The 125,312-nt window shown below is 55.2% G+C and overlaps 7 protein-coding genes across 21 annotated transcripts in view; 3 read left to right on the top strand and 4 right to left on the bottom strand.

Moving 5' to 3' along the window:
• The window catches only part of FUT7 (fucosyltransferase 7), a 7,603-nt gene extending 3,541 nt beyond the window's left edge, over nt 1–4,062 (bottom strand). The window contains exon 1 of one of the 2 annotated variants that reach the window (XM_035341282.1): nt 3,963–4,062. The gene's annotated coding sequence lies outside the window, so the exon portion shown is untranslated. Of the gene's footprint in view, nt 1–238; nt 291–3,962 lie in introns of those variants that run through there. The other variant, XM_035341281.1, reaches the window with a different exon arrangement.
• Nucleotides 4,063–6,133: 2,071 nt separating this feature from the next.
• Nucleotides 6,134–49,443, top strand: ABCA2 (ATP binding cassette subfamily A member 2). Of its 8 annotated transcripts, none has more exons than XM_035341275.1 (50): nt 6,134–6,329; nt 18,914–19,007; nt 19,054–19,056; nt 21,557–21,668; nt 22,127–22,293; nt 22,480–22,607; nt 22,819–22,923; nt 23,422–23,604; nt 23,673–23,906; nt 24,605–24,936; nt 25,248–25,407; nt 25,673–25,801; nt 26,098–26,265; nt 26,587–26,683; nt 27,113–27,286; nt 27,367–27,469; nt 28,459–28,573; nt 29,249–29,439; nt 29,834–29,984; nt 30,314–30,518; nt 31,080–31,244; nt 31,541–31,721; nt 32,009–32,221; nt 32,532–32,728; nt 33,098–33,280; nt 33,743–33,927; nt 34,254–34,374; nt 34,657–34,947; nt 36,209–36,427; nt 36,786–36,888; nt 37,304–37,632; nt 38,258–38,471; nt 38,635–38,740; nt 39,320–39,431; nt 39,870–39,930; nt 40,129–40,303; nt 40,385–40,500; nt 40,786–40,933; nt 41,280–41,403; nt 42,747–42,879; nt 43,163–43,280; nt 43,404–43,582; nt 43,877–44,018; nt 44,399–44,533; nt 44,817–44,920; nt 45,226–45,318; nt 45,632–45,734; nt 45,886–46,023; nt 46,285–46,491; nt 46,787–49,443. In XM_035341275.1, the coding sequence occupies exons 1-50, from the start codon at nt 6,264–6,266 to the stop codon at nt 46,820–46,822; spliced, it is 7,548 nt and encodes a 2,515-aa protein (XP_035197166.1). In that variant the 5' UTR covers nt 6,134–6,263; the 3' UTR covers nt 46,823–49,443. The 8 variants fall into 8 exon arrangements, with proteins under 8 accessions (XP_035197166.1, XP_035197167.1, XP_035197168.1 ...); XM_035341276.1 differs by having other exon boundaries at nt 23,419–23,604; nt 23,688–23,906; XM_035341277.1 differs by having other exon boundaries at nt 23,419–23,604; nt 34,657–34,866.
• Nucleotides 49,444–49,923: 480 nt separating this feature from the next.
• Nucleotides 49,924–53,544, top strand: CLIC3 (chloride intracellular channel 3). Its single transcript, XM_035341290.1, has 6 exons — nt 49,924–49,975; nt 50,886–50,995; nt 51,288–51,414; nt 51,532–51,658; nt 52,002–52,177; nt 52,600–53,544. Exons 1-6 carry the CDS (start codon nt 49,940–49,942, stop codon nt 52,756–52,758), a joined length of 735 nt encoding a protein of 244 aa, XP_035197181.1. The 5' UTR covers nt 49,924–49,939; the 3' UTR covers nt 52,759–53,544.
• A 269-nt stretch (nt 53,545–53,813) lies between these two features.
• PAXX (PAXX non-homologous end joining factor) lies at nt 53,814–56,436 on the bottom strand. Of its 4 annotated transcripts, none has more exons than XR_004754931.1 (8): nt 56,299–56,436; nt 56,161–56,221; nt 56,009–56,058; nt 55,738–55,928; nt 55,619–55,651; nt 54,916–54,987; nt 54,375–54,830; nt 53,814–54,289 (listed from the first exon to the last, which is right to left on the bottom strand). XR_004754931.1 is itself a non-coding variant. In XM_035341284.1 (8 exons), the coding sequence occupies exons 1-8, from the start codon at nt 56,400–56,402 to the stop codon at nt 54,250–54,252; spliced, it is 645 nt and encodes a 214-aa protein (XP_035197175.1). In that variant the 5' UTR covers nt 56,403–56,436; the 3' UTR covers nt 53,814–54,249. The 4 variants fall into 4 exon arrangements, 2 of the variants coding, with proteins under 2 accessions (XP_035197175.1, XP_035197176.1); XM_035341284.1 differs by having other exon boundaries at nt 54,375–54,468; XR_004754932.1 differs by lacking the exon at nt 55,619–55,651.
• TMEM141 (transmembrane protein 141) lies at nt 56,387–58,291 on the top strand. 3 transcript variants are annotated; one of them, XM_035341287.1, is made up of 5 exons: nt 56,400–56,539; nt 56,637–56,703; nt 56,815–56,898; nt 57,202–57,333; nt 57,990–58,291. In XM_035341287.1, exons 1-5 carry the CDS (start codon nt 56,486–56,488, stop codon nt 58,064–58,066), a joined length of 414 nt encoding a protein of 137 aa, XP_035197178.1. In that variant the 5' UTR covers nt 56,400–56,485; the 3' UTR covers nt 58,067–58,291. The 3 variants fall into 3 exon arrangements, with proteins under 3 accessions (XP_035197179.1, XP_035197177.1, XP_035197178.1); XM_035341286.1 differs by having other exon boundaries at nt 56,397–56,539; nt 56,637–56,898; XM_035341288.1 differs by lacking the exon at nt 57,990–58,291 and having other exon boundaries at nt 56,387–56,539; nt 56,637–56,898; nt 57,109–57,235.
• Nucleotides 58,292–61,824: 3,533 nt separating this feature from the next.
• Nucleotides 61,825–74,092, bottom strand: ENTPD2 (ectonucleoside triphosphate diphosphohydrolase 2). Of its 2 annotated transcripts, none has more exons than XM_035341530.1 (9): nt 73,664–74,092; nt 66,953–67,070; nt 66,314–66,464; nt 65,495–65,654; nt 65,171–65,398; nt 64,366–64,632; nt 64,048–64,167; nt 63,630–63,764; nt 61,825–62,995 (listed from the first exon to the last, which is right to left on the bottom strand). In XM_035341530.1, exons 1-9 carry the CDS (start codon nt 73,772–73,774, stop codon nt 62,795–62,797), a joined length of 1,491 nt encoding a protein of 496 aa, XP_035197421.1. In that variant the 5' UTR covers nt 73,775–74,092; the 3' UTR covers nt 61,825–62,794. The 2 variants fall into 2 exon arrangements, with proteins under 2 accessions (XP_035197421.1, XP_035197420.1); XM_035341529.1 differs by having other exon boundaries at nt 64,366–64,635; nt 73,664–74,089.
• A 21,690-nt stretch (nt 74,093–95,782) lies between these two features.
• Nucleotides 95,783–109,981, bottom strand: SAPCD2 (suppressor APC domain containing 2). Its single transcript, XM_035341906.1, has 6 exons — nt 109,357–109,981; nt 103,872–104,005; nt 99,758–99,904; nt 98,839–98,940; nt 98,157–98,279; nt 95,783–97,648 (listed from the first exon to the last, which is right to left on the bottom strand). Exons 1-6 carry the CDS (start codon nt 109,964–109,966, stop codon nt 97,520–97,522), a joined length of 1,245 nt encoding a protein of 414 aa, XP_035197797.1. The 5' UTR covers nt 109,967–109,981; the 3' UTR covers nt 95,783–97,519.
• Between the last annotated feature and the right edge of the window lie 15,331 nt (nt 109,982–125,312).

Below are 125,312 nucleotides of genomic sequence, written 5' to 3'. Positions count from 1 at the left end.
AAGTCATCTGAAGAGGGAAAAAAGCTCTGCCTGCTCCCTGCACCACGCATAAGGACACCGATGCTTCGGGCCCCTTTGCCTGCCAGTCCCCAGCAGTGAGGACACTGCCCCATATTCAAAGAATGCTCTGAAAGGGCAGATCCTCAGGCTGGCAGCACCAGGAGCCAACCTGTTGCTTAGCCCCCTCTCCCCATGTTGTGTGGCAGTGCTGGCATGTGGGCTCAGCCTGCGGACTTACTGTGGAATGGACAGTGGCTTGGCACGGTGTGGCACGGCACGGCACGGCACAGCACAGCACGGCGCAGCACAGCACAGCCAGGGCTGGTGAATGCCCATGCAGGTACTCCAGGGCAGCTGCTGGTTCTGGGCTGGAGCACTCAGGGCTTCCTCTTTTCTGTGGTTTTGCTTTGTCCCAGCCCCCAAGCAGGTCCTTCCTGCTGCTGTCACAGCACGCTCTGAGCACTTCCCCTGTGCCATGTGGGTGGTGATATCACCCATGGCTGGGTGCCCCATGGCTGGGTTCCTTCTCACTTGGCTGGGGAGGGTGCCCCATGCCAGGATGGGATCCTATTGCACAGTGCAAGTCCCGTGCTGCCCCATGGCAGTGTGCTGCACCCTGGTAGATGCTCGCAGATCTCTGTGCCTGCACATCTTGCCCCATGGCCTTGTGTTTTCTCCCACCTCTCTGGCAGGGCTGCAGCTCCTTGCAGAAGAGACAGGTAGCCCTGTGTGGGGTTTCAGTTCCCCAGAAGGGATTTCCAAGGGGTCATCTTTGAAAGCAAGCACAAATCATATCCTGTGTCTGCCAAGCACCTCTCCCATCCCAGCTGCTAGCCAGAACCCCAATGTCCCAGATGAGCTGTGGCTTTTCCTGGTACCTGCTCCTGTTTGGGGGTTTGCCCAATGTCCCTGTGCCCCTGCACTGGGGCTCATCAGTGCTCTCCACCATGTGGATGGAAGGAGCACAGGTGCCCTCAGAAGCAATCAGGGACTGGGTTCATGCCCACACTGGCCACCTTCTCCAGTCAGCTCCCCAAGTCTCCCACCCACTGGCATGTCTTCTCCTCCAGCCTTGTGGCAGAGGAGTGCAAGGGGACAGAGATGAGTCACAGAGTGATACCAAGGAGGGAACAGCAGGGAGCCCCCCTCAGTCTGGACTGAGCCCTGCCACCCAGCCCTGTCCTTGGGCATGAGCAATGTGGAGCAGGATGTAGGCAGGGTCTGGTGCCCAGCAGGCTGCTCTGGCCACTGTGCTCCTGCCTGCAGCTGCCTGCCAGAGCAATGCCCATGCAGAGCACGGCAAGGAGGGAGGCTGCAGGGGCTGGGTTGAGCCCATGGGCCGCTCTGCAGGCTGGCAGTTTCTGTGCCAAAGCACATCCTGCAAACACTGTTTTGCTGAGACCACTAGAACATTATTATTATTATTTTGTTTACTCTTGAAAATCTGGATTGTCGTGTCTGGCTGCAGGTTCCTGGCACACACAACTCTCTCCAAAATCACCCAGAAGCAGATGAAGAGCAAGATGCTCATTTGTCTTGGAATAAACCTGCTGCTGCCTTTGCATTTTCTTCAGCCCATCACAGAGCTAAGAGGGTTATAAATAAGCCCACAACGTTAGCCTGGCACCATCACTAGGACCACCTGTGCTGTGGCTGGGCTGGGGGCAATTCCCTCCTGGCCAGTGATGGGAAGCTGCAGGTGTGTGAGCTGGGGGTTCAGCACGTGCAGACTCCTGCTCCGTCCCAATGCCCTGCCTGTTCTGAGATGGGTGCAGGCAGGGCCCTGCCCTCAGCCTCCCCAGTGTGCCTCCTGTCTGCCACCCTGCAGCCAGGTTGAAAACAGGATGCCAGCCTGATTTTGGCTCCCACTGACTCATCTTGAAACTGTCAGCTAAAGCAGCACCAGCAGCTCCTCTATTCTGCCAGGCCTGGGCACCTGCCCTTGCTGGGATGTTTTCTGCCAAAAGGGGAAGTGGGCACATGTGTGCCTTTACTGCACCTGCACTGAGAGCTGTGCCCATGCTTCGGGTCTGTCTGGCTATGCCGCTGTCCTGGTGAGGCCACCTGCCTGGTTGTTTCTTTGCTGGCATGGCTGCCTGGGCATACCTGTCTCCTAAGGCCCTGGCGGAATAAAGAGAGAGGAAACTGAGTCGGAGGCAGGGAGGAGAGCCCTGAGGCATGTAGTGCTGTCCTCAAATGGACATGTACTTGTATTTTATGGCATGAAGAGAGTAGGGGAGTGAGGTCCCACTGTGCTCTTTGCCCCTAAATCACTCCTTGGGGGCTCTTGGGGTGCTTGAGCAGCCCTGGAGGCTGCACCCCCCATGCTCCTCTCCATCCCCCTGGCTGCCCAGTTCCTGGGAGAAGGTCTACTCCCACAGGGCCCCTGCCAGCACTGTGCCTGCAGTGCTCTGCCAGTATGCTGGGGTGTAGCAGGGCTCTGCGGTTTCAGTGCCAACCTCAGAGACCTCTGAGGCCAACTGCAGTGCTGGGTTTGGGTATTTTTTCCTCCTCAGACTTGTGTCCTGTTTCCTGTTATCTTTTCTCAACTCCCTTTCTGCGTTTCTTCCCGTGTGATTGAGAGCCCTGATACTGGGCACTGCACAGCCCACAGGGCACTGTTCCCAGGCTGGCCTGCCCCAGCCTGATTTGCTGCTGGCAGTGCTCCCAGACAGCATTGTCCGTGCTGCTGTTCCCCAGTTCCCTGTGTGGCACAGGTGGCCATGCCACATTGACCACAAGCTTTCCACCAGGGATGCAGGACACAATGGAGCTGAAGGAGCTGCGTCCTGGAAGGCCTGGAAGGCTGCTGGAAGCCACAGCCACATCTGCAGCTGTCAGCCACAGTGCTACCCTAGGCAGGGTTTTAGGAGCCCCGGGCAGGAATTTGCAGCTGGTGTGTGCAGGCATCCTGTCCCAGCAACCCAGGGACATGCCCAGGGACAGCTTAGGGGCAGACTGTGCCAGGCTGGAGCTGTCTTGCTCAAACGCAGGCTGGCAGCTGGGGTCTCTTCCAGCTCTGCCCAGCTGCAAGGAGAGCAGCCAGCATTTGTGGACAGGCCACGGTCCATCAGGTAACGCCAGCAGCACCCAGAGAACGGTGGGTGGGTGGTTGCTGCCCTCTGCAGATGGATGCAGATGGATGGATCCTCTGCACGTGGACCAAGGAGCAAGACAGCCCTGTGAGAGGTGCTCAGGCTCCAGGTCCAAGGAGGGATGGGCAACCAGGTTCCCTGTGGCTGTGCTGCCCTGTGTCCCACTGCTGTTGGTGTTTGGAGTCATGCCAAGCAGAAGACTGGGGAAGCTCACTAAGACATGACCCAAGGCAGTGGAATGGAGGGAGGTGAGAGACCAGGTCATGGGCACTGCTCCATAACCCACAGCCCCACTAGTAACCCACACTACTGCCCCCTGCCCTGAGCTGAGCAGGGTGGGGTTTTATGAAGTGTGGGGTGAGGGACAAACCACTTGCAGTCTCTCAGAAGAGTGAGAAGCTGGGTATATGCTCAAGGGGAAGGAGGGTGCATACATCCCTCCTTCCCCAGGGACCAACGACAAGCCCCTGTTGGAGCAAAGGCCTCAGTCCTGGGCTGACCACTGTCTGAACCGCTATGGCCTGTCTTGGTGCTGCTGGACACACCAAATACCACTGGGATTTTAAAGCAGGAGAAATGCTGGTCAGCCTGTTGGCATCCCAGCATGGCAACTCTGTGACTCCAGCCAGCAGAGTGTGGTGAAAAGGCAAAGAACCAGCCCCAACATCCCCAACCTTGACACCTCTCCATGCCAGGGAGCTCAGGTGCCCGCCCCCCATGCTCCCTGGGGGCTGCCCCACTACTGCCCTTCCAGAACAGCCAACCTCCACAGGGCATCTTGGCACCCAGTGCCCCTCCACCACTGTGCCTCCTGGGTGTCCCTTTGTCCTTGGTCACTGCCCAATGGCCCTGGGAGGTGACACCCACCTGACAGAGATGCCATGCAAGGTTTTGCCCAAAATAACGTGAATAATGGCACTTTGTGGCAGGACAACAGGAGCTTTTGTCGTGCCCAGGCAGCTGCTCCAGAGCAGTGCCTGAAACACTGTCACCCTTAGCAACAAAACTTGGAGCCGGGGCAGCCAAGTCATTCACTGCTCTGGCTGCACTTAACCCTGACAGCAGCACTGAGACAAGATGGTTGAAGACAGCAACAACAGTGGAGAAGGAGCAAGGGGGTACAGAGAGCCAGGAGGGAGCTGGGTGAAGGCAGGGACAAGGCAGAAATGAAACAAAATGGGAATGGAAAGAGAGAGGGAGGGATGGAAGGATGGCTGGCTGGTTGTCTGTATGGAACGAAAGAAGGAAGAAAGGGAGGAAGAACAGATGTCTGTCTGGATGGTTGGATCAACAGGACAGAGTGAGGGGAGGGACAGAGCTGGCCTGGTTCAGTACCTGCTGGTGTTGATGACATCCTTCCCAGCCTCAGAGTCACAGCTGGGATGGGACAGAGCTTTCTGCAGGCAGGCTGGTCCCCTCCAAGAACAGATGTGGACAGCCCACCACTCCTCTTGCCCACATATTGGTTTGGCAGGATCTGGGCAGACAGCAGCCAGCTGGGCTGAGGGCAGCCAGCACACAAGGACACCAATGCCAACCTCACACGCAGGCAGCCTGGACAGCCAGCCCCTCCAGGCCATGGCTCATAGCAGGCCCATCAGGGAAGCAGGTCACTGCTGCGTGACAAAAACAACCACCAGAAGATTGCACCATTTAAACCCCTAAATAATCTGTCTCTCTCCACTGTACCACGGAAGGTCATTGTCCTGAATGCTTCTTGGGGTGAGATGCGCACCATGGCTGCAAAGGGCTTGCAGTGCCCACTGCCCCACCGTGCTCACCTTCTGGTGATGGGCTCCCCTGAGGCAGGTCTGGCCCGGAGGAACAGTGGTGGAATGGTGCAAATTGCTGTGAGATTTGTAACCCCCACTCTCAGAACTGACATCAGGGCATTTTACAAGGGCTGTTGAATGCCAGGACAGCAGCTCTACCGCTCTTCCACTGTCCCACGGCTGTAAGAATGGAGATAAGCAGAGAGGTCCTGTGGACCAGTAAGTCTCACTGACAGAGCATCTCTTTGCCTGGGGCAGGAGCCCCCCTCCTGGCCAGGCCATACATCAAGCTTGGGGTGCTGTGGTCAGCTCAGCTAATGTCCCTCTGGGCCTTCTTGGCCATGCACCCAAGGCTCTGTGCCTTGGTTTCCTGAGAAGCAGGAATAACAAGCACACACCCTTCAGCACAACCTGGCTTGCAAAGCGCTTGGACGTCCTTGAATGATCCCACCTCCAGGCCCAGCACAACTGCCCCTCCTGCAGCGAGGGGCAGCTGGCTACCGATGGTCTGCTTCCTCCGCGGCAGCACGGCGGGCACCCACGAGTTTCGCGAACCGACGTGGGACCCACTCCCCAGGCCCTCCTCCCTCCCACGAGCCAGCTGGCACGGCCACCGACGGCCTCACCACTTCTCCCGCCCCGCAGGAGCTCAGATCTCTGTCGCCCTGAGGCTGGGGTCCGCGAGCGCAGCGCTCGCCCTGCCCCAGCAGGCCTCTCCCCAGCGGCACGGCCACGCCCGCCGTGGCCATCCTGGCGCAGCAGGGCCCCGGAACGGCGGCGGTGGCAGGGCCCGGGCTGGCGCTGCCGGCCCGCCGCGAAGCTGCCCCGAGTGGGGACGCGGCGCTGAGGGCGGGCGCGGCCCCGGCCCCGGCGCCCGCCTCAGCAAGCGGCCGGGCCCGCTCCGTGACGGTGCGGGGCAGCCCTCCGAGGAGGGCTCGGCCTGCCTGCCCGGGCCCCGCCGCCCTGGGCCGCAGCACGACGTCTCCAGGCCGCGGCACCCCCGGGGTGGGCGGAGGGGGGAGCACCCCGGGCCCCCGCGGCGGACAGACGGGGTCTGCAGCCCGGCGGTGCCTTTAAGGGGCGGTGGCGGCAGGCGGTCCCGGGCCGGGGGCGGTGCTGCACAGGGCCAGGCCGGGCCAGGCCGGGCCGAGCCGAGCCGGGCAGGGCAGGGCGCGGCACGGCACGGCACGGCACGGCACGGCACGGCACGGCACGGCACGGCGGGCACGGGGCGGGGGCCGGGCACGGGGAATTCCGCCCGGTCCAGCCGAGCCTACTGCGGACAAAGGCGGCGGCGGCGGCCTGGGCATGGCGGTGGGCGGCGGGTGAGCTGCGGTGCTGAGCGGGGCGGAGCGGAGCGGGGAGCGCCCTGCGGCGGGGCCGGCGCGGAGCGGCCATGGGGTTCCTGCACCAGCTCCATCTCCTGCTCTGGAAGAACGTGACGCTGAAGCGGCGCAGCCCGGTGAGCGCCGGTGGGGGCCTGGTGCGGGGCTGTGGCCCGGCCCGGGGGGGGCAGTGCGGGCGGGCGGGTTTCGGGCGCGGGGTGAGCAGCAGCCCGCGGCCAGAACCCGCCGGTGTCCCCGCGGCGGCTCCGCCCGTGCAGCCGGCGGGGGCCGGCTCGGTGCTGCGGGCGCCGGCATCTCTAGCTTTGCGGTCCTGGGAAAGCCGGGGTGGCCGAGCCCTGCCGGGGGGAGCGAGGCGACACGTCCCCCTCCCGGTGCAGGCTTGGGGTGCAGGGCGGAGAGAGCCTTGTCCCCGGTGGGGGGCTGGCTCTTCTCCGTGCCCGTCCGTCCACCTGCGTGGGCTGCAGGGCAGCCCCGTGGGGCCGTAGGCTGTGTGTAGATGGGGGCTTGGTCTCCATGCATGCCGTTGTGTGCGCTCTGGAGCCAGGCTGTCTTGGGCTTGGGGCTGCTTTTGACGCCTTTGGGTGCTGGTCCTCTCTGTTCCCTTGCTGCAACCCTTTTCTTCCTGTCGGTTAGGCTCTGGAGATGAATAATGCATGTGGTGGTGGAGATCTAGGGATGTCCGCTTGCCTTGCAGGCCAGAGAGAGAAAGTGTGGATGCTGTCTATTTATAAACGCACAGAACAGATGAAAAACACCCCTCCTTGCCTGGCTCCTGGCATCTCTGCGTGCCCTGGCACAGGCTGGGCAGCTCAGTGGTGCACATTTTGTAGCAGCAACAGTTAGGTCTCTTGCCTGTCCCTGCTCCCACCACGTGCCTGTGGGAGCCGTCCAAGCCCTTGGCAGCAGCAGGCACCGTGTATGGGTGCTTGCATGAGGAGTCCAGGGCTGCTGACTAGACTCTCTCCCCTCTGCCCAAATGTCCACCACGTGCAGCTCCTCCCTCCCCACCTTGGACCTGTCTCAGGTTTCAGAAGCACTGGGCATTTGCAAGCTCTGTCTATGGTCCCAAGGGCCATGTCTCTGATGTGGGAGAGCCTTCCCAAGTCCTCGATGTCTGCATGCTATAAATAGGCTTCTAAATTGTATGTGGGTCAGGGCTGTGTCTTCCTAGGGTGCTGGAGAGAGCTGTTCCTGCTTTTTCGGCATGAGATCGAGAACCCTGGTCTGTCCCAGGGGTTTGTCTTTGCTCTGCCCCCTCCTGAGCTCCCAGACTGGTGGCAGAGGAGGCAGGTTCCCACCTCCACCTGGCTGCTGGTGGAACTGGCTTGAACCGCTCGCTATGCACATCCATACTGGTGTGTGTGTGCATTTGTGTGTGCTGGCGTTGAGAAACTGGTTTAACCCTTACTTGGCCTCTTCTGCCCAGTGCGTCTAGGGGAGGGCTGGCCTGATCCTCCCAAGCAGGTGGGGGATGCGATGGGGGGTGCTGAGGCAGGCACTGCCGCACAGAGTGCGGGTCTGTAGGGCCTGCGTGCATGAAGGGCTGGAGGAGAGGTGCTGGTGGGGAAGGGCTGCTGAAGGCCCTGGCCAAGGAGGAACCCCGAACCCCGGAACGAAGGGCGTGGGCTGGCTGGGGGAGGGGTGTGCTGGGCACGGAGGGAGCTGGTTATTTTTAGAGGGTGGGGGAGGGTAGTGAGCTGCTGCTCCCAAGCTGGTGATTCTCTTTCCTCTTTCCCCTCCCAAATATCCTGCAGGCCTGATCCAGCAGCATGTGAGCCTTGGGCCCTACTTCATCCTGGCACATGGAGCGCTGGAAACTGCTGGGAGCGTGCTGGGCCAGGGAGGGCACGGGCAGGACCAGACTGAGGCTGTGCCATGGGCACGTGCCCACTGGGGCAGCCCCTGCACAGTGGATGAGGGCGATGCTCTCGGCTGAGTCATCCCCACCCTGTGCCCTGAGTGCAGCCAAATGGTTGTGGCTGGGGACTGCCTTGACCCTGTGTGTCACAGACCCCTGTCCGCAAGGACACACAACAGGCTGGCACAACTGTACTGGGTCTCGAGCTGGCCCTTAGCAGCTGCCCTGGACCTGGCTGCCAAGCCCAACAGGTGCTGTGTCTGGGGCTGCATGCATCTTTTGGGCATCCATTTCTCCATGCCTCCTCAGCTCTGCAGGCAGTGCAGGAATGCAGCGCAGAAAGCTGCAGTGTGGTTGCCAGCTCCCAGGCTGCTGGGCAGGAAAGGAGGAGAGTGAGGAGCCCAGGCCCAATCACCTCTGTATGCAGGGGCCGTCATCTGAGTGGGGCAGGGGAAGGGCTGTCACCTCCTTGCCCCCACTGATGCCACATGAGGGTGCAGAACAGCTACCCCATCCCAAAGAGAGAGCTGCCCCTAGCACAGAGCATGGTCAATGGCTGGATTTGGTGCAACCCCTGGGACGTTTGTGTCCTGAAGGCACAGGTGCCTTGTGCCTGTCACCTGAGCTGATCTCTTGCTTCCTTGAACTCCTGCTGCATCTGAGTCCTGCGGTCACCTCGCACTCCCCTTGTGCATGAGGACAACAGCCTGCCTGCTCCCAAGGCAGTTCTGAACCCTCCCAGCAGCCTGGGAGCAGAGCTGGCTGGTGCTGGCAAGCTGGGGCAGAGTCAGGCCAGCATTGTCAACCTCTGTGGATCCCTGCAGCTTGCTCTGCCAGGGGGGCGGAGGGGGGGAGGCACAATGCCCTTGCCCACACTCCATCCAGAGCTGGACATCTCACCAAGGGAAACCAGCCCCTGAATCCCTTGGGCTGACCAAGTGGTGCCAGGCAGAGGTTAATGGACCAGGCTGGGTTGATAAAGCATGGAGGAGCCCAAGACGCTTCCCTGGCTTAGGTTCACCCTGGGGAGTCAGAGGTGGTGGTGGGATGGGAATAGGTGGACTTCTGGTGCTGTCATGGAAGGAGTGTGGTACCTTGGCTGCCCTTGCTCTGCTGGTAGCTGACTGTTGGCATGGGGCACTGCACTGGGGTGCAGGCCTCAAACCACCGTGTCCTTTCCTTCCTGGTAATGCCTGGACTGGAACCCTGGGGCAGCAGGGCAGGGGACAGGGAGGGTTTATCTCCCAGGCAGATGCCTTGTGCTTGGCAGAGCCCATTGCTGCAGGCACTGGGGCTCAGGAGAGCTGGGGCCAATCTCTTGCTCTGCCACTGAACTATTGGTGGCCCTGAGAAAGTTGCCTTCATCCTGGCACCCAGACTTGGGGGCAGTGGCTAGGTTAGCACCCCAGTGAGGTACAGCAGCAGTTTTGAAACAAACTTTTTCCTCAGGCTCTGCACTTGCTTAGGGCTTAGCTTGTCCACCTGAGAATGTAGCAGTGGCAAGTGCCAGCCCTGTGCAGGGTGGCTGTGCTATCAGGCAGCCATGGGAGAAGGTCCTGACCCACTGTGCAACATATCACTGTCTTCTGTGACTCTGCTTTCCAGCCCTTCCCAGGGAGGGTCTTGCTTTGCCCTGGAAGCTTGATTCTGCAGTGGTGGTGTCAGAAACCCTTGCTGCAGTCTTGAGACATGCCATTATGTGTGGGTTCAGCAGGGATGAGGCAGAGGAGCTGGGCGAACTGCAGGATCCATGGCTACAAACAAAAGCAGTAAGGAAAGCAGGGCAGGAGCATACCAGAGCTTGACATCACTTCATCTGTGGAAGAAACCAGCAAAGAGCAAGGACGTCACCAGACAAACTTGTATACAGTACCTGTGCTGCTAAGCACCTTGGGTGGTGGCTGAGTTGGGCACTGTACCTTGGCTGTGTCGTAGCACCCGTGTAAGGATTTGGAGTCCAATCTGTGGGAGTCTCTGACTGCCTAGAGTGGCTGATCTGTTCTAGGGGCTAATTGGGGGTTTGGTTGTGATTTTTATTCTTCACAGGGTAGAATTTGAGGCAGGAGCCCTGGGGCATTGGAGGTTTGAGCAGAACAGCATCACTTCATGATGGAGTGAAGCCAGGGCTCCCCCTGTCCCAAGCACAGGCAATTCCCGGGTGCAGATGCTCAGCAGTCTTGAACGGTGCAGGTTTGAGAATGTCTTCACGCAAAGGAAAAATCCACGACCTATGGCACCTTGACTCTGCTGGGACTGGGGGTGAGCAGAGCTGTGTGCATCTTTAGGGATGGGCTCTCAGATAACTGTCAATAGTTAATTAAACCTACACAGGATGTAAAGTGAACAGGTGAACTCTCAGGTTACCCCAGGCATTGTGTGAGGGTAGAGCCAAGTGTGTTTGGCCATCTTTCCTGGTTGCTTTCAGTGCAAACATGTCTGGGACAGGAAAGCAAGTGTCACTGGAGTTCCCGGCTTTGAATTGCCAGTGATGGAAGGGTGCTGTTGTGTTTTATTTTACATTTTATTTTAAAGTGCTGTCTGCGCAGGACTCTTCTGGAGGAATGGTAAAGAGGAGTTGAGACTCCAGGAGCTGCTTCTGTGCCTCACCCTGGCCATTTGGGACCTGCTGCAGCAAAGCATGTACCAGGACACAGTGCACAGGCCTGGGGCCACAGCACCCTGTTCCTGACGAGGAGCTCCCAGAAGCTTCTTCCCAGTGCTGGATGGGAGCAGAGATCAGCCTTTGGCGGGGTTTGATCAGGCTGGGCTTTGTACTGACTCAGGATGCTCTTTGCCCCACTCTTTGTTTGCAGCTGGTGCTGGGGAGGCGGGGGTGGTATGCACAGGCTGGGCCAGTGCTGGCGCAGCGCTGCCAGGCAGCATCCCCGTGAATCACCACCACAGCAGGAGGCTGCTCGCGCACTGCTGCAGGGGTGGTGCAGGAACAGCACAGGGACAGTGCGGCCAGGCCTGGCCTGGCAAGGGCACCTGTTGCAGAGCGATTCACAGGCACTGCACAAGCTGCTGCACTGCTCTTCCCCTGTAGCCAGGGCTGCGAGCGTGCACGCGCAGGGCTCTGCCTCGCTTCACAGCCTCTCCCTTCCCACAAAGTAGAGAGGGGCGGCAGTGCCTTCCCCCAAACTGGTGTGTGGTCATGGCCCTGCAGGCGCTGACACCATCTAGCCTGTGCTAAGGCCAGGCAACTCCTGTCAGTGGGAAGGTGGACATGTCCTGAGCTTGTGTGGGTGTGTGGGACCTGTTTCACTGTGTGCTGCTTGGCATGAGCCAAAGCCATGAAGGGCAGTGCAGTTTTAGTGGGCAGCACTGGGGCACTGTACAGGGGGGATGCTGCAGGACTCTCTAAGGGGCTGTAGGTGCTGTTGGGAGGGCAGCAAGGGGCTGTGATTTATTTCCTTCCCTCTGCATGTGCAAAGCTCCAGAGGAGCAACAAGGACCAAAAAACACTGGATGCTGTGTTGTGCCTGAGCCTCAGCCTTCCCAAGTGCAGCAGGGCTGACATCTAAGGTCCGTGCATGGCAGAGCTTGTGCTTTGGGGGGAGCAGACATGGTGCTGTGCTGCCAGGACTGCTTGGGAGTTGGCTTAAGCTGGTCTCCCCTTCTGTAGGTGTTGGTTTGGGTGCAGAGAGGAGGTGGAGGGGTAGGGGCTTTGGTGCTGAGAAGTGACACACACCTGGGAGCAGTGCTGCAGCTAGCCCAGGAGCTGGTCCAGCATTGTCGCTGATGCCACATCCTGATGGACCCTTCTTGCTGGCACTCAGCAGTGCCCTCTTACTTCTTTACTGTAGTGGTGAAAGAGCACTGGACCACGTTGCCCAGAGAGGTTGTAGAGTCTCCTTCTCTGGATATATTCAAAACCCACCTGGATGCCATACTGTGCTCTAGGTGATCCTGCTTGGCAAGGGGATTGGGCTAGATAATCTTCAGAGGTCCCTTCCAACCCCAGCCATTCTGTGATTCTGTGGGGCTGGCACAGGGGAGGAGCTGTCCATTGCTCTCCTGTGGCTCCCCTCTTGGGGTCATGAGAGGCTTCAGCAAACCCAGGGAGGGATTTCCTTGTCCTCCAGACACATCAGGACCTCCAGCTTCCCCAGGCTGTCTCGAGCCAGCAGTGCCAGTGCTGTCTGTTGGGCAGAACCAGAGGCAGGTTATGAGGAGTAGAGAGGGGTGGCTGTGGGACCAGTGACAACAGGCACAATTTGGGCCAGATGAAATTGTGACTAGACACAGGGGATAATAGCAGCCAGATCCAGTGGATGGACCAGTGGGCTGGGCTTGGTGGCCCTGGTGTGACCAGGGTTGTACTACAGGTGGCCCCATGGCTTGAAGCAGGCCCTGCATTATCTGGAGCATGGTACAGAGACTGAGGCTGGAGGGCAGTCACCAAGGGTCAGGGCACAGGCCAGACATGGCCTTTTGGGTGTCCTAGCAGGGCTGGGAGTGCTCAGCCAGGTGGTGACCACCAGTGGGTGTCAGTGTCTGGATCCCTGCTGGGGTGCCTCCACAGAACTGGCCCAATGTGGAACATGCCTGGAAGGGAGCTCCACTTGGCTTCTTCTCTCAGGTACTGTGGGTTTGTGCAGCTCTGAACACTGCGCTGGGATGCTGGGGTCTTTGATAATCTTCTCACAGGGACCACAACTTAACCCATTTATACTTCTCAGCTCTAAGACCGTATTTGCAGTAAGTAGGTATTTGATGGTGCTGCAACTAAAGTTTGGAGCCATCAATACATTTAAAATATTTTCTCTAGTCTTTAACCCCTGTTCCCTGGGTGTCCTGCAGGCTGTCACCTTCTGCTTTGTGGGCAGTGCTGGGGCCTGCAGGAGAGACTGGTGGGGAAATGGCAGCTGCAGGGCTTTGCTCCCTCCCTCTTCCCCAGGGAAGAGGTTGGGCAAACCCTGCCCCTCCCTCTGAGGTTCAGAACAGGGGCTCACCACAGGCCAGCCTTAACTGAGCTGTGTGACTGCGTGGTGCTACTATGCCTGGATCAGGCCCAGTAAATATCCTTGCTTCTGCCAGGGGAGCAGCTGTCCCCCTGTGTCCTGGTGACAGACCAGGGCTGGGGAGGGTGCTGGTATGGTAGTTTTGAGGTGTGGGGACCTTGCTGGAGTCCCTACAGGGTTTGGGTTAGAGAAGTGGTTGAGAGGCAGCTGCCTGGTCCCAGCCTGGGGAGACTCCTGGCTGCACCACTGCTAGGCCATGCTGGCTGAAGGTGATGGCCATGGGCTTAGGGAGATTTCTTGGAGCAGGCAGGAGGGATGGAGCGAACTTCAGGCAGGTAGACTTCAGGCAGGTAGCACTAGGCATAGAGAGCTGCCTCAGCCCTGGGCCTGGCTGCAGGGGGCATCTGGCTTAGCCATCCAGACATGCAGACAACCACATATGTCCCAAGGCAGATTGACTGGGGCAGCTGGGGACGCCAGTGAAGCTGTCCTGCCAAAGTCCATGGTCCAGTGTCTGCTTGGCAGATGAAGACCTTTTTCAGGCTGCACAGCACACAGCCCATGCTAGCCTTTGGCTGCAGTGTGTCCCTCAGCTGCCTGTGGCGCTGGTCCCGAGCGCTGGCTGGAAGGGGACTACGGCCCTGTCAGCGTGGCTCACTATGCCAGGCCAGCCCCTTTGCTCTCGCCCCTCGCTTGGCCGTGTCCCATGGGTTATGTCCAGTGCTTCCACCAGCACAGTGCCCTCCTCTTGCCTCTGCACTTATTCTGCCAGGGTGCCGTGCTCTGGGCACTGTGTGGCCTCCCCTGGGAGCTGCCTACCTTGGCCAGTGCCATGCGAGCAGCACGTGCTAGCCCCTGTTGCTTGCCTGGCATGGAGCTTCAGGCTGGAGCCAGGAGTGTGAGAGAGGCTGAGCACATGGGCCCGGCCTGCACATGCACCGTGTACATGGCATGTGTACATGTACATTCCTCCACAGCTGCATGGATCACGAGCAGGTGCCCCACATTTGTGCAAACACAGCAGTGGTGGCCTCATCCTGTTCAGCCCTCTGGCCAATTGAGGTGGATGCCTGCCTGTGGAGGGGGTTGTACGCATCTATGGGCTGGATCCCTCCAGCAGCTGGGCTCAGGACCTGCCCCAACCAGGCCTCCCCCATTGCTGGCACCCAGGCACGGGGACCCTGGGACCTGCATCCCTCCCATCACTGCAGTTGTGCAAGTACATGCAGACCTGACCCAGTGCAGAGTCAAGAGTGGAACTGGGAAGGAAGGCAGTCCAGATTCTCTGATCAGTGTGGGGCATGGCTGGGCAAGTATACTGAACAGCCATGCTTACAGGGGCACAGCCATTTTTACTCCTTTATTCATCTGTTTTTTGTAGCATCACTTCCTGGTCCACCAGATCCATGCCTTTCCCTGCCTGTGCTTTCTCCCACAATAAGTCCTGTGCAATCCCAAAATACTCTTGCTGTGTCCTCCAGTGTTCCACGTCCATAGGTGGTGACTCCTGCTGGCACTGTGTCCACTGTCTGCTCTGGTGGCAGGTGGCCCTGCTGGGTGCCACCCCTGTGGGGGACTGAGGCTCTGCTGGGACAGGGTTCCTTCCCCATGGGCAGGCCCCCTTGCCTGCCTGTGTCTCTCTGTGCCCTGTTGTGGGTGGGCAGATGCACTCTAGCACATAACCTGGCTGTGGGAAAGGCTGGGCAGAGTATGGAGCAGTCGCTGTTTCCCCTGCACTCTCAGGGCAGGTGTCCCGGGTGATGCTGGGGGACCCTGGAGTCCAGCTGTGGGTGGGAGAGTCTGCAGGAGATGATGCCGGAGTGTGGGTGGCATTGTGTGATGGACTGGGTGTCAGGGCTCGGAGCATGTGCTGGGCTTGGGGGTGAGAGCACCCACCTCTGCTCTCTCTGGGTGTGAGGCAGCCTTGACCCCATGACCAAGGTGTTCAGCACTGTGTGGGCAGCCTGGGGCTGAAGTCCCTGTGCTGTGGGTTGGTGAGCCCTGCTCTGCCCCCACATCTGCCCATGCTTGAGGCACCCAGCCCTGGCACTGAGGGACATGGCAGTGCATGGGGGGGTGGGTGCCTAGAGCTGCTCTGGGGTTGGGGTCAGGGATGGGGGATATATTTGCTGCCTGGTCCCATTTATGGTTTGTCCTGGAGATGGGGTGGAGCAAAAGGTCAATGACCTGCTTTAAAAAAAACAAAAACAAAAAACAACAACAACAACAATGAAACAACGAACAGGCGCTTCCTTTTGCCAACAAGGACCAAACAGTCCTCAAAGGAGCCCTGCCTGGTACGGGTGCAACATGGGGTATTGGGGGTGGTGGTGGAAGGACAGACCCGCACCCGTGTGTGCACAGAGGCATGATTGTGTGCCTGGTAAACAGGCAGGGGAGGGGGGCAGGGGTGGGCACAGGGGCGGTGACAGTGGGAGTGGTGCCTGGGACCAGTGGTGCCACAGAGACAGGGATCCCCTCATCCCTGGCACCACTCCCAGGCAGCCTGGCTTCCTTCCTGCAGCACCCCCTATCCCCATCCCTTCCAGCCCTTATTCCACCATTCTCTTCTTCTCTCCAAATCAGTGGTTCCCAGCGTGGAGTGGGCAGTGAGGAAGCTTTGCAGGGAGCTTTGCTGGGGCTGCAGCGAGGCCCTTGAGCAGCATCTATGGGTGCAGCACCCATTGAGGCAGCCATGTCCTGCCACAGACCCTCCTGGCCATGTCCATGCACCAGCACGGGGTATGGGCAGAGGGGTCCCTCTGCTCACTGCCCTTTGCTGGGCAGAATTGTTTTTTAACTGAGCAGTTCCAGCCCCTGGCTGAGGCTGGTGAAGAGGTATTGCCATCAGAGACAGAAAGGCCTGGCTGTCACCTGTTGCGGACTGTGTCTTTCCAGGCAGACACTTTCATTTTAAAACCCTGTATTAAAAACAAAATCGTTTGCCATTTTTGTGCCTGACCCATCTGGTGTCTTTCTATGGTGGAGTGACTGCATCAGTTGACAATGGAAGACCAATCAATGTTGTCTACCTCAACTTCTGCAAGGCCTTTGACATGGTCCCATATGACATCCCGGTCTCCACATTGGAGAGAGATGGGATTTGATGGGTGGACCATTCAGTGGATAAGGAATTGGCTTGAAGGTTGCACCCAGAAAGTGGTGGTCAATGGCTCTACGTCCAAGTGGAGGCTGGTGATGAGTGGTGTACTTTGAGGTCTGTCCTGGGACCAGTACTGTTTACATCAGTGACATAGACAGCGGGATCGAGTGCACCCTCAGCAAATTTGCAGATGACACCAAGCTGAGTGGTGCAGTTGATACAATAGAAGGAAGGGGTGCCATCCAAAGGGACCTGGACAAACAAGAGAAGTGGGCCCACATGAACCTAATGAGGTTCAACAGAATCAAAGAATGACAATCATTTAGGTTGGAAGAGACCTCCAAGATCACGTAGTCCAACGCATGACCTAACATAACACTAACAAGTCCTCCACTAAACCATATTGCTAAGCTCTACATCTAAACGTCTTTTAAATACCTCCAGGGATGGTGACTCGACCACTTCCCTGGGCAGCCCATTCCAATGCTGAACAACCCTTTCGGTAAAGAGTTTTTTCCTAATATCCAACCTAAACCTCCCCTGTTGCAATTTTAGCCCATTCCCCCTTGTTGTATCACCAGGCACATGGGGGAATAGAGCAATCCCTACCTCGCTACAGCTGTTAGAGTGGGTCCAGAGGAGGGCCACAAAGATGATCAAGGGACTGGAGCATCTCTCCTACCAAGACAGGCTGAGAGAGCTGGGGCTCTTCAGCCCACATAAGAGAAGGCTCCAGGGGGACCTCATTGCAACTTTTCAGTACTTGAAGGGGGCTTATAAAAAGGTGGAGAACATCTCTGCTCAATAAGATATTGACAGGGTAAGGGGGAATGGTTTTACCTAAAAGAGGGGAGCTTTAGATTAGAGGTGAGGAGGAAATTTTTCACTCAGAGGGTGGTGAGGTACTAGAACAGGTTGCTAGGAGAAGTTGTGTATGCCCCATCCCTGGAGGTATTCAAGACCAGGTTAGATGGGGCCCTGAGCAACCTGGTGTGGTGGGTGGCCTCCCTGCTTATGACAGGGGTGTTGGAACTAGATGATCTTTGAGGTTCCTTTCAACCCAAGCCATTCTATGATTCCCTGATTCCTGTGTGGAGTTGCTGCTTTCATCCTTTGCAGCTGTGTGCCGTGTGCACTGGAAGGGTACTGCTCCAAGAAGGACTGGTGAGACGTGCTGGGGGCCTGGCTGCTCTGTTTGGAGGGCAGTGAGATAGCAGTGGGATAGACCTGCTCCAGGGAGCACGTCCAGAGATCACCCAGGTGCCCTGTGACTTCATCTGGTGAATCTGCTGGTACAAATGGGCAGCAAGGGCTGCTCCCGGGCTCCCGGGCCGAATGTGGTGGGTGTTTGCTGCTCTCCAGCACATCTGACCCCAGCCTGGAGGCATGTGGCTGCCTGGCATGAAGCTGCCTTCTCCTGGCATGATGCTGCCTTCTCCCCACTGGTGCCCAAGAGGTGTGGCTGACACCAGCTGTGCTGAGGTGCTCAGCCTATCCCACTGACAGGCTGTTCCCAGGAGGTGGCCAGCACACAGGGAACTGGGCTTGTGCAGGAGCAGGGTCGGAGCTGCCGTTGGCTTCCCAGGAGCTGCTCCTTGCCTGTTGCAGTTGGGTGCCAGGGTCGAATGCAAAGGGGCTGTGGCTCAGCACCAGCAGGGGCTCTGGGGGCAGCATGGGCTCAGCTCAGCCCCAGCTTGGGTAGCAGCAAGGAGTGGGAAGAGCTGTCCCGGTTCCTGTGCCAGTGCAGCTGAATTTGTGTGGCTGGCTCCCAGTGTGCCTGGGGTCTGATCTGGCCCTGGAGTGAGCTGAGGTTGACTCACCTCTCTCCGTGCCTCAGTTTCCCCAGCTGTGGTATTTCCCCTGTGCTCACTTGTGAGGGCAGCAGTAGGGCTCTGTGGTCTGAGCACTCTTGCTACAAACAAGCAGCAGCTGTGCCTGCTTCTATGGGCCGCTGAAGGCATTGGTGCCCATCTCCAGGGCCTCTGAGCATGGAGCCCAGCCTGGGCTGCCTGTGCTATTGGGGTCAGTGTTTCCTGGGGATTTGCAGCAATTTGCCTTATGCAGCTGGTTGAAAATCCTGTCTGGCTGTTGCTTTCTGGGAAGGCACAGAGGAGGTGCCAGGAGGCTGGGATCCCCTGCACTGCCCCCAGTCACACATGGAGATGGTGCCAGGTCCTAATTGAATGTCTCCTCACCCCAGAAGCATTGAGATCTCCTGCCTACATTGGGTTCACAGGTGGGATGGGGCTGGGAGCTCCCTGGGGCCTGGCTCCACTAGCAGAGCAATCACACAGGACAGGGGCACGCTGGGCATGCCAGGCCAACTGCAGGGACCCAGCGAGGACAAGGGGATGTCATGACCAGGCAGCTGCTGGCTGGGAGGGCACTGCCAGGAGGGTGCCTGTGGCTCTTTGCAGGCCACAAGGACCTGGGGCTGTTGTCTACCCTGGGCAGCTACAGCTATGTTGGCCCATCAGGGTCGGGGCTCATGCCTTAGCACACTGTCTGATGGGCCCATCCTGTCCCATGGTGCCCCCTGGCAATGCTCTCCCTGCAGAATGGAACAGGCAGGATGCGGGCAGGGACTAGCTGGAGAACTTCACGTGTCTCAGCCATGGTGGTGCCACCACCCACCTGGAAGACGAGCACAATGCTGCACTGCACTGGGGCATGGGGCAGGGGCTGCCCTAGGGACCTTCATCCTGCTCATGCCTCTCCTTGGTGGAGACCCTGTCCCTGGCTGTTATAAGTCCTTCTGCTTTGTGTCATCTGCAGTGGGTGCTGGCTTTTGAGATTTTCATCCCACTGGTGCTCTTCTTCATCCTCCTGGGACTGCGGCAGAAGAAGCCAACCATCCCTGTGAAGGAAGGTGAGTATGATCTGGTGGTGCCTAGGTCATCCACACCTGGGGGCAGTCTGTCCCCCTCCCCCCCCCCCCCCCCAAGGCACTGGGGAGCTTTTCCAGCAGCTGTCACCATGAACAGCCTGGGGCTTAGGAGGACACTCTGACAGCTGCCAGGGACCCAGAGGAGCCTTCTGGGGACATAGGTTAGAGGAAGGGCTGCAGACAAGTGCTGTTGCTGAAGACGGGCTGGAGAGCAACAGGACTTCCTTGCCAAGGGAGCTTCCTGGGGCTGGCCAGGACCAAGCAGCCTTCAGATGCCATCAGCAGGGACATCTTATCTCTGCCCCAAGGCATTCGTGGGACAGAGGGGTGGTGGGGCTGGGTGGTTCCGGGACAGCTGCAGTACCCCTGAGCACCAGGGGAGCAGCTGGAAGGCTCTGGGAAGGGACAGGGGGATGTGCTCTGTTCCATGCGTTGCCTCAGGGGGATTCTGGGGCTTGCTGGGGCCAGGGTGAGGGCAGCAAATTGATGGGGCAGGAGCTCAGGGTGCCCTGGAGATGCACAGCTGGAGCTCCACGGGTACCACACTGCCAGGAGGAGGTGGCGGTGCAGAGCTTGCCTGGCCTTTGTGTGGCAGCAAGATGCCTCACAAGATGCCTCCCTGGGCAGGTGCCTTCTGTGGGCAGAGGGGGACAGATGCCTCAGGGCAGCACAGCGGAGCCAGGGGAGGCACTGGCAGCTGGCAGCCATGGCCCAATGTAACAGTGGTCTGAGCAGGTGCTGGCGAGGGAGAGCCCAGCTGAGGAGTGTAGGGGATGAGCTGAGGGTGGCTGGCGCTGCCCTGATTCCTGCCCTGGCGCTGATATGTGCTTTGTGTTGTGTTTTTTTGGTTTGTGTTTTCTTTCTTTTCTCTCACGTTTTCTTCTTCTTTTCCACCATCACCCCTGCCTGCCTGCCCTCCATGCCTCTACTGCATGCTCCAGTCTGTAAGTTGGTTGGATGGGTGGGTGCCTCTCCCCTTCCCCTGCCATTGCCAGCAAAATCTTCTGGGGAGAAAGAGACCAGTTTGGATCAGCTCACTCTGGCCTAATCAGCACCTCTGTAACCTGTTGCCTTCCTCCTTCCTCCTTGGCTGGTGAAGATGAGCTTGGGCAGTGCAGTGTGGCCCTGCCTGCCTACCCACATTGTGCCAGCCACCTGTGGCCCTCATGGCCCTGGCCCCTGCTGTTGCTGACCAGCCCGGGCCGGCCCCAGACACTGCCTCCAGTGGGTTTTCCTTGCTGAGGCTGAGTTTAGCAGGTGCTGGGACCACTCATGGCTGTGACCTTGGCTGGTTGGGCTGCAGAGGGCATGCCAGGCCTGGCAGAGGCTCCCCTGTCCCATCTTGTTGCCTCTCTCCTGGGGCAAACCCTGCTGCATGCAGGTTCCAGTGCAGCTCATGATTGCCCAGTTGTGCCTTTGTCCCACTGGCTGTCCCCAAAGCAGCCAGTCTGGAGGCAGTTCTGGTCCCCTGCCACTGGGTCCCTGTCCCAGGCCCTCGCAGCTGGGACGGAGCTGGGACACAGCACTAGCAGAAGGAACCAGAAGGACAGCAAGAGGTCACCCAGATGCTAGTGTTGTCACCTCACCGTGGCACAGCTTCCAGCATGGAGCCCATCCATCGTGTGCCTCAAGCAGGCTGTTGGCCCATCTATCTGTGCCTGGCCACGTCTGCCCTGGACTGTTCTCGTTTGTGCCCAGAAGCCCGTCTTCACCAGCCCTCCTGTCGTGGCTGTGTTAACAGCACCGACCCACCTCTAACCAGGGGCACCGGTGGGTCAAGGGCTAACCCCACCCAGCCCTGCCAGGTGCTGCCCAGTGACAGCCTTTGGTCTCCCTCAGGAGGGATCCGTGCAGGCTGCTGTGCTTGCCCTGCCCAGGGAATGAGGGGGAAAGGCTGCAGCTGATGAAGGCTCAGTTCTGTCTGGGGGTGAACATTTGCTGTCTCCTCACTGCTCCTCATTTTCTCCATCTCCCCCCTCACCATGTCTCCATTTCTCACCTCCAGCAGTCTCACGTCGGGGCAGCCAGGTGGGGAGGAGGATGGGTCTCAAGAGGGGCCCTGGCCTGTGGGTGACAGCTCTTGCCTGTTGTATTCTTCCTTCTTCTCTTCCTCTGGAAATGCAGCAGTGCCTCTGAGGTTACTAACAAGAGCGGCCAAGAGGCTGGGGGAAGTTGGTGGCACTTGTGTGGGCAAGTGTCAGAAGTCAGCACCATCCTGGGGCTGAGTGGCCACCATCATCCGGGGGGGAGTGAGCACAGGCAAGGTGGCACAAGCTGGGGTGGCTGTGGAGGTGGGCAAGATTTGCCCCCAGCCCCAAGGGGCTGCCAGCACGGACAATCTTGTTGGCCATGCAGGAAGGCTGCAAACTTCTGACCTTGGCTGCCCAACGTCCCCCGGGGCTTGCAGGGTGCAGCAAGTGCTTCTCTCTGAACTGAGTGTCTGTCTCTCTGGTGGCCCCTACCTGCCCTTGCCTCTCCTTTTTCCCACCCCTGCCTTCCCCTGCCTCTTCTGTGCTCTCTCACTGCTCCAGCTTTCTACACGGCGGCCCCACTCACCTCGGCTGGGATCCTGCCTATCATGCAGTCCCTGTGTCCCGATGGCCAGCGTGATGAGTTTGGCTTCCTGCAGTACTCCAACTCCACGTGAGTCACACTCTTGCTGCACTCTTCTTAGTCCTGCACATGTGCACACACATGGACATGCACATATGTACACATGCATGTACACACATGCACATGTGCACAGCATGCATGTTCTTACACTGGCAACATCCCACTGGGGAAGGTGCAGAAGCATGCGTCATCTGATGCATTTGTGTGCAGAGTCCCTTGTCCCCAGGGAGCAGGGGAAATCTCAGTCCATCTCCCCTGCACTTGCAGCATCCCAGGTGCCTTGCACTGTGCTGGGAGGAGGTGGCCCTGGGGACACCAGGAGGTGCTGCAGCTCTCCTCTGCATCCCTGGCACGTTTAGGCTCAGAGTGCAGGCGAGTGCAGCAGCATGATGCCATGCTGTCTGGGTGCTGCAGCTCCTGAGGGGCCCTTCCCCCAGGGCAATGTGTGTTCCATCCCTGAAGCTGCAGTAGTGCTGTGCTCTCTACAGGGTGACGCAGCTCCTGGAGCACCTCAGTGAGGTGGTGGAGCAGAGTAACTTGTTCGACCCAGACCACCCGGGCCTGGAGGAGGAGCTGGAGTCCCTGCGTCGGCGCCTGGAGGCACTCAGCAGCAGCGAGCCCAGCTCCATGGACACCCACTTCAGCAGCCAAGCAGGTAGGCTATGCCTGCCAGGGATGGAGGTGTCCCTTCACAGGGTGCCTAGCAATGTGGCAGTGCCCTGCCACTGCCCCTCATGGCTGCATGCCAGGCAAGGCCAGCTATGAGATGTCCATGCGTGGGGCCAAGCTGTGTCCCCTCTGATCATGGGCTGCTCTGACCTCCTCCTTTGCTCCTTGTCAGGGTCTGGCTTCACACTGGGGTGGGCAGCCAAGGACCAGGGCGAGCTGCAGCGCTTCCTCACGCAGAACCTGTCCCTTCCCAATGGCACGACCGAGCTCCTCTTGGGCTCCAGCATTGACCTGCAGGAGGTGGGTGATGGCATGGGGGTTGCAGGGCACTGCACTGCAGCAGCAGGGAGGTGCATCCCAACCCAGACTGAGCCCTGACTGCCATACCCGTGGGGTGGGGGCCAGCGGGCACCCAGCAGGGACTCATCCTACCCTGTGCCAGGGCACTGCCCAGCAGTGCGGTCCTTCTACTCCTAGCATGCTCAGCAGCCTTTTCCCATCCCTGGTGCAGGTATACCACCTGTTGTTTGGCTCGTCTCCTTTGGCACCGGACAATATCCATGAGCAAGACCTGTGGGATTGGTTTGGACCCAGTGACAAAATCTCACAGCTGGAGGTGAGGAATGTGCAGGGGATGCGGTGGGGCAGAGCTTATCCTCCACATCCCATCTGCACTGGCTTGCCTAGCTCTGCCATACATGCAGGATGGTTTAGAGTTATCTAGCAAAGGGGATGTGATGGGACATTTTCAGATGTCCAGAGCAGCTGTAGGGTCACCTGGGTCCCATTGTGGTTCTGCCACCAATTCCCCAGGTGCTTTGAGGTGGGCCGGTGCCCACAACTCAGTTTCCCATGGCAATGGGTGGTGGCACTGCCTGGAAGAGAGGAGGAAAACATTACCCCCTGTGGCCTGGGATGCTCTTGGCTGTGAGGACTGAGCCCCATGCCCTGCCCAGGATGGTGTTCCCCCAGATCTGCATGCCCCCTTTTTCTTTCCCCTCTGTGAAGACTCTGGATGTGGGTGCTGTGGGGCCATTCACATGTGCTTGGGATGGAGGGAGACACTGTGGAGCCCCAACACTCTCAGACACCTTCTTTGGTCCTCTTGTAGAAGAGCCTCCCCAGCGGCTGGAGAAGCCTGCGGGAAGGGCTGGTCCACAGTGCACTGCGCAACCCCTCCACAGCCCTGCAGAGGCCGGCGTTGCTCCGCCTGCTCTCCCAGGCCCTGGGCCTTGCCAGTGCCACCACAGCACCTACAGGCTCCTACAGCCCCCAGGCCTTCGTCACTGAGATGGAGGTGAGCACCTGGCTGGGGTGAGGAGGGGCACGACCGCAGTGCCCTCACTGGGGCAAGCTCAGCCACAGCTCCCTGCCCTGCAGGGTGTTCTCTTCACAGCACCAGTGCTGGAGCAGCTGACATGCGAGCAGAGCTCTGGGACGCTGCACCGCCTCCTGCGTGTGGCCCCAAGCCAGCAGCCACTGCTGCAGGCATACCGTGCGCTGGCATGCAATGGCAGCCGGGCAGCCCGCGAGGAGCGCTTTGCCCTGCTGGCTGCTGAGCTGCGGGACCAGCTGGATGTCCCCAAGATCATCAGCAGGGTGAGAATGGGGCTGGGGCATGGCTGCAGGAGCTGGTGAGTAGTGGGGCTGGCAGCTGTGGCCCTGGGGTGTCGGGTGAGCCATGGGGCAGGGCTGTGTCCCAAACTGCTCTTCCCTAACTGCTGGGGGCTGCACTGGGATGCTTTGCCAGCCCTGGTTTCTGTACATGGCCTAGCCACTCCTTATTCCATGTGGGCATCTCCCCTGTCTAGCTCCGTGGCCTGCTGGAGATGGTCTTCACAGCTCCAGTGGGACCCCAGATGATGTCCCCCTGCTGGCACCCACACTGGCACTTTCTGTTGGATGTGATGAGGGGCAGAGCTATACTGGGTGTCCACAGCATCCTCACAGAGTGTCCCAGCAGGGTCTACACCTTTCCATGGTGCCTACGATGCCCTTGGGACACAGCTCATTGAGGCTGTGTCTGAGGTCCCCCTCCTCATTTCATCCTTGTCTGACAGACACTTCTCACAAGTTCCCCAGCAAGACCCTGACAGTATTTGGCTGTGCTCCTGCTGTCAGATTGTTGTGGATGCAATATGATGAGTCTGGGACACAGCTCCAACCTTTTAACCAAGAATGGGGATGTCATCACTTGGAATGCCCCTTAATCCCCTCCTTTTGGCAGCCTGCAAGCAGGGCCCCTTTGCTCCATTGCCATGGCTGTGAGTAATCCTCTTGCCTGCTTGTCTTCACAGCTGCAACTGGATGAGGTGAACAGCACAGCAGCCCAGCACCGGCTCCGCACCCTCCTAGAGGACCTCATGGAGATGGAGAAGGTTCTCCGCGACATGGACATCCTCTCAGCACTGGCCAGGCTCCTGCCCAGGGGAGCCTGCACCAGCAAGGCTCCACCACCTACCACCAACAGCACTGGCTGGGCCAGCGCTAATGCCACGGCCAACAATGCCACAGTGGAAGAGGAGGGTGCCAGGGGGGACCTGGCTGGCGGTGACAACCCCCAGGGGCAGTTCTCAGCCTTTGTGCAGCTTTGGGCTGGTCTGCAACCCATCCTCTGTGGCAACAACCGGTAGGAGTCCCATGAGGAGAATGGGGCCAGGGAACAGCATGAGCTATGAGATCCCTTCCTGGGGCAGGGTGCAGGGGATCCCACCTTGCTTCTGTCAACGGTAAAGGGGCAGACTTGTCCCTTACTGAGTATGCAGGATGTGGGTGCCACACCACGTCCTTGTGCTGCTGCCAGGGGAAACTCCCCGCGCCAGGCAGCACTGTGGCAGCACCTCACTGGCATGGGATTCAGTGGGAAATCTGCCACAGGGCTGCCTGAAGGGAGGGATATTGGGGTTGGAGTGGAGTTTGCAGCCTGGACTGTGTTTGCAGGACAATTGAACCTGAGGCACTGAAGCAGGGCAACATGAGCTCTCTGGGCTTCACCAGCAAGGAACAGCGAAACCTAGGACTCCTCGTACATCTTATGACCAGCAACCCCAAAATTCTTTATGCTCCTGTGGGTACCGAAGTGGACAAGGTCATCCTGAAGGTGAGAGCTTCAGCTCATGTGGGTGCAGAGTCCAGAACCCCTTTGCTTCCCCTCCCACTAGCCCAGTCCACAAGGGACATCCATGCCCAAAGGAGCTCAGAAGGGCTGGGGGGCTGGAGCTGAGCAGGCAGGAGGGAGCCAGCTGCCAGAAAGCACCTGCAGGGCGGTGGGCTGGTACCTCCATGGCTGCTAGGGTGGAGTGCAGCACTGTCCTGGAGAGTGGTTAACCCAGCATTTTCCCACGGCATGACCTTCCGCCCCACAGGCCAACGAGACCTTTGCCTTTGTGGGCAATGTCACCCACTATGCCAAGGCATGGCTGAACATATCACCTGAGATCCGGGCCTACCTAGAAGAGGGCAGGCTGCAGAGACGCATCCGCTGGCTCCAGCAGGTAGGGTAGTGCTGTGGGGACTGAGCCTGCTTCAAGTTACTGCCTCATGGGCAGGAAAGGGGAGTCTTGCCCCCAGGTACCCCTTAGCTTCCACACATGGATGCTCAGGTGCTACTTGGATGCTTACCTGCTCTTGTGAGAACCAGGCTGGTTCCCTGTGCAGGGCAGATGCTGTCTTGCTGTCCGCAGGAGGAGCATTAGGAAAGGGTTGGTCTCATCTGTGTCCACAGGGAGGGCAGTGCTGAGTGGCAGAGGTACCCCAACTTCTGTCCTCCATGTCTTCCTCCCTGTTCCAGTTCACCACTGACCTCCACAAGCACCCAGAGATCCTGAATGTCTCCGAAAATGACCTTCTCCACAACTTTCTCAACGGCAACTTCTCACTGCCCAATGCCAGTGTCCTGCTCCAGCAGCTGGACACTATTGATAATGCTGCCTGTGGCTGGGTCCACTTCATGGCCAAGGTGAGACTGCACCCATCTGTGGACATGCAGGTGCTTGGAACAGCACCCACCACCCACAGCTGGGCTCTGCAGGGCCAAAGAGGGGTCAGATCTGCTCAGATCTCCTTCAGGCCACATGTTGAGAGACCTAGAGAGGAGACGGTGGCTTCTCTGGTGTCACAAGCTTTGGGGGAGATGTCAACAGTGGAGGTGCCCATCCTCTGCTGGGTTCAGGTCACTTGTGTGGTCACTGTGGGGGGCACATGCCATAGAGGGGGTATGGGATCCATGACCAGAACCATGAGGAGTGATGGGATCTGCCTGGCCTTCCCCTCCTACCAGGTCAGTGTGGACATCTTCAAGGGCTTCCCAGATGAGGAGAGCATCGTCAACTACACACTGAACCAGGCCTACCAAGACAACGTCACAGTCTTTGCCAGTATGTCCCTTGGGAACCAGCCCCTTTGCAGGGGTCCCTGTAGCCATGTGTGAAGCCATCACCCAGACCTGGGGCCACTGGCTTTGGGACATTGGCTGACTCATGCATGTGTTGGGTGGATGAGTGGATCAAGTGTGCCAGCTCTCTCTTCGAGTACCTTGCTTCTCCCTCTGCTCTGTGCATTGATCCTGGCTGAGCCCCTACAAGCACAGCTCCCTGCCACTGTCCTGGCTTGCCCACCATGGGTGCCTGTAGTCAGTGTGACAATGGGACATCAGCACCATCCTTGGCCATTGTAGTCCTTGTCTCACCCTCTGCTGCGACATGCTGAGCCCGGGGTCCTGGCCATCCCTGCCTGTCACTGTGGGCTGGCTGGTGTGGCCATCTCCTGCAGTGCCACCAGGCTCTCTGCCTCTCCACTGCCCACAGGTGTAATCTTCCAGACCAACAGGGATGGCTCACTGCCCCCACACGTCATGTACAAGATCCGGCAGAACTCCAGCTTCACAGAGAAGACCAATGAGATCCGGCGTGCATACTGGCGGCCTGGACCCAACACTGGTGGCCGCTTCTACTTCCTCTATGGCTTCGTCTGGATCCAGGGTGAGTGCCAGCTCCTTGCCTCACCATGCTCCTCACCCTGCCCATGCTGCCCACTCAGCCTGGCCTCTCCTACTCCCCAGACATGATGGAGCGTGCCCTCATCAACACTTTTGTTGGCCATGATGTGGTGGAGCCTGGCAACTATGTGCAGATGTTCCCATACCCATGTTACACCCGGGACGAGTGAGTAACACCAAAGTGGGCATGACCTTCTCTCTGCCCTTTGGGCAGTCTAAATCAGCCAGGACACTTCAGCTGGGGAACAGGGACAAGTTTTGGGGGCTGGTGACATGGGGAGTGATGAGCAACCTGTGGTTTGGACCACCGAGCTAAGCAAGCAGCAAGCAGGGGGTTGGATTTTTTTTCCTCAGTTCATAGTTCAAGTGAGGAACTCGTGACTCCAGGGTCTGGTGACAGGATGAGGGGGAATGGGCTAAAGTTGCGACAGAGGAGGTTTAGGTTGGATATTAGGAAGAACTTCTTTACTGAAAGGGTTGTTAGGCATTGGAATGGGCTGCCCAGGGAAGTAGTTGAGTCACCTTCCCTGGAGGTATTTAAAAGACGTTTAGATGTAGAGCTTAGCAATATGGTTTAGTGGAGGACTTGTTAGTGTTAGGTCATGTGTTGGACTACGTGATCTTGGAGGTCTCTTCCAACCTAGATGATTCTGTGATTCTGTGTCTCAGAGATTGGATTACTTGGGGGGAACAAGAGAAGTGTGGTAAATGGGTGGCAGATGCATCTGTTAGTGGTTATTGAACACAAAGGTCTGGATGGAGCACCTTGACAAGTCTGATACCCACCAGCCCTCCAGGGCAGGAAGATGCAAGGGGTCCTGTCCACAGCAGGGCAGGCACTGCACTGGGCCAAGCCTGTGCAGCTGTTGCAGGGCTGCCTGCTGGGACCTAATAAACTGACACCAGGCTTTCCGATGGACTCATTGGAGGAGCTCTGAAAAATGCCTCCCCTCCGCATGTCTCAGGTTTCTCAGGTATCAAGTAGAGATGGGAGCAGTAGCTCTTGCAGGTCACTGAGGAGCTGCTGAGGGCCACAGTAGTCCCCAGGTGGTTGGAGAGCACTTCCACTGCCCTGTGGCCTGTCCCCAGGGCCTTCCCAAGTTACTGTGGTGGTGCTACCATCCAGCTCTCCCCTCTCTTCCTGTACCCCACCAGCTTTCTCTTCGTCATTGAGCACATGATGCCCCTGTGCATGGTGATCTCCTGGGTCTACTCAGTAGCCATGATGATCCAGCATATTGTGACAGAGAAGGAACATCGCCTGAAAGAGGTGAGGATGGTGGGAGAGATCCGTGGGGAGGAGCTGCTGTCTCCTTTGCCCAACTGCCTGGCTGCACAGGGCATGCCAGGTGCTGGGACTCGTCCCTTCTGCCAAGTCGCCTCTCTCTCACCCTGTAGCAGTTCCTAGACAGCAGCAGCCCAGGACCTTGCTTGGCCCAGAGCTGCCTGCAAAGGGGAGAGCGCTGCAGAAATCAAGAGTGTGCTCAAGCTGCTGGGCACAGTGCCAGGCTGAGCTGACCGGTGTCTCAGAGAACTGCTGCCAGCAGTCAGGGCAGCCTGTGGGGAGAACACTGGCCCCAGCTCAGCCTGTGGCCCTGCTGCTCAAAGCTCTGCCACATGCTGGGACACAGCCTGGCACTGCCAGGGTAGGGCAGCCCATTGCCAAACCCCTGGCTCCATCTACATCCTGGTGCCCCAGGCACAGATCTCAATCCTGGGGTTCTGCCATGGCTCGTCCCTGGGCTGAACTGTTTTTCCTGAGCACCCCTGTCATGAGCTTTGGTTAGAGCTAGAGGCAGCTGAGCTTGCAGTCACCCTGGCATGGGGTGCTGTGGTCTGGCCACTCCCCTCAGTGCTATCCTTTGCTCTCCCAGCCCCAGCAAGTGACAGGCTGGGAGATGCACAGGGTAGGGAACAGCCTTGTTGAGCAGTGCCAGTCTTGCAGGTCATGAAGATGATGGGCTTGAACAATGCAGTGCATTGGGTGGCTTGGTTCATCACCGGCTTTGTCCAGCTCTCCATCTCAGTCACAGCACTCACTGCAATCCTGAAGTATGGCAAGGTCCTGATGCACAGTGACGTCCTCATCATCTGGCTCTTTCTTGCCATTTATGCTGTGGCCACCATCATGTTCTGGTGAGCTGCCTTGTTCCCTCCATGGGGTCAGGGGGTACCAGCAGTGCCAGGTCCCTGGCAGGGTGTCCTTGTGCCATGGGGTGAGGGTGCTGGGAGCTGTATGGTAAGGGCTGGTGGAGCAGTACACGTTCCCCCCAGCCGATTTGAACGGTAGTTTATCACCTCAACACCAATGAAATCAGTGTGGGGAAAGCCCTGGTGAGGCAGGATCTGGGGCTGGGCACTAGAGGGTCCCTCCATCATTGGCAGGGGGAGCTCAGCATTCACGTCCCTGGGGGGAAGGTGGTGCTGGGTGCGGGAGAGGGGGATTCCCAGGTGGGGCAGAACTTCTCTGGTTGTGGGGTCACCTCTGTCTTGCAGCAGGGCTGGTGAGGTGACACTGTCCTCCCTACAGTTTCCTGGTGTCAGTGCTCTACTCCAAGGCCAAGCTGGCTTCTGCTTGCGGAGGCATCATCTACTTCCTCAGCTACGTGCCCTACATGTATGTGGCCATCCGGGAGGAGGTGGCGCATGACAAGATCACAGCCTTTGAGAAGTGCATTGCGGTGAGTTGGCTGCAGCTACCAGGAGGTGCCTGGCCCAGGATTTGTCCTAGGTACCCTATGTCCCCTACACAGGTGACAGCTACCACTAAGTCGTGGGCTCCCCACATCCTGTACACAAGTCACCAAGCCCTAGGCAAACCAATGTGCATGTGAACTGGCTCGCCATGGGGATTTGGAAGTATCTCCAGATGGTTTGGTGCCTCCCAGGGTGGGGAGTGTGTCCACGGGCCTGGGTGGGGCAGAGCCAGATGGGAATTTTGCCCCAACCTCTTCCTTCAGAGCTGGTCTGTGGTTCCTTCTGACATCCCCTTTCCCCCTCCTCCCTGCAGTCTCTCATGTCAACCACGGCCTTTGGGCTGGGCTCCAAGTACTTTGCACTGTATGAGGTAGCTGGTGTGGGCATCCAGTGGCACACCTTCAGCCAGTCGCCTGTGGAAGGAGATGACTTCAACCTCCTGCTGTCCATGATGATGCTGATCATAGATGCCGTGGTGTACGGGGTGCTCACGTGGTACATTGAGGCTGTGCACCCGGGTACGTGCAGGCAGGGTGGGCAGGGGCAGCATTAGGGCACTTATGATCCTGTAGGAGCCTCCCCACTGGGGATGCTGCTACGTCCTGGCTGTGTTCAGCTTTGATACAATTGGATTCAGCACAGCATGCGGAGGCCTGTCTCCTGTGTGTGCCCTCCTGGGGACACCTGCCCACATGCCTATACCCACTGGTGACTTCCGTGTCCCTGGCAATTTCCTAGGTCTTCAGTCATGTGTCTCAGTTTACTGACCAACATGGCATCCGTAGTTGGAGCATTACTCCCTCTTACTGCCTGTTTGAGGAGTCTTAACTACTCTGTTAGGTTTTCTAGGAAAACTGAAGCATGAGCCAGGCCCAGTTTTGTTTTGTTTCCCTGCACAGCCCGGCAGCATTTCCCCAGGCACTGGCAGCCTCATCCTGCAGTGGTGTTCCTGGGCTGGGGAAACTTCCCTGCCCATGCCTGTGCCTGTGCTTGTGCTCAGCTCTGCTCCAGCCCTCAGACGGCTTCTGTGCAGATGAGCTGCAGGGATGGCCCTGATTGAAGTAGGGTTGTGCTTGCAGGCATGTTTGGCCTGCCGCGGCCCTGGTACTTCCCCTTCCAGAAGTCCTACTGGCTGGGAAATGGACGAGTGGAGACCTGGGAGTGGACCTGGCCCTGGTCCCGTACCACCCGCCTCAGCATCATGGAAGAGGATCAGGCCTGCGCCATGGAGAGCAGGAGGCTGGGTGAGCTGGTGGGTTCAGAGGGTTGGCGGTAGGCCTTCAGGGCTTGGCCCTGGCTCTGTGGCAATGGATTCCATACATCCCCTGCACCCTTGTCCTGAAGGACAGATTGTATGTCAGGGCAGGATCCTTCCCAGGGACTGCTCCCATCGCTCAGGGCAGGAAAGGTTTGAGATGCAGAGGGGAAGGGCCAGGAGCCAGCATGGTCACTCCAGGATAGAGTGGGGGGGATTCATCCCGGGAACCCCCACTCACTCAGTGCCCAGCCCTGACTCCTTACTGCTCTGTTCTCATGACAGAGGAGACACGGGGAATCGAGGAGGAGCCAACCCACCTCCCCTTGGTCGTCTGCATTGACAAGCTCACCAAGGTCTACAAGACAGACAAGAAGCTGGCACTGAACAAGCTGAGCCTTAACCTCTATGAGAACCAGGTGGTGTCCTTCCTGGGGCACAATGGTGCAGGCAAAACCACCACCATGTGAGTTCCTGCTGGGGTGGACGTGGGCTGTGTCCTGGCCAGCTGTGGTAGGCTGGGAAGGTGCTGCATGGCCATACTTCCAGGGCTCCATGACTGCTGGTGCTGTCCCCAGAGGGAGGTGGTGTGGATGTAGGGGTGACACAGAGGGGGACCAACAGCCAGCACACAACCCTACACTGATACTGGTCTGCCCAGGGCCCAGCAGATACTCGGAGGTGGTGTTTGGGATTGGGGCCAGGGGACTGCGTGTGACGTTCCTTACCATGTCCTTTTCACTATCCATCCAGGTCCATCCTGACTGGCTTGTTCCCTCCGACCTCGGGCTCCGCTACCATCTATGGCCACGATATACGGACAGAGATGGATGAGATCCGAAAAAACCTGGGCATGTGTCCCCAGCACAATGTGCTCTTTGACAGGCTGACAGTGGAGGAGCACCTCTGGTTCTACTCACAGCTCAAGAGCATGGCAGAGGAGGAGATCCGCAAGGAGATGGACAAGTAGGCACCCACAACTTCTTTTGCCCCCATCTGCGCTTTTTGTGGAAGCAGGTCCCCTTCCCACTGGCCATGCCTTGGTAGGTGATCTGGGAACAGGAATCCCCCCAACATCAGCTCCACCAGGTCTTCTTGGAACTTGGGATATTGAGCTGGCATAAGATCCTCTCGTAGCATGGCTGTAGCTGGGCTGTCCTGACTGCCAAGAGACTCTGGCACCATGTGGGGAAGAGGAGTGAGATGCTCCCCACAGATGCTGGCTGCAGGTACAGGCCAGCCCCAGCAGTCCTGGTACTTCTCTTCCTGTCCCCAGGATGATTGAGGACCTGGAGCTCTCCAACAAACGCCATTCCCTGGTGCAGACCCTCTCAGGAGGCATGAAGAGGAAGCTGTCAGTGGCCATTGCCTTTGTAGGTGGGTCACGGGCTGTGATCCTGGACGAACCCACGGCTGGAGTCGATCCATATGCACGCAGGGCCATCTGGGACCTCATCCTCAAGTACAAGCCAGGTGAGCCAGGACAACACTCACCTGGGTTGCCGGAGTGGGAGAACAGCTTGCTGTGGGGTAGAAAACAGAGCCTGGGCTTAGGAGCACAGAGAAAACCCCTCACTGTGCCTGCTGAGAGGGACCAGATTGGCCTCTCCTGTCTCCCTGCCCAAGCTGTGTCATGGTCTCTCCCCATGTCTGTCTCCCTGTGGCAGTTGGACCCCTCCACATGTGACCCAGGGGTCCCTGTGAGACGCTGGGGGCATGGCCAGCTCTGTGTTCTCCTTCCTCATGCCCCCAGGCAGTGTGCCCTACCTAAGCAGGGCAAGCATGGGCTGCAGCAGCCTTGGTGTAGCCCCAGACCTCCTTATGCTCTGTGCCACCGGGCAGGGAGGACCATCTTGCTGTCCACTCATCACATGGATGAGGCTGACCTGCTGGGAGACCGCATCGCCATCATCTCCCATGGCAAGCTCAAGTGCTGTGGTTCCCCACTCTTCCTCAAGAGCACCTATGGTGATGGCTACAAGTTGACGGTGGTGAAGAAGCAGTCAGACACCAGAACCAGCACAGGTCTGTGGGCCCAGCAGGGCCCTGGGTTTAGAGGATGAGTAGATGGGACCAGCCCTTTCTGTGCACAGGAAAGGAGCAAGAGGTCAAAACCCAAATGCTCCTGCCCCAAGTCCCCATAGGCCACACACAGGGCATAGGGGGACAGGGTAGTGATGCAAGAGGTGGCATTGCTCGGGTCTTTGGGTCCCCAGTTAGATCCTGCATGGAGGTGTTGCCTCCAGGTGCTGATCCTGGTGTCCAGCCCAGAGGCTGCCTGCTGATGTCTGGAGTGGGCAGTGGTGCTCTGTGGGGCTGAGGGCAGAGCACCTACCCAGGCCAGGAAGCACGGTCAGAGCAGCCAGAAGCTGCGAGCACCCTGTGATAGATGCAGAAGGAACCCCTGAGGTGCTGGGAGTACTGTGGATGGCAGTGTTTGCTGGTAGAAGGCCAGAAGAAATGACCAGTGCTGCCCCTCTGCTGCAGAGCCAGGCCAGCCCCACAGTCCTCTAGGCCACTCCTCCGTCAGCCCCTGCTCTGAGCCCCGCGTCTCCCAGTTCATCAAGAAATACGTGGCCTCCTGCCTCCTCATCTCGGACACCAACACTGAGCTCTCCTACATCCTGCCCAGCGAGGCTGTCAAGAAGGGCTGCTTTGAGAGGCTCTTCCAGGTACCTGAGCCACCCACAACCCTGCTTCCTGCCTTTCTGGCAGTGCAAGGATGGGGATCACCATGAAGGAGCAGGACAAGCTCAGATGGGCATGGCACCTCATGAGGCTTAAGGGGGGACAAATGTGCATGTGGGCCCATGTGGAGTTGGTCCCAGAGGGGCAGGACACAGCACTGGGCCCATTCTAGCCCTGCCAAAGAGCTGCCAACAGCAGATGGTATGGGGCTGTTGTCCTGCCTGGCACCAGCACTCACCAGACGAGTGGCTGAGGCTGTCGCACTGCTGGAGCCTCCTGCCCTCTTCATGCAGTGCTTTCCCTTCCACAGCACTTGGAGCAGAGTCTGGAGGAACTTGACCTCACCAGTTTTGGGCTGATGGACACCACACTCGAGGAGGTCTTCCTGAAGGTGTCTGAGGAGGACCAGTCCTTGGAGAACAGTGATGTGGGTATGGACTGCAGGAGGCACATGGCAGTGCTGTTGGCACTGGGGCACAGGGAGTGAGGCAAAGGCACTGTGTGCCTTTACGTGGGCTTTGTGTCTCCTTTCTGCTTTTGCATGGGAGCAGGAGTCTCTGCAAAGAGGAGGGGGGGCCTCTGGCAGAGCCTGCCCCAGCTTAAGGGCAACCAGCAGCTGCTCTGATCTGGGTTTGCAAAGTACATCTGTGCTCTGCTGTGCAAGGCGCAGCAAAGGCTGGCACAGACAGCAGCAGTGCCCCTTCTCCTTCCAGACATGAAGGAGTCCAAGAAGGATGCCCTCCAGCCACCTGCCCCTGAACTGGACCCAAAGCCAGAGGCCAATGGGGAGCCCCTGGCTGAGGCAGACGTGCCTGAGAAGCCCGAGGTAGAGCTCAGCAACCTGGTGACATGCTCCAAGCTGGCGCAGTCGCAGGCGTCCTTGCGCTCTGCCTCCTCAGTGGGCTCCGTGCGGGGCGACGAAGGTGGGGCTTATTCTGAGTTCTTTGGGGATTACTCTCCATTGTTTGACAATCATCAGGACCCTGACAACATCAGTCTGCAAGGTTCGTAATGCCGCGTGGCGGTGTGTTGCTTGTGCACCACGATAGAGGTGCTCTGGGACGGGGAGGATGGCTGCTCCAAGGCAGAGTTGGCCCTCACCAGGGGGCCATGCCGTGGTGTACTGGGGGTCATGCTGGCTCAGCTGAGCCCCCAGTGGGGGTGAGCCTGTGTTCCAACAGACGATGTGTCCAGGGAGCCTGTAAAAGAGAGAGAAAGGGAGGCACAGGCCCTGCAGCCTGGGAAGAGGATTGGGGTGGGATGGCTGGAAACTGGTGCTTCTAGCCAAGGTTGGCACCCCCTGAACTGGTGTCATGTGCATGAGGGGTTCTGTGCTGAGGCACAGAGCTGGTGGGCTCACTGACAGGTGGAGGCATAGCCAGTGTTGGCCCTTCCCTTTGTCTCTCTTGAATCCTGCAACTAATCCTACCACTAACACACTTCTCACACTAGCAGTTGCATAGACTGGCAACACACTGTGGCATGGGGTGCACTGATATGGTGGCTGAGCTTCTGGGTTTTCTCCTCTTGGCTGGCCAGCCCAGCTGTCCAGCATGGAGTCGTCTTCCAGAGAGTGGCTCACTCTCCAGACCCTGGCATGGTTTCAGGACTGTCCCTGCCTAGATGCTCAAATTGCACAAGCACAGAGCATGCAGGCAGGAGCCCAAAGGCTACTGTTTAATTCACAAATCCTTTTCTGGGTTATCCCACCAGTTCTTGTCATGATTAATTTATTGCTGTGACAGTCTTCCTCCTCTGCCAGGTCTGTGTATTGCTCTGAGTATTGCTGAATTTGGGTCACTGGGATGCAGAGCAGCAGCGGTGTTGCACTGCGACCAGACTTTCCAGGTCCTAGCTCCAAACTCACTGCCTTGCTGGGTCCCCACACCCACAACCTGTCCCCCCTTTTCCTGACTGCGCTAAACCCTTGCCATCCAGGAGCCTCTGGGCTGGCTAGAACTGATGGGAAGATGGGGGGGGGGGGGGTCTGCAAAAAAGCACTGTTTTTTTTGTTTTGTTTTGTTTTGTTTTGTTTTGTTTTTAACTATTGTAACCATTTCCCATTTTGGGCCAAGAGAAACCTGCCAGCCAGCCGCCTTGCTTCATGCCATGGTAACACCACAGCTCAGTGGCCCCTCGGAGTGGCTTTGGCTAGCTCAGCATCTGGGTGGCCACAGCCTAAGGCAGGTGTGGGGTCACTGGGGCCCTGCAGGAGCGGCTGTGCAGGTGGCTCACATCCTCCTCCCTGCCACCTCCTCTCTGCAGACCAAGAGGCCGATGTGGAGGCAGAGGACCATGACCTGGCTGGGCAGGGGACTTTCAAGCTGGAGGGCTCGTGGCTGAAGCTGCGCCAGTTCCACGGGCTGATCGTAAAACGCTTCCACTGTGCCAAGCGCAACACCAAGGCCCTCTTCTCTCAGATCCTCCTGCCTGCCTTCTTTGTCTGCGTGGCCATGACTGTGGCACTCTCAGTGCCTGAAATAGGTACCTGCAAGCCCTTGTCCCAGTGGGGTGAGGAGGACAAGGGCGTCTTGCCCTGTCCCCTCTCCAGGGCCCAGACTTGTGCCCCTGCTCCAGGTCAGGTATCCTCTCTCTGCATTGGCAGCAGCTTGGAGTGAGGGCACATTTCCCACCCTGATGCCCTCACCAGCCAGGTCTTGCTGACACAAATGCTGGGGACTCAGCCCTTTCTGCCTTCCCCCATGGGGCTGGGGTGATGCTGGGGGTGGGACTCAAGTGATACAAGGACAAGGCTTGTGGGTGCTCAGCTTGCCTGTGAGCATGGGGCCACATGGGCAGGGGTACTGAGACCACAAACAGGTTCCTGTTTTTGTCTCCACAGGTGACCTGCCACCCCTCATCCTCTCGCCATCACAGTACCACAATTATACCCAGCCCAAGGGCAATTTCATTCCTTATGCCAACGAGGAGCGGCGTGAGTACCGGTGAGAGCTGCCGCTTGCTCAAGAGCATCATCCTGCACCCCAATCTCACTCCCATACCCAGAACCACAATGGGGTGATAGGACTGGGGAGGGTAGTTCACAGTCGGCCTAGCACTGGGGCTGGCTTGGGCTTGGAGCAGAGCCTGGCCAGTACAATGCCCCATGCAGAAAGTGGCCTCCGTTCTCCCCTGGGGTGTCTCTGGGAGAGATGCCAGTCCTGACACTGGCTGTGATCATCAGCTTGGCTCATGCCAGGCCTGGGCTGAGTGGGTACCCAAGGCTGTATGGCCATGGTGCCTGTGCCCATTCAGCCACTACATATACTGAGGCTGCAGGGACTTGCCCAGAAGATGGCCAAGGTGGGATGTCCCATGTCCCATGCCTCTTGTTCCTTTTACCTGTTGCTCTCCCTGCAGCTTGAGGCTGTCTCCTGACGCCAGCCCCCAGCAGCTAGTGAACACCTTCCACCTGCCCTCTGGCATTGGGGCCACCTGCGTGCTCAAGACAGCCTTCAACAACACACTGGACCAGCCCATGCAGACCCTGAACCTCAATAGCAATGAGTCCAAGATGCTGGCGGCCAAGTACTTTGATGCTATGTGCATCGACTCCTTCACGCAGGGCCTGCCGCTCTCCAACTTCGTGCCACCACCTCCATCCCCAGCTCCTTCTGACTACCCCATCTCAGTGGATGAGGACTTGCTGCATGCTTGGAACTCCACAACCTTCTCTTCTGCTATCAAAGGTGTCATCTGCAACTGGTGCATTGGTCTGTCTGGGCTGGGGTTTCATCTCTAGACAGGGCAATGTGTCTTCCTTGCAGGAGCAGCTATAGTGGCACCTCAAAGTGCCCATCAGGTGTGGTTTGGTTTGACGATAGCAGGGCATTGCTTGGCTGCACTTCTGAATCAGGGCTGATGCTAGCATTGTAGCATTGTTCCCCATTCAGCCTCAGCAGTCCTTGTGCAGCTTACTGGGCTGATGATGCCATTGGGAGTCTTGGTACCTGGGTTGGGTACTTTGTCCCCAGCCAACAGAATGACTGCATTGCTTTCTCCAGACATACTTCATGCCCTGTTTCTGCACCATTTCTGTTCCCTATCTGCTCCCACATTTTTTCCCAGGTCCATCTATTGGCCCCTTTATATCACTGGGACACAAAGGGCCACTTAAAGACTGGGCTCTGGTCAACAGGAGCTAACACAAAGGGCAGCAGGGCGGCTCCTCCTTGCCTGCCCAGAACCTCTTGGCTGAGTGTGAGGGAGGTTGATCCATGTGCTCCTCTCATCCACTGCTGTCTCCATTTTGCCCCACGCAGCCACCACAGCCAGGGCTGGCTGGGGCCTGACTCTGCCTCCTCTACCCCACAGAGACAGTCACCTCGGCTCCTGCCCTGCCCCAGATCATCCATGAGCCTATCAAGTGCACATGCTCCATGCAGGGGACTGGTTTCTCCTGCCCCAGTGGTGTGGGAGGCCACCCCCCACAGATGAAGGTGGTAACGGGGGACATCCTGGCAGACATCACGGGGCGCAACGTCTCTGAGTACCTGCTCTACACATCGGACCGCTTCCGTCTGCACAGGCAAGAGGGAAGCTGGGAGGGCTCTGCCCTCTGCCATAGTGCAGGACTTGGGGCTGGGGCCTCTGGGAGGCCCCAGGGGTGCTGACGGGAGCCAGGAATGTGGCCCTGTTATTGAACACAGGGGACAGCAGTCACAGCTTCTTGGGGGTGCTTTGTCCCACAGGTACGGGGCACTCACCTTTGGCAATGTCCAGAAATCCATCCCAGCCTCCTTTGGGGCCAGGGCCCCTGCCATGGTGCGCAAGATCGCCGTCCGGAGAACAGCCCAGGTAGGATCAAGCTGAGCCCTAAGGTAGCCAGGAGATGGGTGGGCAGCAGCAGCCCTGGCATGGGCGAGGTAGAGAAGGGAGAAAGCAGTGCTGCCTGTACAGCTGGGCCCCTCATCCACTGCTCTCCAGCAGTGCTCTCCAGCAAGGGATCTGGTGGGGCTCTTAACCACATGGAGCACTTTGCAGAGCTCCCACCACAATGGGTCAGACCCAATGTAGTCAGCAATGGCCCGCTGTCCTCACAGCCATGAGCAGGGGGGCACCCTGTTGCCACCCCACCCCATGCCACCCTACCCCGTGCCACCCCACCCCACCCCACCCCACCCCACCCCACCCCATCCCATCCCAACCCACAGAATCACAGAATTTCTAGGTTGGAAGAGACCTCAAGATCATCGAGTCCAACCTCTAACCTAACACTAACAGTCCCCACTAAACCATATCCCTAAGCTCTACATCAAAAACCATCCAATCCCATCAAAATCCCATCAAAAACCCATCCAATCCCATCCCAACCCACACATCTGGTGTGAGCTCAGCTCTCCTGCTACCTTCCACCACTCTTCTCTGCTCCTCCAGGTCTTCTACAACAACAAGGGCTACCACAGCATGCCCACCTACCTCAATGCTCTCAACAATGCCATCCTACGAGCGAACCTGCCCAAGAGCAAAGGCAACCCTGCTGCCTATGGTGAGGGCCTGGAGGAGTTTTAAGGACAAAAGCACATCAGGAACAGCTTTAGGGCATGGTCCAACAAGGCTCTAAAGTGCACGTTCTCTCTTAGACTAACAAGGCTCTAAAGTGCCATGTTCTCTCTTGGAACAAGCAGGCTAATGCACAGTCGGGGCAGGGGGTTCACACACCTTTATGTGTGGCTTGAGATCTAAGCTAGACTGTCTGGCTGGGGCAGCACTTCTTGATGTGCTTGTCTGAAGCCAGGCTTGTCTGAAGGATGCTGTCTGCCAGCTGATGAGAGGGAGGTCTCGGCCCCAAAGCACTCTGTTGCTTCTGGACTACAGGGAGGGAAACTCCTCCTGCTGAGAACCAGGACCAGGCAGGCTGGGGCTGGGGTAACATCTTATATCCTGAGCCAGGATAGAAACACTCATATGTTTATTTTTGCTGCAGGCATCACAGTCACCAACCATCCCATGAACAAGACAAGCGCCAGCCTGTCCTTGGATTACCTGTATGTTCGGGGAGCTATTTTGAGTGAGGGTGGCCATCACGTAGCAGGGGAGGGAGCTTCCCACTGTGGTTTGCATGGGAAGGGACTGGGAGGCTGTGACATGGGAGGTCCTTGTGCCATGCCCTGTCCTGTGTGATTGTCCCACACCAGGTTGGGGAGCTGAGGGTGATGATGTCTCTGCTCTCATTTTCCTTGCAGTCTGCAAGGCACAGACGTGGTGATTGCCATCTTCATCATTGTGGCGATGTCCTTTGTGCCTGCCAGCTTTGTGGTGTTCTTGGTGGCTGAAAAGGCCACTAAGGCCAAACACCTGCAGTTTGTGAGTGGCTGTGACCCTGTCATCTACTGGTTGGCCAACTACGTGTGGGATATGGTGAGCAGTGCATGTGGCCTCACCAACTAAGCCCCCAGGGCTGAGTGGGCAGGCAGTTAGAGAAGTTTCTGTCTTCTGCAGTTGAACTACCTGGTACCGGCCACGTGCTGTATCATTATCCTTTTCGTGTTTGACCTCCCGGCATACACCTCTCCCACCAACTTCCCAGCCGTCCTCTCACTCTTTCTGCTGTATGGGTACGTTGGTCAGATGGGGTGAGCAAGGGAGGGGGTGAAGTCAGGATGCACCAGTGGGTCCTTCTGATGCCCCATCTGCACCGTGGCTAAGCAGGCAGGATCTAGCCCAGATCTTTCTGTTCCCCTGTCTTTCTGTTCTGTGGCTCCTGTAGCTAGTGGGCCGTGAACCCTGGGGTGGGGGGACCCCAGGAAGGATGGGGCTGGGAGATGGGCAAACCCAGGGCTCTCCAGTGGGTGCTACAGTCCTAACATGCTCATATGCACTCCTGTTGCTTGCCTCCCCAGCTGGTCCATCACCCCCATCATGTACCCTGCCTCCTTCTGGTTTGAGGTGCCCAGCTCTGCCTACGTCTTCCTCATCGTCATCAACCTCTTCATTGGCATCACTGCCACTGTCGCCACGTTTCTGCTGCAGCTCTTTGAGCATGACAAGGTACAGGGTTCACATATCTGGCTGGGGCCACCAGAAAGGGAGAAGATGCCTCCCTCAGCTTGAGAGGGGAGATGCCTCTGGCATCTAGTGCAAGGAGCCATCACACTGTGACAAAACCTGTGGCTCCCTGTGGCAGGTGGTGGTGCCTGCTTGCTGCCAGGGTGGTGACAGCGATTGGGTCCTGAGACAGCTCAGGCTGAGGTCTCTTCTACAAACTCCTGCTCACAGCAGGGTCAGCTATGAGGTCTGGCTGTGCTGCATATTGGTGGTGATCCTGGTCCTACTGTGTACTCACAGTCCTCACAGGTGTTTCCAATAGTCATGTTCTCTTTGTCCATCTCCACAGGATTTGAAGGTGGTGAACAGCTACCTGAAGAGCTGCTTCCTTGTATTCCCTAACTACAACCTGGGCCATGGCTTGATGGAGATGGCTTACAATGAATACATAAATGAGTACTACGCCAAGATTGGTATGGCCTCTTCCTCCCTCCCTCCCTTACTCCAGGGCAGGTTGGGCCAGGGGTGGATCACTGTGCCAGCATATCCCCTCCAACCACCCTGTGGGGCTCAACCAGGGCCCAGATCAACCTGGAGTAAAAATCCAGGGGATGTGAGCTAGAGGGACCCAGGAAGAGACACAGTTGAGGGTCAGGCATGTTGTGGTACCTGTGATGCGGAGCATGGTTCCTTGGGCCATCTCAAATATCAGCCCCACAGAAAGTGGACGTAGTGAGCCCTGGCATAATTGTGCATTTCTGTTGCCATCACACGCTGCCCATGGTGGGGCCACGGTGTGGATGTGCAGTGATACGAGGGATGGGAACTGCAAGGGCTTTTTTGTTCTAGATGTGGTTTCTTCCTTGCAGGGCTGCATTGCCCATCCAAAATGACCCTTTTGCCAATTGCAGCTTCAACTTGGACTCAAAATATTCTTGCTTCTCTCTACTTTTCAGCAGCTTCTGTATCTAACTTGGGTGCTCCTGGCATCACGGGGGGTGTTTAGGAGCAGAATCTGACATATCTATCCAGTATGCATTCTTAGTTGGGTCAATCCTACCCACTGAGGTTGAAAAGTTGCAAGATGATTTCAACAACAAATACATTGTGAATGGAAAGCCTTGTTGTAACCAGCCCTGGTGCCAGCAACACCAACAAGCCCAGGCAGCTGTGGCAGCAGGCACAGAAGGCAGGGAAGGGGACACTGGAGCTAGACAGTGTCATCTTGTAATAGGCCAGCTTAAGTTGTACAGCCACCAAAGGTGGTGGTGAGATAAAGGCTGCTGCTACCTGGCTGTTTTGCTGCTGAGCCTCTGACCAAGAACATAGCCTGTGTTATCTCCATTTTGAGTGTTTCTTCCTTGTGTGGGTGGGGTTAAAATCAGCCTTCTGGACTGGGAAAACCATTATTGTTTTCACCAGGGTGCCATGGTAGGGAGTGAACACACAGGGTGGGAGTGTTTGTGCGTCCAGTAATGTTGCCATGTGGTTGCATCCAGGGCTGGCCTCCATGGGCAGGGCTGCCACATGCTGTCAAGGGGGCTATGAGGTCATTTCAAGGCCACAGAGTAGAAAATTGTGGGAACCTGGTTGCTGCAGTAGTTCCCACTGTAAAAATTTGCTGCTGTTTCCAGAGGTCATTTTTAGATTTTGTGAGGCAAGGCTGCCTCCTTGGTGGTTGGATTGGTGTTCCCATCCCCTGGAGAGGCACTGTTGCACTGGGGCCATGGGTACAGCCATGCAGGTGGCCACATGGGCTGGATGTCCTCCTGGGACGGTGTCCCCACAGCTGCTCTGTTCTCTTCATCCCACTCAGGGCAGTTTGATAAAATGAAATCGCCTTTTGAATGGGACATTGTGACGCGTGGGCTTGTTGCCATGACAATCGAAGGCTTCGTCGGCTTCTTCATCACCATCATGTGCCAATACAACTTCTTCCGGAAGCCCCAGTGAGTGTGGCTGGGAGTGTGGGGCCAAGCAGGCAATGCCCAGCTGAGAGCTGCCTCTGGGTGTTTCTAGCAGAGCACAGCAAACCAGGGCAGAGCCTTCCCAGATCTAAATGGGGCAAAGTTTTTCTTTGGGACCCCTTAGCTCAGGGCTGCCTTTCCAGCAGGCACAGAGCTGGGGAGGCCGTCTGCTCCTGGCCTCTGCCTCCTGTGGGGGCACAGGATGGCAGCTTGCTTGGCCTCTGCTCACACCCATCTCCACCCTGCCCCTTGCACCCTCCTGCAGGCGGCTCCCTGTCTCCACCAAGCCCATTGAAGACGACATTGATGTAGCCAATGAGCGGCACCGTGTCCTGCGCGGGGATGCTGACAATGACATGCTGAAGATTGAAAATCTCACCAAGGTACAGCAACCCCAGCCTGCCCTGGCCTTGCAGGCATGGGAGATGCTCTGGGGTACCCGAGGGATGTTGGCTGGGTCAGGGTGCCTGGGCAGCGTGCTGAGCACCCCTGCCCTGCTCTGTCAGGTGTACAAGTCCCGCAAGATTGGGCGCATCCTGGCCGTGGATCGGCTGTGTGTGGGCGTGCGGCCTGGGGAGTGCTTTGGGCTGCTGGGTGTCAATGGTGCAGGAAAGACAACTACCTTCAAGATGCTGACAGGGGATGAGAGCACCACAGGAGGAGAGGCCTTCGTTAATGGGCACAGGTACGATAACACAGCCCGACTAGATGGGATGGGGTCTGCTTTGGGGTCTCCCAGGAGAAAGAAGCCTGAGTGGGACTCTGCAGCCCTATGTCCTGCTGGGCTGACCCTTGTCTGTGGTGTGGCAAGTGACCCTGGCTCTTAGCCAGGGCTGCCGGTTGCGGTTTACTTGGTATAAGATGCTGCAATATAAAGGCGTGTGAAAGGAGGATGAGCAGTGGATATTCTCAGAAGGGAAAATTGTGTGTCGGCAGACAGTAATTCCTTCTCCCTGTCACCCCTCTGTCCTTGCTGCAGCATCCTGAAGGAGCTCCTGCAGGTCCAGCAGAGCTTGGGCTACTGCCCCCAGTTCGATGCGCTCTTTGACGAGCTGACAGCCCAGGAGCACCTGGAGCTCTACACCCGCCTGCGTGGCATCCCGTGGAAGGACGAGGAGCGGGTAGGGCTTTGGTAGGGCATGTGAGGGCTAGTGCTGTGCCATGGGCTGCTCTGGGAACAGAATTTCACCAGCCACTGGTGGGGATCTGAGCAGGTACTGCTGCCCTCATGACTCTGTCTGTTGCGGCCCAAGGGCAGTGCTGCTCCAGCAGTGTGCCCATCACTGGGCCAGGGTTGGGCACAGGTGCTTGCAGGCCCACCGACACACAGGGCTGTGCAAGGGGCTGTCATGGGGTTCCTCTGCCCAGCACATCGCTTGGCAGCTGGTCCATGCTGTGGGGCCTGGCTGCTTGCAAATTGCATGCTGCCAGCTCTGCATGTTCCATGACCAGGGGCATTTGGAGCCCTGGCAGGGTGACCACAGCCCTCTGCACCTTGCAGGTAGTCAAGTGGGCACTGAAGAAGCTCGAGCTGACCAAATATGCTGACAAGCCTGCCAGCACCTACAGTGGAGGCAACAAGAGGAAGCTGTCCACAGCCATCGCATTGATTGGATACCCAGCATTCATCTTCCTGGTGCGCCCCGGGCCACCCCAGCACCTTGTGATGTGGGGTCCTTGACCCACCCCCATCACTAACCTGTTCTCCCTCTCAGTCCCATATCCCTGGGGCTGGACCCAGGCTAGTGTGCAGCCGTCCTGGGTGAAACAGGGCCCTGGGTGAAAGCTATCTGCCACTGGCTCCACCACAAGAGTTCCAAGGGGCAGGGAAGCAGAGCAGTGTCCATGCGATGGGAAGGCAGGGAGTGACGGGGTCCCCCCAGGAACTGCCTTGTCTGAGCATGCCATCTGTCCCACAGGATGAGCCAACGACGGGGATGGATCCCAAGGCACGGCGCTTCCTATGGAACCTAATCCTGGATGTCATCAAAACTGGCCGCTCCGTGGTGCTCACGTCCCACAGGTCTGAGGGGCTTTGGGCTACATCCATGACACCTCCAGGCACCTCATGCACTGTGTGGGCAGGTGGTGGGTGGAAGTGGGGCTCTTTGGACTCCAGGGGACAGTGTATGGCAAAGGACAAAGGGAGAGAGCCCAGGACACCTTCTTGCTGTCCCCCATCACTGGTGTTGGTGCAATGGGGTGAAGGCCTGAGGAATTTGGCTCCACTTATGCCCAGCCTGCAGCCCCTTGCAGATAGACATTGCACCCTCTGCCCATGCTGTATGGCCTCTAGCCACCCAGCTCAAGCCTGTCCTGTCTCCCCAGCATGGAAGAATGTGAGGCGCTCTGTACCCGCCTGGCCATCATGGTGAATGGGCGGCTCAAATGTCTCGGCAGCATCCAGCACCTGAAAAACAGGTAAGAACCTAGTGAGGGGTCCAGCATCCTGTGTGTGCCACATGCCAGGAGGTGCTGGTTCCCGCATGGCAGGGAGTATGGCTGGTTTCTTCATGGCATCTGCATCAAAATTTCAACCCTTTGTGTGGTTGCTGCTTTAGAGGGTGGGCATGTGGATCAGGGCAGCCTGGGCTGGCACCTGACTGTTGTGGTGGGTGCACTGGCAGCCTGGCGAGTATCATCCCCAGCAGGCAGGTTTCCATGGGATCAGTCCTTCCCCACAGAGGTGCAGGTGGGGAGGTAGGGTCTCACGGGGTCCCTCATGCCTGTTCAGGTTTGGAGATGGCTACATGATCACAGTGCGCACAAAGTCCAGCCTCAACGTCAAGGAGGTGGTGAGGTTCTTCAACCGCAACTTTCCTGAGGCCATCCTCAAGGTGAGATCCCAGTGGTGGCAGTGCAATCCCTGCCAGCCCATGTGTCATGGTGGAAAGCAGCCTTTGTCCCTCAAGGGGCTGTCCCTTCCATGGGATCCCCCTGTGGGGTGATGGAATGGGGTTTGGGGTGTGACCTCAGTGCCCTTTGCAGGAGCGGCACCACACTAAAGCCCAGTACCAGCTCAAGTCAGACCAGATCTCACTGGCACAGGTCTTCAGCAAGATGGAGCAGGTGGTGGATGTGCTGGGCATTGAAGACTACTCTGTCAGCCAGACTACGCTGGACAATGTGAGGCCTGGGATGGAGTGAGCAGCTGGGTGCTCATGCCCAGGGAGGGTGACTGTGCCCAGGGAGGGTGACTGTGCCCAAGTGCCTGCAAAAGCCTCTTTCAGGACAAGAGCAGCAAGTGCTAGGCCAGGAACATGGGGGCATGCAGAGGCAGGGATGTACTCATGGCTCATCTCCGGTGGCAGAAATGTCAGGCTAGGGGCAGCCTGGGGCAGGGTTCTGTGCCATGTCTCTTGCAGCCTCTCACCCTTTTCCTGCCAGGTGTTTGTGAATTTTGCCAAGAAGCAAAGCGACAACCTGGAACAGCAGGAGACAAGCCCTAGCTGTGCAATGCAGTCACCCTTGGAGCGTGTGCTGAGCCTGCTGCGCCCACGGGCCACCCCCACAGAGCTGCAGGCCCTGGTGGTGGAGGAGCAGGAGGACCTGGAAACTGATGATGAAGGCCTCATCAGCTTCGAGGAGGAGAGGGTGAGAGGCGGTCCCAGGATCTCAGTGACCGGGGTCCCAGCTATGTCTATCATGGAGCATTGGGGCCAAGCCCTGGCATTGCACTAGGTGCTGCAGCCTCATCCTGGGGAAGTGGGACCCTTTGGGGCAGGGGCCAGGCAGGAGGTTGCTGTGTGGGAAGGAAGGCTGTGGGGGCTTCCCAATGTCCACAACAGGTCCTGGCCCCCACAGTGCCTCAGAGCTCGGTGTGCTGGGCAGAGCTGGCAGTCCCTTGCCTGGCCCCGGCCCCTGAGCCCTGCTGTCCTTGTGTCCGCAGGCTCAGCTCTCATTCAACACGGACACGCTGTGCTGAGACACTGAGGGGGGGGAGCCACATCCCCTGGCTGTGAAGCCACCAAATACTTTTTGCCTCTCCTCTCCCTTCGTCCCTGTTGAGTGGACACAGTCGGCATGGGGATGCGGGGGATTGCCCCCACATGCCCAGGGGGTCAAGCCCTGCTGCTTGAAAGGACACAGTGGGTGCGGTACCAGCCTGGATGGACTCTGAACCAATGGCCACCAGCCGGCCTTTGTCCCCTGCAGCTCTGGGGCAACTCCTCACGATACCAGCAGGGGTTGCCATCCTTGCCAGCTTGCCCAGCTGGTGCGTGCCACGGACGGAGACTGTGAACAGAAGGACACTACATTGCAACAGTGCTGCCAGCCCTGTGTGTCCCATGCTGGTAGGGAAGAGGCCTATGAGAGTGGTGCCTTTGGACACCCACTTTTGCACCCACCCCAGGGAATCCTGGCCATGGGGATACCCATCACCACCCCAGGCCTGGCCCTGGCATGGCCAGAGGAAGGACTGCTGCTTTTTCTTTGTTTCCATCACCTGCTGGGCTTGGCACTTGCTCATGGCATCACGGGACTCGTTGGCCCAGCACTGCAAAGGCAGGAGCTCCAGTGCTTCACCCTTGTTTGATTTCTGTTGCCAGCGCTGCTGACAGAACATCACTTGCAACCTCAAGCCTGCTGGAGACAGGGATTCAGCCCTGCTGGTGCTTCTGCCAGCTGAGGGGTTTGGCCCTGCCAGCTTGCAACCTTGTCCAGGGCTGCCTCTGCCAGGTGCCAGTGCTTGCCCTGGCTCTGCCAAGCCTTTTCCTTGCTTGCTCTGGGCACTCAGTGCCATTCCTGGGGCAGGGCACTGGTGCCCATGCAGAGAGGCACATGGTGGGGCACAGAGGTATTTCACAGGGTATTTCACATGCTGGCACCGTCTGTTTTTCCACTCTGCCCCCAACCATGTCCCAGAGCCCCTCACCCTGCCCTCCTGCCTGCCATCACACTGCTTCTCTCAGTGAGCATTAGGCACAGGGCATCGCTGCAACTGTGCCACCTTTCTGCTGTCACCCATCCTTTTCTCCCTTGCCCTAGCACTCATTGCTCAGAGTCTGGCCCAGTGTGGGAGCTACTTGTACTGGATTGTTATTGTTGGTTCACTGATGGCACTGGGAGAGGGGACTGCTGCACCCCAGTATGGCTTTTGAGTCTGGGGAAGGGGAGGTGGCCTCAAGGTGTGAGGACAAGGCAGCCTGACTCTGCACTGGTTCAGCCTGGCAGAGGTACCTGGAGTGTTGGGGAGGGAAGGATTGAGGCCAGCATCTGTGGCCCTGCGTGTCACCTGGGGCAGGCAGCAGGCACCCCTCAGGTGGCAGTGCCCCTCCTTTCTGCAGAGGGTCTTGCCACCGCGTCACCCATGGGGGCAGTGCCCAGCCCACTGTGACACCCCCAGCCCACTGCTTTTCAGCATCCCACAGCTGTGCCAAAGCAGGGGTGACCTCCAGGCTCATGATGCTAACCCTGACCACCCACCCTATGCCCTGGGACGTCTGCAGCACCCTGGTGTGTCCATCCAGAGCTGCCATACTGCACAGTGCGACCATTCATGGCTGCCTCCATCCTGGAGGTCTTGCTGGCCTTTCCAGTCTCCCTGGCACAGGTGTAGGCTCAGCCCTGGGCCCCGTAGACCCAGGTGCCACCTTGCCCTCTGCTGTGCCCATGCCTCTCCCAGGGCTCACCACTCCTGTATGCCACCTCCTATAGATTGTGATACAATATACAGTATTTTCAATAGGGGAAAAATTGGGGGGAGATAAGCTCTATTTTCAGATTTTTCAGACCATATATTTTTTATGGCATACTGGAAACTGGCTGGTCCCTGGGTGGTGCAGATGGTGCAGACAGTGCGCCACACTGTGCTGGGTGGGTGCTGGGGTACAAGCAAAGTCCAGGCTAGCTCTCAGTCTCTGCTGCCATGGAGAGATAGTGTCACCTGCAGGCTTTCAGGTGTCACCTTGGAGGTGGCACAGATCAGCGCCCTCTGGGCACCCAAGGGGGGGGGCATGGTGCCCTACACTACTGCAGTGGCCAGCTCTGGCCAGGCAGGGCTTCATCCTCACCCCACACTTGTCCTGCTGCTGTGCCTCTTGGGGCTCCTCAGACAAGGAGAACCCGCCAGTGCTCCCATCAGCAGATCTGTGCCCACCTGGTGCCGTGCCACTGTACTACTGTCCTTGGATGGTCAATATAGAAGCTTTTGTGCCCCTAGCACAATGTGTCCAGGGCACACTTAGCAGCCTGGGTGGCTGTAGTGGCCTCCCCATCCTAGGTGCAAGGCTGCCCTTGACCCTGGAGCACCCTGAGGGTGGTTGCACAGACTGGTGCCCCATGGCAGCGAGGCTGGAGTGGCGCAGCATTGCCCGAGGTGGAGGTGACTGCTGCCTTAACATTATTTGCTTTATTGAGTTTGGCCCTGCTTCCCACCTTGCCTCCCTCCACACATCCTCAGATGCCAGCACCTGTGCCATGCACAGCCCCAAGTGTGGGGCACCCCGATGGGTGGAGATGCTCTGGAGAAGCCTGTACATTGCTAGCAAAAGATGAAATGTGAAAATAATGATTGTTTTAAATAAAAAATAACAACTGAAGCCAGCAAGGTTGTGTGGTATCTGGAAGGAAGTGGGCAGGAGCTCAGGGCTGCCAGGGCTGCGGTGCCTGGGGAGGGATCTGGCTGGGGAATGGCAGAAGAGGGACTTCATAGTGCCCCAGGAGGGGTGCAAGAGCCTGGTGTGGGTAAACGGAGCTGGACACAATGCAGGGCGATACCCAGTACATGGCATTGTCCAGGGCTGGTGGTGGGGCTGGCTGGGGGTGCTGGCAGACACAAAGCCCCATGAGATGCAGCCGCCCCAGGTGCTGAGCAGGAGCAGCTGCAGCTGGTGATGCTGTGAGCTGCCCTTGTTGGTCCCAGGCCAGCAGCAGCCGTGGCAGCCAGGGCCCCATGGCAGGGCGTCCCCAGCCATGCCATGGGGCCAGGCGTGGGTGGGAGCGGGTGCACCCCAGGGAGGAATGTGGGCTGGGAGGGGCTGCAGCTCTAGCACAGGCACTTGCAGCACAGTCACCAGTCAACCAGCAGCCACCACCCAGCATGGCTGAGAAACCCCAAATCCAGCTCTTCGTCAAGGTGAGTGGAGGTTGTTTGGAGGTTGCGATGATAGGGACTGGGCAAGGACGCTTCTGGCTGCTACCCCTGGCAGTACCCTGGGCTGGAGTGGTCCAGCTACCCCTGCGCACCCCACTGTCCATCTGCGGGTTCCCAGGCAGGTAGCGGGCAGCTTGGCATCTTCTCCAGCATGCTGTGCTGCTGCCTGTCCTACAGGCATAGGTGCTCAGCAAGGGCTACTGGACTGGGGTATCACATTCCCTCTCCCACCCTCCACTACAGGCACCCTTCGTGTGTGTGTGTGTGTGTGTGTGTGTGTGCGTCTGTGTGTGTCTGTGTGTGTGTGTGTCTGTGTGTGCGTGTCTGTGTCTGTGTGTGTGTGTCTGTGTTTGTGTGTCTGTGTGTGCGTGTCTGTGTCTGTGTGTGTGTCTGTGTGTGAAGAGGGGACCCCTGCACACCAGCCCAGCCACTGCAGTGCCTTGATGCCTGCACCTGCACCTCCTGGGCCCTTCCTAGCCACTGCCTGGCTAGGGCAGTTTGTCCAGCTGTACAGAGCAGGACTTGGCCTGCCTGGGGGCACACCTGGAGGGTGACAGGGCCAACAGCATTGCCATCAACCTCCTACGGCCACCACAAAGCCCATCTTGCTGGGCTGTCCCCTGCCACAGCCAGGTGCAATGCTGGTGGCTGTGCCAAACCCCTGCCACCCAGCACTGCGGGCCACCACCTGCTGTGCCACGCAGGCTGCTCTGGGGTGGGGCACAGAGGCCCCATGAGCAGGCAGAGGCCAGGGACTGGCGCTGTGCCCAGCATAACAGGTCCTAGAGGCTGCCTGTATTGCTTGCTGGCCCACAGTCAACCAAGGCCCCAGCCCACACCCACTGCCGGAGTGTGGGGCTGAGGCAGCTGAGCTCTCTATCTTTGCCCGCAGGCAAGCGAGGACGGGGAGAGCATGGGCCACTGCCCCTTCTGCCAGCGGCTCTTCATGGTGCTGCTGCTCAAAGGGGTGCCCTTTACCCTCACCACTGTGGATGTGAAGAGGTGAGCGGCACCCCGTGATACCCACACACTGGTCTGAGGGGTGTAGGGAGGTCCCCACCACCTTGGGAAGAGGCATGAAGGGTAAATTCTGTTTTATCCCCCTGGCTGCCCACCACTGCTCTGAGGGAGGGTGGTGGGCATTTTCCAAGGTAGAGCTGCCACGGGCACACACTGGGGCAGGAGCAGCCCTGGGGGAACCATGTAATCATTTTGCCCTGGACACGCACACAACACAGTGCCCTGCAAAGCTCTGGGCAATGCAGGCATCAGCAACCATCTCTGTCTCCTGCAGGGCACTGGACGTGCTGAAAGACTTTGCACCAGGTGCCCAGCTGCCCGTTCTGCTCTACAACGGAGACCCCAAGACCGACACTGTCAACATCGAGGACTTTCTGGAGGACAGGCTGGCCCCCCCCCATGTCAGTGTCCAGCACTGCCCCAGAAAGGGGAAGTGGCTAAAGAGTGGTGGGAGATGCTGAGAAAGGGGCAGGGGGCAGGTACCACCTGGGCCTGCCAGCCTCTGCCTCCTTCCCTAGCTGTGCTCACATCCCCACAGGTTCCCCAGCCTGGTCCCACAGTACAAGGAATCAAGGTTGGCTGGAAATGACATCTTCCACAAGTTCTCCACCTTCATCAAGAACCCAGTGCCTGCCCAGGATGAGGGTGAGGAAGTGGGGGGTCCATTTGTGCTGTGCCACACTGGGGAACCCCAGGCAGGCCATCAGGTGCTCAGTCCCCTGAGGCTGGCGAGCCCTTCCCTGCCCAGGGCCACTGCATGCATCCCTCAGCATGGTACCCCCAGCCTGTCCCTCCCAGCGTGGTTCAGCATGGCTTAGCCAGGGCACCCTTGGCAGAGCAGGGACCAACCTGGGCCAGGCAAGAACAGTGCAGGCACCAGGGCAGGCTGGCGGGAAGCTATGTGTCAGGGAGGGCTCGGCAAAGCTGCTGGTCCCATGCCTGCAGCGGAGTGCTGCCCTGACCCAGTGTGCTACTGCCCACCCTGCAGCACTGCAGCGAAGCCTGCTGAGGGCCCTGCTGAAACTGGATGAGTACCTGAGTGCCCCCCTGGAGTATGAGCTGGCCCATGAGCCCCACCTTCAGACCTCCCAGCGCCGCTTCCTCGACGGGGACCAACTCACGTTAGCTGACTGCAACCTGCTGCCCAAGCTCAACATCGTGCAGGTGAGCACAGGCATCTCCATGCCATGACCTTCCCCTTGCCCTGACTTCTCTGTACTGCCTGCCCCATGCCCTCACCTCCTCCTGGGTGCCAGCCCATCAGGTTGCCAGCCTGCAACAATTCTCTGCCCCTATGCCCACCCCTGTGTTCCCTCCTCTCCCCCATTCACCATGCCCCCCAGGTGCCTGCCTGGTACTCCCCTCCCCATGACCCCTGCACAGCTTGGTGCCTTCCCGAAGACTTCACTCCCCTCTGCATCCCCCACCAGGTGCCACCTTTCCATCCTGTGCACTGCCACAGATGTCCCCTCATGCTATGTCAGCCACGTGACTGTGAATGCCACTACCTACCAGCCACAAAACCTTCCTTGGCACATCACAGGCACATAGGGCTGGGCAAGAGCTCATGCTGTTTCTGCCTGCAGATTGTCTGCCAGCATTATCGCCACTTTGGAATCCCCAAGGACCTGCGGGGTGTGTGGCGCTACCTTAACAACGCCAGCGAAACCAAGGAGTTCAAATACACCTGCCCCAACAGTGAGGAGATAGTTCAGGCCTATCGCTCCGTGGTCCGGTCTCCGTAGTGAGCCGGGCAAACACCCAGGTGGGCACAGGGATGGGGCCAGGCAGCAGGCCAGTGCCTGCCCCTGTCCCACTGCCATCACCACTGTCCTGCCTGAATTGCACTCGGGAGGGCAGAGAGCATGAGCTGCATCCCTGGTACCCAAATTTCCCCAAGCTGGCACCCTTGCTTGCCTGAGGTGCTATCAGCAAGCTGCCTTGCACCAAACCTGCAAATGCATTCTCGCTTCTTGTGTCACCCTCCCTGCCTGGCCAGGACACTCTTGACCTACCCTATGATCCCTCAAGCACAAGGATGGGTGCAAAGGTACAGCCATGGGCACCACTTGTAACAGAGCTGGGCAACGCTGAGGGTAATAGCAGGAGCCGAGCCTCAGTTTGGGGAGGAAAAAGTCTGCCTAGGGCAGAGAGCCCAGAGCAGAGAGGGTATCCCTGCAGCCTCCCTCAGAGGCACACTGTGCCACCAGCCAGGTGAGGGACTCAAGACATGGCTGTGCCAGGACAGCTGGCACCACCTGATGCCTGCGAAGAGCAGCACATGGTGAGGGGAACTGGCACAGCCATGGCAAAACCCTGGGAATGGAGCTGTGGGAATGCTATTGGTGGTGCTGATGACCTTGCCCTCTGTCCCCATTGCCCTGTGCGAGGGGAGCAGAGGGCACTGTCCCTCCAGGACCCGCTCCTTGGAAGCTCTCTGGAGAAGATTTGGGACAGGGATGGGGATGAAGTGGGGAAAGTCCAAGCCATGTATCAGAGCACCTGATAATCAATAAAGGCTTTGCAAGCAAGATAACTGTGTCTGGAGTGACTGGCCCCAATAGCTCTCCTCCCACACATGACTTTGCACAGGCCACCAAGTCTAGCAAGGGCTGGGCCCACACTTCCAGCTCTCCAGGGGGCTGGAGAAGCTCTTAACCAGTCACCCACCAGCCCATTAGCACAAAACTGTCAAGAAAGCGAACTCTCTGACCTCTTGAACCCTCAGATTCAGTTGAAACTGGCCACATGGCTCCAGAGCAATGGAAGGGCAAAAAGGAATGACACACACACACTGTCACTCTGGACAAGCCCCCAGAGACCAGCTGGCTAAAAACAGCTTTACTGGCAATAACTTAAGCACAGGCAATCTTTAAAAAAAATCTTTCAAAGTTATTTAAAAAAAAACACACCAATTAATGGCAAGTGGAGTAAAGGGGTGGCCCTTTCAGCAGGGAGAAGCTGCAGGGAAAAAAGCCACCGCTTTGTCACCCCTGCCCTGTCTAACCCCCCTCCCCCTAAGGCCCTGCTACAGCACTAGCTGAGGATCTGCTGCCCCCTCAGGCCTGCCAGGCACTGCCTCCAGGTCTCTGGGTCCTGCTTGCCCCATCCATCTCCTTTATTGACCATGAGCCACACCTGCAGCAAGGAGCTTGGCAGGGCCAGGGGGCAATAAAACCTCTATCAGCCACACATGGTTGAAAATGCTGTCATTGGGGTTGACAGGACAGCACAGGTCATGAGTCTTCAAAGTCCACTCCAGATGGTGCCTTCTTGCTAGAAGGGGATGGAAGGACAGTCACAGGCCAGCCCAGAGCTCACTGGTGTCCACTGGACCTCAAGTCCCAGCACTGGGACTTACCTTTTGAAACCAGGATTAATGAGAGACTCTCCTGGGATCTTCCGCTTTGCTGACAAAGCTGAGCCAGCACCCCTGTTCTTCCTGGGGCTGGGGTCTGCCTCAGTCAGAGACAGGAAGGATAGGGAAAGCGAATGTCAGCTGGTTGCTTTAGCAACCCTGCAAGTCCCTCTGTGCGCAGGGTGTGCCTCCAGCAGCCATGGATGGTGAGGGGTCATGCTTGGTCTCCTCTGTGAAAGCTTCAGGGACCCATAGAACTGCCATGTGAAGCCTGAAGCAGTAAAGCCTGACCTTCTCCTGGAGGCTGGCAAGCAACCATGCTTGGTGATACTAGGCATTTGACCTCAGCACAGTGCACCTCAAGAGCTACCATGCTGAACCCTGGCCCCTCCTGTGCTGGGAAGGGCACTAAGAGCAGGGTGTTTGACAGCAGCCAAAGCAGAGGGGGCTCAGAGTTTCCTGGAGAGTACACAGGACACAGGAGCCAGCAGCTTCCTGGGGAAGAGAAGTCAAACAAGCAACACAACCCATGGCAACTGCCTACCTGGCAGGAAGAGCTGCTGGCTCTGGGCAGCATTCTTCTCAGGGCTGCAGGAAGACTCCAGTGTGCCCATCACTGCAGAGGCAGGAACAAGAATCAGATTATGTGCCAATGTATCCCGGGCTTCCCCAGCAAGTTCCCTCCCTCCACAGCCCACAACCAAACCTAGCAACATTATCTTTCTAGCCACTTCCATCTAGGGTGCTGCTACCCCAAGACCTTCACAGAATGGTTGGGGTTGGAAGGGAGAGCTGGAGATCATTTAGTCCAACCTCCCTGACAAGCAGGGTCACCTACAGCATGTTGCACAGGATCACATCCAGTAAGGTTTTGAATATCTCCAGAGATGGAGACTCCACAGCCTCTCTGAGCAGCCTGTTCCAATGCTCTGTCACCCTCACGGTAAAGGGAACTTGCCTCTGTAAGGCAATGATGTTGTGGTGTCAGCCATTATGGCAAGGTTATGCTCCTGCACACTGTCACAATGCTGCTTTTAGTCCCACACAGGATCTCTTCTGCCCAAGATGGTCAGGGAAGGCCCTGGCCAGCTTTGGGAACAGGTCAGCCCAAGCAGGAAGACGAAAGTAGCACCTCTGCTGCCCTGCCCACACATTTGCATCTCTCCTGGCCAATCTAGCCAGAGCTCAAGAGGAGATGTCATGTGGGATGAGACTGAAAACATAGCCTCCTAAAAATGCCATTTTACTTAGTTCTCTGAACCAGCCCACTTGGGGGAACCCTAGGTGGGAGAGAGACAATACCATGACAATGGATGGAAGCTGATCTCCTTTCTCCCTTTGCCCTGTTCCACAACCACACACAGACCTTTGAGATGTTCTTCTAGGTTCTTGATGCAAGTCACCAAGCCAAACATCAGCGCTTGGAGCTGGGTCCTCGCCTCTGCAACAGGAAGCTTGCAGAGATGAAGGGTGGTGTGCCCAGCCTCCCCTTGCAGCTGCAGCGTGGCCCTGCCATCCTGCAGGCTCAGGGAGACGGCCCCACGCTGCAGGGCTTCCCTGCGCGGGCAAGAGCCCGGGGTGAGGCGGGTGCTCAGGGCCCTGCGGCAAAGGGCCCCGGCTCCCCGCCGAGCACCCACCTGAGGTTCGCGACGCCGTCCTCCGGCAGGCACGTCCCGCCCTGCGGCGCCTGAGGGGAGAGGGCACCTCCTGCGGCGCGGCCAGGGCCCCCGCCGCCCCGGCCCGGCCCGCCGCCCCGGCCCTCCCCGTGGCCCCCAGCCCCGCTACGTACGCGGCCCTGCGGCGGGCGGGCGCCGAGCTCCCCGGCCCAGACCTCCAGCGCGTCGGTCACACTACGGGGGGACAGCGACTCAGGCTGTGCTTGAGCCACCCCGGCCCGGTCCGCTCCCCCGCCTGGCGCTGCACTCACTAGACGGTGCCGGCTGAGCCGGGGCCGGCCGCGGGGCAGCAGTAGCAGAGGTACCGGCCTGCCCCGTCCCGCAGAACGCAAAAAGGGCCTGGCGGCTCCGCCATGGTGGCAGCGCGGAAGGGGCGGGTCGGCCCCCTGGCCCCGCACGGGCGGCGAGGGAGGCGCTGCGCGCCCGGGCGGCCCCGCCATGGTGAACCTGGGACTGCGGCGGGTGGAGGAGAGCGTGGCCGCCAAGCACCCGGTAGGCGCCGCCGCCGGCCCTCCCTGGCGGGGCTGGGGGGCCGCGAGCCGGGGACTGGGCGGGGGCCCGGGCCGGTGCCCTGACGGTGTCTTCTCAGGCGCTGCGGCAGTACGCGGCGTGCCAGTCCCACGCCTTCGTGAAGGGCATCGGCGCCTTCCTGGCAGGTACGGCTGGGGCGGGCGGGCGGAGTGCCGGGCAGGGGAGGCCCCAGCACTCGGCCCCCACCGGCGGGTGGCCTTGGCTGGTAACTGCTCGCGGTCCCTGGGCTTTGGCAGGCAGCGGAGCCGCTTTTGCCGTGCAGAAGCTGGTGAACAAGAAGCTGCCGTACACCCTCCAGTGGAACCTGTTGCTGTCCGTGGGTGAGTGTCCTGATCCTCCTTGCCCTGCCTAGCGCCTGCTGCCTGGATGTGGCTGCGGGCTCGGCTGTGAGCAGGCTGGCAGTGCTGGGCCCTGCAGGGACTGCAGCCTCGGCTCGCAGGGGCAGGGCCGCGTTTGCAGATGGAACGACAGTTTGCCCTTAATGTGGGGAGTGTTGTGCCCTGACTCGTTCCAACCCTCTGCTCCCCAAGCTCCTCGAGAGTGCCTGGGAAGCTCAGGGACTGCCTGCAAACACTCTTGTTACTAGTGCTTTCTGGAAGCTGCCTGCATGTTGGTCTCTTCAGCTGCAGGATCCCTTGCCAGCTATATGGTGACCAAAGCAGAGACACAGAAATGCTCTGACTTCTGGATTTACCTGGAGACGGGCAAGTCCCCACAGGAGCATACCATGGCCGATGGGATGTCTCAACCTACAGGTATATTTCATGTCTCCTTGTTGCTTTACCTGGGCTTGTCTTGCCTGCTGCAGCTCTTTGCTGTTCCTGCTTTGCTTCTAAGCTGGTGACTATTTGTATCTTTCTTAGAATCCCTGCTAAAGTCCCTCAGAGGCACCCTGCAGTTAAGGGACTCTTATCTTATGTGACAGGAGCAGTCCTCTGGGGTAGCAGCAGTGCTAGGGCAGCCAGAGTGCCCTGCCTCTGTCTCAAAGCTCTCGGTTCTCTGGACCCATCATCTGGGTGCAACCAGTGGTATGGAGAGCACATGCTCACTTCTACTTGCTGGTCTGCCTGTTCTGTGGATTCATGAGAGACGTTGTGGAGGAGGTTTTGTTTGCTAGAAGAGGAAGAATAGGGCAGGAGATGGAATGAGCTAGCAAACCCCTCCATGCTTGTGCTTAAGCCAGGCTGCTCAGTGAGAAAGGTAGGGCTGCAGAGGACACCAGAACAGCCTCTGTGGGGTGGTTTTCATGGCTGCCTCCTGCTATCTGCTATTGGTATCAATGAGCTCTTGAAGCTAGGCCAAGCTGAAGAGATATTAAACTCTTCACCAGAGCTTTATGGTTCTCTGCTCACCCCTGCCAAAGATGCTGGGATTGTCTGGGGTACAAGGAGTTTGTTCTTGTCTATTGCAGAAAATCTCAGCCCAGAGGACACAGAGAGAGTTGCACCACCTGTGAGGAGGAACAAGTATGGAGATATTGTGGAGTAGCCAGTGCAGCACAGTGTGCTATGCTGGTGTCCTGCTGCTGCTGTCTTCACTCCTTCCTGTTTGCCTGATGTGCCTGTGCTGCATGGGAGTTGTCTGCAGTATTGCCAGGGAGCTTAGATAAGTCAGTTGTGCAGTGTATGCATGTTGGAAACCTGAGACTCACAGGTGGTCTGTGTGTGAGATTGCACGTGGCGAACATAATAAAAGTCCAGAGTTGAAAGTGCACACTGTGGATAAAGTAAAGGCTGCCAATAGGATGGAAAGAGGTGGGGTGCAGGTGTCACCTGGAGGCAGGCACTCTGGTGGATGGTGAAGCAGAATGAACAGAGAGTTGTGGCTAGAGTTTAGGAAAAAAAAAAAGAGGGTTTATGACCTTTGGTAAAGAGGGTGAGCCACTCAGGAAGACTCTAAGTATGTTGTAAGGCTGTGCAGGGACAAAATTAGAAAGGCTCACCTGGAGCTCAATCTGGCTACTGCTGTTAAAGATAATAGAAAATGTTTTTATAAATACATAAACACAAAAAGGAGGAGTAAGGAGAATCTCCATCCTTTACTGGGTGCGGGGGGAAACTTAGTGACAGATGAGGAAAACGAGGTGCTTAATGCCTTCTTTGCCTCAGTCTTTAGCAGCAAGACCAGTTGTTCTCTGAATACCCAGTGCCCTGAGTTGGTGGAAGGGGAGGGGGAGCAGAATATGGCCCTCATAATCCGTGAGGAAATGTTTGGTGACCTGCTACAGCATTTAGATGTACACAAGTCGATGGGGCTGGATGGGATTCACCTGAGAGTACTGAGAGAGCTGGCAGAAGAGCTGACCAAGCCACTTTCCATCATTTATCAGCAGTTCTGGATATCAGGGGAGGTCCCAGTCAACTGGCAGCTAGCAAATGTGACACCCATCTACAAGAAGGGCTGAAGGGTAGACCTGGGAAACTATAGACCTGTTAGTTTGATGTCAGTGCCAGGGAAGTTCATGGAGCGGATTATCTTGAGTGTCATCATGTGGTACTTGCAGGGCAACCAGGTGATCAGGCCCAGTCAGAATGGGTTTATGAAGGTCAGGTCCTGCTTGATTAACCTGATCTCCTTCTATGATAAAGTGCTGTGCTTAGTGGATGAGGGAAAGGCTGTGGATGTGGTCTACCATGACTTCAGTAAGGCTTTTGACATCATTTCCCACAGCATTCTCCTGAAGAAACTGGCTGCTCATGACTTGGACTGGCATACGCTTCATTGGGTTAGAAACTGGCTGGATAGTTGCGCCCAAAGAGTCGTGGTGAATGGATTTAAATCCAGTTGGAGGCTAGTCACTAGTGGAGTCCCCCAGAGCTCAGTGTTAGGGCCAGTTCTCTTTAATATATTTATTGATGATCTGGATGAGGGGATCGAGTGCACCCTCAGCAAGTTTGCAGACGACACCAAGTTAGGTGCGTGTGTTGATCTGCTCGAGGGTAGGAAGGCTCTGCAGGAGGATCTGGATAGGCTGGACGGATGGACCAAGGCCAACTGTATGAAGTTCAACAAGGCCAAGTGCTGGGTCCTGCACCTGGGGCACAACAACCCCAAGCAGCACTACAGGCTGGGAGATGAGTGGTTAGAAAACTGCCTGGCAGAGAAGGACCTGGGAGTATTGGTTGATAGTCGGCTGAATATGAGCCAGCAGTGTGCTCAGGTGGCCAAGAAGGCCAACAGCATCCTGGCTTGTATAAGAAACAGCGTGGCCAGCAGGTCCAGGGAGGTGATTGTCCCCCTGTACTCGGCTCTGGTGAGGCTGCACCTCGAGTACTGTGTTCAGTTTTGGGCCCCTCACTACAAGAAGGACATCAAGGTGCTCAAGCGTGTCCAGAGAAGGGCAATGAAGCTGCTGAGGGGTCTAAAGAACAGGTCTTATGAGGAGCGGCTGAGGGAGCTGGGGTTGTTCAGCCTGGAGAAGAGGAGGATCGGGGCAACCTTATTGCTCTCTGTAAGTACCTTAAAGGAGGCTGTAGCGTGGTGGGGGTTGGTCTATTCTCCCATGTGCCCGGTGACAGAACAAGGGGGAATGGGCTAAAGTTGCACCAGGGGAGGTTTAGTTTGGAAATTAGGAAAAACTTTACCGAAAGGGTTGTTAGGTATTGGAATGGGCTGCCCAGGGAAGTGGTCGAGTCACCCTCCCCACCCTCGCTGGAGGTCTTTAAAAGACGTTTAGATGTAGAGCTTAGTGATATGGTTTAGTGGAGGACTTGTTAGTGTTAGGTCAGAGGTTGGACTAGGTGATCTTGGAGGTCTCTTCCAACCTAGATGATTCTGTGATTCTGTAATCTGGTCTCCCTGAGACTATAGGTTTTACAATCTAAAAGCACTGGGCTGTGAAATGTCTTCAAACATGGACGTGTCTAGGCTAAGCTGTGAGGCAGCAGAGCTGTTGACGCAAGCATTCTGTTTCTTGAGCATAGTCAGTCACAGTCTCTTTGCCCTCATAACAGCAAGGTTTTTCTTGAGTTTCCAGATGGGGCTGGAAACTGCAGCTGCACAGCCTCTTCGGGCACCATCTCTGCCCTCACAAAGGGAGCATGCCCAAAGCACAGTCTGTGCATCGCCTGCCTCACTTGCTGTCAAGTCATGGCACCTGGCCAGCTCAGACTCTGCATCTGGATCTGTCACCCACAGGGATGGAAGGGTACTGTCTTGAATCCCAAATGTCCAGAGAGGCATGTGGGAAGATCAGGAATCTCTTTGATTTTTTTCCTAGCTGCAAACCCCAAGTCATGACTAGGTCAACCTGGCTGCTTTTAGTGGATGTCCAGCTCTCATTCAGTTGCAGCCGAATTTCTTAGATAGTTTTTGAATCAAGCTAATTTCTTAAAGTGGAGCAGCAGCTGTTCAGCTTCAAAGAGAACAGAAATACTTCCTTGTGTTTGAGACCTTGGAGTACCTGTATCTGGCCGCCGGAGGGAGCTCCTGTTCTGGAAAAACAACAGGCTGGGCATTGAAACTGATTGTGTGGGCTAAGAACATCATCTAAAACTAGAATGCCATTTGTCCCTACACAGAGATGGGGAGCAACCATCAGAACAGCTAAAGTCAAAGTGGCTTAGAGAAAAGTTCAGTGCAGCGCAGTGTTAGGGAAGGACATCAGTAAGTGAGCAAACCCAAGGAGGAGAGCTGGTGCTGTCTGCAAGAGCAAGGACAGTGAGAAGCTGTTCCTCTCTTGGGGGTGCATGGAGGAACGTGGTGGGGGCAGCAGGCTGTTACCAGATGGGATCTATGAGTCAAGATGGGCCCTGCACAGCTGTCCCACTGCTGGGTGGGAACTGCAGTGGTTCTGTGGGCCTGGCAGCTCAGAGCAAACTGCATTGACAAATTCCTGACTGCTGTTCTGCCTTGGCTGGACAATAAAGCCTTTCCTGTGTGCACCGGGGCATCTGTGAGTGCAGAAGTGACTGCATGGAACAGAGCTATGCTGAGCACTGCCTACTTGCACCTTTGGGGTGACTGAGGTTTTGGTGCTCAGGAAGCCTGAACTTCTCAGGCTTCCACTTCAGGTGGGCCTAAGCCTGGAGTGGGATTTGAAGCCCACTTTGTCTTGGGGAATTCTGCAGACTGGTAAAGCATATAAAACCATATGTGTCTGAGCACTGGGCAGGTTGCAAGAGACCAAGTCTTTCGGGCAGAGCTCTACATGTGGTTGTGTCCAAGCAGAGCCCACCAGCAGCACTACTCCTGTGGGACAGCCAGGCTTTGTCAACCTGTTGCTATGATGGTGACAAAGCCATAGGAATGGTTACAAATATTTATTTCTGATTATATAAAAAAAAACAAGAACAACAACAACAAAAAAAAAAAACCACAAACCTTTCTGCATATTTCCATGTACTTGTTTTTACTCATTCAGACATGAAGGCACATCCTCCCAGCTGTCTGGCTTGGAGTGATGCAGGATTCAAATCCTAAAGCAGCAGAAAGCCTTGCTCACGCAGCAAGTCCATCACCACTGACACAGCCATGCACCCGGGAGCCAGAGGAGGCACTGGCTGTGGCAAAGATGAGACTGGCCTAGGAACCACAGGAATGAGAAAGGCACTGCATATGGTTGCTGAAGAAGAGGCCTGGGAAGCTGCTTGCTCTGGTTGTTGCTTAGCCCCTACTCAAAGCCCCTTTGGGTAGTGGAAGGGGCCCTTTCAAGGCAGGTGGAACTCCAGGTCAAGATCTGGCATTCGGGAAGGTCACTGGAGCTTGTGCATCAGCCAGGAAGACAGTGTAGATTCTGGGCAATGCCCGGAGCTCCCCTGAATAGCTGGGCTGATTCTCCAGGGACAGGATAGTGAGGTCAGCTATACGGACTAGAGTGATATTCCCCACCTTCCTCATGCACATGAGAGAAGAAAGTCCTGCAGTTGTCTGGAATCAATGGCCCAGTCCAGCCCAGGTCTGGTGGTAGATGCCCCAGATACAAATGTCCTAACCTTGAGACTGCTCTAGCATCCGTCCCTGAGTAGTACTGGGAAACTCTTAAGACATTCTCCTCCTGCTGCACTGCAGGGTCAGCAGTCCTCTTTTGTCCATCCCTACCTTTTCTGCTGCTTGAAAGCAAGGGGAAGGCAAAAAGGGACAGCTTTTCCTCCAGGGCAGACAGCATTGGGCGTCAGAGGACAGTATCTCCAAGCACTTGCTGCAACCCAAGTATTCAGACTTCAGCAGAAAGGATGGTGCTGGCTCCTGCAGACAAGGCCTGTCCTGTCCCTGCAGTTAGATTGCGCTGGACTTGCTGGGGCGGAGCAGGTAGACAGCAGTCACCAGAGCTGTCAGGGTGGTGACCACAAAAAGCAGGATGAGGATGACCCAGTAGTGGTACAGCATGCTTTTGTGGGAAGCAGGTTTCTCTGCTGGGATCATGTTGGTGAGGTTCAGCATGTAGCCAAGGGCCCAGCCGATGGAGGTTTCTCCTGCCTGTGGAAACAACTTGGCATGGTCACCACCCTGGTCAATCCAGCCCCATGGACTGCAAGGGACCTTCCAGGGACCATCTCACTGTCAGCTCAATCAAGAAGAGAAGTCTGGAGGAGTCCACAGCACCCTGAGTCCTTGCTTGCCTGTGGGTCCAGCTAGCCCAGGGACAAAGCAGTGACCTGGTGGCTTAGCTGAACTAATTTGACAGGAGCAGGATCTCATCTGCTAGGGTCAGTCCTGACTTTGCTGCCCATCCCACAGCTCATGTAGGTGAAAGGACTTGGCAAAAGTGGGATCCTACCCTGAGGTAATTTCCCAACAAGCTTAACCAGCTCGTTGGGAAATTTGTTCTCGTTGGTTGAGATCAGTAGTGTTTTGAGGGCCAGGGACGAGCTGGAGGACCTTGAAATTCCTGACTCCATGACCACCCTACAGTCAACTCAGATCATTTTTTTTTTTCAATATCTCAAAATATAAACCCCAAAACTGAGTCCCATCCTGCCCCTTATCCCCAAGATCTTTCTTCACACATTGCTTGGCTCTTTCTTGGTTTGGGATGATTCCTTTTGTAGTGCTTTCTGGCCTAGTGTCAAATGAATACTATGGGATGGATATGTGCTCTGGTGTTACTCACCTTCTTCTGGAAGGCAATATTTGGGAAGGAATGGTTGTTGAAGTTGTACCCTCTGGTGGTGAGCAAATAAACAAACATGCTGGTAGCACAGTAATCTGACAGCCTCTTCTCCAGGTTAGGAGCCTTCTGGAGCAGCTGGATGGGATGCATGAAGAGAGAGAAAGGGGGTCAGGCCAGTATGTTCCAGGGTTTGTTTCTGCAGCCTAAAGCTCTAAGTAGCATCTGGCTGACCAAGGCACTTCTCATACCCACCTGAACATCTCCTGGTCACATGTGGGAGCCATCACCAACCCTATCCCTACTACATGCTATGCGAATGTGCCAGGACATCCAGCCGTCTCCAAGAGATGCTCTCAGAGCCCAGGAGATGTCCCACATGAAGCATCCCACTCCTTCCCACTGTGTAAGGGGAGCCCACCTCACTCCAGCTGGTGGCACAGATGGTCTCAGCAGCATCCTTCAGGTCTTTGGGCAAGTGCACAGGTCTCTCCATCACTGTCTGGATGAAGTCCACCGTGTAGAAGAAGGCAGAGAAGGCCTGAGGAATGGAAACACCTGTAGGACAGGCTGGGAGTAAACCCTTTCACCACAGAGAGCTGGTGTAACCTGTGGTGGGTGCAAGCAACCACCCTTGCAGAGATGGGGTTTGACTTTGCTGACACATGACATTTGGGAGCCAGGGGACTGCTGCAGAGCCTACAGCCAGACCACCACCCTGCTCCATGCTGGGACTTACGATGAAGTTTCCTGAAACCTCAGGCTGGAAAATGCCATCGAAGGAGCAGCGGGAGAAGGAGCAGGTGGTGAAGTTGAAGAGCTTGCTGACGTGCAGAGCACAGAGGCTCCCATTCCCAGTGCCAGCCATGGTGACGAAGGTGTTGAGGGGAAGGCTGGGCCTTTCCTTCTCTGTGCAGGGGCTATCGTAGATGCTGCTCAATGACAGGCTCTTGTGGTAGCCTGTGGGCCAGCAGGGATTGGGGACAGTTGCTTGGTAGCTCTCAGCCTGCTGGAGGAGCAACACATGGGCCCCTGTGAGCTGTGCCATCACCCTGGCTACCCTGTACCACAGCAGCCCTGGCACCACTTGTCTGGCTCTGGTTCCCACCAGGGAGATGTTTAACAAGCCTGGGATGCAAAGGACTGCAGGAGACAGCAGTTGCTACCATTGTCTCGAGATGACTCAGGATATTTGGCACAGGCTGAATGCAACACCTTACGGAGAGGGTGGGAGGAAGCCCTGGGACCATGGGAGAGGCTTAGGGGGCAAAAGCCAAGAGTTGGCTGGGAAATGTGTGCAGCTGAACCCCCAGGGCTGTCCTGGAAAGCAGGGCTGGGAGAAGCCCACAGAGAAAGCATGAGTGCCAGCAACCCCAGGTTCTCTGCAAATCATCCCCTTCTTGCCCTGGCCCCCAAAGCTGAACTCAGGAGGTAATCACAGGTCCAAAGCAGTGCTTTGAAGGATCTGGGGTGCAGCACCTCCCACCCTGTATAAATGCTGGGGTGATGATAGCCAGCATCCCTGGGTGAGTACATGCCTGTACCTGGAGGAGCTTTGAGAGCAGCCTCTTGAGGACCTGGTCCCTTCCATAGCAGAGGAAGCTGTGGGTGTACACTTTGTATGGCTGGCCATACAGCTTCAGCATCACCTCATTTCTGGGGTCTTCAATGGTGTCCCTGGTTTCAAAGGTGATCTGTGTGGAAGCACCCCCGAAGTCCATGGCCCCCAGGGTCTTCTTCTTGGGCTGGATCCATTCCCCAAGCCACCCACGCTGGGCAGAGACAATAGCAGGTGCAGGAAGCAGTTAGCTGCAGGGCAGTCTGGCCACCGCAGCCATCCCTGCTGGGCACTGTGCTTCCTTGCCCACCTTGATGAAGTTCTCCAGAAGGTAGTTTGCTGTGACCCAGCCGAACACCCCCTCCTCTTCCCCTGACAGGATCTTTGCTCCCCGGAAATCGAAGGGGTATGACTTCAGCATGGCTGCCACTGCGCTGAGGACGGCGTTCGAGGCCTGGATGTTTGCAATGCTGCAGTCAAGATGGAAACATGCAGCAGTGCAAGGGGCAGAGTTAGAGCTGTGTAGCTCTCCAGCTCTGCCAGTGTGTGGGAGCTGACTGCAGGTAGGTGGGGAACTCTTACCCATGTACCTGCTGGGACATCCCCCGAAACCCAGCTAATTTCCTTGTCTCTGCTAGGGAAGGAGCCAGGAGGCAGAGGTGGAGGTGTGCTCTCTCTTTCTGGTGACCAGGCAAATGGAGCAGGACTGTCTGCTCATGTGGATTTGCGGGATAATACCCTCATTGTGTCCAATTGGGATGGCAGTAAGTGCAAGGGGGCTTTGCTCTTATCTAGCCAAAAAGAAGGGATGAGTTATCTTGGAGCTGCCCCTCCAGACCTCCACTGCTCCTTTTCGTCCCACATGAGAGTACAGAGAGACATGCTGCCTGTGTCCTGAAGAGCATCTCCTGCAGCATGGCATTCCCCAGCAGCTGTGCAAGGCACACAGAGCCACTGCCTTGGGGAATCTGGAGGCAGGGAGCAGCTTTGCCTGGCAAAGGGTGACCTCACAGCCATCCTTCACATTTTGCACCCCCATCATGGGTGGTGGGATGGAAGGGTGGTAAGGCAAGGCCTCCCCAGTAACATTTGAGGCCCGGCAGCTTGCACTGCCAGAGCCAACACTCACTTGAGCAGGCGCATGCCAGCCGTAGCACCCAGGTAGAGAGGAGTCACTGCATGCTTCTCCTTTGGCACATCTCTCAGAGCCTGGTTCAGGCAGTGCTCTAAGCTTTTTCCAGCAGCTGGAGGGTTGGAGCTGTAGCTGGAGATGCCAGGACCTGTGGAGAGGGAAACTGCATTACCCTGCAGCCATGTGGATGGTGGGAGGATGTTCAGTGAGCAGCTTTGCCCCTCCCAGGATGTTCAGTAGTGCTGAGGGTTGCTGTAGCTGTTCACATGGCTGTCCAAATAGCCAGAGCTTAGCCACATGTCCTCTGCCCATGCTGCATCTCTCACTTGGTGGCAGTTTGTAAAAGGCTGAATAAATGGATAGTGGAAACCCACCCCTTGCTTCTTGCTGGGTTAGGCAGTGAGCCTGAATTGTGTTCTGGAGGTTTGATGCATGCCAGGAAAAGACAAACTGCCACCACCCTTACAGCACATTTCCCTTGGGAGAAAGGGGGAGGTTTTGGGAACAGAGTCAGACCCCTTTTAACACCTCACTGCCCCTGTTGAAAGCACAGGGAGGGCAGTCAGGCCATGTGGACTGTCATGGTCACTTGCCAGTGAGGGGATGTAGCACCCAGGGGACTGGGACAGCCCTTACCCTCCACGTCACACATGCTGTGCTCGCTGACCACCCCAGTGTCATTCTCCTTGTCCGCAGGCCACTTGTAGATGAACACAGCGGTGTGGGAGGACCCGGCGTCCAGCACAATGCCGTACTGCAGGTGGAGAGGCAGGAATCAGACCCAGAGGGTGGGAGCCCCTCTGGCTGCCCTTGGCCGCCTCCAGGGAAGTTACTGCAGCTGAGTCCCACCATCCTCAGCCAGCTCCTCTAGGCAGTGGAGGTGCATCCTCTCTTGGGGTGAGCACTGAGTGAGGTCTTACCTGTCCATACCAGGATCTTGCCTGGCCTGGGATGTTACTGGGAGTGGGGCACTCTGCCCAGCCAGAGGGACACCACTGAACTGGGATGCTGCTCAGCACACCAAAGGGACTGGCTCTTTGGGCATAGGGACCCACTCGCCTCGCTGAGCACGGGCCAGGCGGTGCTGCCTCCTGCTCCCATCCCCACAGCACTGCTCCTCGTGGCAGGCAGCTGTGTTGAGCTGTGGCCCCTCAGGCCAGCAGGGCAGCCGCCTGGGGATGCAGCACTCCAAAGAAGGGCAGCCAGCCACCTTATTCCTCCCTGCCCTTGTAAGGCTTGCCCTTTCTGTGGCTATAAATAACCCCTGCTCCCTCCTGCCAAAGTTACCCAGCTCCTGGGGAGAAGCTGCCCTGTGCCATGCCACTGGCAGCCCCCAGGCCCCAGACCCCTTTGCCTCACTCAGCTGTCCATGGACACAGGGCTGCCTCTGGGCACTGGGCCTCTTCACACTGTGGCCAGAGCTGCTTTTCTGCTGGAGAGGAGGCTGCTAGCTTGAGGCTGATCACAAGATGGTTCAGTGCTGCCCCAGCTGACCACCTCTCCAGAGTGAAACGACCTAAGACTTAAACCTGGCCTAAACAATGGCTTTACCTGCATCCCATAAATCCCTGCCAAGCACCCACATGGACCCCTGAGCAGGGGCAGGCTGCTCTTCTTCCAGCCCAATACCCCTGAGCCGCCCCAGCCCTGCCTGGTTGGGTCCCATGGGGACAGACAACCAGCTGGGCCAGTGAGGCCATCATCTGGCTCTGAGCCACGGCCCCATCGCTGCCTGTCCTTGTCCTCAGCCAGCTGCAGAGTGGGCTCCAGGTCAGGTGGCTGCAGGGTTAAGTTTTGGGTAGCTTACTTTTAGCTTCTCAGAAGCAGCAGGAATAAAGTATTGGGACATGGGAAAGGTCACCTGAGGCTCCCCTCAGAAGCAACCCCCATTTCCATATGAGCAGACAGCCCCACAACAGACAGTGCTTCCCTGCTCCCCTGGGAACCATTTTCAACATGTGACTCCCCCTGGTGCCACAGTCTCCCACATCTCCCATTAACAGGCATTGCTTTGCTTTGTGCCCTTGGACAAAAGCCAATAGAGTCCTCCTCTGTGGCCAGGAAGAAGGGGGAATTGGGGCCAGTGTGCTCAGGCAACCCCTGAGTGATATTAGCTGGATGAGCTGGGACACCAGGGACAGCGTGGGGGTTTGTGCTGCCCCTGTGTCACCAACTCTGGGGTGATGCAGGGGGAGGCTGCAGCCTGCCAAGGGGATGGGCTGGAAATGGGGGTAGCTGAGGAGCAGCAGGGGCTAAGAAGTGCTGAAGCAGGAGGCTGAGAGGATGAGTGCTGAGCAGTCACAGCGCTGGGGATACCTGGTGCCAAGGGATGTGAACAGCCCAGTGGGAGCAGCTCTTGGGGACACGACAGACCAGAAAGCAGGGACAGACGTGGCCACACCAGCTCAGACATATGGCCATACTCAGGGTGGGCAGGGGACGCTCCACATGCCTGTGGCATTTGGGGAAATGTCCCATGACAAAGCACTGGTGTGGGGTTGGCTGCTTCCAGCTCCTGGAGAGCTGTGGTGGAGGGTGCACATGTGTGGGGGTGCAGATGTGCATGTAGATGCACATGTGTGGGCATGCTTGTCTATAGATGTACGTATATGGGCGTACATGTGCATGTGAGAGGGTAGATGCACACAGGTGTGCAGGCATGAGTTTGTGTGCACATGGTGCCGGTTTGTATGCATGTGTGTGCATTTAGGTGGGTGTGCGTGAATGCGTGTTCACATGTATGTGTGTGCATAGGCATGTGTGGGTGTGCCTGGGACAGCTGTGCTGCCTGCTTAGACCCACAGTAAGCCAAGCACACTCAGTAGGGTCTTGCAGCCCTGACCCCATGCCCTCCCCGCAGGGCATGCGCCAACCTCTGTGGGGTGAGTGGGGCTGTCCCCCAACTCCAAAGCTGACTCCCACCCGCACCACCTCCACTAAGCTTTCTGTTGTGTATGCAGGTTTCCTCGGTGGCTGCCAAAGCAGCAGCTGGGGAGTGGCATTGCCTGAGGGCATGCGATTCCTTCTAGAATCCACAACTCCCATTTCAGTGTATCACCAGCCTGGCTACAGCCTGGAACAGCTTCCCTGGGGGATGTGTCAGATTTGGGTCACACTGCCTGGCATCTTGCAGAACCAGAACCAGTCGCCCCAAGCAGGCATGTCCCTCTGTTATGTGCTCTAAGCACCTCTAAGTGTCCTCTTGAACCCAAGCATTCTTGTGAGGCAGAACCCATTGCTGTGAGGTGTGGGGTAAAGATGGGCAGCATACCAAGTTGTGGGTGAGGGACCTGTGGGGACATGGGTGCCATAGGCAGCAGCACTGGGATCCAGATGAGGTAACAATGAGTGGCAGTACAAAGTGCTGGAGAGAGGTTGGCCCCAGGAGGTGGGCCCAGGACTGATGAAGGGAGCTCCCGGCACAGACAGTTGCTCCATCATGTCCTGCACCCTGGCTGCCCCTGCACAAGAGGAACCATGGCCTCTGCATGGCATGTGATGGGAGCCAGGCTGCCTCAGGAAGTGCCATGTGCCAGCCCTGCCTGACTCCGTTTCTGGCCTCCACAGGACTCTGCATCCCAGCCTGTCCTTGCGGAAGCGCCGTCCTCCCTGGCAGTGGTGGCTTGGCCAGCACTGCCTGCCTGGCCCAGCAGCTGAGGCAGCGAGCAGGAATGGAAGGCCATGTGCGCACACATCTATGAAGGGGAAGAGGCCAGACCCAGATGGCTGAGAGGGTCCCAGAGATGAAGCAGATGCCATGTCCCCTCCTGGAGACCCGGGGTACCCACGTTGTTTCAGCATCTGAATGGCAGCTAAGGACAAGGTCTGCTGCCCACAGCACAGCTGTGTTGGTGCCAGCACCAGCTCCTGTCCCTGTCACAGCCCCTACCTGGGCCACATGCACCTTGCAGGGCCTGAGTGTAGCTGGGGGTGCAGGGAGCTCAGACACCCAGCCCAGTGCTCTCCTGAAATGAGCACCAGGGTGAGCTCTTGGCTCCTTTACCCCTTTGTCCCCTTCGTAGGGGGATGTGGGTGTCACCAGTGCAGCCAGCACAAGCTGCTGTGCAGGCACAGAGACAGAGGCTTATGGCAGCACTGTGAGCCTCAGGCGGGTCACGTACAGACCTCTGCACGCGGCAAACCTCTGGAGAAAGAAACACCACCAAAAACCCATCTCATTAGTGATTTGCAGTGTAAGTGCTGCCTCAGCTCTTCAGCCAAGGTGTCCTGTGCTTGCCAGCAAGCTGGCTGAACACAACGACTGGAGGGACAAAATGATGTCCTGGCATTCCCCGTGCTGGTGCCTGGCTTCCATCACCCCTCTCACTGGCCCTGTCCTGCTTGGCTGCCAGAGTCACAGGGCTTGGCAGGCTTCACATGCCATGTCTACAGCCCTGGCCCCGGCCTGTGGGAGTCCCACAGCACCAGCATGTCCTGGCAGCATGTGAAGATACAATTTTTCTATCTATAGAACCCATCAGCCTGACTCCAGTGATGCTGCAGGACTGGGGACAGTTCCAGCACAGCCCCACATGGGGACAGTGGCCGTGTGCGGCCTGTGGGCTCTGCCCTCCTTGGCCACAGCCAGGGCAGCTCAGTCCCCATGGAGAGGACACAGTGTCAATGTCCTCAAAGGCCACAGGGCAAAACCGCAGGTAGGGCTTGGGGTTCCTATCAAACGTGTGGCTTCACCCAATGGACAAGAACAGCACAGCCCCAAAGGTTGCCCAGAAATGTCCCACACCCCTGGGGGAGGCAGGGAGGGGTGCTGAGAACAGCCCAGCTCATTGCAGCTGGTGTCGGGCCCCACGGCCGTGCTTCGTGGCCCAAGGTCCCCATCCCTACCCACCCACGGGCTCTATGGGCTGTGCCACAGTACAGTGTGGGCTCAGCTTGGCCCCACAATGGAGCCCAATTCCCTTGAGGGTGCTGCAGGTTATGGCAGGTCTCCTGCCACAGGAACCCAAGCTGTCCCCAGGATGGCTCACAGCGAACAAACCTGACAGGCTTTATAAAAGCCAGTGAAGAGATTTGCCAAAAGAAGGGGGAAAAAAAAAAAAAAAAAAAAGGAAAAAAAAGGAAGGTTTGCAAAAGGAAAGAAAACAGCTCAGAGCTGTAAGGCCGTGATGCCATAAGCTCAGCTCTGTACCAGAAGGGAAGGAGAAGACTGTGTTCTGAGGTCCCTTTGGTAGCAGAATAAATCATCTGGGCTATTTTTAGGGCTATATTCCAAGCAAAGGAGCTAGAAGGAGAAGAGGTAGAGCTGTGGGTTAGCCTTAGCTCATAGGTGAACTGAGCTGTCACCCAGAAGCTGTTACTAATGTGGACCAAGCCAGCAAGGACCATTATGTCCCACCCAGGGTGAGAGGGGAGGATGGGCCCACAGTCCCCCCCAGCCACAAAGGAGCAGGACTGATCACAATCATGGCTTAACTCTGGCCGCCACACTAAACTGAGCAGGGCAAACCAGCAAACAGGGCCTGATCCTTGTGCTGATCCTGAGGCTAGCAGATTTCCACAGGATCCACCCACTCATGCATCTTCACCCCATGCAAGCCATGGCACAAGCAGAGGTGCAGCCAGCTCCTAAGCACAGCCCAAGGCAGGGGAGCTACTGGGTAGTTGCAGGGCTGGAGTATTTCTGGTTTGCTGCCTCTGCCCCTCCTTCTGCCTCATAAGGGCTGGGGACATTGCTCCAGGCTCCCCATTGCCACAGGGTTGGCTTGCTGCACAGGGGCTCTAGTGGAGGCCAGCCAGGAACATGCCACAGGCCTGCACCTGCATCTGGAGCTGGCCCCTTGACCCCCTGATGAGGGAGGGCAGGAGGAGAGCAGGGGCATGTAATGTACCCCAAAGCAGCATTAAGCTGGAGGGCTGTCTCCTCTGGGGAGAAGGGTCAGAGACTGGGGCTGCCCTCCATGCTGAAATGGCTGTTGGTGATGGGTGAGCAGCAGCACAAGGGTTGGGACAAATCTTGTAGCTCACTGACATCCAGGCCAGAACCCTGGGTTGGCTGGGGCTGCCAAGTGAGTCCAAAACAAGCACTTCACCCTGTGTTGGTGCATTTTGGGCTGAGTTAGAATAAGATAAATCTTTGCATCCCCAAAACAGCCCTGAGCTTTGTGTAAAATTACCTCTCTCCATGCCTGCCCAGCAGCATCCCCCCAGGAAAAAGCACCATGGTGCCAACCCTGCTGCACTTGCTCCATCCAGGAATGGGGCAAAACCCCAGGTCTCTGGGTTGGGCTGCTTAGCCTCAGGCACCTCTGTGCAACCCCAAACTGCAGTGCTGCATGAACACAGCTAGCTTAAAGCTCCAGATAGGAATCAACTGCAGGAGGATAAAAAGTTTCCCAGACTGACCAAAACACTGCAAATACATATAGGTCTCAGCAACAGTAGTTCTAATTCCCCCATGTCCCAAGAGACTTAATCAGCTTGGAAACCAACTATGAGCACAGCCCCTAACTGCCACAGCACATGGAAATGAGTGGCAAAGAAAGGTGTTATAGGAAAAGAATTAATAATTAGTAGTTATACTAACAACCAGGGAGTATCATCCTGGCTAAGCTAGTTCATTTTCTCAACCTAATGTTCATTACAGCTGACAAATCTGGAGAGAAGGCAACACATCTGGCAGTCAGAAATTTTCCAAGCAAATTGGTCAGGATGAGAAAGAGGGGGTTGTGGATGAACCACTTTCCAGGACAAGAGCCTGCTCCCCATGGAATAGCTGTCTGTCACTGAAAGAAACAAGACCTTTTTAAAACAAAATACTTGCGCAGCAGGAGTCAGTCAGAGGACTTTGGAAACAAGAAATTGTTCGGGAACTTCCTTTGGTGCCTGAATGTAAAATTAAAACAAACAAACAAACAAAAAACAAACAAGAAAACAACAAACACCAGCGCATTTTCATAGGCAAGCACGTTTCTTGCCCTGCAGTGCCAGCTAAGGCAATGCAGCTGCAGCCCAGCAGTGCCCGGGGCGCCCGTCCCCAGAAGCCTGGCCAGGGACACCGCACCCCGGGCCCTCTGCTGTTCTGCTGCGTTCCGAAGGCTCCTCCGAGGTGAACGAGGGTAGGCAGCAGGGCGCGGCCGTGCCGCGGTGCCCCCGCAGCCCCCCGGGCTCTCTGGCCGGGCTCGGCCGGAGCGCGGGGACCGCCGGCTCCGAGACTCTGCTGGCGCCAGGGAGCTCCCGCATCCCGGAGCATCTCCCCCACCCGGAACCCCCAGAGCTGGGTGCCCTCCCTAGCACTCGGGGCCCCCGAGGCCCCCAGCCCCCGTAGCCCAGATGCCACCGGTGCCCCGCGTCCCTGTTCCCTCAGTACCCGCAGCCCCCGCCGCTCACCTTGAAGCCCGGTGGGCCGCGCGCGTCCCCGGAGCCGAGGCAGAGCAGGAGGATGCCCAGGAGGCAGCCGAGGGCGAGCAGCAGCAGGACGGCGGCGACCCGGCGGGCCATAGCGGGGCCGGGAGGACGCTGCCGCTCCTCGGCGGCGGCGGGGGCAGGTGAGTGGCTCCGCGGTGGCTGCGGCAGCTCCTGCTCCTCCTCCCCCTCCCCTTCCCCGTCCCCTTCCCCCTCCTCCTTCTCCTCCTCCTCCTCTCCCCCTTTTCCCGGCTGAGTCACCGCCGCCCCGGCCCACTCGGGCGAGACACGGGCCCCGTCGGGCAGCGGGGAGCCGGCACCGGTCCATGCGCCTGCCCTTGTCCCGGGCTCGGCCCCGTCCCCCCCACCTTGGGCACGGCCCCTGAGCCAGGACTCGGCCCCCGGGCATCAACTCCTCAACTCCTGTCCCAGGCTCTCAGCCCAGTCCTGGCCCCCGTCTTGGGCATCGCCCCTGCTGCGGGGTTCAGCGCCGCCCCCCCACCCCACTCCCCCGAGTATTCCCCTTGTTCAGTTCCAGTTTCTTGCTGCCCCAGACGTTGTCCTTAACCCATCCTGGGCCCCCCCTTGCACCACCCAGGCTGTGGGACTCAGCCCCTCCTGTCCCCAGCTCTGGCATCACGCCTGCCACAGCCAGACTCTGGGAAAGTGAGGGCCTGGCAGGGCTGGGGACTGTGCACCCTGGGGCAGGGAGTGGGGGGCTCCCACCTGCCTCAGGCCAGAGGCCCTCCAGCACTTGGCACCCAAGTGGGTCTGGTGGGAGGTGAGCAACAGAAAAGCTCTGAGAAGGAGTCTCACCTACCAACTGTTATAAATATATTACTGCTTTTAATCATTACAAAGAGTTTATGACAGCTATGAGGAGTACAGACATATATTGAGATAGTTTTTAATTTGGTCACAAGTGATTCATGAAATGCATTTCCACATGGAGCACTGAGCCAAGGGAGGTTGGGCCCCTGGCTCTGAAAGGGACATTTCGAGCTTGCTTACACAGAGGGATAAGACAGTGAACAAAATAATAAACAAGGAGATATCACCAAGGAGAGTAGTCTGAAGGAGGATATGGCTTCCAGCCCAGTTGAGTTGCATGCAGGAGGGTCACACTTTAGCTCCTCACAGGCAGCCTCACTTATTTATTTTTTTTTTTTCTGAAGCAAGCCACTTTTCACCGTTGCTCTGCACACAACACATACTGCACTAGCACTTGGGTTTCTTAAGCACTTCCTGACTATTGCTGTGGCATCAGGCTTTTAGAGAGGCCCTTGCCTTTGCCAGGGGCTGTGGTCTATGTGCCCTTGGCCACCACTTCACTGCATGTCAAGGAGGCTCTGCTGCTGGAAGGCAATCCACCAGGGATGAGACCATTGTCCTCCCTCTGAGACAGTGACCTTTCCTGGGCTCTTCTCTCTGGGAGCATGCAGCTGGGCACAAGCTGAGACCTCCACCTGCTGCTTGCTGTGGTCAAAACAGGGGGGCTCTCTCCTGCCCCACAAGCAGGGCTGCAAGCCCCTTGTACAGTGAGAATGGAGGAGATCATCAGCCCATGTATCCCTCTGCTCTGCTCAGCGCAGCCAGAAGTGACCAGCAGCAGGGGCTGGGGAAGTAAATGGTTAAATAGAGAGACTGGTGCCTATTGACAGCAGTGCATGGCTTTCTCCTCTGTGTTTAACATGTGAGTGTTTGCAGGTGTGTCTAAGTCCTCCCTTTCAGTATTTAACCTCTAGAAAACCTGTATCAATGAACACCTAGACATTCATGTACAGATTAATGTGAAAAAAAAAATACCCCTTTTTCTTTAAGTCTGCTGCTTATACCAGAGGAGAACAGAGTCTGTACCATTTCCTCTGCCTTCCTGCATCACTGTTGACTTTATAGATTCTTCTCAATTTTCCACAGGGAAATATCTGACTGTTCCCGACTCTTCTTGCCATCTCTCTCACCCACACAGTGTTTCTGAGGTACACACCTGCAATTGTCACAGGTGCAACTACACCAAGGATTAACACAGAAGCAAAAATACCTTCCCTAGACACTCTTAATCCTTTTCCCAATGGCTGCCAAGACTCACATTTATCATTTTGACTGAAAAAGAAGTGAGAAGATGTCTTCTGAGGCTGTTTGAAGAGGAATCAAGCTCTCCTCTGATTAGCATTGAGCAAGGATGTGTCTGGAATAGCTCTGTGAAGGTAGGGATCGTCCCTTGCTCTTTGTCCTTATTTTGCTTTCAGAGACATGGGGACATATCTGCCTTTCTGTCAAGTGGCTGCTCAGTGCTGTGGGATCCTCCTACAAAAGTCTGCACGTGGCTGGACTAATACCTTGGCCATGTGCAGTGTCAGCCATCCTGTTCCCAGGTTGCCCATATGTGGTGTGGAGCAGGGGCTTTCTCATTGCAGGAAGGTTGCTCCCCTTGGCCTCCTCTGCACAAAGTCACATTTGCCACCCTTTGTTCACCATGCCCCAGTGGGCAGGTAGCTCCTTGGCCATTTGCTGCTGATTCTTGATGCCTTGTTTCTCTGTCCCTTGGGCTGGCCCTGCTTTCCCACCCAGGGAACTCCAGGGTGAAGAACTCCTGGAGCATGCACATGAGTGTGCATGACTGTGCATGAATCGCCTTTCCACTGCACCACTGCTCACACAACAGCTCCATGGCCCTTGGTGGTGCCTTCAGGCGTGCCCCCAGCAAAGCCCAAAGCCAAAACACAGACTAATATCCCAGGACACTCAACTTCCAACACAAACAGGGAGGCACTGGACACTGGGATATGCTTGTGGGCTGGACGCACTCTCAGCCATGCAAAAGGAATCACAGACATGTGAACCCAGCAGTAGCCAGAGAAACATCTCAGCAATGCTGCATCTACATATGGTGCAAAACAGCACTGCTGCATGCAAGGTCAGCCATGGTGCCCTAGCAGCCAGACGAGGGGCAGCCACTGGCTGCTTTGGCCCCAGAGGGAGGCTCCTGTGAATAGCCATGTCTCATCCTGCCCCTTTCACCAGGGCTATCACTGGGAGGGGCAGTGGGGCTGTGCAACCCAGCCATATCCACAGGTTGGACCCAGCACCTGCACTGAAGTGGGTATCCCATATGGGCTGTCTTTGCCATGGAGTATAAAATTAGCTCCAGACATTAATTTAGCAGGAAAAAAGAAAGAAAGGGACAGGGAGGGTTGGAGGATGGAGCAGGGGATTTCCTGATGCCGTGAGACGAAGAGAGCTCAGCTTCATTTGACTGAGAAAATCAATGACACATGGGTTTGGATGCCAGCAATGCCAGTGCTCCAATGGCACAGATGTCACCTCTGCAGGGCTCCAGATTATGAAGCAAAGGACCTGCCTGAGCAAGCAGGTTCAATGTGTAAGTGACCATGCAGGGAGCCAGCCTGGTGCAGCCTGATCACCCTGCCTCTCTGCTGCTCTGCCACCCTGCTGCCCTGCCACCTCTGGGCTCCCTAAAACAATCCTACATGTCCTTGCGCTGTGCAGCAAGGCAAGGGCAGAGGTCTTGGGGCCCCATGTCCCAGCAGACATCAAGGCTGTCCAGCACCTCTGGAGCCCTGCTGCCATCACACCACTGGTGCTGTGCCTGCAGGAGCTCAGTACTTGGACAGGCAAGTACTTCCTGGCAGCTGTGCCCAGGCAGGCAAGTATTCCACTTAGCACCCAGCTGGAGCCTGGAGGCACAGCCAACCCTATACAGGGGCATAGAAAGGGTGTCCATGGAGGAAGATGCTGTCCCTGCTCCCTGCACATCACATCATCATTATAACTGTTCTCAAAGGAGCTGATCATGGCCCCCAAACCACTGGGCTCAGAAGACACGCAGCAGCTGAGAAACCTGTTGAATGGCCAGATAAAAGGGGGACAATCCCCCCAGCACCATCCTGCCTTGAGTGCCCCCAGTGACAGAGGCACAAGATGAAATTTCAAGAGCCAATTCTGCTTTCATAGCACTGGGGACAGAGACCCTCAGCATGACCAGACATGTATGGTATCCTAAAATAGCTATATAATGAATCAGATACTTGTCCAGAGCTTGCTGTGGGACAGCAATAAGGTTCCCATGAGTTAATGCAAATTCTGCATACTTGCAGTCTGTATATAGGGTGCCACCTTTGTTACAGGGCCTATGCAGAGAAGGAGCAGGCATCTCTGTGAGATGTCGCACACTACAGGAGTCCCTTTGCTTACCAGCAAGCCCAGAGGAACAGCCAGATGACACAGGCAAAGAGAGTGCCAGATCCAGAGCCCCAGCTCTGCCTTTACTCACCCCATATCTGGGTCAACACTGAGTGCTTGGTCCCAGGTAAATCTGAGTTAGGATTTGGCACCAGCATGCCTGGGGCATCTGCAGGCTCTTGGAATGTATTTCTATATTACCAGCAGCTGCCAGGCTGAGGCACTAGGCATCGTTTCCCAAGGAAAAACAGGTCTTGGTGGAGCCTGTCCCAGCTGTGCAACAAAGCCTGTTCTCACCCTGAGGGACTTGCAGACAAAATACTCACTAGGGACAAAGCAGCAGGAGGGGAAAAAAGATGAGAAGTCTCACCCAAAATCTCAGGAATGCTGTTTTCCCAGACGAAGGAAAGAAGTTTTTCTAATCCACCTGTTCCAAAAAAAAAGCATCTGACACAGGGTCACCTGGGAGAGTGCTGGCCAGGCCAAGTAAGTGATGAGTGGAAAAACTGGAAGGAAATAAAGGGACTCGCTGAGAGTCCCTCCCAGGCAGAGAATGGAGTGCTGGCCCTGGGAATCGGTGTCTGTGGGTGGGGGCTGCTTGTTGCTCGGGGCTGGGCTTCTCAACATCTTCACTGAGCAGAAAAGAGTTGACAGCACATTTGGGAGCACTGGTGAGTGGCTCTGCAACTCCATATGTGGTTGGGAAATAACAGGAAGAAGGGGATGTGCTTGGAGTCACTGCAGCAGACCTTGGTCAAAAGGGAGGGATTAGTGATGGGTTTTTCTGCTCCCATGTGCAAGTTTCTCAGCTGAGAACAAGTGCAGGGGAGATGCATCTGGGAGTACTCAATAATCTTGGGATAAGGATAAACTGGGATAAGATGAACCACCATAAGACCAGCCATGCTTAGCCATGAGCAATGCTGAAGCAACCTCATGACACACTCAGGAGCTGCTACAGCAAAACGTTGATCTCAGACCAGATGAGAGGTCCCAGTCTACTCCTGAGAGAGCGGGGGGGTGGGGGGGGGTGGGGGGCAGCGGGGTGCCTCAGATACTCTACAGACGTACTTGGAGTGAGAACGGTAGGAAGGGAGAAGGGCTGGTTGGAGACTAATGCAGTCCTCACAGTAGGTAGCAACACATTTGGGATGGCAGGATCCTGCAAAGCTGTCCTAGCAGGAGCACAGTCCCTTTCTGCAATGTAGGCAGCTCTCAAGCAGTACATTCAAGGGAGGTAATGTCAGGAGCTCACTCCTTGGTCATGGACTGGGCTCAAAGGGCCATGTGTTTTGTCCCATGGGAAAAGGAACCCCCAGCACCACTCTCAGTCCCAAAACCAATCCAAGAACCAAAACACAGACTAATATCTTTGTTGAGCCAAAACACAGACTAATATCCCAGGACACTCAACTTCCAACACAAACAGGGAGGCACTGGACACTGGGATATGCTTGTGGGCTGGACGCATTTTTGCCTGGGGTGCTATAGTGGGTTTACATGGCAAGGTTTTGGTAGCAGGGGGCCATAGGGGTGGCTTCTGTGAGAAGGATCTAGAAGCTGCCCCATGTTTGGTAAGGGCCCCACTGCTGACCAGAGCTGAGCCAGTAAGTGATGTTGTTTTGTGCTTCTGAGACAGCATATTTAAGACGGGAAAAAAAAATGCTGCACCACACAGTAGCTGGGAGAGTGAGAGGAGTGAGGAACAGCCTTGCAGGTGCCAAGGTCAGTGAATAAGGAGGGGGAGAGGTGCTCCAGGTGCCGGAGAAGAAGTCCCCTGTGGCCTGTGGTGAAGACCATGGTGAAGCAGGATATCCTCCTGCAGCCCATGGAGTACCACTGTGGAGCAGGGTTCCACGCTGCAGCCCGTGGAGGAGACCATGGTGGAGCAGGTGGGCCTGCACCAATGGAGACTGTGGCCTGTGGAAGAGCCCTGCTGGAGCAGATTCCAGGCCGGACCTGCAGCCCATGGAGAGGAGACCACACAGGAGCAAGTGACCTGGCAGGAGCTGCTGCCCGTGGGGGACCCAGGTTGGAGCAGTGTGCTCCCGAGGGATGGACCCTGTGGTACAGACCCACATCTGGAGCAGTTCTTGAAGAGCTGCTGCCTGTGGGCAGCCCACACTGGATCAGTTCAGCAAGAACTGCATCCCGTGGGAGGGACCCGACAGCACAGGGGATGAGAGTGAACAAGAAGGAGCAGTGGCGAAGAAGCGCTATAGGCTGACCATAACCCCCATTCCCCTGTTCCCCTGCACAGCTCGGGGGGAGGAGGTGGAAGAGGGGGAAGGTGCTTTTGGTTTCTTTCCTTTGTTTCTCACTTCTCTAGCTTGTTAAGCAATGAATCTTACTGTCTCTCTATGCTGAGTCTATTTTGCCCGTCATGATAATTACTGTGTGATCTTCTCATCCTTATCTCAACCCTTGAGCCCTTTTCATAGTATTTTCTCCCCGCTTCTCTTTGAGGAGGGGGAGTGAAAGAGCGGTTGTGGTGGAGCTCAGCTGCCCACCTGAGTAAAACCATCACAGGTGCATCTTCTCACATCTCCACCTGCACTGATTCACCAACACAGCAAGAGCCATGCTAGGGCTGCCGGGGAAGATTTGAGGAATACTCACACTAGCCTCCAGCACTGAGCAAGCCCATTGCACACAAATACAAGGCTTTTTTTAGTTGTTGTTGTTCAATCTGTGGGCAATAATGCTGCAAGTTCATCAATTTTCCATTTGTACAGGAGAAAAATAAAGGGGTGCAACAAAACAAAGTGAAAATGAGGGCAGCTCCCACTGAGCCAGTGTCTTTTACACTCAGCAGGTGGGAGTTCACCCTGATGCACTTGTGCTTAGAGCTCAAAGCTTTTCCTCTTACTGAAGCACTCAGGGACTGGAACAATAGCCATGTATCCAAGGCTATAATCTCCCGCCTGGCAAAGATGCCTGCCTGGAAGTGAAGATCAAACCCAAGCAAAAGTCTCCATTCTTGCCTTCCTTTCTAAAACCTTTTTTCTCTCTTGTTTCCCAGGGCAGTGTTTGGCCAGTGCTGGCCTGGGGGCTCCTGCAGGCAGGTTCCTGGCTGGGGTAGCAGTTCCCCTGGTGCCAAAACAGACAGCAAATGGGTGTGCTTCTCCAGGAAGGTGTTGACAGCTGTCCAGAATGTGGGCTGCATTGCTGAGAGCCCTCTGATGCCCAGGACACACTCCCCATGGTCTAGTTGCCTTCTCATGCTGGCAGATCCAGGGCTGCAGGATAAGGGTGCTGCCAGTGCCTTGTGAGCCTTTCTGCAGCTCATGGTATGAGGCTGCGGATCCCGGGGGGAGGGGGGGGGGGGGGGCTGGGGACTGGGGGCACAGCATCCTTCCCCTGAAGTGTGGCCCCAGCATAGGCACGTGCAGGGCTCTGGGCAGCACAGGCACTAACAGCCCTCAGCACCTCCTCTTCTGCATCCTCATGCCCTGGCAGGGCTCCTGAATGAGCACCCTGCAGCAGGATGAATGAAAACCCCCCAGGCCTCTCCTTTCCCTCAGAACAGCATTCCCCCTTCACATCCAAAGCCTTGTCAGGTTTTGAATGGCAGCTGAGTGTCTCTTGGTGGCCACAGCACCCTGGAGACAGATCAACTCAGCCCATTCCTGCCCAGGGGAGTGTTGCCATCCCCCTACACCACAGCGCCCAGCTCACCTGTCCCCAAATTTGTTGTGTGCGCAGGAGGAAAGCACACAAAATGAAGGAAAGGAGCACTGGCATGGACCTGTGGTAGGAGTGAGCAGGAGCCACAGGCCCATGGTCAGGGTTGAGAAGAGAGGTGCCAGCTGCTCCCTGTCCTGAGGTGCTGCACAGCTAGTTCCAGTGTGCAGCTGGGTCTGCAGTGGCTGAACCCTTGTGCTGAGTCAGGGGGCACAGAGCTTGCTGCAGCCTGTGGCCCATCATAATGTTTGTGGCTTCGTAGAGGGCCACAGAGGGATGGGGTTCCTGGTAGGCCACTCTGCTGGGATGCCAAAAACCCCAGGTGCCTCCCCTGCCAGGGTGAGCACTGCCAACCACTTTCTCCCCAAACCCACTCCACTTTCTGACCTAAAGGGGTCTCTTGCTCCACAATTATCTACATCTAACCCAGTTCCAAGAAAAATTTTCTACCATTGCTATTGCCCACATCACAGGCACATCCTCTGCTCTGAGATTCCTTTGATTTCCTACAGGTGTTAGGGACAAAACTAACATTTTATTGAAGGATGGTGAGCACCGGGAGGGCCCTGCACACCTGCCACCCTCCTGCAGTGTCATAGCAGCCAGGTCAGGAGGTAGGAGACCCCTGTGAGCACGTCAACCACTTTCCTGTAAAGGCTCTGCAGCTGTCCGGCATCATGCTCCAGGTGTGGTGCTGCTCCAGCCCCCCTTTTCTGGGCTCATGGAGGTGCCAGCCCAGCCCAGCACAGTCCCATTTTGGGCCACCACTGGAAAAATCATTTTGCTTCTCTCTGATGCTTGCAGTAGGTTTTGGAGACCACCAGCATTCCATAGATGGTTCCTGCCTGTCAGAAGCACAGTCACCTCCCTCACCACCAGTGTGCAGTGCTGTGGCTGGAGAAGCTGTTCTGTCCCACGTGGCTGCTTGTTATAATCTGTGACATCAAAACACACTTGTTTGATAAAAGACCTCTCACTGAGAGCTCAACCCAAGGCGAAGGAGGGGTCTCCGCTCTGCTTTGGCAAGACTTAATGCACTAGAGGCCTACTTCAGCCTGGGACTCCCTGGTGGCTTCCCCGTGAGGTTGTGACAGCCAGCAGAGATGTCCCACCATATCCCATCCTCTCTCCATGCCACATCATGCCTGTCCTGATGGGAAAAGCCCTATACACGTGAAGTATCTTGTCTGGATTCCTGGCTGCACGGATCTCTTTTCACACACTTTTCAAATAGGAGCGGGGGAACAGCCCTGCCTCAGCAAGACACTGCCGGCATGGCAACTCAGAGCCATGTGCCCACCCTGCAAGGTGCCCCTGGGCAGAGGCAGCCCCTCATGCAGCTTCTCATACCCAGTCACGCAGCTTAGCAATTGCTAAATGCAAGTGCACCGGCATCCTTTTTTCTCACCCTCTCAACAGAGTTTTCTTTTGATAGATGCTTATTTTCTCCATGTAAAGAGGCAGCCCCAGAGAATTGTCCTCCAGCCAGCAGGCATGTTTCCAGTCCTTCCCACATCCCAAAACACAAGAAAAAAATCCCTTGAGAGCTGTTTCCTTTTGAAGCTGTAGCATCAGGGCCTGCCTCAGCCCCAGCTTAGTGTGTAACTTTGTCTACCTAGCCTTAGTCCAAATGGCATTTTCCCACACTCTTCCCACCAGCCTGGTGCGTGGGCAGCCAGATCACTGTTAGGCTCCCAACATGCAACCCTAGGCTGCTAGCTAGTGGAGCAGAAGGCAGACTCAAAGCCAGCCGTACTGGTCCCAGTCCTGGGAGAACAGCCTTTGTCCTGGGACAAGGACTTCCCACCACCACACTGCTGACTTAACCAAGAACCCACTGCACTCCCCATCAGCACCAGATCTCAGCTCCAAGTGACCTCAGTAAGTCATTTCTCACTGCCTCCCAGGGCACTGGAACCTCAGTAGGGAAAGCAGGAGCACTGATATCTTCTGAAAGGGAACACAGGGGAAAGACATGGGTTGTGATTATCCTGCCTTGAGCTGTCATCACTCCTGGCACTGGGACCCATGTGCCCTGTAGAGTAATGCTGGTGTGATGGCACAAGCAGGACAGATAAAGGCACCTGCAGGACAAACTTCATGGAGGGCATCATGAGCCTCACGGAGCAGCCTGGCATGCTGTCAGGACTGCTGGCAGGGATGGAAGCAAAGGGACCCATTATAGCACAAGGACAGGAGAGCAAAGTCATTGGGCCAAGGCTCAAGTGAGCCCTTCCTTTCCCATCTCACCTCCCAGCCCTTTGTGGCCACCCCGGGCTGTCTCATGGCCAGCTGGCCTGCCTGCCTCTTGCTGCCCAGACTCTGAAGATTTCAGCTGGAAACTGCAGGCATCTTGGCACTAGGTAGGAAATGTCCCCAGCTGCTGGTGGCTCCTGCTTTGGGCAAATACGGCTAGAAATTTGCTCTCCTAGAGTCACTCCCTTGACATTCACTTCTGTGCAGCCCTCTCCTTCTGGGTAGCATCTGGGCTCAGCGTCTTCTGGCAAACCTAGCACTTCTTCAGGGCTACCCAAGAGAGCAGGACAAACTCTGTGGGGCTGCTGCAAAATATGCTACTACTGATGTCAGGTCATTGAACTGATCCATTTCCAGGGAACACATCAACTTTAATGAATTGATTAAAGCCACTTGTTTCCATATTCAATCTTCCAACTTCACCCTGGTTGCCCACCCTGGGGCCCTCCATAGGAATCCTCATGCTGAGTTCCTGTTGCAGCTCTAGCTCCCTGGCTGCTCCACTCTGCCCTGTCTCCCTTGGACTTTTTTCTCAAAGGACTCAGAACTCAAAAACTGAGTTCTGAGTTGTTCAAAAAAGCCCTCAAGAACCTAATTTATTTACTTGTCTACATATGTTATAAAAAAGTGTGGTTTATGAGCAGGTGGATGCTCCTGAGTATGCAGAAATCTCTACAGCTGCAGACAGACACCGTCAGGCCATCTGATGCAGCATGTTACACGTTCCTGCCTCTAAACAAGAGCATCTCTGTGAGCTTTCTTCAAGCCACTTCAGGAAGGTCAGTCAGCTTGGTCCAAAACTCTTGAAAATGAAGAGAGTTGCTTCAGCATGAAGCAGGCTATGGACTACTCCAAGTCTGCTGCCTGGAAGAACTCGACCCTGGAGGTTGGAGCTAGATGATCTTTAAGGTCCTTTCCTACCCAAACCATTCTGAGATTCTAGGACATTATGCTGCAGGACAGAAGAGCAAATAGGACCCATATTTAGGATGACACCAATTAAAAAAATGTCTCTTAGGCTAAAGCAGGTTGCAGAGATGATGGAGTCATCAGAAGGGGAAAGGCTGTGTCCTTGCACGACCTTGAGGCCTTCAGAGCTGCTAGCACTTCCCTCAGTGCCACAACCTGAGACACTTTGTCCTGTTAATATGTTTTGTATTTTATATTTGTATAATATATGCTTTGTAACCAGGACAAAAGGAAAAGAAAAACTCACACAGGTTCATCTGCAGGCAGCTGGCAGTGCAATGTCCAGGTCCTCCTTCATGATTGCAGGGATGGGGTTGTGCCAGAAGAGTGCATGGAGAGGATGCTAGTCAGACACACTGTTGCCCTCAGGTTTCAACAGATGGCTTGGACTGAACTACAAAGTCTTGCTGTTCCCAGCCTCAATTAGATATTGCTTTTTTTTTTTTTTTTTTTTTTTTTTTTTTTTTTTGTGAGGTGGAGGGCAATCATCACTTCACATGCTTCTGATGAGGGCTGCAGGGAGACACTGCACACCAGCCCTAAAGCAGGAAAATCTTTGTTTGCTGGATTGACTTTTTCAGCTAAAGTCCCTAAGCAGTACTGAAGTTAAAACCTTAGATCAGAAAACAGCCTTGTGCCTGAATGAGAAATCTGGCAGAGGCTGGGGTGATGCAGCTCGCCAGAGGCTTGTTCAGCAGTCAGCAGTGTCTTGTCTCCTCGCAGAGGATCAACTGTCAAGGTGCAGCTTCTGAAAGGTTCCCGCCATGTGGGGTGGTCCTTGGGAAAGCTGCAAGCACCCAGCTGTGTGAAGAGCTGCTTTCAGATCAGAAACTGTCCCTGTCCTGGGCACATCGGCAGCAGTGGGTGTGAAGGAGCAGCCGCAGCTGCAGCTGGTACATCCTCAGTCCTGCTGGGGGATGTCAGATGCCCTGCCTCAATGCCAGCCCCCTTGCCATGCAGCCCTGGTGGTTCCGGGCAGGCAGCTGGTGTTTGAGGTGGTGAGCATACAGGTGGTGGCCCCCAACAAGGCCCAGCTTCAGGGACAGGTTCAGAAGCTACGCCAATGTCAGGAGCCTGCCTGACGTTATCTCCTCCAGCCCCTGCCAAGTGGTGTATGAACCCTTGCATGTACCTTGCTAAATGATTCAGCTTCCTTTTCTGACATCCTGCAAGTGTCACGTCCAGAAGCAAGCCCTGGGATCGTCACTTTCAGTTCTGCTGTGGTTATGTGGGTGGCTGACCACAGAGGGACTTCTACAGTCATCTGCCAAGCAGCTACTATGTTCTGGCCTGGACCAGCCATGGCCACGTGGGCATGAGGCAGAGACCCCAAGCCTCGCCCAGGCCTCCAGAGTGCCTTGGCCTCTCCTCACGGCTCTGTGAGGGCTGGAGCATCAGCCAGGCTGTAGCTGGTTGGGGCACAGTGGCAGGACACCAAGGCCTGCCATTTCAACCACCACCATCTGTGCAAGCAGCCACACTTCCAGTGTCTGGAATAATGGGAGTCCCTGGGAGTCACTGAGATGCTCATTTAGAAATGACCTGCTCCAGTGTTTTGCACCCTTGGAAGTAAATTTAAGCTTTCAAGCAAGACCATAATGGGTACAAGTTTCATTGGTTTAAAAAATAACTATGTCAGGGCCAGTCAGAGCCTGTGCAGGCTGCGTTCACAGCCAGCATGCAGCACACTGGCCACATAAGCCAGGGATCAGCCACCAGTAACATGGCCACGGGATCTCCACTGTCCCCTCAAGACATGCAGTGGTGCCAGGCCTTACACAGCCCAGTATTCAGGGCCAGATGTCCAGAAATGAGTAAGACCACAGCAAGCATACTTAAATACTTTCTTTGAGCATTATTCTAGTCTCTGGCTATTGTCAGCCCAGGGGATTTCCTGATTTCTCTGTATTTACGCCCTTCTCTAGGTTCCTCTTTTATGGACTTGTCAGAAAACACTATCTGAGCTCATGCAAACCACTGGCATTGATACCATCCTCCAGCATGGAACTCCTGCTACACCAGCATGAAGAACCACCACTCTAAGTTGTGTTGCATCTGGCTTCCATGCACTTCATCTCATTCTTGCACTGGAAGAGATAGTGGCTTCGTTTCTCTAAAGACTTTCAAGGACAGTGCTGAGTTTCCAGACCCTGTAAGTGTCCTCTCTGGCAGGACATGCCAGCTTGCTTGGGCAGCCAAGGTTGCTTCCCACCCAACTTTTCAGTGACCCTATGTCCATGGCAATGCCAGCCAGCATGGCTTGTCTGTGACTGCTGCTTCTCATGCCTTCATAGTCCTGGGTGAGCACCAATGGGACCCTGGGAGACAGGATCATCCTCTCACTGCCCTTGCTGCAGTACTGACACCCTGGAAGCACTGGGTGGCAAAGTGCCTCCAGGCACCATGTTCAACGAAGGGGAAAGTCCACAAAGGAGGCTGTCTAGGGCAAGGAAGTCAACTCCACACTTCAAGACTTCCTCCACCAAGAAGGAAAGAAGGGTAATGGTCATAGGTGACTCCTGAGGGGAACAGAGGGCCCCCTATGTCAGCTGGACTCTACCTGTAAGGAAGTCTGTTGCCTACCTGGGGCCTGGATCAGGGACATTACAAGGAAACTTCCTGACCTTGTTCACTGCAGAGCAAAAACCAGCAAGGCCAAAGCCCAGTATGAGCTCAATCTGGCCATTATGGCTAAGGATAACAGAAAATGTTTTTATAAATATATTAATGGCAAGAGAAGGGCCACAGAGAACCTCCATTCTTTACTGGATGCAGAAGGGAACATGACTACTGAGGATAAGGAAAAGGCTGAGGTTCTTAATGCCTTCTTTGCATCTGTCTTTACTAGCCAGACCACTTATCCTCAGTGTACTCAGCCTCCCGACCTGGAACTCTGGGATGAGGAGCAGAAGAAACACCCCACAGTTCAAATGGAAACAGTTAGAGACCTGCTGCTTCACCTGGACTGTCACAAGTCTATGGGGCCAGATGGGATCCACCCAAGGGTGTTGAGGGAGTTGGCAGATGTGATTACTGGGCGGCTTTCCATCATCTATCGGTGGTCATGGTTATCCAGAGAGATCCCAGATGACTGGAGACTTGATAATGTGATGTCCATTTATAAGAAGGGTTGTAAGGTAGACCCTGGGAACTACAGGCCTGTCAGCCTGAACTTGGTGCCAAGAAAGGTGATGGAAGAGGTCATCGTGAATGCAATCACGCAATGTATGCATGTCAGCCAGGGGATCAGGCCCAGCCAGCATGGGTTCATGAAAGGCAAATCCTGCCTGACCAATCTCATCTCCTTCTATGACCAGATAACCTGCCTGGTGGATGAGGGAAAGACTGTTGACATAGTCTACCTAGACTTCAGCAAAGCCTTTGACATGGTCTCCCAGAGTATTCTCCTGGAGAAGCTGGTAGCCCGTGTCTTGGACAGGTACACTCTTTGCTGGGATAAAAGCTGGCTGGACAGCTGGGCCCAGAGAGTAATGGTGAATGGAGTAAAATGCAACTGGTGACTGGTCACCAGTGGTGTTCCCTGGGGGTTGGTGTTGGGGCCCATCCTGTTTAATATCTTTATTGATGATTTGGACGAGGGAATTGAGTGCACCCTCAGTAAGTCTGCAGATGACACCAAGTTGGGGTGGAAGTGTTGATCTGCTGGAGGGTAGGAAGGCCCTGCACAAGGACCTGGACAGGATGGGTCCGTGGGATGAGGTTGAACAGGGCTAAGTGCCGGGTCCTGTACTTTGGCCACAACAACCCCATGCAGCCCTATAGGCCTGGGGGAGAGTGGCTGGAACGTTGTGCAGAGGAAAAGGATCTGGGGGTGCTGATTGATGTGCACCTGACCATGAGCCGGCAGTGTGCTGAGGTGGCCAAGAAGGCCACAACGGCATTCTGGCTTGTATAGGAATATATGTATATGTATAGGAATATATATAGGAATAGTGCAGCCAGCAGGACCCGGGTGGTGATCATCCCCTTGCATTCTGCTCTGGTGAGGCTGCACCTCGAGTGCTGTTTTCAGTTTTGGGCCCCTCACAACAAGAAGGATATTGAGGCCCTGGAGCTTGTCCAGAGAAGGGCTACGAAGCTGGTGAAGGGCCTGGAACACAAGTCCTGTGAGGGGCGGCTGAGGGAACTAGGGCTGTTTAGTCTGGAGAAGAGGAGGCTAACGGGAGACTTTATTGCTCTCTGCAACTACCTGAAAGAAATGATTCTATGATTTTATGCTTGACAGGTGTGTCTATGTGCCCCGGCACTGGCACACAGATACGCCTGCCAATCATAGAATTGTTGAGTCAATTGGAGTCAAAAACTGAGTGGGGAATATGGGCACAGTGTGTGGGACTGAGAGCACAGGTTGGTGTGAACATGGGCACAGTGTGAGCAAGGGCATGGCATGAGCATGAGCATGGGCATGGGCATGGCATGACACAGCATGGGCCAGACAGCATGGCATCGTGTGAGCCTGTACAGCCACATACACGCTGCTGTGCACATGCCTGCAGCTGTGCATGTGGTTGTGGCATGGGTTTCTCTAATGGTGCCTGAACTCCTGAGCTTAGACCAGCATTGTGGGTGCAGGCACGCTGGTGTATGTGCTGCTGTCTTCCCCAGGAAGCCTCTCATCTGCCTGTCTGTGAGTGGCTGGCTCGTTTGGGGGTGTCTGTTAGTGCACTCATGGGCTGTGCTTGAGTGGCTGTTGAGCTGCAGCTGTGGTGTGCAGTGCTATTCACATGTTTGGGATGGGGCAGGCTGACACTGGCACATGGTGGAAACAGGGAAACGCACCTCCCAGCCCTGGAGCTGAGTTGGTAGGATGGCAAAAGCTGCCCTGGCCTGCAGTTATTACCCCGCAAACAGGGTTCTACCAGGAGCAGAGACAAGACCTACGGCAGATCAGTGCCCAGGGCAGCAAGGGCAGGGGAGCTCAGAGACCTGCAAGGAGGTGGAGAGCCCATGTGCCCAAGATGAGCACCCGGCCACAGCATTGGCCTTGTGAGAGACATCTTGGTGCTGTGCTCCTGCACGGATGCAGATGCTTCCACATCCATGGCTGTGGGGCTTGTTGGGGCAGAGGAGGGCAGCCTCTGCAGACACTGGTGAGAAGAGTGGTAGTAGCCACACTGTAGTGGGGACACAAACTCTTTGGGTCATTTCTGTCAGTGCCGCTCCTGACCTTGCAGCCCTAACAGCCCAATGGCTTTGCACATCTTCTTAACCCAATGAAGTTTTGCAATATTTTGAGTTTTCAGAGCTCTTCTGGTTACACAGGTCTGGGTTCCCACCAAAGAAGAGCGTTGCATTTCCAGCCCCACTGGCTGCAGAGGAAAGCTTGAAGATAGTAGTGTTGAAGGCTGGAGAGGAATAAAATTCATATTCTAAAAGTATTATTTTCAAAGGCTTTATTTATTTACTTGTTTATGGCTAATTTAATGATTTTAGAAGGTCCTTTTTTAAAGGAGATTTATGACTTTCTGTGAGTTCGCAATAGTGTAACAGCCTACTCATCAGAGGGAAATGTGAAAAATGCCTGGGCCAGAAACACCCCCTTAGGATTTAGGTCAGAGAAGCAAAGTGAGGGCAGGCACTTCCAAGTGTTCTGAGCAGAGCCGCCCCACCCTCAGCTCTGGTCAAAACCAGCCAAGTGCCTCCAGCCACCAGGCCACAGGGCCATGGCACTCCTCAGGCAGTGGTAGCTCCGTGCCGCTAGGTGGCACAGCCACTCCTGCCCCCATGGTGTGGTCGGTGCCATCAAGATGTTGGGCTCATCGGCCTCTGCAGGATGAGCCAGCCCACAGCCTGATGTGGAGCAGAGGCTGCCCTCCTCTGCCCCAACAAGCCCCTCAGCCATGGATGAGGAAGCATCTGCATCTGTGCAGGAACACAGCACCAAGATGTCTCTCACAAGCCCAAGCTTCTTTGCTAAGCCATCAACATTAAATATTTAACGATGAAATCATCAGATTTTTCAGTTATTATCCTCATGGCCAGTCCAGCTGAGCTCTCTCTAAGGTGGTCTGTGTACATCCCTTGCTGGTGCTGGGAAGCTGGGGATGTGCTCATTGCTGAGCCTCAGCCACGGTGCAGCTCCCCAGCCAGGCATGGAGGGATGTCCAGACTGCCTCTGGGACCTGGTCTGCCCTGTGAAGTGTCTTAGCCTAAGGACTGATGGAGGTTTTGGAAGATATTAAGATCTGTTTAAGGTTTTGGAAGCATCCCAAAGAAGTTGATGATTTCTTCATAGAAGAGATCATGCCAGAAGTACTAGGATGGGGCCATTTCTGCATAGGTAACTTAGAAACAGCCTTTCCATTTGAACTGGTCCTAAATGCAGAATGAAAAATGAAAGCATGTTTAAAAAGTCCCAAGAGAACTCAAAACAATACAAAGTATTTTCACTTAGGACTAAATGAAATTTTGGTGAATGAGGAAATGTCTTTGAGGTTGGTTTGTTTAGTCAGTAATAGTAAAAAGTGTATTTCTTTTCCAGTTTGACCAGCACAACATTCATTGCCAGCCATAGCCCAAATACAGCCTCAGTCAGTGGGAATGGAAAAAGCAGTTGTGATTTGGGACCTGCTCTGAGCCTTTGTAGAAAGTAAGCATAGCACAAGCCTAAGGCCCTGCTTGTAACACAATTCACCCCCAGCTCCTCACCCATCCCACATCTGCAGCACTCCTGGGGACAGAGCAGTAATAAATAATAATAATAATAATAATAATAATAATAATAATAATAAGCTTTTAAAGCTTTTTGCCATGTGGATGTGCATAGTGGCATGAGGGTGAAAGTCAGCCCACATAGCTGCTGTGCAGCCTTGGTACAGGGTGGCTGTGTTCTTGTTTCCCTTGGTCTCCTCCATGGCAGGATTGCTTGCATTTCTAAGCCATGACTTTACTTACCCGGTGCCAGGTGTCTGCCAGGATGGCAGAGCTGCAGTTTGGTGGTGCAGAAGAGCCCAGGGCTAAGATGGAGCAGACCTGCGCCTCTTGTGAGCCCCACCCTCAGGCCATGGCTGGACAGCACCTTCCCTTACCTGGGTAGGGCCTTACAGGCACCAGCCTCTCCGTGGCAGCTCTGTCCTCACCGGCAAGGAGCTGGCCAATGCCATGCCTGTGGATGTTTCTTGGGCTTGTGGATACTCCACGGTCCTCCTCCATGGGCAGGAGACCATCTTCAGCAGCCAAAAGAAACAAGAAGCACCTGCCTGCATGGACATGGCTGAGGATGGGTGTCACTGGCTGCCTATGGCAGGGGACAGCTGGTTTGTGGGGTCCCTCAGCCTTTTGCAGGGGTGCACTGGAGGGCACACAGGGACACATGCCCAAGGAGGATCCGGGGTAGCAGAGCTTGCTGCTCCCAGCTCTGGCCCCTGAGCACAGAGGAGCCCCCGTGTCCTCACTGGCCCATCCTTCCCTCTCTGGGAGCATAGGGCCGGGCTCTGGCAGGATGGGAAAGCTCCAGGGTGAGCCGCATCGCTTCCAGGCCTCAGTTATTGCAAGGCAGTTTGGATCCAACATAGCCCTCTGATGCCTTGAGACAGGGAGAGTGCACAGTAAAAGAAGGAAAAATGCTCAGCTGTTGAAATTGTGAAGGCACAAAGCAGCCCAGGCTTCCTGCCATGCTGACGCAGCTGGTCCACATGCCTAGCCTTCTTTTACAACTGGGTAAACTGAGGCAGAGCAGTCAAATGATGTAACCAAGTGTGTGAGTGCTGATCTCTACCTGGAACGTGGCTGTAGCCCAGCACAGGCTCACTGACAGAACTCCCACTCCTTCCAGTTCAGCTGCCTACCCCTTCCCAAAGCACAGCCCTGCTTGGCACGGCACCATCTCTTGTGAAGGGTGACCAGAACTGTCCCAATGGCAGAAGGTGGAGAACCCTGTGAGTGTCACAGGCACTGAACTGCCATATGGGAGGGGGGGATGGGGGCGGGGGGGGGGGGGGCGGGGAGTGCAAGAAGATGCTTATAGGGTGTAGGGTCACTCACACGAGTGCCCTGGGGTGCTGCTCAGGAACCCAGCCTCTGGTCTGCCTGAACCTCAAGGCAGCAGCCAACCCCAGACTGCTCCCCAACAGCTTGCTGCTCCAAGACCGAGCAAGCAGGGTGGCTATCCGCCACAGCAGCTGTGCTTTATGTAATGGGGAGAGTAAAGTCACAGCCCCCACGGCACACAGCTGCAGAGCAAAGCAGGAATTTTGGGAGCCCCACCTCCACCCCCTCCCCACTGTGCCAGGATTCCCTAGGGAGAGAGCATCTGGCTTCAATAATCTGTACCTTGGAAGAGGTTCAGTTGCACAAACAGCTGTGATCACACGTGCCAGGCTGGAGTCATGCTGCAGGGAGACATCAGATCTGGCAGGATGCTGGAGCGGAGCCGGAAATGCTGTGCTCAATCCCCTGGTGACAGGCACCCTGGGGGCACCTGGCACAGCCGAGGCACCATCATCCCCCCAGGAATGAGCTGGGATGGGGCAGCAGAGGTCCCAGCTCACCCACCATTACCACTGCTCCCATTACAATGCAAAGCAAAAAGCTCCCATTACACAAGCAAAGGTGAGGGCAGAGCTGGTCCTTATCAACTGAGAGCCTACACCATGACTATGGTCTCAGCCACGGAGCACTAAGCATACATGTCAATGCTGCTAATGCAGGAAGCAGTTGTACATCTGCCAAAAGGAGAAAAGTGCTGGCAAGCTGGAGGCTGGAATTCAGGCAGGGCTGCATGGTAATAAGGCACAGAGGGGATTTGGGGCAGGAGAAAGTACCTTGTAATGAGCGATCAAGGAGGTGAACAAGAGTTACTGGGTGCCAGGTCACAGAGCTGAGAAGTGCCAGGCACCAACCAGCCCCTGAGCTGAGGGAACAAACACAGGCAGTAGTAGCTGCACATGCCCGGCACAGCCCAGCTCCCCTTCCCAGAGAGGACTGACTGACTGTCCCAGGACCCAGGGTGCTCCCCAGGTCCTCAGGCCGTTGGTTCATCTCCCAGTGATTTGCAATGGAAAGAGCAGGACAGTGGGTGCAAAACAGGGGCAGTCTGACAGTGCACTGGGTGCTGGAGCTGCTGAAAACTGCCCAGGGCAGCAAGGAACCTTGTTGGGCAAAGAGCAGTTCCTGTGTAGCAGGGAAGAAAAGCAAAAGCACAAAACGTACGGGCTGGGGGCCCAAGATGCGTCTGTTCCTGCTGGCATTTGGAATAATTGTTCTGCTGGGAGAGCAGCCCTTCTTTAAGGAGGGTATGCTGGGCACGCAGCCCAGCCTTAAAGGGCGTGAGAAGGGCATGGAACTGGGCAGAAGAAGAGAAAGAACCTACAAATAGACCTGGGTGATTGAAGCCTTCCCAAAGAGCATAGCTGAGGACACAGTAGATGAGATCATGGATCCCCTAGGGCAGGTTGGGGACCAGACAAGACTTTTTGGTTGGCCAGGGCCAAGCACACCCTGCCCATACACACACCTCTCTGTGGATGGTCCTCTCCTGACACCAGCTGCCCCTGTTCAGTTTCACCCTGGGCCCAGCAGCTCCTGAGGCTGTGATAATACATGAAGACTTGAGTGGTGACTATATGGTGTTGCACCTTGCTTTTGACAACCTCAGGTGTCAGGGGGTTGAGTTTAGATAGTTTGGCTGGGCACAGACCGGACCTGGTATGCTGCAACTGTGCACAAGTTTCCAGATGTGATCAGCACACCTGGATGTGCTTTCAGAGATGTGTGCAGACCCAAAGAGAACAGAACTTCACCCACTTCACCAGCACCCTGCTAACAGCCCTGGACATAAACCCAGGTCTCACAGCCGCTGGACCACCACTGAGCTGCTCATGATTAATGGGGTGGAAGGTGACATAGGCTAGGCACATAGGTGAGGGTCAGGCACAGGTCAACCCCCCCACCCCCCCTCAGGGACCCAGAAGCTGTGTGTCCAGGCCAGGTCTTGCAGCTCCAGGCCAGGGACTGACTCCCAGCCCTCAGGTAGTCCCCACTCTTGGCAGTAGGCTCCCATATTCCAGAGCTTCCCTGGAGGGAGTGGGCCCAGTGCCAGCACTGCCCAGGCTGCAGAGAGGCTGTTTCCCTCCAGCTGGTCAGGCCCCAGCACAAGGGCAGTGGCAGAGCTACCTTGGCTCCACACAGAGCAGCACTGAGCAGGGACAATGATCCTCTCTTTTCTTTGAAAGACCTCTGGGACTTCACATCCTAAGAAAGATATTAAATGGGAACTGAGGGCAATTATCAACCCCTCCTTGCCTTGTCTGGGAACTGTGGCTACCCTAATCACCACTTGAAAGAGACTGCTGCAATGATTCTTCTCCCAGGCATAGGGGGCTTGGCTCAGGTCTTCCTTCCATGACTCTGCTCCCATACTGGGAGCACGGAAGCTTGGGCAGCTCGCCTGCAGAGCACAGTGCTGCAGGTTGGTCTCTGTAGCGTGCAGCAAGGGTCCCAGTTCACACCAGGTCATGGCTCTGCATAATGTCAAAGGAAGGTGCCTCCTGCCAGTGCAAGGTCTTAGCTTCACCTGTCACAGGTGCACCTTTGGTGCAAGGCAGAGGGATGTGCACCATGAAGCACCCTGACAGAGAGTTCCCCTCAGGCTCCCTGTGCAGGAAGACAACTGCAGAGCTGGCACCAGTCATTGTGGCCATAGCTGCCCACAGTCATTGGAGGTGGTTATATTGGTGCATTGCTTGAGAAGAAATAATAACATTAAAGTTTGAGAGGGGTGCATGGGGGTTTCATGATCCCATCCTACAGTAGTGAGGGAAGACTAAGAGCGTCCCCAGCCCAAGAGCATAGGGATGCCCTGAGGGGAAGGGAAAGAGCATGGGAACCCAACCTGGAGCAGAGACCCACTGTTCTCCTCATGTTCAGGCTGCAGTTGTGCAGCCTCAGCTCACCCACAATCCCTTGGGACAGGACAGCCACTGCAAGGCTTGCAGCAACAAATGGACTGATTTAGTCAGAAAAACAGATGGATAAACTAAACAGTTCACCCCACTTTATTATCCCTAAAGACAGATTATGAAGAGAGACACTTTTCCTTCAGCCTCAGGCAAAACAGGCACTGGACACCAGAGGAGACAGCAAAGAGATGGCAGGCACTGATGCCCAGGGGATAACTAACACCATACTCCTGCAGATACAGGACATGACTTGCCATGGCCTTGCTCTTTCTTCCTTTCCCTAACACTTTGCTGACCCCCACTCCGGCAGGGAGCAGTAGGCACGAAGGAAGAACTGTGACCACATGCCCTGCAGTGAGCTTCAGGTTGAGATCAGGCTCAGAGAGGAGTTGGGTAGGACAGGCAGCATTGGACTGGTAGAAACATCTTCCCAGAACCGGGAGAGGAACTGGTTTGCACAGTTCCCAGCCCTACAGAGCTAAACCTCTTAAAGCAGGGCAGGTCCAGAAGCTTTTGCTCAGCTCAGTGCATTGTGCCACAGCACTGTGCAGGTAGAGTCCAAGCACAAACAATGCTGGAGAGAAAGGTCCTGGAGCTACAAAGGACTAGAACTGTGCTACATGGGGATTCACATGGATCTACGAACGTAGCATAAGTACCAAGTACCAAGCCACAGCTCAAGCCTCATCATTGAGCTGGGTGGGAAGGAGAAGGTATCCAAAAGGCACACCAGTCTAACATGACCACCACCCCAACAGAGCTGGAGAAGGATTCAATTCACACCCTGGACATCACCCCAGGTAGCCTGCATATACTACCAGGTCACCCAAAGCTGCCATTTCCCCACTTAGAGATGTACAAATAAAGAGCCTAGCAGCTTCCTCTTCATCACCCACATCCAGTTACAAGAAACCAAGTCCTAAAGCCCCAATGTGAAATCAGGCTTCTGTTATTGTCCTCCTTCTAAAGTCATCATGAAAAAATATGACTGCCAGGCTTATAAGCAAATACTTACCAGGTCAAACCAAATAAAGTGACGTAGAGGTATCTCTGCCTCAATCTGCAAACAGCCTGAAACAGCAGCTCAGAGGTACAGGGTTACCTCATTTGGGTCTATGGCTCATTAACTATAGGAGCCTGCAGACATAAAACAGGAAATACGGCATCACTACAGCAAACTGGAGAAAGGGATTGCCCTAGGAGGAGCACCAGCTTGGGCACTGCTCTAGCCCAGTCTGGTTCCACCAGCAGACAGCAGGGAGGAGCTAGGTATGCCCCACTACAGATTTTCAATCTTGTCCCCTGACAGAGGGACAAGCAACAGACGGGACACCTTTCAATGGCCAGGCTTGCCTGGGAATGCCAGTTGGAGTGTTCAAGATGCATCATTTTTTTTCTAAGAGCAGCCAGAATTCAGCCTAAGTCAGGCCAAGAGTACAGCAGCTCTCCCCCACCTCTCCCTGTGCAGACAGCACGGGTAGCACCTGTTTCACCCAACACATTGGGGATCACAGAATGGGGGAGTAGTCACTGCAGTCAGTTTTAGAAAAGGAGTAGCTTGCGAGCAGTGCTGCTGGGCAAGCACAGCAGGGAGGGTAGACTCCCCAGACCTGCCCAAGCAGGGTTGGTGAAGTGCTGTCCCCAGCTTCCTCCCACAGGGACACCACGGGCAGTTCTAGACCTCCACAGCTCTTGAGAGCTCCACACCTGGAGCAATGAACGCAATGGTTTTAGGGCAAGAGTCCCAGCCCCACAAACCCCTCTGGGGAAGCTCAAGTACAGGGCCAGGAAGAGTACTGGGGGACAGGCACTAGATGAAGGTGGAGTCCAGCTGGCTTGTTTCATGGTTGCTGCGGGCGCGAGCCTCAAAGAGCTGCTTGATCAGAGCAGATTTCTCCTGCTCCAGCTGGGTGATGCGTTCACTCTTGTCGGTCACCTCCTGCACAAGACAGAGTAGGAAAATGCTGATCAGAGCTCTGCTGTGTCTGAGGCATTTGTGAGCTGGGTGAGGCTCAGCTGCTTTAAGCCCCCCACAGCCCAAAAGCACCACTTGCATGTGCCAGGATGCAAATCCCTGTGGTGAGCGTGGCCCTGGCAGGGGGATCTTTGGTGTCTGCTTCCCAGAAGCACTGCTCGCAGACCCAAGATGCAGCATCTGCACCCTCTTGTGGCCTTTATTTGTCATGGTCTTTTCCCTTTGGCAGGGAAAATGAGGTCTATGTCCACGGTCCCTCGCCTAGCAAATAGCTAGACACATGCCCCTCAACAAGAGGGGTACCCAGTTGCAGGACATGGAAGGGCTCCAGGTGTAGCCCACAGCCCTTCTCCAGGATGACCAAGGTTGGCCAGGTTGAAGGAACTCTTTCTAACTGTCTCATACTTTTTCCCCAATGGCTCCCTCCCAGCCTTCTCTGTAAGTGTATCTCCTCTCCATCATCCCCACTCACCTTGGTGAGAAGTCGGTTTTGCTCTTTCAACATATTGATGGCTTGCTGGGAACCTGCTGAGGCTGGGGACACCACGGGGGCTGTGGAGGCCAGCCTGCTCAGAGCTGAGGAAGGGTTTCCTGGCTGTGGAGAAGATGAAGGGAAGGGCTGAGACATCGAGCTTTGTTCCTGGTTGGCCTCCCCAACCTGTGTCCCAGGATAGAAGCTGTTTCTGTGACCCATGGGGAACTAATAGATTGGGAGCTGAGCGAAGTCCTACACAGGATTAAGACCCCACCAGCACAGTCAGCACAGGCCATCACAAGGTCTTCAGCAAGGCTTTTCTAGACAGAAGTGAAAGCATTCATGCCAATGTGTCCTGTTCCTGCCAGGAGCCCATGTGGGCATCCAGGACAGCCAGTTCCAAGAGGACTGGCTCGGCACCTCTGCAGGATGTCCCCCTTTTTGGGGACCTCCTTTATCCCCTCAAATACCTTGAGAATCCTCCATCCTAGCCCAGGACTAGTTGCACTATCCTCTTGGCTGTCTACCATCCTTGTCTTGCCAACAGTCAAGTTGGCCCCTAGAGCCTGGGGAAGCTCTGACAGCTCCAATGACAGCCCAGCTGTCAGTGTGAGGGCACAAAGGGCAGGCCCCTAGCTCACACAAGTGATGGCAAGCTGCTAACGTCCTGCCCTCTCACCTTGCCCACGGCGGACAGGAGGTCACCCAGGCAGCGGTTCACCTCCTGCAGCTTGGGAAGCAGGCGCCCCAGGTGGCTCTGGCTGCCATCAGGGAAGAAGTCCTGGGGGATGGGGCAGAAGAGTCCAGGCATTATTTTGGGGCCAGCTTCTAGGGAGTCATTCTGCCCTGCAGAGAGGGCTTGGTGGCTGGCTGGCCTCCAGTCCCCTCCAAACACCTCCCAGAGCTGGGGCAGCCACCTGCTTCCATGTCTCAGCTGGCCCTGCACCTCTGTAGCATGGCGCTTGCACAGGCCATGGGACATACCCACGTTCAGAAGGCAAGACATGAGCCTCAAGCCTGGCATTATGGCACAGACAGCACAAGGGCTGAGGTTGTGGCTGCTCTGTCATGCTCTGATCCTGAACCTGCATGCAGCCTGGCAGGAGGTGAGTGGGGCTGGCCAGCTGTGCCAAGGGCACGGGTGTCTAAACAAGGGAAGACCCTTCCTGTGCTTCCCTAGGGCTCCCCCAGGTGGGCCAGCCCAAGGAAGAACCCCGTGGCTGGCAGGTGGGCAGCAGAATGTCCCAGTTGGTGAGGAAGGGTCGGCCTCTCTGCATCGGGCAATTTTACCTGGGACATCCACCATGATGAGAGGCCAGGCCTGATCCCATTCAGGTAGCAACCCCACAGCTCCACACCAGGCACGTGGAGGGGCTCACTCATACCCTCCTTACCTGCTGCAGCTCTCCCTCTCTTCTGCCAGGGGAGGGTTGGTCCAGTGTCCCCAGCCCCTCAGTCAAACAGTGAGGGCACACACAACAAGCAGAGGCAGCAGAGCCAGGCCAATGCTGGGTGCACCAAAACATCCCAGCCCAGTTCTCACAACCCATGGACCCTTCCAAGCCGATGGGAATCCCCAGAACAAGCCCTAGACTCACAGTACTGGTTTTGTTTTTTCCCAGGAGTCTCTGGTGTTCTTGCATGAAGTGGATGTGCTGGTGGTACCATTCACGGGCACGTTCAACCATCTCCAGACCTTGAAGCAAGAAATCCTTCTCCTGCTCCAGCTCCTTCATATGCTTTAGCTGCAGGACAGTGCACAGATGTGTTACCCTCTCCTCACCCAGGTCCAAGTCAAATGTTCAGAGAAACACTGCCCCATCAGATCCCAAGTGAAGGCATCATAGATCAGCTTAATCCAAAGTTCAAGCAATTTCCTCTAGCCTAGTCCAAGGTCTTGCCAAGCCCAAGGAGTTGGTTTCTTCATGAGACACAGAGGAATTTGGTTGCCAGCAGCTGTGTCAGTCCTTTTCCCCATGAAAAGCTGTGGAGAATTTGGATGATAGCCACTGCCTGATCCTGATTTGGGGTAAAAATTCTCCAGTTTGGGAGAACAATTGCAGCAGCTGAAGGGCAGTCAGGTCGCCTCCATCCTCCTGTCTAGGGAACCAGGCCTGGTCCCCACCAGCTCTTAGTGAAGAAGCATGTTTCTCTGCTTTGTCATTTATCCAAGGATATGCTAAGAATGGGGCCTGCACCCGCTCTCTAAATCCTCTTGAGGCTGCAAGCTTCAATCAGTAACACAAATTCACCTGGCTTTCAGAGAGCAGACAAGCTATCTACACAGACTAGAACCCCAGGCAAAATCTACAGTCCTGTTTACCCAGCTCTCTGCTTTCTCCTTTGCTTTTCTGCCCAAGGCACCTTCGAGTTGAGCACAGCATACCCTTCTGCTGACTGTGTCTGCTTAGTCTTTCAGGTTCAAGCTCCAGAGTCAAATGGAGAGAGACATGATATGTTCACATGTCCAGAGGGCTGCTAACAGAGCATCCAGGGCTCTTGCCCCCACCCCTTTGGGATGAGCAGAACAGGGCCCTGCCAGCCACAACCTGCTGCAGCACAGGCAGCTTGGGCCCTCCATCAACAGCAGGCAGCAGCAGCACCTAGCTGCCTGTGCCCAGCTGACAAGGGTCTTCCCTGCTCTGCTGCCACCCCCTTCTCCCAAGGCCCCTTGGCTCCGCACTGCCATGAGAAAATCACGGAGGTGTCAAGAAAAGAGGAGGGTCTGTTTCCAGAATAACAGAATGACCACATCACAGTAAGCACACCACAGCACAGTTCATCAGCCTTCACTCTTCCCTGTTATAGAATCATAGAATATCCCGAGTTGGAAGGGACCCATAAGGATCATTGAGTCCAACTCCTGTCCCCTTCTCACAAGCTGTACCAGCCTGCTCCCCCAGCTCACGCCCCTCCTGGACCACCCTTGTGGCTGCAGAAAGGCCTTCCTCCATGTCGAGCACTGGGCTGCATGCCCAGCACCCCCCAGAGTAAATGGCTGCCTGCCTTCTCTGCCGTGATGCAGCCTGACCTCCACAGCCTGTGGCACAGACTGAGCACCAGGAGAGTCTTCACTGTGGAGGGCAGACAGCTCTCCATGCACCATAAGCACTCTGATCACACAAGCAGGCAAGCCTAGAAACCGTTGGACACTCGGGAACCTCTTCTGCTGTTTTGGAGAACATCTGGATGGAAACAATTCAGCTCAGAAGTGACTTTAAACATTGATCGCCTCCAGCAAACAGGTGACACTGTACCAACAGCTTCTTCAGGCTGCCAGCTTCTCTGTCCCCACCTCCACTCCCTAAGTCTCACAATTGTCACATGCCAGCTACCCCTTATGCCAGGGCTATTCTTGCTCCCTCTGCTTCTGGAAATGCTGTTTACGATACAGCAGTCAATCACATGCTCATATGGACAAACAGACAGAAGGTGACGTACCCACACGAAGAACTGCAGAGCTTTGGTGCTACACAGAATATTGCTGAGGGGCATGAAGAAGGTGCTGTATGTGGCAAGGCCCCCCATCCAGCTCTGGCTGGAGCCTGTGACTGCCTATCCCAACCTGGTCCCACTGGGCTTGCTGGTCAGCACGGGAACCAGAGGAAGAGGCAGCATCTCACAGAGCAGTGGGACATCAGCAGTTCTATCAGGTGCAGGGACAGACGGAATCAATCTAGGGGCAGAGGACAGGATACAGCTAGGGGCAGAGCAGCTTCTGGGGCAGGAGAATAGGGAGGTGGAATGGGCACAGCGCATCTTGGTTGGTCACTGCCTGTGGTAGAAGGGGAGGGGAGAGTGCTGTTCTCTGGGCTGCCTGCAAACAAAAGTGCTCGGCCTCTCACAGGTCTCATTCCAGCTATGCCAAGGTCATGGGGAAATTGGGTCGATCAATGGACTCATTGAAAATAAAACAACAACAAAAACCACCTAACATCTAAGCAGTCACCAGTTGTCTATCATAAAGGGTCCCGGAGCTGCAGCACAGCCCCCACTCCTCTGCTTTGCTGATCAGGATGAACAGGTCTAAGTGCACCTATGGGACGCACAATGGACAACAGTGCCTCACTCCCCCCCTTCTACCCCCATCCCACCCCTGGTAGGCAGATTAGCCTAATCACAGCTGTGTGCCTTGTCTTGCCTAATATCTTCCCAGCATCAGGGAGGAAGCGTAGCCAGGCAAGATCCCTGCTCTGCATGCAGATTCAATCCTTGCTGGATTCAAACCTGTTCCAACTGTCTCCGCATACTCAAAAGTGGAATTGGTACCAAATACTTCTGCCCTGGTGCTTGGGAAGGCTTCTCACTCCCACAGGACAAGTTGAGGCATCTTATCTCTGGGAGGAGGAACACATAAAGGCAGTGCAGCACTCGGAAAAACTAGAGATGGATGGATGGAAGAAAGGTAGAGCACCTGCCTCCCACCTCTCCCACAACTATGCACCATGGGGAAACAAAGGCAATGGCCACACTAAAAAGCAACAGCACTTGTGGCAGTGCTGGGAACAAACACCAGCTTTCAGCAAGACACCCTGGCCACCATCCCCTTTCTAATCAGCAGCAGGCAGGACTTCACACTCGCAGCAGTGATGACACCTCTGCTGCATTCCACCTTGGAGCCACATGCACATGTGAGAGACCTGCTAATGGAGGAAAGGGGTATACCCTGTCAAAGCAGCAACGTCCAAACCACCAGAAACCTGAGGACCAGAGGGACCCCTAATCCCAGGCAGAGACATCCACACTTATTGCTCCATGTCAGCACCTCTCAGCAGAGAACCCCTCAGTCTGAGAGAGAAAGACCCAGCCCTTTGCATTGCTGTAAGCCCAACAAATATTTCCCCATGTGTGCATAAACTGCCCCCTCCCCAGAGTGGTCAGGCCAGGAATCAGAGCGTGTTATGTTGCTCAAGGCCAGTGCAATGCTGTAATCAGTGCTGCACAAGGACACCCACGCAGCCTCCTGGCCCTGCTCAGGGAGCCGGTGACACCAGGGTGCCAAAAGTGGAATTGCAGATGTGAGAGTCACGGCCTTGCCTGCAGCTCTCACTCCACGAGAGAGGAAGACCAGTGAGGAAGACCAGATGATTACTCATCCTGCAGGCAAGGTCTTGGCTTGAGCTTGTGGGCAACATGCCCAGACAGCTTCTCCATTCCACTTGGGAGCAACACAGATCCCTTAGTCTGGGCAATCTGATTCAAACCTCTCCAGGGACAGAGAGGGGAGCAGATCTCTTGATACTGGGCTTCCCTGCCAAATTCAGTTCAGATTGCGCTGCATTAATGGCAAAATTCTCTCAGGAGCCACAAGGATCAGCATGCTTGAGCCCTGACCTACAAAGAACAGCTAGCAGAGGACACAGCACAGAGGCTCTGCACAAGGCATGCTTGAAAAGCCCAGAGACCAATCTTCGCAGATGACTGAAGCACTGGGGCCTTCTCCTGTATCATAAGGTAAATTGTTGCCTTTCTCTACCCAAGTTTTTGCCCATGAAGACAGTGTTTGACTGCAAAAGGTGCCAACTCCATGGGTTGCCATCACTCCATGGGACACAGGGGAAAACATACCTCCTCCTTCTCCTGAACATTTCAGAACAGAAAACACTTTGAAAGTAACTGCAAGACCACCATGTACATCAATATAGCTTTATAACAGAAATCCTGCAGGGGCAGGCCCCTTGACTGTAGCCCAGGACAAGGCTGTTTTCTTACCATGCTAAAATCCACACCGTTGGCGATAGTGTGTCTCCGGTGTTCTGCACGTCCCCTCTGATGTCTCCGAATGTCCCCAGTGCCTCCATGGCCACCATCTCCCTGGGATTGCCCAGCAGATTTAACATCAATACCTGTAACAGATGAAAGCATGAGGGCACCAGCTGCTTGCAACAAAACCTGCCCATGGCCCCTTTGTGGGGCAGTCTGTGGGGTAGCCCTGCAAGCAGGCAGGGCAGGCAGCAGCTGAGGAAGCACTGGCCCTAGCACCTGCTCACATCTTTGTGCAGGCAAGCCAGACCTCAGCAACAGCTTACTTTGTTGTGCCAGGCTGGCAGCAGACTTTGGTGATTATCTTCTGTAAAAAGCAGGCAGCTTCTAGGCAATGCTGCTTCAGTTCCAGCACAATTAAACCATTAGTGATACTGCCTACCCTTTTGTCCAGTCTTCACGGTATCCCTGACTTCTGCTCAGGAAGCACAGGCTCTGCCATGCACTCACCTCCTCCTGAAGCCAGCTCCTGTTTGGTGACGGGCTCACACATTTGCTCCCATTTGTACAAGCAGTGGCAACCCAGCAGCATCAGAAAGGGTCAGAGATCAGCTCCTTCTCCAGTCACGTGTGGCAGCTCTCACAAGGGGCTTTCTTTGGAGGGGGCAGCCACTTAGAGCAGCTCTGGAGATGGTCACGGAGATCAGACCAACACATTTCAGAACAATCACACTTTCCTTCCCCACCCGGATATGTGCTTGGTGCTAAAGGGGGTGATGCACACCAGAAGCCGCATGCCTTTGGTCTAAACATACAGTAATCTGGCTATAGGGTTACCGAATTTTTATCAAAATCCCAACATCCTATTTAGCAAAAGACTGATGTACTACATACAAATGATGCTGGTCCAAATCCACACATAACCTATTTTTGCAGATTAAATTCACACTGGCAGATTTCAGGCTGGATCAGATGTCTCATGCCCATGCTATATGCTTGTACACTAAAGCAGGTACTGGCTAAGCACCTTCTGAAATCAGCACAAGCCCTGTACTGCATGCCCTGGCTAACTTGCCAGAAAGGCAGCCCTGCAGCCATGTCCCAGCCATCTCAGCTCCATGTTTCTGGATGAGCTTAGAGCACCGCCCTGCTGCTGTGAACCGTGGTGCCAGGGCACAAAGGTTGCTGCCACCGCCCCTTCCAGACATGCCCAGGCAGCAAGCCTGCTGCGCTCCCTCCTTGCTCCAGTCCCCTGCTGAGTCCCCAGGAGACCCTACCGCATGCTCACCCCCACATTCTTGCTGCTCACCACACTCTCTGATCACAACTTTTTGCTTTCCCTACTTTCAAAAAATAACCAGAAAATAGCAGCAGGGAAGTAGGCAAGTGAAAGCAGGCAGTGAGGCAGCTGTGGAAAACATCTCCATGGGACTGCTGCCCATGTATCTCCCAGGCACTCCCACCCATCACCACATCCTTCTTCTATGTGCTGGGCACATGTCGACTCCCAGTCACCTGAGCAGCCTCCCACAGGTCTAGCATGTTCTCCAGTGCAGATGGGCATGAAGGAATGTGAGTGCTGAGGCAGGACGTGTGATGCTGCCCAGCCAGGCACACCACCTAGCTGTTGCATAAGCCTCCTCAGCAGAGCACACAGATGGGAAGGAAGAGGAATATAGGGCAGGAGAAGCGAGCTGAGACAGCAGAAGTCACCCTGCATCTCAAAGACAAGCTCGGGTCACAGGAGGGAGCTGGAAGGCAGTGAGGTCAGGGAGAATCACACCACACTGCGGGTGTCTGTGGTGCCACATACCTATCAGTTCAGCAACAGGAGCTAGAATTGCACTCAAAGCAGGCACTGCCCCAACAGTGGCATGCTATGCAGTCAAGTCACTCAGCCTGTCACTTTGTGTCACTGAGGAGAGGGGCCACAATGGTATGGGAAAAATCCTCCTGCTGATTCATCAGTGTCCCACTTGTCTTATCAGCAAGTGCTCCAGCAGAGACAGGTCTCTGGCATCTTACTAAACACAGTCTTTGGTATCGCTCATTTATTTGTTTTGCCAACTGTCTTTAGTTTCATACACCCATATCTACCTGGGAGGGACAGCTAAAACAGCAAGACTGGCACAGCTATGCACACGTTCTCCTAGCAGACCTGTAACACATCCTGATGGGGAAGCAGAAGAATAGTCCCAAAACTGAGAGTAGCTTTGATAAGCAGAATCCCAAAGTAAAACCAGGAGCACCTGTGGGAAGAGCTGCAGGGTAGAAACAACATGTTAAAACAGTTTTTGCTGCTGTTACTCGAAAGTGCTAGTATTGGGTCTGTGTGGCATGATAAAAGCACAGAGCCCACAGGCTGATTTGAGCTGAAACTGATAAGAATGTGCTCACCAGTCAAACAAATGAGCTCTGTGCACCTGAGCTAACAACATAGTGACTAAAACAGAACCTCTGGTAATGAGCAGTGATCAGCCTTTCTAGGGTGCAGAAGAGGTCCTGCCATGAGACACAAGCCTCCTCCCTCCCAGGCTGCTAAAGCCAGGCCACCTTAGCCACAAAGGCTGAGCTGGTAGGAGGCAGTGCCCATGGACACTGCAGACCCCTTGGGCAAGGCACTTACCACCCCGTATCTTATTTCCTTGGCTCTCAGCAGGGATGAAAGCTTTTCCATAGGGAACCGCAAGGGTAAAGACCCCTAATGCTGAGATACCTGTTGCAGCAGGCAACCTAAGAACCAGCAGCAGGGAGTTGTCACGGTGCCTTCTGTGCACAGTGACATCTCCAACATCAGCCTCACCATCCTCATTGGGGGCATATCAGTGGGCTCCTGGACACTGTGGCTGGCAAACAAGCAACTGCTCACGATGTGCAGGCTGCTCCAGCACTGCCGGGCTGACAAAAACTTCTGAGAAGCTTGAAGACAACTTTGAGCAGGAATGTCTCTGCCTGTGCTAACAGAAGTCAGTGATCAAGGTGGAACAGGAACTTGAATTGCTGACCCACTATCTCACTGCACCACCTGAAAGTGCCAGGAAGATCACTTAGCCCTCAGCCTCTGCCATCTTGCCATAATTCATTTTCAAATTACCTCTGTCACATGCGGATCCACCCTGGGCCAGGAAGTAGAGCTTGGGTAGCCTCCATCCCTCAGAAACACAGACAGGGAGAGAAAGCTTCCTCAAACTCTTTGATGTTTACAAGTACTGATGCACCATCTCCCCACTCTTGGCTAGAGTTCTTACAATAGGTACATCATGTGACTGGAGGCTCAGAATAGCCTTGAGCCCAAATGATGTAATCTAATTGAGACAGGCCTTACTGGACCCACATTTCTCCTCAGTGAGAAAAGAGCCAAGTCTTGCCTCATTGACACTTGACTCTTTCACATCCCTTTGAAGAGAACATGCACCAGTTCAATCACATGCTAGGAAAGCCCTCTGCAGTAGAAGATATCACTGAGCAGGTGTGCAGGATCCAGAGTTAAAAGAGATACGGTAACTCTGAGTTATAACTTTCACTAAGTTGCTGAATTAGTCTGAAATTCAGGCCTGTTGCCAGAATATAGCCCTGCTTTTGGGGAAGCTGGCAGCAAGAGCTGAGGCACTAAACCTGCCTGCACACTCAGGACATCAGTATACCATACTATAATGGAAAGATTCTCAGCAACCAGAAAGTTATATTCTGCAGTAGTCATCTGCTCAGTCCCATCTACTAGAGAGCTTTCAATCTGATGATTATCAAGCAGGATTTTTTTTCATTTTTTCCTGGATTTACATTCTTGACGATAAAATAACCAGCCAGTTTAATAACATTCCACTAACTTAAGTTCTAGTGATTAGTCTGGAGGCAAAATGAAAAGCAGACAATCTCTGCAATGTTTATAATTTCTTTTCCACCCCACAGAAAGGACTGGGAAGGAAAGGGTGGGGAATGGAAGGCAAACTAGCTCAGACAACTTTCCCAAGGTAAAGGAAGTCATCGTGCTCAAGTGTTGCAATAAGAAACACCAAGTTCTCACAGAGAGCTCTGTTTCAGTAGATCTCAACACCCTTCACTGGAATAGGTAAGAAGTCCTGTATTCCTTATAGCATTTCCTACTTATTAGCAGCAGATCGACTCGTCAGTGAACAAGCCTCATCCTTGCCAAGCTCAGCATACTGCACCGTGACTGGTAAATGTGCAGAGAAGTGCCAGAAGTGGTGCTCTCCCTCTCCTGCCTTTGTCAGCCCAAAATTTACACCAGCCTGTCAAACTGAATGATCGTGCAGCTGCCAAAGAACACATATAAGCACACTAAAGTATAAAAATAATGTATTTTACACCCATTCAATTGGCTGAATCACCTCACTCCATGAACCTCCCAGTCACTGCATCTACGACAAGTGAAGGATGGAGAACGCTGGGGTGGGGGTAAGACCCATGCTTCCTGCAGCAGTAGGTGGATGCCTCATTTTAGGTGCAATGCCAGACTGCAGCCTTAGGACAAAGCCACATGAGACAGCACAAAGCCCTCTAACAGCTCACTGGCCCAGGATCAGGAGAACCCTGGCAGATCCAGTACAGGGACCCCAGGTCCTGAGGAAGGGACACAGCCAGCAGCGACCTGCTGCTGAGCTCTGCAGCCAAAGCTCTGCCAGAGGCTGCAGGGCATTCCCTGTCCCGACCACCTGGACAGTGCTTGGGGACACTGAAGCACATCTCCCTAATGCTGCTTTCCCATTTGTTTATTGCTGTAAATAGTGCCATGTAATTAACAAACAGTTGAATAAGATTTTGCTCTTTTTCACCATTCAAAACGTGCCTGAAATCATGGAACAACCCCTTCTGATAATGCATACTCACAGCATTGACTCTGAGCACACAGCTGCAGCTGGCACTCAAGCAAAGCTGCTTGACTCTCAGGAGCTTGCTTCCTCATCCCAATACCCAGAAACTCTCAGAGATGATCAGCTTCATGATCTACCCCACAAGGAAGGTCACCTACAGACTGTGCCAGAGGACAACTACAGACATGTTACTGTAAAGCCCTTAATTCTTCTTGCCACCACTATAAACAGACAAACGCCCACATGAGGAGAAATGTAAAGGGAAGAACAAGCCTGAGACAGAGCAGTATTTGCAAACTGTGTGCTCTCCATTCTGGTTTATCTAGAGCTTGAATCAAAGCCCACTGAAGACAAAATAAAAAATATCAGCGGCTTCTTGGAGTTCTGCATCTGGCCCGGGGGAAGAATTTACTGTTGTTTTAAATCAAAAAGAAAGAACAGGTCTGTGCTGCCTGAGAACCAGACCTAGCCATGGGTGTGGATCCCAGCCTGCCCTGCCTAACTCGATTCTCCGGCAACTCTGCCGGCTCTGCTGCGATGCCTGCCCATGGCCGGACACCTTCAGCACGCAGAGCGGGCCCGATCCAGCCTGCTGAAGGGACCCGCACCCTAAGCCTCCCCTCGAGCCGCGGCCGGCCCGGGGGTGCCGGGGCCCCTCTCACCTCGTGCCCGGGGCTGGCTCGGCTCCGGCTCCCGGTGTCCCGCGCTCTGCCCCCGCCGCTCCTCGGCGCAGTGGGGGCTCGGCAGCTTCTCCAGGCTCCGCGAGGCGCTGACGGCGGTGCCGCGGCCCCTCTCCCTCTCCTTCTCCGCCGTCCGCGGCTCGCCGCGCCCGCGCCCCGGGGCTTGTCCCTTCACCGGGGGCCCGCCGTCGGCGCCGGGAAGCGCGGCGCGCAGCCCCAGGACGAAGCGCTCGAAGGTGAGGTACCCGCTGGCCGGCGCCGCCCGCCGCAGCCCCTCCAGCACACCGGCGGGCAGCTCGCGGGCCTCCGCCCCCTGCCAGCGGGACTCGATCTCCCGGAGGTGCACGTACCCCCGCCGCCGGTCGTCCAGGATGTCGAACAGGGTGCGCAGGCTCTGCAGGAAGGCCCTGGGCAGCCCCTCGGTGCCGGAGGGGGGCGGCCCGGCGGGGGGCTGGCGGGCACCACGCTCCGGAGCCATCGCCTCCGCCGCCACCGCCCCGAGCGCACCTCGCCGCCCAGCCGCGCTGGGCTTACGGCCCCGCCCCGGCCCCGCGCTCCCATTGGCTGGCGGCGGGCAGCCCCCAACTCCCATTGGCTGGCGGCGGACGGCCCCGCGGGCCCATTGGCTACGGGGGTGGCCGCCGGTTTGAGTTGAGGCGCGGCGCGAGCCGCCCCCTCCCCACTCGCCCGTGTCCCGAGGGGCACTGCCACCACCGCCCCCCCCCCCCCGGGGGGGGCCCCCCCCCCCCCCCCCCACTTGGGGAGCGGACCCCGCCGGCCTCCTCCGCGCAGCGAGCGGCCTCGCTCGCCCTCGTGAGCCGCAGCCCGCTCGTTCGCCCCCGAGCCCGCAGGGCACACCCCGGCCGTTCGGGATCCTGCCGGCTCCGGCCGGTGACCGCGGCCGGTCGTGGGGACGGGAAGGCTCCTCCCGCCGGCAGCCGCAGGGCGGGCGTGCCGCCTGGAACGGCTTGGGCACCTTTGCCCGCAGCTGTTTCCCAGCAGGGGGGAGGCCCGCGAAAAGCCGCGCTGGCTGGAGCGGTGCTGGTGCTTGGAGAGGCGCAAATCCTCTTTTCTCACAGCACTGCCTCACCTGCTGCTTCTCCGGTCGTAAATCTGCTTATGTGCCAGCAGAACTAGGAGTCTGCTACCTGTGCTAGAACTCAACGGCTTTTTCTGCTTCTTACAGTGACAAACTTCAGATGCTGGACAGGATGGCCAAATCATCGAGCTGGGCTTTGCACCTTTCCCAAATTTTGCTGCACACCTGTTTGAACAGGTACAGAGCCTGGGGTGTACAGCCTCAGTAAGGTAGGTGGGGGAACATTTTTTTCCTGGGAGTCTTTTTCACCTCCCTGAAAGCCCTGCCTCTTCCGCACCAAAGGCAACATAACCTTGTAAAGGGAAGCATGTACCTTTTGAAGCAGAGATACTTGAAGACCTAGAATTTCTAGCATATCTAGAGCAAATCTGGTTAGTGAACAGGATCCAAAAGTCCAAACTGTGACATGACTCTCACTATCAGCTTTGCAAACACACGTAAGAAGTTTCAGTTCAGCTTCTTCACCTTGGCAGCATCCCTGCAGAAGGGGGAGGTACTGCTCTTGTGCAAAAGGCACAGTACACATCACTTGCCAGCTGCCACAGGGAATACTGGTGCTTGCAGCAGGAATTGAGTCCGGGCATCCCAGGTTCAGTGGCTGGTGCAGCAGCACTGAAAACAAGCCAACAGAACCTTGTTCAGGAGCTAACAGCCCAACGGTGCCAGAGATATGGAGAAGGGTGCAAATAAAGTGTCACTGTTGACAAATGTGAGAGAAACAGGATTTTCATAGAATCGTTAGGGTTGTAAAAGACCTCTAAGGTCATCTGGTCCAGCCATCCCCCTACTACCAATGTCACCCACTAAGCCATGTCCCTCAGTACCACATCTAATCTTTCCTTAAACACCCCCAGGGACGGTGATGCCACCACCTCCCTGGGCAACCTGTTCCAATGCTTTTTCTGAGAATAAATGTCTCCTAAATTCGAACCTAAACCTCCCCTGGTGCAACTTGAGTCCATTCCCTCTAGTCCTATCACTGGTTACCTGTGAGAAGAGGCTGATGCCCAGCTCCCCACACCTTCCTTTCAGGTAGTTGTAGAGAGCAACAAGGTCTCCCCTGAGCCTCTTCTTCTCCAGACGAAACACCCCCAGTTCCTTCAGCCACTCCTCACAGGGCTTGTGTTCCAGGCCCTTCACCAGCTCCGTAGCCCTTCTCTGCACACACTCCAGGGCCTCAATGTCCTTTGTGCTGTGAGGGACACAAAGCTGAACACAGCACTCAAGATGCGGCCTCATCAGAGCAGAGTACAGGGGGACGATCACCTCCCTGGTCCTGCTGGCTGCACTATTCCTGATACAAGCCAGGATGCTGTTGTGGCCTTCTTGGCCACCTCAGCACACTGCCGGCTCATGGTCAGGTGCGCATCAATCAGCACCCCCAGATCCTTTTCCTCTGCACAGCTTTCCAGCCACTCTCCCCCAGGCCTATAGGGCTGCATGGGGTTGTTGTGGCCAAAGTGCAGGACCTGGCACTTAGCCCTGTTCAACCTCATCCCACGGACCCATCCTGTCCAGGTCCTTGTGCAGGGCCTTCCTACCCTCCAGCAGATCAACACTTCCCCCCAACTTGGTGTCGTCTGCAAACTTATTGAGGGTGCACTCAATTCCCTTATCCAAATCATCAATAAAGATATTAAACAGGATGGGCCCCAACACCGACCTTCAGGGAATACCACTGATGACTGATCACCAGCTCGATTTCACTCCTATCTTTCTTACAAACTTTTTATGAACCAGCAGTTCTAAGATAAAGGGTTTCTCTAATTTAGCCTGAAATTTGAACTGTCTGTTAGATCTAACAGTGCAAAAGATACTGCCTAGTAAAAGATACTGCCTTTCTCTGCAAGCTCCGTCAAGTGCATTGCAACGAGGCAGACTACAAACACTGATGTCACTCTGGTGTCAGTATTCCCATGCCCCAGGCACAGCAAGTGGCTCAGCCATGGGGAGGCACCTGAAAGGAAATCTGTCCTGATACAGCCCATTCTTGCCTCTTGTGATAAAAGATTGAGTCTCAAATAGAATTCCAATTAAAGTTAGCAATTTATTAGAGGAATAAAGACAAGCAAACAGCGCTGGGTGCACCAGGAGTCTCTGTTCCACCAAGGCGCACACCCCACAGTTCCCATTCCGGGCTTATATCCCCTCTACTTATGCATATTCATTAGGGGGCGTGTCCTCCTTCGAGCATGCCTTCTTCATCTTATGGAATCTTCTCCAATCTTCTCGACCCCAGACCACATGCATGCTCCCCCCCCCCACAGTCTTCCGCCTGGCAACAACACTGCTGCAGGCTGTTCCTGTCAGGTGAGCATTGCAGAACACAAGAACTATATACAGACATTAACCACCAAATAGAAGAACCATATCCATACATTGATCACCAAACACAATAACTATATACATACATTAAACATCTCCATTTCCCCAGTCTTGTTGTTTTACAAGGATGTATAAGACAGTCACATTCTATCATGTGGCCCTAGCATTGCTCTACATTGACACGAATCAGATGAACACATCTCACACTCTCCTCTTCTAAAAGGAGTTTCTCACTCGAGGCTCAGGCTGCCAGGTATATTGTAGCAGCCTCTGGAGACCATCACTGGTCCTTTCTCTATCAGGAATCTGCTGTGACTGGTCTCTGGGCTATGGCCAGGCTTTTCACAGCCTGCTCTTCTTTAAACCATTTATCTTCATAACTTTTTTTTTTTTTTTTTTTTTGGCCTCCCTATCTGTTTTGAGATCTCTGCCTGGCTTGGCCACATTTGACTGAACACATTCACACCTTTGCAGGATACAGGGAGAAGTAACTAGTACATTATTCCTCTCCTTTCTGCTTCAGAGGCAGAGTAATGAATGTTATGCTGCTCAGCTCTGGTAACAGCAGGAAGTGAGGAGGCTGCACGCCCCTGTAGAGCTTTAAGACTCATACTGTGCCACAAAGACAGGGAGTTTCAAAGTGATCCAAACTGTGGCATCAGCATGGGGACTGTTATGTTCAACAAAGGCTGCTCTGTAGGAAAATAATTTTTCTCTAGATTCCTCCCACATCTCTGGGTTTGCTGGAACAGCAAGGAATAATAGTGGTAATTTAAAATTACCTTAATGTCTCTTGTGCAGTTTCCCTGCCTGGTAGGTCTATGTTACTAGGAAAGCAATCTGCAGATACCAAAACCAATTCTTGGTGTTAACTGTATATACTGGTTCAAGTGAAATACTCTCACTCCTCCATGTGGAAAGTTCTCTTGTGGCAACAAGAAGCTGGGGCATAACTGCCCATTGCAGTTCCAGTTTTACTATGTTTTCTGTATCAAAGTGACCTGAAGGGTCTGTCATCAAACATACCTCCTTGGAGTGGTAGGGTGAATAGGAGATTTTGAAAATTCTTGAAAAAGGTTTTTGTTTTTTATTTTTTCCTCTCTCAGTGAATACTTTATTTTAGGGCCAGGCAAGGTTCTTTTTACTAGCAGAGGTTGGTTTTTTGTTTTCTTTTCTTTTGTTTGTTTGTTTTAATTATTTTATTTGTATTTAACATAAACAACAGTTATTCAGTTATCCTTCCTCCAAGCTTCTGGAAAGCACCACCTGCCATTCAAAACAATCCCAATCCTCCCTTTCTGCTGGCCCTCAGGTGCTGGCAGCTGGGGATGCACTGATACTTGCACTGGCTCTCGTGTGGTGGCATCCAAATGCACCACTGCTCCTCTCTGGGAAGGGCGCAGGGCTTCTGATATCCCCTGGAAGGCAGGTAGCAGACGAGCATGTCCCACCAATCAACACTGCCTCCCCTGGGTGAAGAGGTCACAGCAGCCTCATCAATGGGGTTAACAAGGTGATTTTGGTGGAGATGGGCATATTCTTATGCGATACTGACAGCACATGCATAGATGATGCTATGTGACTGTGGCAGCAGATGAAGCACCATTCAGATTTCAGTGTGATATAGATGTTCACATACATGTGTGAATCTTAACTCTGCTGAGACGTGATGCTTGCTGCCATATGAGGCTGTCTCCTGATCTAAGATTCAAGGACATGCTGTGATCCCCACTGCTGCCTTCTTGTGGGGGAGAACAAGGTCTGGGGGAACCAACGGTGTGTCTGTGGGCTGTATGTGCTACTACCTGCCACCCAGACCAGTTGGCATGGCACAACTGGCCTCTATCATAGAATCATAGAATGGCTTGAGTTGGAAGGGACCTTAAAGATCATCTGGTTCCAACAGCCCTGCCATGGGCAGGGATGCCACCCACTAGACCAGGTTGGCCAAGGCCCTATCCAACCTGGCCTTGAACACCTCCAGGGATGGGGCATCCACAACTTCTCTGGGCAACCTCACTATCCATACAGTGAAGAATTTCTTCCTAATATCTAATCTAAATGTATAATCTTTTAGTTTAAGACCATTCCCCCTTGTCCTATCATTATCTACCTGAGTAAAGAGTCCCTCTCCATCCTTTTTATAAGACCCCTTTAAGTACTGAAAGTGACCACAATGAGGCCACCCTTGTGCCTTCTCTTCTACAGGCTGAACATCCCCAGCTCCCTCAGCCTTTCCTTTATAGGAGAGGTGCTCCAGCCTTCCGATCATCTTTGTGGCTCACCTCTGGACTCACTCTAACAGGTCCACATCTTTCTTGTGCTTTCCCCCAGCACAAGATGAAGTACTCCAGGTGGGGCCTCATGAGGGCAGAGCAGAGGGGGGGACAATCACCTCCCTCGACCTGCTGGTCAAGCTGCTTTTGATGCAGCCCAGGACACAGTTGGCCTTCTGGGCTGCAAGCATGCACTGATGAATTGTGTTGAGCCTTTCATCCACCAAAACCCCCAAGTCTCTCTCCGCAGGGCTGCTCTCAATGAGTTCTTCTCCCAGTCTGTACTCATGTCTGGGATTGCCCTGTCCAAGGTACAGCACCTTGCACTTGGACTTGTTGAACTTCATTAGGTTCACATGGGCCCAATTCTGTAGCTTGTCCAGGTCCCTTTGGATGGCATCTCTTCCTTCTTTGGTATCAACTGCACCACTCAGCTTGGTGTCATCTGCAGACTTGGTGAGAGTGATATCAATCCCATCGTCTATGTCATTGTTGAAGATATTGAAAAGCACCAGTCCCAGGACAGATCCCTGCTTGTCACCAGCTTCCACTTGGACATTGAGCCATTGATCACCATTCTCTAGGTGCTGTCATTGAGCCAATTCCTTATACACTGAATGGTCTGCCCTTCAAATCCATACCTTTCCAATTTAGAGATTAGGATGTCATGTGGAACCATGCCAAAAGCCTTACTGAAGGCCAAATAGATGACATTGGTCAGACTGCAGTTACTCCACAGAAGGCCACCAGATTGCTCAGGTATGATTTACCCTTGGTGAAGCCATGCTGGCTGTCTTAGATCACCTCCTTGCCTTGCATGTGCCTTAACATTGTCTCCAGGAGGATCCATTCCATGGTCTTGCCAGATGCAGAGGTGAGTCTCACCGGTTTGTAGATCCCTGGGTCCTCCTTTCTACCTGTTTTAAAAATGTGGGTGACGTTTCCCTTTTTCCAGTCACCAGGGACTTCACCTGACTGCCATGATGTTTCAAATATGATGGAGAGTGGCTTGGTGACTACATCAGCTAATTCCTTCAGGACCCTGGGATGCATGTCATCAGGCTCCTGTCTCAGGTAGTTCTGAACTTGTTCTTTACTTACAGTGGAAGGGACTCTGCTCCCCCAGTGCCTGCCTAGAAGGTTTGGGGACACAAGAGATGTGGGAAGCCTGACCTCCAGTGAAGACTGAGGCAAAGAAGTTCTTCAGTACCTCAGCCTTCTCCATGTCTGTTGTTACCAGTTCTCTCTTCATTTGTCAGTGGCAGTATGCTTTCCTTAGTCTTTCGAGGCCAATGTGGAACCCCTTCTTGTTATTCTTTGCATCCTTCACCAAATTTATTTCTGTCAGAGCCTTGGCTTTCCTGATCCCATCCCTGCACATCTGGACAGTGTCTCTGTATTCTTCCCTGGGCACATGGCCCTGTTTCCACCATCTGTGCGTTTCCTTCTTTTGCCTAAGTTTGATCAGCAGGTCCTTGTTCAGCCATGCTGGTTTTCTACCTTCCCTGGTTGATTTATTACATATGGGGATAGAGAGCTCTTGCACTCTAAGACAAGATTTGCCAACTCTGATGGGATCCTCTGTCCCTAAGGACTGTGTCCCATGGGATCTCATCCACTAATTGTTTGAACAGCTGGAAGCTGGCTCCTCTAAAATTCAGGGTCCTGAATTTGCTCTTCGCCAGGACCATATCCTTCAAGATCACAAACTCAACCAGAGCATGGTCACTGCAACTCAGGCTTTCTCCAGTCTTAACCTCTTTAATGAGCTCTTCTGCATTGGTGAACACCAGGTCCAGTGACACTCCTCCTCTGGTTGGTTTGTCTAAAACCAGGATGAGGAAGTTGTCCTCAACGCACTCCAGGAATCTCCTAGATTGCTTACTACCTGCTGCATAGCTTTCCCAGCAAACATCCAGGTGGCTGAAATCCCCCAGGAGGATGAGAGCATGTGAGCACAATGCTTCTTGTAGTTGGAGCAAGAAGGCCTCATTGTGTTGCCTTACAGCATCTATAAAGAAACAGTGCCACATCCAGAGCGGATTTCCAAATCAATATCCTGGAACTGTTGGTTGGCCCTCAGTTAAAGCCACACCAGGAACTGTGCTAATAGCTGTCTAGATGTCAAGTTCTGGTTCTCTCTGTTGCTAATTTATTAAGCACAGTTTGTGCTAATCCCTTCTCTCAACCCCAAAGCTGAGAGGTTGCAGGGAATCGCTCCCAGTGGCGTACCAAGCTGTCAACCCAGCAGCTCATCCATCTGTTGCAAACCTCTGGGCAGGAGTGTGAGGTGGCAGGAGGTCTGCAGTCTCAGGGCAGCAGCAGACTTTCCCTGTGGGGAGGGTTGTCTTGTTTGCTCTTCCCAGCACTGAGATGCCACCATTTCAATCTTCCTGCTTACTGGACCTCTTGAAGACATGGTTTGTTTGCTTTGGAGGGAGGAGGTACTTCCCATTAAGTTGCTTTTCTTTCTATGAGACTGTTTTTTTCCCTTGGAGGCCCTGTGAGCAGAAAGTCTGGTCGTTGGCTGGCGGCTCTCAGGCTGTCAGGACAGCTGAGAAAAGGGCAGTGGGTGGGGAGCTTAAACAAGCAGCTGGGGGGCAGAGAGGAGTGTATCTCCTTAGTTTGTAACATGCCTAAGTCAGCAGAGCAAGAATTTGTATTTCCACTGGCTCCCCCTATGGCTAGTTTGGGAACCAGGGCCTGAGCTGGCAGCTAAAATGTTCCTGCATGGTAGATCATGTTTGAGTGTTTTATTATTTATTTATGTATTTATTTATTTATTTCTGGAGGACACTTTGGTGGGTACTTACCTATTGAAGCAAGGTCCTAAAAATTAGAAGCTCTGTCACTTTTCCAGTAAGATACCCTACCCCAACCGGCTGCTGGTATCACATGAAACAGTGTGAAGCAGAAGACTTCTGTCTTCTTTAGAGTTACTGGAGGTTTTTTTTTTTTTTTTTTTTTTTTTTTACAATGAATTTCCTGTTCCTTGTGCATGTTTGCATTTTGTTTGGCCCAATCCCAATCTTACCTACATCCTGCTTTCTCAGGTTGTCCTGTTTGGTATGTCATGGCTGCGTGCTGGGGTTTCTCCAAGCCTATGCAGCAATGGCTGCACGAAGTACTGCAGGAAAAAAACTAAACAAAACAACAACAACAACAAAAACAGGGTGGAATTTGAAAGTTGTATCTGAGAAAGCTTTTTTTGATAACTATGTGTTTGTAAGGGACAATGTTTATGCAGGCACCGCATGTGTGGAAGGACCTAGAAACTACACCCATTCACATACCAGGCAGACAGTGAATACAACCACAGCAGATTTGTGTAAATGGGAGCAGCAGGGATCAGAGCTAGGAGTTTTTGAAACCCTAGGGCTGTGTCCACACAGTAGTTCTGTCAAGTCCTCCACTGAGACATTGTAGGAAATCAGACTGTGAAGCAGAAGTTATGACAACTAGCAGGGCTTCTTCCTAACGTGGTTGTCTTATCCAGATGGGGTCCAGCTCCCCACCTCCAGCCACACACAGGGAGGTAGCCATGTCCAAGCAGCTGTCTGCATGTCTTCTGGTCTTGTTCTGCCCAGCTACAGAGACAGGCTGATGGCTGCAAGAGGACGTTAGTGACCAGGTTGCCCAACAGTGAGAGCAGTGGGGTTTTGAGGACAGGAGTTTAGGACATTGTGTTGACCTCTTTGTTGGCAGCCTGTGGCCCAAGTGTGCATGGCAGAAGTCACCTCATAAAATCACAGAATCATTTAGGTTGGAAAAGACCTCTAAGATCATCAAATCCAACTGTTAACCCATCACTGCCAAGTCTACCACTAAAACATGTCCCTAAGCATCCATATCTACACCTCACTGTGTGCCATCTGGCACCTCATGACCGGCTCAGCCTTCTTTGCATTTCTCTGTCTCAGCGCTTCCTCACTGCTAGTTCAGTCTCTGATCAGGCGCTGCACTTGGGAGCTGGGGGAATCTGACCCTGACAAGCATCACAGCTGGATGGAGCAGGACCCACCCAGCTGCATGCTGTGCTGAAATTAACTCCACGAGTTTTCTGATGCAAGAGTGGATGTAATCCTTCGGAGTTTCTTAAGTGTGAAGTTCCCAGCACGAGCACCTCTGGTATCCCCATCAGATGTATCTGAGCAGCCAAAGCACTTCAGTACGCACAAAGCACTCGCAGAAGCGTATTCTAGCCTGGCGGGCGCCTGACGAGCACGGGCAACGCTGGCCTGAGGAGGGGTGGGAAAGGCTGCTGGCTGCATCCAGCCAGCCTCGCAGAGCGGAGGAAACGGAAAAAAAAAAAAAAAAAAAAAAAAGCCGGAGAGCAATCCCCGCTAGGGCGCAGGACGGGGCGGCGAGAACGAGTCGCCCGGGGCGGAGCGGCAGCGGGACAGGGGCAGGTCCGGCCCCGCTCCGCCCCGGCGCCTCCCGAGGCCGCCACCGCCGGTCGGCAGAAGCTGGGCGGCTGCGGCGGGATGGGACCGCCCGAGGAGGTGCGGGCGCGGCTGGTGCGGGCCGGGCAGGACCACCTGCTGCGCTTCTGGGCACAGCTAGGCCCGGCGCAGCGCGGGGCGCTGCTGGCGGCGCTGCCGCCCGGCCTGGGCGAGCACTGTCGGCTGGCCGCGGCCTCCGCCCGCCAGCCGGGGCCGCTGGAACTCCTTGACGGCCGGATGGAGCCGCTGCCCGCCGAGCTGCTGGGCGGCGCCCGCCGCAGCAGCCCCGCCGCGCTGGAGCGCTGGGAGGCGGAAGGTGAGCGGGGCGAGGCGGAGCGGGGTCGCGGCCCCCTCGCCTCACCCCGAGCGCGGGGCTGGACTCTCGCCGCCGGCCCGCCCCGCCCCGGCGGGTCCCCCGCTGCCAGCTCGGCCCCGCAGGCCCGCGCCCTCACCATGCCCCGCCTTGTGCCGAGGGGACGGCGCGGAGGCGCCTTCCGCTGCTGCGGGCCAGGCGCGGGGCGGGCAGCGCCTCCCTCGGTGCAGTGCTGCGGCCGCCCCGGTGTTGGCGGGAGGCTGGGGCGCAGCACGAGGGAGGACGGCAGCGCGTTTCTGCGGTTGCAGAGCCCGGAGTGACTGCCACGAGCTGCTTGCTCGTCCCCGTGGAAAAACGTTCTCTCTGAAACCTCTGCTTTTTCATTAGGCTGTGGAGTCCACAGATGCTGCTGACTGAGGCTGGCAGGAAGCAGAGGTGTTTGTCTGAGGTTGGCTGTTTGGGGTGTCATGGGCACATGACATTCATGGGCACACCACTTGCATAACTGAAGGCCCAAAATAGAGAGGTTTATCTTAAAACCAGAATGTGGTGTGTTGCCTGTGAAAATCTCCCAAACTGACTGGATCTGACAGCCATGGGCTGTCACGCTCCTTGTGTGAGGCTGGCTTATCTTCCTGATAGTATCAAGAAGGGCTGTGTAACATACCATGTTTGGGAGGGCAGCTGCCTCCCAGTGGCACCCTGGAAACTGCTGATGGAGAGATCAGGACTGTTGCCAGTGAGATCTCCAGGGCAGAGAGCAGTGTCCTGCAGCATTCTGGTTGGGGTGACATCCAGCAGCCTGGATGATGGCACTGCATTTTGTACCGGTGGGGTTTTGCCATGGTGTGTGGTGTCAGCTGCAAGGGAAAGAAGAGTAGCAGCCAAGTATGATGTTGGGGCAGGTAGGGCAATGACCTCCGTGACAATGTGGGGACTCTGGTTTGGAGTTAAGACCATACCTTGTTAGACCCAGCCCTGAACCCAGGCAGTCAGATCCCTGGCAAAGGCTGTTGAGGCATTTGGGGCCAGCATGTTTAACTTTCATTTCTAGCTGTTTAGCACAGCAGCAGTGGCTGAGAGCCATGTGGTGGGCAAGACATGGAATAGTACTGCGTCTCGTAGGAAGAGGTGAAGTCCCTGGAGATAGGTGGGAGCAGAGTCTGTGCTGCTGCTTTACTGGGAAGTTGCACCCAGGCATGTGGGTGGTCTCACGGGCATTTTGCTGGCATGAAGTTGGATTTGTGTTACAGCAGAGGCGGGAGCAGAGTGATCTTTAAATTGCGTCACTGTAGCACAGGAAGAAGATGAGATCTGAGAGCTGGGCAGAGAAGTGGGTAGCAGTAGGAGAAGCCCAGGAAAGGAAAATGCCTGGTCAGACAAGGCAGGTGGATGGGGAAACACATTGGAGGAGTGCTCTCTGGGGGACAACTCTGCTATCAAAGCATCCTCTGACTTCACGTGTGTGGCAGTTCCTGCATCATCCCTCTGTGGCTGCTGAGCCTGAGGCAGGCCTAGCAAGTGGGCAGGTGCCTTCACCCGCACAGCAGAGACTTTGCATAGATGGCTGATCCAGCTGGCCTGTGAGCATACCCAGTAAGCTGGTGGGGACTGCATGTGGTGCCAAACCACCTTCCTCGTTTTTTGGAGCCTGGTAGATACTGGAAGCTTTCCTTGGTCACCTTGTGAGTGTTTGAAAGGTGGGGTTGATGGGAGAGGTAGTATCTAAACCTAGGCTGTGTGGAGTGGGGTGCTGTGCTCCCCAGTTCCCCATCATATGTGTATTACATACACATCCTGTGCTTTTTTCAAAGTGTGCGCTCTATTCTGTTTCTTTTCAAAGATACAACGGCCTCTCTCTGCTTCTTTATAAAATAAACCACACTGTTAAATAAGTAAATATATACAAAATTGGCTTATATATTTACAACATATATATATGTATACAAAATTGGCTTATATATGGCCAATGGCTTTCTTCAGTTCACCAAACTGGGGCTGGGCCTAACCACAGCCCAGTGTCTAGGGCTGGTTTCTGGTTAGCAAAGAGTTGTATTACACAGAATTGAAAGGGTTGGAAGGGACCTCGAAGGATCATCGGGTCCAACCCCCCTGCCAAAGCAGGTTCCTTAGAGCAGGCTGCCCAGGTGGCTTCTCATGACAATGGAGGCAAGTATTTGTGTCCAGCCAGGCTTTCCAGCAACGTTGCTCACATCTCCCACCAAGCCTTTCTACTGCATAGAGCTTCAGTGAGCTGAGCAGAGTGGGAGCAGGCGCGCAGGAATGCTTGGTAGGATTGGGGAGTGGAGCTGCTAGGGTGGTGCTTGCTGCCTCAGGCTTGAGGATGTTGCTTTGAGGAGGAAATGCATGAATTTTAGCATCAGATGATCTAGGTTAGGGCTGCACAGTTAAACAACTTTACTAAACTGGACACCTAGGTCCTTCGTCTTCAGCTCCAGGTCAGAGAGGTGTTGGCATGCCTGACTCGTGCCACTGTCAGAAGCAAACAAGGCAAACTCTGTGGGATTGACCTTGCTTCCTGCAAGCAGTTCTTGCCAGAGCAAGAATTCAGAAGGCCCTCTGTGACAGGGACCTTGCAAACCTCACTTGACCCTGAAATCCAGATTGCCTTGATCCCCCATTTGGCCTAGAGACTACTTCTAATTTCTACCAGGAGAGGGGGATGCAGTTCTTAAATTTCACTTTACTTTGTTTTTATGATCCAGTTTAATGCTACAGGTGAGAATTAGCCCTCAGTTTTATTCACTGGGAGACTTTGTAGTGCTGAACCCCAGGAGTGTTGCAACAGAGACTGGTGTGCAGAAGTTACCTCTCCCCAGGGAGCATTGATGAGCCCCCATTCAGTGTTCCCTGGGTGAGTTAGTGCTATCCACACAAGATTTCCTGGGTTTGGGCATCCCTTGGAGGACTCAAGCTCCAAAGGTTTTTTCTTTAAAGTGAACTGCTCCTGGTGTTGAGCTGGGACATGAGCGGAACAGACTCTGGTTCTGATCAGGCCCTCATGCATGTCTTTCTAGACATCTCAGCTTGTTGCTGGGTCTCCCAGAGGTTATGTGTCTCTGATGTTACCATTTGCTTCAGGGGATTGCTATCACCCCTAAGCTGAGCTCATCTGTGCTTTGTGAGCAGACATCTGAATTCCCAGCAGCTCCCATGTGCAGCAAGTGTGTCAATTTCAAATAAAGACTGAACAGTTGAAATTAATTTCTTGTCCTTTCCCCTTCCCACTTTTGTAATTAAGAAGTTTGTTAAAAGAGCCAAGCAACTCAGAAGTTATTCTTGGGAACATCCAAGATATTTTTAAACTGGTAAAAAAAAAAAAAAAAGAAAAAAAGGATCTGTTATTGTCTCTGTGATGATAAAACTTAGCTCAGACAGATTTGTTTTCTGGATCTTAAACACAAACATTAAGTTTGCTTTCTAGGCAGCCTTATGGATGATGATATAAATCAAGTACAGACACTTTTAGATTCTGTAAATATTTTATTAATAAAATCCTAGTCTAGGGCATGGGCCACAGTATAGCTGCCATTTCATCAGGCTTTGATGAGCTGCTCTGGTTATCTGACTACTCTGTGGATTTTTTTCCTGATTTATTCTTGCTGACTGTTGTTATAATCAGGCTGATGCATCTCTTCAGCAGGAGAATTCAATCTGTTCTTGCAAGATCAATCTGTTCTTCCTGCAAAATCTATTTTTGTTTTTGCTTTATATGCAAACTAAGACTTACTGCAGATACCTGACAGCCAGCACTTTTTTTTTTTTTTTTTTTTTTTTGGTTCAGCTTCTGGTATTTCATGTGCTGCAGAAGATAAGCTGGACTTACTATTTTTTTTTTTTTTATAAGTCTGATAAATATTTCAATTTCCTGCAGGAATATGCAGCAAGATGCGTCAGTTACTATATTTGTTGTTATTGTTATGAATGCTAGTATTTTTGCAGCTAGGTAGTGAGATCAGAAGTACTAAACTTTCAGGGGATATTTATTTTCAGGGCAACCTAAAATCAGGAACTTGAAAAACTCTCCAGTAGTTGTAGGGTTGCACTGTAAATACCATGAATGCCATAAATGATGGGAAGATCTGTCCCATCCTGACATGCTTGCCATCAGGGAGGGCTGTTCACACAACCCTAGAAGCTGTTGGACCTCTTCTAGGAGTATAGTGACCCTGCTTCTGCTGGAAAAGAGGGCAGAATTTCTCATGGCATTGGTAGTAGCAGTGATGGTTTCACCAAGTCCTGCAGCATGTCCACCTGCTAGGAGTCTTGAGTTATATGCCTAGTCAGTCTACTGGATTCTGGGAAGTGAAAAAGAAAATGGAACTGTCGATTATATTAGTGGTATTGCTTTGGAGTGAGGTTCATCCTGTTCAGGTCTGAGTTTCAGAGTTCCGCCTGCATTCCATGCAGTGAGGCCACACTGGGGAGGTCAGTGCGAGAGGCTCAATAACTGTTAGGCAGTTTCCATCCTCTAGTCACTGTGTGGAAAACTTAGGTGAACTGCATCTTATCTGAAGCATCCTGATTTAAGTGAAGTGGCGCTCTGGTACCTTTGAGTCATGGCCAGGGATTGCAGTTACTCCTGATGGATGTTGCTTGACAAAATGGGCCCTCATGGGGGCCCATTAACAGTGTGAATGCTAGGCTTCATATGAAAGATGCCCGCTGTTTGCAGTCCGTTACTATGCCTAAACCTGTCATTTGAGACAAGTGGGAGGAGGTGATGTGGCCTTTTTGCGTCAGGACCAGAGTGTGCATGGGTATGTGTGAGCTTGATAGATGCTGTCACAGGAGCAGGTAATGCTGCAAGGAGGGAGCTGGGTAAGTGATGGATGTTGATTAGTGGATGAATCAAAATATTGGAAGTGTTGCTTTGGAGTTCAACTCAGACCAGCAAGTACTGATTTCAGTCTTCAGGCAGCTTTGTTTTAAATCAGTGTGAAATACTTCAGCTCACCCAACTTCAGTTCTGAATTATTTAGAGATTTTTAAATGATTTTATTACCCTTTTGAAACAAAACTGGTTCAGAAGTGTCTCATGGGAACTTTTTTAGATTACTTTTTTCCCTGTAAGTTTTTCCCTCATGAATCCACCCCCTCCCCCCCCCCCCCCCATGGAAACTTCTGTGTGAAGTTCAGTGGAAGGAGCCAGATACCAGGCACTTCAGGGCTCTCCTGCTCACATACATGAGGCCAAATGGAGAAGTTCTATCTGCACTAGCCCCACAGTAACACAAGGCTTAGATAATCATAGAATCACAAAATGGTTCACCTTAGAAGGGAACTTAAAGACCACCTAGTTCTACCCCTCCTGCCATGAGCAGGAACACCTCCCACTAGAGCAGGCTGCCCATGGTCCCATCCAACCTGTCCTGGAGCACTTCCAGGGATGGGGAATCCAAAACTTGAGCTCCCAATTAAGAGTCCCAAGAATGGAAAGCTGCTTTTACTTCAGTGTGATG

The sequence above is a fragment of the Oxyura jamaicensis genome, chromosome 17, assembly GCF_011077185.1.
Source record: "Oxyura jamaicensis isolate SHBP4307 breed ruddy duck chromosome 17, BPBGC_Ojam_1.0, whole genome shotgun sequence".
In the NCBI taxonomy this organism is placed as follows: domain Eukaryota; kingdom Metazoa; phylum Chordata; class Aves; order Anseriformes; family Anatidae; genus Oxyura; species Oxyura jamaicensis.
This window is presented reverse-complemented; position numbering and strand designations above follow the sequence as displayed.

What these genes read in the sequence shown, in the direction of transcription:
- SAPCD2 (XM_035341906.1), bottom strand. Translation starts at nt 109,966, where the DNA reads ATGGGAGTTGGGGGCTGCCCGCCGCCAGCCAATGGGAGCGCGGGGCCG. An exon ending in ACGGTGTGGATTTTAGCATG is followed by an intron (nt 99,905 to 103,871) that starts GTAAGAAAACAG and finishes ACTGTCCTGCAG; the next exon opens with CTAAAGCATATGAAGGAGCT. An exon ending in TCCTGTCCGCCGTGGGCAAG is followed by an intron (nt 98,280 to 98,838) that starts GTGAGAGGGCAG and finishes TCTTCTCCACAG; the next exon opens with CCAGGAAACCCTTCCTCAGC.
- CLIC3 (XM_035341290.1), top strand. Translation starts at nt 49,940, where the DNA reads ATGGCTGAGAAACCCCAAATCCAGCTCTTCGTCAAG. An exon ending in ACCACTGTGGATGTGAAGAG is followed by an intron (nt 50,996 to 51,287) that starts GTGAGCGGCACC and finishes TGTCTCCTGCAG; the next exon opens with GGCACTGGACGTGCTGAAAG. An exon ending in ACAGGCTGGCCCCCCCCCAT is followed by an intron (nt 51,415 to 51,531) that starts GTCAGTGTCCAG and finishes CTCCTTCCCTAG; the next exon opens with CTGTGCTCACATCCCCACAG.
- ENTPD2 (XM_035341529.1), bottom strand. Translation starts at nt 73,774, where the DNA reads ATGGCCCGCCGGGTCGCCGCCGTCCTGCTGCTGCTCGCCCTCGGCTGC. An exon ending in TGCTCTCAAAGCTCCTCCAG is followed by an intron (nt 64,636 to 65,170) that starts GTACAGGCATGT and finishes TTGCTCCTCCAG; the next exon opens with CAGGCTGAGAGCTACCAAGC. An exon ending in GTGCCACCAGCTGGAGTGAG is followed by an intron (nt 63,765 to 64,047) that starts GTGGGCTCCCCT and finishes CATCCCATCCAG; the next exon opens with CTGCTCCAGAAGGCTCCTAA.
- PAXX (XM_035341284.1), bottom strand. Translation starts at nt 56,402, where the DNA reads ATGGCGGAGCCGCCAGGCCCTTTTTGCGTTCTGCGGGACGGGGCAGGC. An exon ending in GACGGCGTCGCGAACCTCAG is followed by an intron (nt 55,929 to 56,008) that starts GTGGGTGCTCGG and finishes TTGCCCGCGCAG; the next exon opens with GGAAGCCCTGCAGCGTGGGG. An exon ending in CCTAGAAGAACATCTCAAAG is followed by an intron (nt 55,652 to 55,737) that starts GTCTGTGTGTGG and finishes TCTCCCACCTAG; the next exon opens with GGTTCCCCCAAGTGGGCTGG.
- TMEM141 (XM_035341286.1), top strand. Translation starts at nt 56,486, where the DNA reads ATGGTGAACCTGGGACTGCGGCGGGTGGAGGAGAGCGTGGCCGCCAAG. An exon ending in GCGTGGCCGCCAAGCACCCG is followed by an intron (nt 56,540 to 56,636) that starts GTAGGCGCCGCC and finishes GTGTCTTCTCAG; the next exon opens with GCGCTGCGGCAGTACGCGGC. An exon ending in TGGGATGTCTCAACCTACAG is followed by an intron (nt 57,334 to 57,989) that starts GTATATTTCATG and finishes TGTCTATTGCAG; the next exon opens with AAAATCTCAGCCCAGAGGAC.
- ABCA2 (XM_035341272.1), top strand. Translation starts at nt 6,264, where the DNA reads ATGGGGTTCCTGCACCAGCTCCATCTCCTGCTCTGGAAGAACGTGACG. An exon ending in CCAGCATTGACCTGCAGGAG is followed by an intron (nt 22,608 to 22,818) that starts GTGGGTGATGGC and finishes TCCCTGGTGCAG; the next exon opens with GTATACCACCTGTTGTTTGG. An exon ending in GGGTCCACTTCATGGCCAAG is followed by an intron (nt 26,266 to 26,586) that starts GTGAGACTGCAC and finishes CCCTCCTACCAG; the next exon opens with GTCAGTGTGGACATCTTCAA.